General features: G+C 41.3%; 1 protein-coding gene across 5 annotated transcripts; it reads right to left on the bottom strand.

Moving 5' to 3' along the window:
- Nucleotides 1–44,765: 44,765 nt before the first annotated feature.
- Nucleotides 44,766–96,397, bottom strand: ZNF800 (zinc finger protein 800). 5 transcript variants are annotated; one of them, XM_075208918.1, is made up of 6 exons: nt 96,269–96,396; nt 73,449–73,546; nt 73,200–73,311; nt 51,555–51,650; nt 48,551–48,694; nt 44,766–46,844 (listed from the first exon to the last, which is right to left on the bottom strand). In XM_075208918.1, the coding sequence occupies exons 2-6, from the start codon at nt 73,497–73,499 to the stop codon at nt 45,169–45,171; spliced, it is 2,079 nt and encodes a 692-aa protein (XP_075065019.1). In that variant the 5' UTR covers nt 73,500–73,546; nt 96,269–96,396; the 3' UTR covers nt 44,766–45,168. The 5 variants fall into 5 exon arrangements, with proteins under 5 accessions (XP_075065019.1, XP_075065021.1, XP_075065022.1 ...); XM_075208920.1 differs by having other exon boundaries at nt 73,200–73,308; XM_075208921.1 differs by lacking the exon at nt 73,449–73,546 and having other exon boundaries at nt 96,269–96,397.
- Nucleotides 96,398–144,179: the final 47,782 nt, after the last annotated feature.

Genomic DNA, 144,179 nt, shown 5'->3' with positions numbered 1-144,179 from the left:
ACAGACTTTCAATAACAGGATATACCCCTAGTTCCACCTCTGGTTTTAATGGATACTGTGGGATTTTTTGAGCTATCCTACCACTTTTTAGATTGACCATGACAGGGGCTACGTTTGCCATCAGTCCAGTGTCCTGTCCATCTCTGGTCCATAGTGAACCTGGTATTTTCAGCAACATCCCCTCTACTTGAGATGGACTGTGTTCTATAACAGTAGAGTGTAACATTAACCTTTGAGGGGTGTCCAATATGTCCTGTACCTCATGATCGACCTTCTCGGGTATATCTAGGAACACACCATCTGAAGTACAGTATATGACACATCCCGTTTTACATAACAAGTCTCTCCCTAGCAAGTTAGTAGGAGCCGCTGCAGCCAAGAGAAACGAATGCTTAGTATGCAGAGGCCCGATAGTAACTTCAGCGGGTTTAGTTAGAGGATAATGTAACACTCTTCCCGTTACCCCCATAGCTGGAATAGTTTTACTGGTCACCTGTAGATTAAAAGGAGAGGTTATCACAGATCTGGCCGCCCCTGTATCTACAAGAAAAGTTTGTTTTCTACCAGCTATGTCAACTATCATTGTTGGTTCTTCTCTCTGACTCTCAGTTAACCTCACTGGCTGTAGACTACAGTTATGACCTGACCCCTAGTGCTGACTATTGCTTTCCCGTGAAGCATTTGCTGCTGTAACGTGTGCAGGCAGGTGTGAGTCTTCTAGCCTATGTGAATCCCTCCTTGGAGGATATCTATGTGACCCTTCATTAGGATTATACCTTCCCTTTGTACAATCTTTTCTCATATGCCCTTCTTCTTTGCATTTATAACATCTCAACATTCTGCGTTTCCGATTATGTGGGTTATATGCTGGTGGTCGTGTATGCATTCCCTCTAATGCTTGTATACTCACCGTCATCAACTTGTCAGTCTTTTCTTCCTTTTTACTAAAAATATTTTTGTCATGTTCCACAGCAATTTCTCTAAGAGAATCTACCGTGTTGCCTCTCCAACCAGGGGTTGAGGTTTGTACTCTTGTTTTTAGATTTTCCTTTAAACCATCCATGGTACAGCTACTTCCCTATGATGTGGGTTCTCCCTTATATCTGATACCCCAGTAAACTGTGTCATTGATGCAAGAGCTATACCATTTCTTTTTTCAGTTTTAAGAATGGCTGTACTTACCCCTCCCGCCACATAAGGTGGCGGGGGCGCGCTTGCGCTGAGTTCGCCACGCTTCTCAACGGCTACTTCCGCCGTGTGCGCGCTTTTAGCCATGCCTACTTCCGCTGTGCATTCGCTGCTCTGCCACGCGTTACCTTCCATTTGCCACAATTTTAAACAATCATTATGTCTATTTCTCTTTTTCGTTGACTTAATCAACCATACTTTATCTTTTACAGTATTTAGTACCTCTGCATTAAAACTCCCTATTGTTGGGAAAGGCCTATCACAATCTTTGGTCATCTTGACCCACGTGTCGCAATACGCAGTTGCGTATGCACCATATTTCTTACACATGAGAAATCTGGCTGAACCAATTGGCCCTTCCTTAGGCAGTACACTGGCCTTCTCTAGCGTTTGCTTAGCACCCATATTGAACAATAGGGTCCCAGAAATATCACAATATCCTGCCACAAAATAGGGTTCCAGAAATAACACAATATTCTGCCACTAATTTTCAACACTACCGCTAGAGATATTTTACCGGCCTGTGGACGTATTTGCTACAAGCCGCTTCCACTCGCTTCCTCTCGTATTAAACAAGGACCCCTAATACAGAAATATCAATGCGGAAGGGTTATCAGCTCCCTGATCACCCCTGACTCTCCAACAAAATCTGTTGAGTTTATTACAACTGGTAGCATCTGGTAAAGTCAATTACCAGCCTTACCAACGTAATTCCTCCCCGTTACTCCCAAGTCACAATCACGGCTTTCCTTGCTGTGAGGTGCAATCGCAACGCTTAAAGGTTATCAGTAAGCGATGCGATTACCCTTGGGTGTACGTCGCAAAAACTAGCTTAGTTTCCGCTCCCCGGTATACCTGCCTTGTATACCGTACACCAGTTGGGCACCTGCCTCGTCAAACAGCAACTGACACTCTATTTTACAATAGATAAAACCTTAGTGTATTTAAAGTCAACAAATCACACGACATACACCTTTTCTGCGCAGAATATCAAAGAATTCCCAACAATAGTAATAATGTCTCAGAGGTTTTCACAAGTAATTATATTATGCACATATAATAACTATCAAAACGATTGTTTAACCACGTGGCAAATCTACCGGAAGTTCGCGTACGCACAGCAGGAAATACACATACGCTAAGCAATGCAATACAGTTAAAACGCACAATGACAGTAAAAAGAAACAGTTTTCTCTTTTGTCCCTAGGTTCTAGTTAGCGTGCCCTAGACAATGCAAAACGGACATTCGGTTTCACAACACAGAGTAAAATTCAGGTTTTGAACACATTGCTTTCTTACCCGTTAATGACGCGTCTCCACCCTTTGTTGAGGAAACGAAATCCGTTGGTCTTGCATATCATCGGCAACGAAACCTCCAAAGCTCACGAGCCCCCAAATTGTTAAGTGCGTATTGTCGCTAACCAATAACGATTGTCGAATCTCGATTTGTGTTTCCAACGCACAAAGATTTATTCTCTTAAAGTAGCAAAATATATTCAAGCGAAATAATAATAAGTACAGCCGTTACTTATCGCAGGCGCTCTGGATCCAGTGTACAGTCATTCAATCCTGAAGTCTGGGGACAAGATGTCTGAACACTAGATGAGAAGCTGCTGCTTATATGCACACATGAAGGTCCAAGGGGTTGTCAATCATTGGCTAGTTCATTCTAAAGAATCCAAAGGAGGGGGTCATCTCTCCAGGGGGTATGCTCTGCTCTTCCCACCAAGATTCCTTAGTCTTAAGAAGTTCATAATTCCCTATCATTCATAACTTGTGTATGCACTCTGCGATTCCTTCGCAGAGTGAACTGAACAGTAGAATATGATAAGAGGTTTATTATGATACCACACATGATATGATTCCTTCAACCTGTTCCATATATTTCACTAATGTGCCTATAACTTATAATATAAAACATAAATACTACTATATTTCAACATAAATGACTATGTGTTGCAACTACCATTAATGTGTACTATTTTACAAGTGTGCGTGTTTGTGCGATTGTATGTAAAAGACTAAATACTGTTGTGCCACGTGTTGCAGCTGCGTACGCCCTTTCATGCCGTAGCGTGCCCTTTTACGCAGTAGCGTACCGTACGCATCTTTTCAGACAAAGACAACCAAGTTTGCTCGATTTTAATTGAAATGACTTTATCCAATTTGCTGACTTCGACAATGTTGTATATGTATTTGTGCATTAGTGTCCATTTTTACAATTTTTGTAATATATACTAGTGATCGGTATAACGGATCAAGGATGCTCAGCTGTGAATTAATCTGTATAACCCTATAAAGGGTGTTTTACATGGGTGTTGATCCACCTCTCCTGATGAAGTCTGCTTAAATGAAACACTTAGAGGTGGTTGTGGATCCAGGTTCATCTTCGATGTCCGCTGATAGAGGAGTCATTTGATTGCTGGTTCAATTCTTGACTATTTTGTACATCTGGTACGTGTATATTCTGTTTTTAATAAAATCTTTTTATCTGGATAATGTACTATGGAAGCGCCCCCATCTGTTTGATATCTTAGGATTATTTCTCTGTTAATATACAGGAACTTTGTTTTTTATTCTGAATTTAATACTGCATAGCCTTTTAAATCAAAAAATAAAAGAATTGGCATTGACAAAATTATTGACACCCTAGACTTAATACTTGGTAGAACAACTGTTGGTCACAATAATTGCATTTAACCACTTCCTATAGTCATGGATAAGCTTTTTGCATCTCTTTACTAGCCAATTGGTCCACTCTTCTTCTGCAAACTGCTCCAGTTCACCCAGATTTGAAGGGTATCTTCTCCCAACTGCTGTTTTCCACAGGTGTTCTATAGGATTTAGGTCTGTACACTTTGAAGGTTACTTCAGAACAGTCTAGTGGCTTGTCTAGAATACTCCTGGGTGCTTTTTGAAGTGTTTTGCGGTCATTGTCCTCCTGGGACCTTTAACGGAGGCCCAGCTTTCCAACACTGGGTTCAACATTGTTTTCCAAAATGGGTTGGGAATCTCCAGACTTCGTGATGCTGTGCACACGTTCAAAGCACCCAGTGCCAGATGTAGCACAGCAATCCCAAAACACCACTGAACCTTGTCCTCCAGTTTTGACTGTAAGGAAGGTGTTCTTTTCATTTCGCTCTCTGTAATCATAGGGATGGTGTTCATTAATTTGGTCTCAACTGTACACAGGACATTCTCCAAGAAGGACATTTGCTTGTTCAGGTGTGTTTTGGCAAACTCCAGTTGGGCTTTTTAATGTCCCAGCAGTGGGGCCCTCCTGGATCTACTACCCTATAACCCAATTTCATTGCATTCAATTTGGATGGTGAGAGTTGAAAATGTTGTAGCTTGTGTTTAAAGGTCAGCTTGAATCTGTTTGGCAGGTAATTGAGGTGCTTTGTCTACCATTCAGACAATACTGTTTTGCAATCTTCGATCATGTTTTCTCTGGAGAGTACTACTAAAAGGTGCAAATAATTTTGTCTGGCCCATTCAATGATTTCTATGTGGAATAAGTTGCAATTGTGTTCTGCTTTTTGGTTTTGTCCCTCTGCAAACCATATAAATACATATGTGGATACTAAAATATTTTTTCATTTCAACATTTTTCTGGAAGAAATTGCACACTATTAAAAAAAAATTGCAAGGGTGGCAATAATTTTGGCCACAATTTTATGCCTGGTTAAACTCAGATAAAGTGGCCAGATCAACAAAACTAATTTGGCAAACAATGAATGGTTTACATTTACAACATTTATAGATTAATTCAGAATAATTATCTTGTTTATAATAAATGTGTACTGATGTGCCGGTTCCTGTCTAAACAAGTTGGAAAAAAAATCAATATATGACAAAAGTCGAAATGAGTTTCTAGGTGATTCCATATTGTTTCTCAGTAATTGGATGTGTAAAGTAATTATCAGTTTTCATGTCATGACGTGTTACAGGGAAAGCATTTTTTTTTTTTGCTTCAGAATATACACACATTGAAACACGTTACTGACATAGCATAATCCTTACATTTTATATTTTTTTTTTTTTTTTTTTTTAAAAAGACAGAAAAAAATGGCAATTTTTAAAATATTTTTCATCTGAATAATCCCTAAATGACAACCACTATTACCACCGTTATATGTATTTTTTTTTTTATAAAAACCCGTCCTATGAACTTGGTTTTCGTAAAAGCTATCCTTGTTTGAAAGCTAAAGCCTTCAACAGTATTACATGCATACAATCATGAATAACATCAGGTAGCTGATTAGGCTAGGAAAACATGCAATGAAAGTTGCCTGCTCCCCGTATTAAGACGACCACCATCTAGAGATGGCTGTAACTACAACTATGCCACAGGGAGACAACAGCCCAGAGTGCAGAGATGAAGGGGGAAGGGGTGGCGCATGGAAAAAAAATATTTTAAGGTATCTTAGATAAACTTGGGGGTAAGGGGGTGTCAGTTTTCTTTATTTGTGCAGGAATTAAAATGTAAACATATCTAGTTACGACTCTGATGTAAAATTACTCCCATGTGTGGTGTGCATCCACACAGTGTGGATAAGGGATACGTTTTGATAATAGCCTATTCAAACATTGGTACTTTAGAGAGAAGGTGCTTACAGACCTGTATATGACACAGATGAAAATAAAGAATACTGTTGTCTGAAAAATGCACAGCAATGCACTTGCCACCAGAATGAAGATACTGTATTCAATATCCAAAGTGTTTTGAATTGTAGGATGAATCTATTAATAAATACATGGATGAACATGAAATGATTGGTGTTAGTGATAGAAATAAGTCAAGATCTTCTAGTTTGTTTTAGTGATTATTACAATTCAAATCATACTCACATTTTAATTTCAGATGGTAATGTGAAAACATGAATTTATATGTCCCTTTAATTGGAAATCTAGCTATTGACATAGAAAGTTCAATAATAAAACTCACATTTCTAAGGGGTTGGGGATATGATTATTGTAACAGTCACCATTGGAGAGGGTTAATTTCAGTAGCAGTAGGGTTCATTACTCCCTATAATAGGAAGAATGCCTAATATGTAAACATTTGATAAAATAATTAACCATACAAATTGTTTAACACTTTCATGTCTCAGATTCAGTGTCAAAAGAGAGAGGGGATATTTTATACACAAAACAAAGTGATCATTCTCTCTCTCTCATTTCCCTTACTTAAGCTGTTTCACAGAGTGATGAGTACTGGAGGACTATACGTACAATTGTGCTTAAGTACTGTATGTGCTCTGTGACTAGTTTGACACCTCTTTAGAATTTAAAAGTTATTTAAAACAGCATGTCAAGTTCCCATTTCTTCTGCTATTGTGAAAGGAGTGTGTATATTAACATCACTCACTTGATTTACAATAAAGTTATTGCACCAAATGTAATATTGCTAAATGCATTTGCTGATGCAATCAAGCATAAATGCCACACAGACTTAATTATTATAGACATGAGGATGGATGCAACATATGTAAACATCATTCACATATATTAAGGCAAGCTACAAATATATTTGGTGTACTTTAGATTTCTTCAAGTACATCATTGCCGTAAACAATGACTGGAGATAGTCATGACATTTATTGCTTCTCTGTATATCACCTGGGAATTCCCACTTCTATCCTAATATTCTAACCTGTTTCAATATGATGTTTCAGACTTTATTCTGCATAATGGATCTGTTTTAATAGCTGGTTATCAGCAAGTTGAATTCGCAGGTTTAAAAAGCAAAGTTCCTTCAACGGAAAAAACTACATCCAAAATGTGTCTTTTCTGAAAAATTTGGCTATAACTAACAAAGATTGATATTAAACTTTTCATTCCTCAGAAGACCATAATATATTTGAAATTGCACTAGACACTTATAGTGGGCAAATCACCTTGCAACTTTAACCAAAGACAAGTGAATAAGCCAGTCCGCCTGCACCATGCTTACCGTGATCTGTCAGGTTGGGTACTAAAACTTGATGACGGACAGTCCGACGTGAGTTACCCCGACATTTTCAGTGTGAAGTGTGGGATCCTCGACATAGTGTCCATATCAACTGTTTACAAGCATCGGCATGCCCACACTGTTTATGGCACCCTGGCTGGCTGGGACTTGTAGTTCCACAAAATAAAATGGTGTCTTTTATCGCCGTTATTACCCTACACCCACCGCCCAGGGGTGTAGGAAGAGCCCTAGTGCTTTCAGCACTGGGCTGGTTGTCCCTAGAGGGGGGCCACTCGTTTTTTTCGGCGGACGCCACTCCCTAGGGAACCACAGCGCTGAACAGTCTGCCGCAAGTCCCCCTGCTATAGTGCCACCCACCCCAGGCCGGTTTGCCTAGTGCTGGTTATGTGAAAATCAGGGAGACCCCATGCAAAATTTTTTCCCAATTTTCAAGTAATCAGCAGTAGGCTGGCAGCCCTAGGGTCAATAGTGAATAGAGGGTAAGCCCCACGCTTTTTTTTTTCTTTTTTTTTTAACTTTTATTTATTTTTATTAGTTTTGACAGCTGCCGGGGCCTCTAGCTCTATAAACAGAACAGTGTAACAGTGATGTGTTTACTGAACACACTGCTGGAATGCAGCGTGTTGTATTTGGTGTGTTTTCAAGCAAACTCAGGAGAGTTTGCTAACTCACAGCTTCATACATTTGAGACTTGTATAGCCAAAGTGGCAAACAGTCGGGAGTTTGAGCGTTATCGATTTTGGAAATAGCGATTTTGACAGAAACACAACTCTAGCGATTTTACATGAAATCTCAGGTTCATACATCTGCGAGTTTCAAGTTTCCAGAGAAAATCGCTGGATTTGCAAAATCGCACCTTGATACATTTACCCCCTAGTCTTCAACAAGCCCTAAAATTTTATATATCTAATTTCATGTGACTAATAACATATAACATATTTTACTTTGTCATTATTTATTCAACAAAAAATAAGTCAACAATAAGAATACCAGAATATTTCTTGGCAAAGAAACATCTTGCTTAGTTACATCTGCACTTAGTTTTATATATTTTAGGCAGGCACAAAAGTGCAAAACAAAGTGCAAATCATACTATATATTCAAGTCTAAGATAAAGTCTACACATCTTAAATTACCCCCACCAAAAATATGTAAACTAAACATTGATTCCTCATCTCGCTACAGTATATAACGACTTTTAAATATTCAATGTTCTCCTTCTGCCACAGAGATATAGGACTACTGCAAATTAGTAGGTTAACAACACCTCTAACCATTATACACGAAAAAGGGAACCAACATAGTTCCCAGTTGTCCAAAACAAATGATAATGTTGACAAATCTAAGATAATCAGCGAAAAATGATCAGTTCTCATACTTTGGAACATTTTTAGGTATATGAAGAATGTACTTGGGAGCATCCACAAAATCTGTCAGTTTATGTATAACACTGCAAGAATGTAAGTGTGATTCTTTTGACTTTTAATCCTACTTTAGTAGCACCAATGCATTGCCTTAGGTCTATGATCCAATTTTAAGTGAATGCTTTTGCAGTGTGTCCATCATAGTATTACATTATTCAAAGTCACTTGATATGGGCAGGATTAGGTATGTCATTTGATTTTTGTGTCTAAATTGCATTCCGCATACCTGTGCTGCATGTCAATCTGGTGTATTGACCATAAACAATGAATTATGAATGTAAAAGTGATCTCTTCCACATAAACTGCAAACAGAGCCTGTTTAATGTGTCTTGATACTTCAAGTCCCCTAACAATACATGTCAGTGATTTTAAAGCTTATTCAATTTGACGGGTTGGATTGGGAGTTTGATGCAAGTATATTAAGTTTCTCGTCCTTAGGTCAGCATTTCAAATCTCTTGTTAAAGTACAGTGACATTACTAGAACAAGCAAGTTAAGATAATATTGTGTAAAGACAATGTTTTTTTTCAGTTAATGCAGCTAAATCATAAGGAAAAACATTGCTGCCTATTTAAATGGAAGGAAAATGAAAACATGAATTAAAAGCGCAAATCACTAATCACACATTCTATTTTGCTGACAACAGTGGCCTAAAATAGTAAACAAATTTCTAATGGCTAAAGCATAAGAAAATAACAAAAGGCAACAAAGCGACAAGAAAAGTTACATAAAAATAGAGTGGTCCTAATAAGTATATTAACTATATTAACAAATGCAAACAATGAATTCAAAATAAAACAAAAATGATGTACATAGGGTCCTGAGTCAGTAAGGAGAGCAAAACAAATTAAAGGAGTAAGTTTGCTCCTGGACAAACCATGCTACAATGCAAGGGGTGCACATTAGTTTATTATTTTGCACATAAGGAAAATACTAGCTGTTTTTCATTTAGCACATAAATACTTGATATTTTTATATTTACACTGAAATTTAAAATTGGTCTAGGACATTCCCTATCTCAACTATAAATCTGACCCACATTTTAAAATGTACTTCCCCTTCCAATGCCCAAGTGCAAACTTACTCCTTTTTTTATACTTTTCTCTCCTTAATGACTCAGGCCCAGGATATGCAAGTTAAGACTAGTAAATACATATTAGTCTTATAAAATATACACTACAGTAAACAACTCCCAGTGGGGGAGGATGACAGGGCATTGGCGAGCCCCCTAGCAGAGCAACCACCTGCAGTGACAGGAGTTCAATCACTGCTCTAACCTGTATATGATGCAGTTTTTATGATAATAGCAAGATCTTAGAGGAAACCATCTAGGAAGATTAGTGGGCACCAGACAAGAACCTTGCATATAGTTACTTTAAAATGTGGTGTTTGTACATTATTTTAAAATGATATATTTGTCTTATTGTGGGAATCGTTGTACTCTGTATGAAGTTAAAATATAAATTGCTGTTTGTATGGTTTTTAAAGCTCTAAATCTTGGCTGTTTTATTAATTTTCAAGTCTCTCATCACAGAGTATGCACTGACTACAAGCACAGATTAGGTATGAGCGGTTCGGAATGTGTAAAATCTGACAAATCTAAGTTTGAAGTTCCAACTAGAACAGAGTCATGTGTGAGTGGGGGGGGGGGGGGGAGTTTTTTGCACCAAAATCTGATCTGAACACAAGGCAAAATGTTATTTTTGGGAAAATTATCTTTCATATATAGCCCTCCCTCTGTTCTCATCTGCTGTTTTAGAAGAGATAGTCCGTAGCAAGGAAGGCTGTGCTCGAAAAACTGTACGTAGAGGATTAGACATGATGAAGGAAACAATAGTGGTGATTATGTTACTGCAGTTTATTTATGTAGAAATTAGTCTGCACGAATAGTGTACTGATCTATTGGGTTTCAGTCTGTTAGAGAGTTTAGAGTAGTGGTTACTGGTTGTTGTTATTATAGTGTATATATACACAGCGGGTGAAATAAGTACTGAAAACATCAACTTTTTTCTCAGTAAATAAATATTTAATGTGGCTATTGTAATGAAATGTGCACCAAAATTTCAGCATCATCCCTTGCAATCCACACAGGCAAAGAAATCAAACCATAGATGTCCATAAATTAAGTTAATGTGAAATGACACAAGGAAAAAGTATTGAACACGCTTCCTGAAATTTATTTAATACATTGTACAAAAGCCTTTTTTGGTAATGACAGCTTCAAGACACCTCCTGTATGGAGTAACTAGTCGCATGCAATGCACAGGTGTGATTTTGCCCCATTCTTCAATGCAAATAGTCTTCAAATCTTGAAGGTTCCGTAAGCTTCTTCTATGAACTCTGATCTTTAGTCCTTTCCATAGCTTTTTAATTGAATTCAAGTCAGGTGATGGTTGGGTCATTCTAGCAGCATTAGTTTCTTTCTCTGAAACCAATTGAGAGTGTCCTTGGCTGTGTGTTTGGGATCACTGTCTTGCTGAAATGTCCACCCTTGTTTCATTTTCAGCATCCTGGTAGTTGGCAGCAGATTTTTATCAAGAATGTCTCGGTACAATTTTCCATTCCTCCTTCTTTCAATTAAATGCAGTATGCTAGTACCGTGTGCAGAAATACACCTGCACCATGCTGTTCCCACCTCCAAACTTCACTGTTAGTATGGTGTTTTTGGGGTGATGTGCAGTACCATTTCTCCTCCAAACATGGTGTGTATTATGGAATCCAAAGAGCTCAATTTTGCTCTTATCTGACCACACTATATTCTCCCAGTATTTCACAGGCTTGTCCAAATGTTGTGCAGCAAACTTTAAACAAGCTTTAACATGTTTTTTCTTCAGGAAAGGAGTCTTGCGTGGTGAGCGTGCATACAGGCCGTGGCGGTTGAGTGCATTACTTATTGTTTTCTTTGAAACAATTGTACCTGCTAATTCCAGGTCTTTCCGAAGCTCTCCACAAGTGGTCCTTGGTTCTCAAACAACTCTTCTGATAATTTTTTTCACTCGTCTGTCAGAAATCTTGTGAGCTGCACCTGGTCGTGGACGGTTTATGGTGAACTGATGTTCTTTCCACTTCCGGATTATGGCCCCAACAGTGCTCACTGGAACATTCAGCAGTTAGAGATCCTCCTGCAACCAATGCCATCAGTATGTTTTGCAACAATAAGGTAGCAAAGGTCTTGAGAGAGCTCCTTGCTTTTACCCATCATGAGAGGTTTCTTGTGTGACACCTTCGTAATGAGACGCCATCAGTTGGGGCTGAACTAGCTGCCAGGATTCCTTTCTAATTACTAATAGATTTCAGCTGGTGTCTTGGCTTTCTATGCCTTTTTCCACCTTCTTTTCTTCCTGTGTTCAATACTAGTTCTCTGTGTAAGTTCACATTAGTGCACAAAACTTAATTTATGGACATCCATGGTGTGACTTCTTTGCATGTGTGGATTTCAAGGGTTGTTGCTGACAATTGGTGTAAATTCCATTACAATAGCCACATTAAATATATATTTACTGAGAAAAAATGTTGATGTGTACAATACTTATTTCACCCTCTGTATGTGTGTATACATATATATATATATATATATATATATATATATATATATATATATATATATATATGGAAATCATTCTAAATTAGTACTCAGCAGACAAAAACAGGGTACTGTTGCTGTATGAGTCTGAACAGCAAAATCCACAGTGTTTCTAGTCAAAGCAATTTTGTGAGGGGCAGTCTCAGTGACATTATCACAGTCACTACAACTCTTGGATCCTCGAGGTCTGTCTGACTAGGTGCTACCGAACCCAGAGGTGTGGAATATAACGACACAGGTGGTTTTAATCAGGAACCCTGCAAGGAGGTATGGACTTTGCAGCCTCTGCCCTGTAGGTCGCGGTCCTCTGAGTGAGTGCTAGGCAAGACCAGTAGAGAGAACCCAGATGCTGGGAAAGAAGGGGATCCAACTAAGACTGGAAGAGGCCCTTTGGTCCGTGATGGCCTAATGAGTGCTGGAAATTAGGAGCGCTTGTATGTGGCAGAAGTAGTGACCACTTGTGGATAGCTGCATTGTTTACTGGAACACAAGGATCGAGAGTCTGCGGCAAATGTAGTTATCACTGTGGATAGCTTCAGAGTTGCTAAACACAGGGAGCAATAGTCTGCGGCAGATATAGAGACCACTGTAGATAGGTGTAGAGTTGTTGGACACAAGCAGCAATAGTTTGCTGACCTAAAAGCAGGAGAGCAGAGGGAGCCATGTCTGAGCACTGGAACAGAGCTGACTCAAAGAACAGGCACTTTACCAGTGAAACAGGTGCTTTAAATGTCCTGTGGGATCAAATAGTCTCGCAATGAATAGGAGGAGGATATGATTAAAGCCGTGTCTGTCCATGCAGAAAAGCAGACTGGTGGCATCAGGGGGAACCCCCATGCAATGGAGCCGGGAAGAGAATCAGAGAATCAAATGCCATCCCTTTAGCAACCGCATGTAGATCGTACCACTTTGTTTCATAGAGATTGTATCTTTTATTAAACTGACATGTATTTGTGCAACTTCTCTGTCACTAATTTTTGCCGGCCAGCTCCCTTCAGCCTTTGGCCAAAATTGGTGAAAATGTTGACAGTTGTGAAGTGAGCATTAAAAAATAGAATGTTAATGCTATCAATAGTAATGTAAATCACATGATTTCATCTATTTTTCACAAGTTTTAATTAAATCCAGATCCAAAATCAAAACCGAAATAAATGAGGATTTTTGGGCAAAACCAGAACCAAAACCAAAAGATGAAAATGGTTTTAGAACTAAAAACCAAAACCAAAACACAGGGGTATGTGCACATATTTAGTTTAAATGGTACCCTTATTAGTTGAGTGATGTTTTCAAGAGTAGAGGGCAAATTTATCAAACAGCGGATTTGTTACATTTCTATGGGCTGGTTTTACATCACCCGATGAATTAATGGCGCTGATAAATTGACTAAACACTGCTGTTTTATCCAGCAAAGCATTCAAAACCTCTGTTCTCATTTTTACCCTTTACAACATACAAATCGTTGAATGTATGAAGCAGTGATTTCAAAAAAGGTGGTTGTGAGAGATGAGATTGCTGTTTGAGTTATTTCACCATTCATAACATGAAGGTTCCATTAACTTATGAAATATTGTGGCAATCAGAGATGCAAGCAGATTTAAATTCTTAGTGGTTCTGTACCTAAGCATCTCACTTTCTACCTGTGCACCCCACTGACATTATGGGTTATGTTTTAAAACGGTCACTGGCCCTGATTCAATTCTTTGCAGATGGTATATGCATCCAATAACAGCTCACAGGGAGTCCAACTGCAGATTTTGTCTTCTTATTACATTTATTATTTATAATTATCCCTGGTGGCAGGGGCGGATTGGGAACTTAAAGTGGCCCTGGAAAAAATTATTGTAGTGGCCTCATATGGGCGGGACCAAATCAACTGTAGGTGGAGCCAATACAAAAGTGGGCGGTATTTAGAAGTACTGGAATTTGGTTGTAACAACATTTAGAAAAACCTAGATGTGATGACTTAATACACAGTGGGTCATTTCTAAAGCAATGCAGGGAAAAACTGCCAGTCCTGTGTTATAAAAATACATGAATTATTTTGCATTATCTGTGACTGGTTTATGTATCTGTGCTCAAACTTGTTTAATTGCCTACTAACACATCCTTCCAATATTCCCTTCACAGAAACAGACTTGACTTTGGTTAATGAGTTTAACTATTACGGAACATGTTGGCACAATCGCATTTGATCATTTTGCTAGAGCAGCATATGAGCACCTCACGCACAGCTGTATCTTTCCCTGACGTCATGAGATAGCGGTCAAACAGTCAAATCACTCTCTCTATAAATATATAAATATATATATATATATATATTCATATTCATATACACTGTGTGTATCATAAATGCATTTAAAGTAATTCTTATAATAAATGGCTTTCCAGGTGTGATCAAGGTGAAATTCTTTAAGCATCTGCAACAAAACACTTCTTTTGTAACAATTATGTATGCGCTCTAAATGTGCCTAGTGATTGGGTCTGGTTTGAATTAATAACAGTGCAGGGAGCGTTGGCAATGAGATCAGTACAGTGGGGGCTGACAATGATTTGCTGGTGATATAGTAAGTGCAGTACAGTGTGAAGCAGGACATACCTCCCAACTGTCCTTGCAGTCGGACCAAATCTTGACTGTCTCGCTTAGTCACCCAAATTCTCCCAAGTTGGTAGACTGTCCTGCTCTCTCCTACCTGTTCTTGTCACTTTTATCACCTGTGGCTCCTGGTGTCTTTAGATCAGTTGCTGCTTGTCTGGATCCTGGAATGTTGGAGGCCCTATTTGGAAAAAAAAAATGGGTACATGAAATTTAGAAAACTCAAACCAGCCCCAGCAAATCAATAGCACCCACATTCAATAATTAGGCCTCCTTCTAGCCCAAACATTAAAATAATAGTACTCACATTTAATAAATAGATCTATTTCCCTTCAACCAGTCCTGACATTAAATAATTAGTATACACATTTATTAAATGAACCTATTTGCCTCCCTCCAAGTAGCCCCAACAATAAATAGCATTTATGTTTAATAAATATAACAATTTCCCACAACCATCCCCAGCATTAAACAATTCATATTCACATTTAATAAACAGCCCTCCTATCCAACCTAAGCCCCATATTCATTTAATATCCCTAAACCTTTCCAGCATTAAATGTTCCATCACCTCACCTAAAATTAATAGGCCCCAATATTAATTTAAATAGTCCCATCACCCCACAAATAAAAAAAAATAAAGTAATACCCATTAAATAATTAGCCCTGCCTACACTCCACCATTAAGGGCCTGATTCATTAGTAAAGCAAAAAAATGAGTAACTTTGCACCTTGGCAAAGCCATGTTGCATTGGAGGGGGGGGGGATTTAAAATGTGATGGCAGATTTATAGTTGGGGTAGGGCATGTCCTATATCAACTTTAAATGTCAATGTACAAGTAAAGTTATAAAGTATTTGTGTCCTACATTAAAAAACAGCCAGAATTTATCTTATGTGCAAAACAAAAAAACTAATTTGCACCCCTTGCATTGTAACAATTTTGTCCAGGAGAAAACTTACTAAATTTTTTGTCTTTTTTTCCTTAATGGATCAGGCCCTAAATGTATAGCCTACCTCATACCCACATTATATTAAGACTCCCCCTCCTTTCCTTTACACATTTTAGTAACAAAGCCCCCTCATTCCCTCGCATCTCTGACTTTGCCCTATCATGTCTCTCATTGCTGCCGTCTAGTTCTCATTGCAGCCCCTTCCCATAGTAGTTTTCTGTAGTGTAGCCCCTTCCCATAGCAGTTTTCCCTAGTGCAGCCCCTTCCCATAGTAGTTTTCCCTAGTGCAGCCCCTTCCCATAGTTTTACCTAGTGCAGCCCCTTCCCATAGTTTTCCCTAGTGCAGCCCCTTCCCATAGTAGTTTTCCCTAGTGCAGCACCTACCCATAGTAGTTTTCCCTAGTACAGCCCCTTCCCATAGTAGTTTTCCCCAGTGCAGCCCCTTCCCATTGTTTTCCCTAGTGCAGCCCCTTCCCATAGTAGTTTTCCCTAGTGCAACACCTTCCCATAGTAGTTTTCCCTAGTGCAGCACCTTCCCATAGTAGTTTTCCCTAGTGCAGCCCCTTCCCATAGAAGTTTTCCCCAGTGCAGCCCCTTCCCATAGTAGTTTTCCCCAGTGCAGCCCCTTCCCATAGTAGTTTTCCCTAGTGCAGCCCCTTCCCATAGTAGTTTTCCATAGTGCAGCCCCTTCCCATAGTAGTTTTCCCCAGTGCAGCCCCTTCCCATAGTTTTTCCTAGTGCAGCCCCTTCCCATAGTAGTTTTCCCCAGTGCAGCCCCTTCCCATAGTAGTTTTCTCTAGTGCAGCCCCTTCCCATAGTAGTTTTCCATAGTGCAGCCCCTTCCCATAGCAGTTTTCCCTAGTGCAGCCCCTTCCCATAGTAGTTTTCCCTAGTGCAGCCCCTTCCCATAGTTTTCCCTAGTGCAGCCCCTTCCCATAGTAGTTTTCCGTAGTGCAGCCCCTTCCCATAGTAGTTTTCCCTAGTGCAGCACCTTCCCATAGTAGTTTTCCGTAGTGCAGCCCCTTCTCATAGTAGTTTTCCCCAGTGCAGCCCCTTCCCATAGTTTTCCCCAGTGCAGCCCCTTCCCATAGTAGTTTTCCCCAGTGCAGCCCCTTCCCATAGTAGTTTTCCCTAGTGCAGCCCCCTTGCCCTTCACTTACCTTGCGACCTGCAGCATCGCTCCTCAGATCAGACAGGAACTTCCTGTCTGACCGCACAGCATCGTGGGACCCCATTAAGCAACAGGCAGCCTCGCAATTGGCTGCCTGTTGTTTTCCACTGGCCACCAATGTCTGTGATCATCGCTCCCCACTCTCCCAACCCCACCAGCAACTTGACTGCCCCGGCATCCCCGGCGCCCCCCTTTCTGCGACGAGTTGCCCCCACCCAGTGCTGGAGCGCATAGGGTGACCTTAGGAAAAAAAAAAGAATTAATTAGTGAGGTGGCCTCAACAGGGTAGCGGCCTACCAGTAATCTTCCCGGTAATGTCAATCACCAATCCGCCCCTGCCTGGTGGTAACACTTTGAAGTGACAAAAACTCTATTGATTTTACAAAGGGCTTTAATAAAATGGGCCCCTCAGTGTATGCAAAATCTCCAGTGAGGAATCCCTGACAACAGTGTATCAAAGCCACATTATTGTGTGCAGTAATGGGGTTTCGAGAATGAATATGTGGCATTTGGCATGGTTGTGTCTCTGTTCATCCACGCCACTTCTGATCGGCAGCCATCAGCATTGGTTCTGCCTAGCACTTCAACTCTTGGAGAAAAGGAGGAAGGAAAGGCGTTAAGAGGGGAGAAGTGGAAGTTAAGGGAGAGGGAGGGGGTGCTACAAGAGAATAGTGAGTTGTGAGAGCTGATGGGGAACAGTTGGGATGGGGGCACCGGGAGACATACACACAAACTGGCTGGCTAGTCAGCTTAGAAGCAGGACAGAGTGAGTATCCTCCCACCTTCATCACATTTTTCATCTCCTTCATCATGCTGCTCTCCTTCCGTCATGACCACACTGTGCCTCATTTGTCATTACCACACTATGGTACTTTCTTTTTCACCACACTGTGCCCCCTTCTTTTTCACCACATTGCGTCCCCTTTTTGTTCTTCACCACACCAAGCTCCCTTCTTCTCTTCCACCATACTTTGCACCCTTCTTTTCACCATACTATACCTCGTAGGTTTTCTACTTGTTCACCACACTGTGCACTCTTCTTCAACCCATTCTCCACTTATTTTCCCTATGGTCTTCTTTTCTTCTGTCTTCTTTTCATCTGGCAAAGACTGTCCTCCGTGTGGCTCCTCACTGACAGCGTCGGGACGTTATGATGATGTCATGCCTGACAATCAGTGAGGAGGAGGGCACAGGACGCCGAAGTGAGGCACTGAAGATTCCCTGAGCCAGCACCGGTGGTGACAGTGTGCAAGGGGGATCCTCTGGATCTGCCTCTGTTTGATGGGATGGCATAACATCAATTTATTAAAGGTATGATGTACCAGCCCATACTACCCTATTTGCATCACTGGTAGCAATCATTATTTAATGATTTATAAATTACTTTATAATTACCTTATGGGGGGCAATGGAGGCAATGATTGTTTATTATGGGGTAACACTGACATATTGCACTACAAGTATCAGCATGCACTTGCACACACGTGCATGCTAGTGCTTTTAGTGCGGCTTGAGTGCATAAGTTAATTATAAATTAATTTTGTCCCCATAATCATTGAATAATGATTCATAAATCAGTGGTGCCTCCTCTTATGTTATGGATGGCAAGATAGCTGTTTTGTGGCAGATTTAGGTATTTTTAAACCACCACGCATAACTGGTGGATTTAAATTCAACCCTCAAAACACCTAATAGTAAATGTGGCAGTTTGGAGCACTAAACCTCTGGGAATTGATGGCGATGTAGAGTCAATTATAACTGCTGCACAAAGTGCCATTTAGTACATTTACACCTAGGTCTCTTCATATCTGACAAATACCTAAAAATGGAGACCTAGTAAATAAGAAATGTTGCAGTCTAAATCTATTCATTTAAAGGGATATACATTAAAATTCAACTTTCTGCAATCAACTTTTACAACCTCTATCAACAAAATGGGAGACTGCTTTCCATGCCTAGAGTGTTTATACTGATACACATTTATCTAGGAGGGAGATTATTTACTTTAATTTACTGCACAACTAGATATAATTGCAACTATTTTAGCCATAATATATTTTAGGTCAAGCATATATAATAGGCGGGATATATAGTATTAAAGGTGGGGTGCTGCACTGCTTGCCTACATGAAGCTGGAGGAGCAAAGATTTCTTTATTATAATCCGGTAAATCTAAGGAAGGACCTTTGTAGAAAGAGGCAGGAGAGAAGTTTAAATGACTGTGAGTTTAATTGAATATACCACAAAAATCCATGATGATCATATACAGTGAAAATACAGCTTGCTAATGATTTAGAAACACATAACAAAGTCACTAATAATGGCAGTCTCTGGTAACTGCACTGAATAAATGATCTCCAGAGACACATCTGTAATGTTTAACACAGAATAATCAAGTCGTAGATTTGTTAAAGTAGACACAGTACTCACAGGATGCAATATTGGTAATAAAGAATATCCAATCTTCCTTATCTATCTGGAGACAGCAAAATACAAGCACAAATAAGATGAGCCCAGAGCCCCTCAGTGCCATAATCAACAAGCAAAGTAATAGAGAAAGATTTTCTTTTTAGCCAGACGACCAATGTTTAATAGGCTGTTCAATGTCTAAAATGCTGTACTCACAGAGAGAGGTCACAGTAAGCAGGATGACAGAATGCTGTCTTGAAGTTATAATACTGTTTGCCAGTGTCATAAGTCTTTGTATGCAGTTATCCAGGATAATGAAGTTGAAGCTGTAATCAGTAAGTTTAAAAATCCCAGAGAGTATACTGTACAGGAGTCCAGAGTGAAACTCTATCACTGACAAAGCTGTATAGTACAGGAAGGACTCTTAAACCACAAAGATCCATTCAGGTCAAAAGAGAAGCACCCCTTAATTTAACGAGACAGGTTTACGATGCTCTTTCAGGCTCACCACAGCTGAAGAGGTAATGTCAACATATACAGTCAATGATTCATGATCAACAGAGTTAAATAGGCAATCCCAATATCCTAACAACCTGTAATACTTATTCATCTTGTAATTGAAGATCTGTTGATGGAGCATACAATTTCTTGAAAGTTAACTTCTTGTCATCTGGGAAAAAAAAACATTTGGTCAGATGAAATGGAAATAGTCAATAATATGAACTGTTATTTCTGGCCTACTTCTGGTTTATTTTCTACCTGTACAATTTCTCAACTTCCTGGCACCTTCTAATTCCATATATCTGTTTCGTAAGATTTCAAAACACGCATCTCTTTGATCTGAGGTACAGAGAATGTTTTTTAAAAATAAAAAATCAAATCACTGGTACTACCACCTTTGGAAGTATAAGAAACATGAGTCTATTGCCTATATTTAAACGATTTAAAGACTTTACTAAAATGTTTCCACTTATTTGCATAGTAATTTTAAAATGATCAGAAGCCCATTCAAGTTTTATGTTTATCTTCAATTATATCCTTGTTCATACTCATTCAATTTAGCTTTAAGGCTCAGTGGAAATGGTTGTACTTGAGAAACTGAACTGTTAGAACTCCAAAACATGAATTTATTGTTTTGCTTGAGATTTCATAAATATGTTTGTAACAATAATAGAACCCCATAATAGCCCAGTTTTTCCAACATGCTTTAAATTTTCATGTTGGAAAAATCCATGAGAAGCTCATTTTGTTTTAGATATATTTCCATACAATGTGCATCCAGTCTCAATTTGTGAAGTTCCACAAGTTGAGAACATAATTTTTTTTAAACAAAACTGGTCACTGTCAGATGCCTGATTTTCTGTTGAGGTAGAAAACATAAGCTTGTTTTATAGGTCTTAGCTTTCTCCCTAGCTTCACAATTAGAGCTATGACTACACAAAACTTCACAATATTAGAAGGGTTTGCCACCAATCGATGTAAGGTCAGTGATTCACAACCTGTCAAATGGTAGCAACAGTAGGTTTCCGAGTTTTGAATAGTCAATTTCAGTTAAAATACTCTACATAGGCATAATAAAGTGTAATAACTAGCATACTATTTTAACTCAGGCAAACACATTGCTGGAGCAATCTTTTAAATGGCAGCATTTTGCAAACTGATGCAATTGTTGTACTAAATAAGAAAATATTTGGAGCCAGAATGATTATAGCAGCTTATCAAGTAGTTTAATTTTGGGGGTTAATGTAGAAAACAAAATAAAATATAAAGGTTATGTTTTTAGGCATAATTTGGAAAATATAAGCTCTACAGGCCCCCCTAAAAAAATCATGTTTATTAGTATTATTTTCCTTTCTAATTTGCCAATTGTAAATATGTAAAATGTAAGTGGTTACTACTGATATTAGTATTAATAAGTGCAGAAATCAACTATTTTAAATGATTATGATGCCCTCAGCTACTGTAAGTGAATCAATTACTAAGGATCAAATAAACGGGCAACTTTAATATGTCTTCTCTGTCAACACTTCTGACAAGCAGGTATTCTGGTGCTATAAAATCAAGGACAAAAAACGTGTCTGCCAGAGACGTTAGCGGGTTTATGGATGAGCTCCTTCTCCACTCATGACAGTTCCCTGGCTTTAATGCAAAGAGCTGCAGAACAAGATTATCTATTAATAAAATGAGAAAAATGTTAATTAAATTGAAATGATCACAGAGCTTTATCAGCATAATTTAAAGGGAAACACTTCACATAGAATAAGATCAACAAATTATTATTTAATAATAAGTTACCTAGGTTTCAACTAATGACTTTTCTAGGAATGTTAACTGATAAAGAGAGCCACACAATTGACAAGTACAGATTTGTTAAGGGCAGATTCACACACATGCACCCAGGAGTGGCACCTTGGCTCAGGCAATTTGCATGCTAATTCATGCCCCACACCAGAGAGGCATGAAGAAGATGGTTGGGAGGAGAGGGACAGAGAACTGCATTTTAGAGGTTCATTCACTGGGTGGGATGAAATATGAGTCCAATTATTGACATTGTGGGAGAATGTACTAGTAGACATAGAGAATAGAAACATTTGTACAAGAGACACTTTTAAGATCTTTTTGTATCAATTTATTGACAGATCACTTTAAGAATTAGGTATATTGGTAGTCGAGAGGGTAGTGGTAGGATTGGATAGCTAATAAGGGTTAATATGTCTACAAAGTTATACTTATGTGAATAGAAGTAGACACTACATATTGTTTGTACAGATAGAAATGACATTTACAACAAATAATGTATTAATAATAAATAGGGAATTAAATGGGATTATATGTAGCAAATAGTAGGTAATCTGTAATAGAACTTGGACTTGTATCCATTGGGAATGCCATTGTAATCTTGAGTGGTAGTCAACCAGCCCTAAATGTACCTTGAAATCTTACCACATACAGGACCTAGTGGAGGTAATGCTTGAAATGAGTCATTGAGAGGATTTCAGCCATAGCCTACATTACTAATCTCTGCAGGGATCAAAAGGTTATTTAGAAATGGTTATACCATATGGTCAAAAATATTGATTCCCAAGCCAATAGCTGTGTGCTATTCTGAATTGTTGTTGAGAGGATGAGGACAAGAGATGTCTTGCTTTTCAGTCTTGTTGCAGATAATGGGATTTGCCACCTGTGATCTTCTCACCCATCAAATCCAGTTTATCACCAAAAAGAAAACTACTTATAAAGGGAGGCCCAGTCAAATGATTTTTGATTATGAATATGCTGCCCACAGATGTAGCTAGAAAGCTCTTCCAGTGACCGCTCCTGAAATCATTTCTGAAAGAGAAAGTGTAGCTAAAGATGCCACATAAAGGAAGTTAATCCCTTTCTGTTGCATTCATTCTAATGTAGCCTTGTTCACCAATCTAGTGTATGTGACCCAGAAGTGACATCACACCTGTGCTGGCCACTTACTGTGCATATTTGCACATGCATTTCTCCATTACACAGAATGCCAGGTAAGTGAATGGATATATCCCCCTTCTTACCTGCTACATTCAGGAAAACTTTGTTTTATTCTACAGGAACCATGGCACTGAACGAGAATATCATTATGCAGAGTCTGCTTTTTATAGTGCCTTGAAGCAACTAGCATCTACCACTGTCCCAGTTTGCACTCTCAGAGGTGTCGCCAGGATCTTACAGAACCCCAGGAACAGATAAGCCTCATTGAAAATAATAAACCTTCACTAAACTACAAAAGCTCTCTACACAGCTTAAGAAACAGTAAAGAGACGGCAGGAGGAAGGAGGAGTCATAATATATACCATCCTTGGGTGTTTCTTTCTCTTGTCTGTACGCATCTGACAAGGGAATTATCCTATTAATTTTGGCTGCTATAGAGGATGAAAAGAAAATAGCTTTTTTGCTGTAATATGCTGCCAAAAAGAACTAAATATCTACGCAAAAAAAGGTCTTTGCATGAACTAAATTAAATTTCACCTATCTGAAATAAACTCTGCAAACTGTTATATTTTGTCTGGTTATGAAGTGGTAAAAACCCTGCAGTCTTTATGTGGTTAAATCTGCACTTTTCAATCTCCTGCTCCATAACAGTCACTACACAGAGGCTAGGATGTCACAGTAATATTCTGGACAGAATCTACTGCATTTGGTTCTCTCCATTGACTACATATTACCTGTTGTGGATATTTGGGAAGCTGAAGGAGGTCCTGTGCTGTCTCTTGGCCTGAAACTGAGCCTCTGTTCTGCCTTCACATGAGATGAGTTTCCACTCCACAGACTCTTGCTGGTCATTGTCTCTGACTCTCACTGCTATTATTGTGTTGCACTTGTGACAGCGTGACAGTGTTGGGTTCTGACGGACTTTTACCACACTTGTCACTCCTAGCAAATGGTTTGAAGCAGCCTTACCCTATGTATGTCAGCTAACCTGTTGTTGTCTGGCTTACTTGAATCATTACCTGTATTATTTTAGTCCAATTGCAGTGTTACACAGTTTAAGCTCTACAAAGCCCCTGTCTCATTCCGGACCCTCCATAAGGAGCATAGATAGATGCTAGGGCACCTGTTGTTGCTTCATTCTTGGTAAAAAGTAGGTGCTCAAAAGCACTAACAGATTTATTTAACTAATACGACATGAGGCATTCTACATAGGCTAATTCTACTGGAGTAAAGTACATAGTAAAAGATTCCCATTTCCATCACTGGACAATAGTTAATATTGTATTATACTTCAGAAGAGCCATGTTCGTCTGACCATGTCTGGGTACTAAATCTTGCCTAAGCAGCTAACCCATGTTATAATGTCATTGTCGCTTGATATAGCCTATCATTTACAGTCTTGTTTCCATCCTTAGTGATTGCCTCTTCTGTCTAATTATCGTTCCTTTGTATGCATAATGGGTTCGAAAAAACCTAAGGGTTCTAAACCTATCCCCATTGTGAATTACTTTAAATATGTAGTAGCAGTTGTGAAGAAGAGCTCCCACTCTCATTCAGAACCCAAACCAGTGACGCACCCAGTCGCCACTTCAATCATGGCAACTGTGGACCATTCTGTTGCCTAGTCAGTACATCTTGACACTAATGCTCCTTTGATGGTGGGCACCAAGCAACTTACGCTTGCTAAGCCCAATTCCAAGCTCACTAATAACGTGAGAGCATCCATACGAGATTGCAAAACTTTGAACAAAATATGGGTGAATTGATAGCATCCTACAATGACCTTCTAAAAGCTCATGCATCTCCTGCGACAGAATCAGAATACTTCAGAGACATAGGGCTAGATTTACTAAGCTGCGGGTTTGAAAAAGTGGGGATGTTGCCTATAGCAACCAATCAGATTCTAGCTTTCATTTATTTAGTACCTTCTACAAAATGACAGCTAGAATCTGATTGGTTGCTATAGGCAACATCCCCACTTTCTCAAACCCGCAGCTTAGTAAATCTAGCCCAAAATGTCAGACATGGAAGACCACTCAAGATGTAATAATGTAAAGATTAGAGGCATCCCGGAATCGGTGGCCAAAGCTGACCTCCTTCTCCACGTCATGATACATCACTGCAAGTTGCTGCCTACTACTGAAGACCGAGATCTTCTTTTTGATCTTATTTAGATTGCCTAAGCCACAAGCTTTTACCGGGTATTCCCCTAGAGACACGCTCCACAGATTGCATTTTTTCCATGTGACAGAAAAGCTTCTGAGGGCGGATAGAGTAGCTAAAAATACAGAGGTCCTTTCTGGACTCCAACTGTTCCCTGGTTTTTCCTTGGCTAGTATCCTCAAGAGGAGATCATTCCATGCTGCTACAGCTACAGTATGCGGAATTAAATGCTATACCTTTGAGGGTTCCTTGTAAAGCTTATTATCCAATGGAATGATTCCATCCATGTTATTTCCATGCCAGATGAGGGGGCTCAGCTTTTGAAAGTCTGGGACATTATCTGTGCCCCCAGTACCTCCAAGTCATATCTATGAATCCATACTTAGCGGACAATGGTGGGAAAAGACTGATTTGGTAATTCCTCATGAAGCTCATTAGTCAAAGAAATAATGTACGGAGGGGACAACAGCTGCAAAAGATTTATTGAGCTTTGAAGTTGGCTGTGTTTATTTTCTTTTAGGTGTTTATCTTAGAGAATGTCCACGTTTCAACCTTAAGTGGCTTCACGGGGACCCCATTTCTTCTCATCACTAAAGGTTGAATGACCATTGTTCTGCAGGTACTATGTTATTTTATCTGAAGGTTTTTTTTCTACTTTAGGTCCTTAAGATCTCTCTTGGTTTGGTCATGGTTTGGTCATGTTATCGAAAGACTTTGGAATATGGTTATTTGATGTGGATAATCCTTTGTCTAATAATATGGCTGGGCTCGTTATTACTATTTTATATTGCCAAGCATACTGATCATACTTGATTTATGGATGCTGTGTAGCATTGTTTTGTTTTGTTTTTGGTCTTGGCTGACAGCTTGATATGTTTTATTGATGATATATGATTTATTATTTCAGCCCCACGTCCCTCCATATGTTACCTATTTTGTTGTTTTTTTTTATACTGTAACCCACAGTTTGGGTTATTTCAGTTTTATTTTTTTGTCCATATCTTCCCAATTTATTTTTTGGTTACCATCTCCTTTTATTGTCCTTCCCCTCAGACACTATATTGTGATGAGCCCTATGAATTCTGAAGATATGGGAGATAGATAAATCAATGTTTTGTCAGAAGGAAGTCATTCTAAAGGAATAAAATTGCCCATTTTACTGAACTTATCTGCCAAAACCCAGATGGTATTGAAACCTTTGGACAAATAGACATCAAGAAGTTCATGGAGATAGGATTCCATGAAATTATAGGTATGGATAGTGATTTCAGCAGACCCAGAGACGCTTTCATAGAGATTTCACTCGTGTACAGACTGGAAATGACTAGACAAAGCTTTGACCATCTTTGAGGAGTTCTGGCTACCAAAGAATTCCAGGGTGGCCTGATTATTTTGTGGTAATGGGCATCATGAAGAACTTCGGACTTCAGTTCCTTGTGTACGAAGGATTTGAAATTGGGAGTCTGGGATGAAGCCTGCTTTTGTGCTTGCTAAAAGAGAGTGGATAGATCTCTAGATAAATACTCCAATACTCTTGACAGTGGGTACAATAAAATCCAGAGGTAATGGACCAGTTTGATAAGGCATAAAACTTCTAGACAGGCATCTGCCTTCACATATTTTGTGCTGGAGCATTTTGAAATAATAATTGAAAATTTGGAGAAAACCAGACAGTGACCAACAGGCCTGTCTGTAGTTGAGCCTTTTAGTGGATGCTACATAGAAAAGATGTTTATGATAGGTAAAAATCGTAACCACATGCTTGGCTACTTCTAATCAGTGGCACCACTCCTGTAAAGCTCATTTAATTGCCAATAACTCTCGATTCCCTATGTCGTACTTACTCTGTCACCATAAACTTATGGGAAAAGAAGGCACATGGGTGCATCTTGTGATATCTGATGCATCAACTTCCACAAAGAAAGGTTCATTTAAATAGATGGATAAGCACTGGATTGTTACAGAACTCTTATTTTAATTGGATAAAAACATTGATGGCTTACAGAAGACAGTTATTTGGGTCTGCCTCTTTTCTGGTTAGAGTAGTTACTGGAGTTTCAATTGAGGATAATCCTTATATAAATTTCTGATAATAGTTTGCAAACCCAAGGAATCTCTCTAGGGTGGTGGGATGTTCCATTCTTGGATGGTTTTCAATTTAAATTGACCCATGGAGAACCCATCAGCCAACAAAATATAGCCTAAAAGGTTTAACTCAGGAACCTCAAAGTTACATTTCTATAATTTGGGAAACAGATGATTCTCTCAAAGCTTCTGGAGTACCTGACATAAATAGGAATCATGCATGGTAATAGAGCTAGAGTAAATTAGAATTTCATCCAAGTAAACAACAATGGATTTATTCGAGAAGTCCCTCAAAACATCATGGATTAAGTTCTGAAAACTGCTGGGGCATTACTGAGCCCAAAAGGCATTACTAATATTCATAATGGTCCGTATGTATGTTAGAAGCCATTTCCACTCATCTCCCTCCTTTAGACGGACCAAATTATATGCCCTTCTGAGGTCAATTTTGGAGTATATAACTCCTTGCTTTACCTGATTAAAGGTAATGGGTACTGGTTTTTCATGGTTATCTGCTTAAGGTCTCGGTACTCAATGCAAGTCAGTGTCCTCCATCTTTTTTGGGAACAAAGAACAGACCAGCCCCAACTGGAGATTTAGAGGGTATTCTGAATCCCTTTTGGAGGTTTTCAGAAATATTCTCCTCCACGGCTTTAAAGAGAAAAAGAAAATAAAATCTCCTTATGTAGCTTGGATCTGGGAATTTGCTCTAGAGCAGATGTATACTCAATGTGGGGGAAGTAGGTCTGCGGTTTGCCGAAAACATGAGCATAGGCGGTATACTGAATTTTTACCTCCAACAAACTAACCAAATGTATGGACAAAGAAAGACTGATGACAGGATTCACTCCAGGAAGTAATCTGACCATGGATCCATTTGACGCAAGGGTTGTGGATGATGAGCCATTGATATCCCTAGCTGACTTGGTATGCTGCAGTTTGAATCACTAGAAAAGAAATAACTTCTGTATATAGTGCTATACCTGGGGTTCTAGAGAAGTAGTTTTGAAATTAATGGATCCCCTTGATAATGGTTTACCATCTAAGGTTGAGACTGAGATGGGGGTATCAAGGGTCTCTACAGGAATGGCATGGGCCTGGATGATTCATTTATGAAGTTACCCATCATCCCACTGTCAGGACTAATTTTAATTTATCATTTTATTTTGGTGGGTATATGGAGGGAGTTGGATATGATCCTGGAAAGAACTAGGGAGGCCTCCCTACTGTTTACTAGGTTCGAGCATTTCCCAACTTCTGCGGACAAGTGGTTGCAAACTGACATTTGAAGCAACAATACAGGCAAAGTCCCTGCAGACGTCATCAGGTTTTCTCCTCTGACGTGAGCTTTAACTGAGCTATTTGCATGGGTTCTGGTTCATCTTTAGAAGAGGAGGTCCCAATGGAGAAGGAATTGCTGCGGTTACTAGGGGTGGACTATTTGCTCTCCTGGACCCATTCCTGTAACCTCTGATCTACCTTAATGGCGAGTCTCAGAGATGCATCCAGGGTGCTTGGAACCGGATACTGCACAAATGCATCTTTTAGTCTTTCATTGAGTTCAACCCAGAACTGACTCCTTAGAACAGTCTCATTCCATCTAGTATCAGCAGCCCACCTCCTTAATACAGTGCAATATTGTTCAGCTGAGTTCTATACCTGCTTCAGATTGCACAGACCAACTCCTGCTGATATTGAATGTGGGTCATCATATTAGAGCCCTAGAGTCGCAAACAATTCGTCCACAGTTTACTAGGCCAGTGAGAACCAAGTCCAAAGGCCATCCTCGTAGGAGATATTACACTGTCCACATGCTGTATTTCTGTGCCAGAACAAATAGGTCTCATATGGAAATAGAGGCGGCAACTTTGCTTGAAAAAGAAAAATTAAGCTCTGTCACCAGAGAACATATCTGACAGTCCCATGCTGGGCTCTCTGTCGGCAGCAGTGACAATCAAAGATGCCCAAGCTGATTCTTCTTGTGCACGGACATGTTGGTTTAAGTCGTTCATCATTTGGGCCAGGGATTGAACCTGATGGTCCAAGGCTTGAGCATGATCCATACTGCAGAGTGTTTGCTTGAGACTGGTGTTAATGTTATTAACCCCACAATCAGCAACTGATAACCCCTACACAGAACCTACAGTGGTGGATGTTTCTCAGCATTAGCAGCTGCTTTTCCGAGAACCACACTGTTTACAGATACTCAGATACCCACTGGACTTGATCTCAGTAGTGTATAGTTGTTAACAGTTGTGAGTCAGGGAGACTAGCCATTATGGAGCAACCCACACACCAAACAAGACAAACAGGACACAAAAGACAATTGGCAAGGTGGGGCAGAGGACAGGAAAGGTACACAAGGTCAATAAACGGGGCAAGAGTTCAAGGGCAGGTAGAGATCCAACAGCTATGTCCAGTAAACAAAGCAGAGGTTCAAACACAGTAAAATCAGCAGCAGTTATACCAATATATATAGGATAAAGATAGTGGAACTAGCATAGGTAAACCTAACACTAGCAAGGCAATAATGGTAATGAGTGTTTTTTATGTAGTTCCTGACCAATCAGTTGGTGGGTAGAAATCATGTGAGCAGAAAGTGTTGACTGCTCAGCTACTGGGTAGTGTGATTTGCAAGAGCTGATAAATCAGCTGCATTATGGTATTCATCCAATCGGACTTTCTCAAGGATAATTGTTGCATCCCTATGTTGTTATTTATGGCAGTTAGGATCAATAAACTTTAGTAACAATTCATTAAATGGGTTTTAGTAGAAGGATTTTTTTTCCCAAATAAGAATTCCTTAAAATCGGTGTAAATGCATAGAGTTTATAAAATCACTAAACGGATTGTTGCTTAAAAAGATGTATATAAAAAGGGTCGTATTGGGGGAGTTTTAAAATATGTGGGATGTACTTAATAATAAAAATTGTGAAATGTATTCTGTAAAAAGTAAACAAAGAACCTAATTTAAAATATATGGGGAGTCAGTTTAGTATCTTCTGTTGTTGACTCCATCTTATGATATGATAAAATCTGGGGGGTGGGTTACTATGCAATATCGTTAATTTGGGCATTTCCTAATTTTTTGGCGTATTAGGATACTCCTGTCACATGAGGTTTCTACAGTCTGCATGTATAACATCATATAAATTGTCCCAATGCACTTATAATTATTTCTATTTTATGGCTACATATTTAAGTTGTGGTCAAGTACACACAGGGTGCACAATTTTTTTCACATATCAGGTTTTGATTTTTTAAATCTGTTAATTCAGGAATTACTAGTATTTGCGCATTAAGATGTGCACAGAAACAAATTATATTTGCCATTAATTCTTTTTCCTCAATATATTCCATGCTAGCCGTTACAATGGTTATTAAATTCCCCCTCTAGCCTAAGGTAGAGACAGGAAAATAAAACTGCCCCTAGATAGTATATAGCTCCTCATTTTCCCTATCTCTGAGCAACTTATCAAGCTGTTCCTAAACTATAAAAGCATGAACATATTGAATATGGGTGGAAATATTGGGCTGCCATGGAGTATCTCATATATTGGACTCACATTGGACTTGGTTCAATTCTAGCACATATTTCTGATCTCAAATATTGGACTCGTAATTTTTGGCTTTTATGGTGGTTATAGATATTTGTATCCTCATCTCTGGCTAAATCAACTTCTGGATGCAGATTTAACCTCATCTCTTGGTCTGATCATGCCATCACCTCTAGATGGGTCAATATGTCATATTTTAGACTACTCATGAAATGGTGCCTAGAGAATCATAACTTCTTGAGAAAACCTCTTCTGAGAGATCTCAAGCCATCCAGGAATATTTCAACCTTAACCTCACAGGAGGGTGTTCCTCTTTTCACATACTGGGATGCTCACAAAATGGTCACCATAAGAAGGCTAAGTAATATTGTTTCCATTAGGAGAAAAAGAATATCAGGGATAGCTCAATGCTCTCAACGTCAAAGAGCGTGGGGTCCCCCCCGATTCTCATCCAACCAGCCCTAGGCTTAGCTAGCTGGGGCTGGTGTCACCATAGCATTGAAATCCACAGCAAGGGGTCCCCCTGACATGATGATAATCTGCCCCAAGGGGACATGCTGACAGCACTAGGGCTCTTCCCACACCCCTAGGCAGTGGGTGATGGGTAATAAATGTGTAAAAAAAAAAAAAGAACTGAATTAAACACTATTTTATATTGGTGAACTACAGGTCCCAGTAAGCCAGGGCTGCCATCAACAGTCTGGGCGTGCTGGTGCTTGTTGGATTACAAGCACCAACATTCCCATGGCTGCCAGGGCATGCTAGCATTTGGGTAACCACAAGTGCCCCGCTTTGTCAGGGAAGCTTTTTACCATGCTGTCAGAGACGCAGCCCCAGGTTATAAATAGATCTGCACGCCAATAGGACTTAATTTTGTGGTTGGTTGTTTCTGCATGCAGAAGCTTTTGCGGCGTCTCTTGAAGACTCTTTTTTGTTTTGCCAAACATGATCAGACTATATTATTTTGGTGACCAGGCTGCTAGAAGAACGATTTTTAATATTTTATCTCATGGAATATTTTGGGGGGTATTTTTATTATTAATTGGAAGTTTCTCGCTTTTTTTTTAACATCTGTTGGAATATTTTTTTTGGCTTCTTTATTATGTTCATCAGTTAGAATTATTTTTGCCATTTTTTATTATCACTTACTTTGAATTATAAGCTTACAAGACTGAATCATAAATAAGAATAGAATTGATAAAACACTTGAAAAAAAACAATCTTAATAAAAAGGTTTGCTTTTAACGAGGGGTGTCTTATTGGTGCACTACAGGACACAGCAGGCCCTGTGCGTCAAGGCATGCTGGCATTTGTGGATCCCCAAGTGCCAGAATGCACAGACTGTTCATGGCAGCCTGGTTTTGCTGGGACCTGTAGATCACCAATATAATAGTGTTTAATTCATTTATTTCTTTAACACACTTATTACCCACACCCACCGCTCATGGGTGTGGGTATAGCCCTAGTGCTGTCAGCATCACAGCAGGGAGTCCTGTTGTGGGTACCCCTGCTATGGTGGCACCAGTACCCAGCTGGCTAAGCCTAGGGCTGGTTGGATGAGAATCAGGGGTACCCAACGATGTTAGCCCCCCCCCCAAAAAAAAAAATTTTTTTTTTTCCTCTGACCAGCACTAGGGTTACTATGACTGGGAAGTGGGGCTATGCTTTTTTTTTTAAGAATAAAAACCTTTATTTATTGTTTTCACTCTTCACTTCCGGCGGGACCTGCTGGTATTTCAGTTTTTTAATGCAGGCATTGTGACTGTCTGCATTTGCACTGTTGGCATTTTATCCGTGTAGGTATTTTTACATGACGCTTTTTAGAGTATATGTATTTTCTCCATGTTGGTATTTAGGCTGTCGGGATTTTCACAGTCTTAAATATGACTACCACCATGTATTCTCCAGCACCTATAAGACGTTTAAGTATGTTTTAGCAGATATTTTAACAAATTTAATTCCTTTTTGCACAGTGCAACTTTTAACCCAATAACAACACGGTCCACAATTGTGGTGATTCACAAAGAGGGAAAAAAACCCCACACGAGGTGAAAATTAACGTGCGTTTAAATTATTCGTGAAGATATTAGCAAATGGATTAAGCAGGCTTTATCCCCAGCTGTCAAGCCTCATGCAACACTAGGATTATTGCCATTGTAGTGAGAGGAGTGAGAGGAGAGCAGATCCTTGGCTACACACGCTAAATGGAGTAGACTTTGTGGTTATCAGCCCGCCTGCCATCTGCTGACTCGGACCCGCCTGAGTCGCCTCGTGTCTCCCACTGCCTGGACTCGCCTGCTGTCTCCTGCCGTCTTCCCCATTCATCCTCTACACGTGGTTCCTCTCTGACCGCCGCCGCCGTCTCTGGTACTGCTTCCTGCTCACCCTTATCCGTCCCGTCTCCTGCCGCCTGAGCTGCCTGTGTCTCCTGGTCACCGCCACCTGGTCTTCCTGACAAGTTCCCCTGGACACCCACAGCCTTGGCCTCCCTTCCACGCTGCCTGCTGCCCACTGCCGTTCCTGATCTCTGACCCTCCTGAGGACTACAGCGACCAGTGGTAATCGGCCCTGCACTCCTCTGGACACCCGCTGCCTGAAGCTCCTGCTTCTAAGTCTCCTGGCAATCACAGACGTCGCAGACTTTCTTCCAGCGACTTTGTCTCATCTCAGACTTCACAGACTTTCGCCCAGTGACTTTGTCTCATCTCCCGGGTTTGTTCTCATTCTCATGTTTTCACCCTAGTCCATATTGTACTGTATTTATTGTTCTCGGCTTCCTTTGTAGGCCTTATTTTTATTTTTATTCCACTTGTATTTTATTTATTTCTTTATTTATTATATTTTTATATTTATTTTCTCCATTCTTTATTTTTCGCTCTCTGTTTTTATTGCATTTACTGTATTTATTTATCTCTATTTGCATTTCTTATTTACTTATTTACTGTATTTAATTATTTCTATTTGCTTCTCTTATTTACTGTATTTAATTATTTCTATTTGCTTCTCTTATTTACTGTATTTAATTATAATTTAATTATTTCTATTTGCATTTCTTAATCTATTACAACAGCATTTTATTTCTCCCTTGGTACTCCTCTGCTCTCCGTCTATTGGCCTTTCTTGTCTCTTTGTTCCCCGTTCATGCCTCTCTGTCTCATTTAACACGGCTTGCCTTGCCTGGCCTCTTTGCCACACCTCTCCCCACCGTCATTGTCATTGTTGGCTATTACTTTATTTAACTCACTTATCTCAATTCCTCTTGTCTACCTTCTGACTCCCCCTGTCCTCCTCTCCCGCCCCTCTGCTTCAGACGATTCTTCGGTCCCCTCTACTTCTTCCACTCCTCCCCCACCCCACCATGCCTCCCTGTTCACTTGCCATACCCATAACTCTCACCTCGCCCAACTTCACGTTCCTGTCCCCGCACTACCCCGCGCACCGCTAACCTTGCCAACCTTATCCCCATCTCCCCTCCCTCCCTTTCTCCTATGCCCTCTGGAATGCTAGATCCGTCCGCAACAAACTCCCCTCTTTCCATGACCTCTTCTTATCTAACTCTCTTAACCTTCTTGCCATTACCGAAACCTGGCTCACCAATTCCGACACTGCCTCCCCTGCCGCTCTCTCCTATGGCGGCCTCTCCTTCACCCACTCCGCCAGACCTGGAGACCGCCCAGGCGGTGGAGTGGGCATTCTCCTATCCTCCACCTGTACTTTCAGACTCATTCCTCCTGAACCCTCCCCTCTCCTTCTCCTCTTTTGAAGTCCACTCTATCCGTCTCTTCTACCCCATCCATCTCCGCGTCTCTGTCATATACCGTCCCGCTGGGCCCTCCTACCTTTTCCTTGACAACTTTGCTGCCTGGCTTCCACACCACCTCTCCTCTGACATCCCCTCCATTATCCTTGGCTACTTCAATATCCCTATTGACAACCCCACCGACCCTGCTTCCGTCAAACTCCTTGCCCTTTCTTCCTCCCTTGGCCTCTCCCAATGGACCTCCTCTTCTACCCACTGCCTTGGTCACTCCCTTGACCTTGTCTTTTTCCACCGTTGCAGTCTGTCCGACTTCTCTATCTCCCCCTTTCCACTCTCGGACCACCATCTCCTCTCATTCTCCCCCTCTTCCACTCCTGCACCCCTCCCCCCACCCAAAGCTACCCGGTCCAGGCGCAATCTCGACACCCTTGATCCTGCTATTCTATCCTCTTCTCTCGAAACTCTCCTCTCTCCCCTTTCCACCCTGTCCTGCCCTAATCAGGCGGCCTCCCTCTATAACCAAACCCTCTCCGCCGCCCTTGATGCGGTTGCCCCTGCCCAGCCCATCCACCTTCGCTGCTCCAATCCCCAACCCTGGCACTCCAAACTTACCCGTTTCCTCCAAAAATGCTCTCGTACTGCCGAACACCACTGGAGGAAATCTCGCTCCCTGGCTGATTTCCTCCACTTCAAGTTTATCCTCTCCTCCTACAGCTCTGCCCTCTCGCTCGCTAAGCAATCCTTCTTTAAATCCCTCATCTCCTCCCAGTCCTCCAACCCCCGCCGCCTCTTCGCTACCTTTAACACTCTCCTGTCTCCCCCACCTCCCCATCTGCCAATGACTTCACCTCCTTTTTCTCCTCTAAAATCGCGGCCATCAGACTTGAAATCTCCTCCTCCACCCACTCTTCACCCCCCCTCTCGCCCTTCCTCCCCCCTCCACTCTCCCCCCAGCCACCAACTCCTTCTCTCCTTCCGTCCCACCTCGGGTGAGGAAGTCCACTCTCTCATTTCTTCTTCCCCCCCTTCTACCTGCCCCCAGGACCCCATCCCTTCTCACCTTCTTCGCTCCCTTTCCGCCTCCACCTGCTCCCACCTCACTCTCCTCTTTAATCTGTCCCTCTCCACCGGCATCTTCCCCTCCGCCTTTAAACTTTCTCTCGTCTCACCCATTCTCAAGAAACCCAATCTTGACCCCACCTCACTCTCTAATTACCGCCCCATTTCCCTTCTCCCATTTGCCTCCAAAATACTCGAGAGACTTGTCTGCAACCGTCTCTCCACCTACCTCTCTGAACACTCCCTCCTTGACCCTCTCCAATCAGGCTTCCGCCCCCTCCATTCCACTGAAACTGCCCTGGCTCAAGTTACGAACGATCTCCTCTCGGCTAAAGCCATGGGCCACTACTCCCTCCTGATTCTCCTCGACCTCTCAGCGGCCTTTGACACCGTTGACCACCCCCTCCTGCTTCACACCCTTCAGTCCATTGGCCTCTCCGGTACCGTCCTCTCCTGGTTCACCTCTTACCTTGCCGACCGTTCCTTCTGTTTCCACCTCTGATTCTCTCTCCCCTTCTTCCTCCCTTCCAGTCGGGGTCCCTCAGGGCTCTGTCCTTGGACCCTTACTATTCTCACTATACACCTCTTCTCTGGGTGCACTCATCAGCTCCTTCGGCCTCAAGTACCACCTTTATGCCGATGACACTAAACTCTACCTTTCCTCTCCTGATCTCTCTCCCTCCCTTCTTTCCAGGGTATCCGCATGCCTCTCTGCCATCTCCTCCTGGATGTCCTCTAGATTTCTTAAACTCAATCTTGCTAAAACTGAACTCATTGTCTTTCCTCCCTCTCCTACCTCCTTCCCCTCTGACCTCTCCATCACTGTTGACAACTCATCTATCTCCCCTGTTCCCCAACTCCGCTGCCTAGGTGTCATCCTCGACTCCTCTCTCTCCTTTGCCCCTCACATTCACTCTCTCGCCAAATCCTGCCGTTTCCAGCTTCGCAACATTGCCCGCATTCGGCCCTTCCTCTCCCAGGATGCCACCAAATCTCTCTTCCACTCTATGATTATCTCCCGCTTGGACTACTGCAACCTTCTCCTTATCGGCCTCCCCCTCTCTCATCTCGCTCCCCTTAGATCTGTACTTAACGCCGCTGCTAGGCTTATTTTCCTCTCTCGCCGTTCCACCTCTGTATCCCCACTCTACCAAGCCCTTCACTGGCTCCCCTTCCCCTACAGAATCCTTTTCAAGCTCCTCACTCTGACTTACAAGGCCCCCGCCAACTCCACTGCTCCCTACATCTCTAACCTTATCTCTATTCACACTCCCTCCCGCTCACTGCGATCATCCAACGATCGTCGCCTCTCTTCCCCTCTGATTACCTCCTCTCACGCACGTATCCAAGACTTCTCCCGCTCCCCTCCATTGGAACAAGCTCCCCCGCTCCATCAGAACTTCCCCTAATCTGTCCTCTTTCAAACGAACATTAAAAACCCACCTTTTCCTTAAAGCCTTCCAGTCTCATGCCTAAACTCCCACCGGTTGGCTACCTCTCTTTCTCATCCCTTCTTCCCTTCTCCCCCTTCGACTCCGTCTCCGTTTCTCCTGTCTCTCCATCTCATCCATGTGTCTGTCTGTCTTCCCCTCCCTTTAGATTGTTCGCTCCTTTGAGCAGGGCTCTCCTACCTTCTGTTTCCATCACTTTTAACTGCGCTCTCCAGCTACTCAGCTCACCTCCTCTCAGTCCCTCTGCCCTGTCTCCTCTCGCTTCTCTCTGCTCCCCTCAGTGACTCTCAACCTGTCATCCGTGCCCACCCTCTTGGGCCATAGTTACCTGCCTATACTCACTTTTCCCCTCCCTCCCTCTCTTTCATGCTGTGCCTGAGCCCCCAGAGTTATAGTGCTTACTGTTACTTGTACTGTGCTGTTTCACCTTGTACTGTGCCATTGTTTGTCCTTGTACGGCGCTACGGATACTTTGTGGCGCCCTATAAATAAAAATTAATAATAATAATAATTACTATTTGCGACCGTATGGGCTTACTTCACCACCTCGGCTGTTGGGAGAAAAAGGATGAAGGGATGTTGTTCTTAGTTTATCTGGGTCTCTTTCTCACCGTCAGTAACCGACTGTTACTGGCCGTATCCCTACTGGTGTCACCTTGCCACCATGACACTCGCCAACTGCAAATGCCATCTGCACAGTAGTTGTAGGAGAAGCTCACTGCCACCAATAGGCTCCTTCATGGCACATAGAACTGCTTACTTCTGGGGTATCTGGTAGAGCTGCTACAGCGCCTCTTTGCTGTGGGTTGGCTGACACCTCTTGACCGCTTACTATGGATCAGACCTGCTAGGTAGTGGGTAGACCATTGACACAGATGCTGGGTTCAGCACAGGACAGCTGGGGAACAGATTAGAGTGTAAGTGCTTATCTGTTCGTCACAGAATACAACAGGCAATAGAAGTCAGGGAGAATCTTCAAGCAGTGATGTTTATTTGCTTAAGGGGTCCTTGCAAAGACAATTACACATTAGTTGGATGTACTAGGTATCATTCAGAAGTACAGATGGTATAATACATTACATAGTCAAACAGAGCTCTTTATATACTGTTTCAGACACATGTTTGCAAGAGGTAAACCAGCCCTCTTTTCTACCTGGCACCACAAAGTCTCTTAATATATTACATTCAATGATTACTGTAGTGAAAAGGGAGGAATTACAGTTATAAGGATTAACCTATAATATAACTGTAGTGAATAAAGCATAATCATAGAGGACTGAATTGTAAATACTATACATATATCAAATGAATCCATTTATTACGCTAGGGTGTAATGCAAATGACTTCAAAGCAAAGACTGCTCTCACAGGGTTAATGTCCTATCCCAAGCTGTAAAATTAGAGGCCAGAAATACTGGCCTGTGTTTAGACTGTGGCTCTACAGGCCCAAGGACTACAAGATAACATTGTCACCTTTAGAGGGAACTGAGCAGCTTCAAACAACCCCTTAGGTGAGCTATGTCCCAGTACTGGAATGGGTTTTTGTTGGAAATGAGTATCAGCTCAACTAATACATTTGGCCAATCTCTGTTTGGTATCTGTAGATTACTAAATGCAATACAGATTTACCAGTGATAAAATTGGGCCTTTCTGGGACTCCCCAGAAAAGATGTGTTACATCTTTTGCGCATGCTGCATCATTAAAATGGCACCAGCAAGAGGCTGTATAAACTTGTGACAGCTACAAAAAGTGTTCCCTGTTCAGGTGAATAGTGTTGTGAATCAGGAGCACTGCAGCCTCATGTCAGTAAGATGGAGCCTAAACCCAAACCCAAATTGCTGAAGAACAACCACTCCAGATAACACCCTAGTTAGAGGTGTTTTTTTTAATTTATTCTAATCTCTACTTACTTAGTAGTAGCGGCTCTGTTTCCAACACCCTTGTAGAGCCTAGGGAAAGCAAGAAATATAATAAAACACAGGATTTGTGCAGCTTGTGATAGCCTTTGTGCAAATGTATATTATATAAATAAATGTGTATATATATATATATATATATATATGGCATAGGTACAACAGAATGAAGGCGCAACACTGTGACAAACAGTTTGTCACAGAGTGTTAATACTGGGCAGGGGGTTTCCCGAATCTTCCCCTGGTGTATCTTTTGAACACCCCCCAGAAGAGAAAGCAGCAATTTGGTTGGAGGCACTGAAAATCAAGTACCGAGAGCGGCTTACACCTGTGTCCCAGACCAGGACCAGGTACAACAACTAGAGAGAGAGAAACACGCCACCTGACCTGTGTCAGGGCACAGTGGACGGACCAGTCTTTTCATTTGCATCCCATCACTGAGAAAGGGACGGACCCCAAGGTTCCAGAAAGCAACTGACAACAACGCTTCAAGAACAAGCAAGAGCAAACATCAGGTAGTCTACGCTGCAAGATCAGTTTGAGAGCGGTACTTCCATTGAGACGTCGGTCCGTGGTTAAGAAATATCGTCTATTGCGGTCGCCGTATTGTCCGTTCCTGACTTATTAGGCGGAGCTAAGATTCCCCCTTGGAGACCCTGATACAGATAAGCCAGTTTTACACTATTTTCTGGTACGCTCCCAATTATTGGGTTTTTTATATTTATCTGGTATACATAAATTACTACACTATATAGCTCCTTTATCTCTATTTATCTGGTTGATTGGAGTCTGAGAGCAGTGTATACACTTGGAACGTCTGCCGTATCTAAGAAATATCGTTCGTGGTTCCTGTTTGTCCGTTCCTGATCTACTAGGCGGAGCTGGGATTCCCCTCTGGAGACCCCGATACAGATAAGCTGGTTTTATATTACTCTCTGGTACGCCTTTATCTATTGATTTGTATTATCTGATGAACTGAATTTTTATACACCTTTTGCACATTTCTGTCCTCTGATGACAATGAATTGTAGCTGTGATACAGCAGCCTAGCAAGTGTGTACGAGTTGCACATGAACTTTTCTATTCCACCCTGTTTTTAGAGTGGAATCCTGCACATTCATGTTTTGATATGACTGGTTACTCTGTCTTACATTTGGATTAAGACTGGATGAATTGTATATCTTGTTGAATACCAACCCAGAGATTTGTACTGAATCCATATGCTTATTTATTATTTACCCACCTTGTTCAGTAATATCTGTTAACATCACCATTGCGCCTTCATTCTGTTGTACCTATGCCATTCTATTTCGGCCTTACCAGCCAGTGTTTTGAAGGAAGGCTGCCTCCTTACATGGAAGGGGTGTATATGTGGGATTGAATTGATTTAGTTATTTATACAATACTGTGTTGAGCGCCAGTGTTTACATCTTGTCTGCTACATACATACATACATATATATATATATATATATATATATATATATATATATATATATATATATATATATATATATATGTTTTAGGTAAGTGTGGAAAAAATGTTGCAAAGTAAGAATGCTTTCAAAAAATAGAAGTGTTAATAGTTTATTTTGATCAATTAACAAAATGCAAATTGAATGAACAGAAGAGAAATCTAAATCAAATCAATATTCCCTCAGTTTCCTCTCATTCCTTGTGTCCCTGAGGAAACTCAAGAAGGAGAAAGCAGAAATAACATACTTGGTTTCCAATAGTCTGGGAAATGCACAGAGAAGGCCATGGCCTCTGCATCAGAGTATATTAACTAAACGAAGGTCCAGTTTTACATCAAAATGTACGGCATCTAAATTTAGAGGCCGAGAGATAGAGCAGCAGTTGGCCAGATATATTATATAAAAAAAAAAAAAAGGTATCAGAATCAGTGATCAGTACATTACCGTTGGGAAAAATAATTCTTCCATGGCAGCCTAGTGTATTCCCAGAAGACAGCTTGAGAAGTACTCAAAAGACAAGTAGAAAGGTGAGGATCTGGTTTATATAATCTCTGTAGGGGCGTAGTTGTTTGACCTCTCTCTAGCTAAACAAAGGCATGTTAAAAGATGCCATGGAGTGCTTTGTGAAAAAGGAATGGTGAAATAATTCATAGTTTTTGGAAACATCATGGGAACAGGAGGCAAAGGTCACACGTTCTAATGGAAATTAGTCTATAAAACATAAAAAACTTTGATTTGTACTAAAATCAGAGAACACTCCTATAAATATTATAGATGGTTGGTTCCCTTCAGGATCTATGGCTTTTCCCCCTTCATCTGATTGCTGCTGGCAAGGCTATTCTCAATTAGGTCATTTAGTTCACAATTGCCCTAAATTAATAAAATTTGGGTCTGAATTTAGAAAATTACTTTAAGCTTTGACAACCCACTACAGACTGGTTTCTCCTGCTAACAACTCCAAGTATTGACAAATAGCTCAATAGACAAACAAATCTGCAGTGCTGTGACCTCCCAGTTGGCTGTGCTATAGAATTCTACGGATCCAATCTGTTTCAGGACAGTTAAAAACATTTGACAATACATGGGATTCCCTAGCTCAATTATTAGACAGTTTGGCAAAAAAAATTCATTATCTATATTATGACATATTGCTACATTTTCAGCTCTCACCATTCATTTTCTTGTTCCTACTTCATACATAGATAACTGTACCTTTTTTTATGATTTTTTTTTTGTAAATTGATTTCTTTGATGATTGACTAATGACCAATTTATATACTTTTTTTTCTAACGCTGTCATTTAAATATAAACAAAGCAAACCACAGAATAGCATTCTGATAACAAGTAAAATCTCCTTGAATCCAACATGTTTACCTGTTTTCATAAATCTCTAGACATCTTATAGCATTATGAGTATCAGATCTTTTCATATAAACTTAAATAAAACAAAAAAACATATGGACGGCTTAAAAAAAAAAAAAGGGGAAAAAAAAAAAAAAAAAAAAAAGACTCAATGCAACGGCGAGCACGACATACTGACAACACACTTTAGACCATGTAAATGTTCCGTGCTGGTCAAAATACTTCTGCTTAGGTGGATTACAGGTGCATCTCACGGTTGTCTCCAGTTTCATCCCCTATTGTTCACCACTGACATTGATATTTTCAAATACATATTCCTTTGTGGAAGCAAGCACAGGTGAGGGATTACAATAGACCACTTAACCCCCCCCCTTCCCGAACACACACACAATTTTCCAAAGAAAGATAACAGAATTATGAAAGTATTTTATTATAATCATACGCTATACGTTTCATTAGCCAGCTAAATTCCCGTACTGGCTTTTTCCCCCTTCCATAACAGCGAAACAGTGTTCATGCAATAAATCAATTACAAGAATTCCAGTTTAATTTCCAGCAATTATTATAAACTTTTTCAACAAGAGTTTACAATCAAATAGAGAACATTGACAGGAACTATCACAGTCATCTGTTATTTGTAGATATGCACAAGGGTATCCACATATGTAAACCTGCCATAACTACAAAAAAGTGTTAAAGCTACATTTTAAAATGCACTGTTCATAAACAAGAAAATTAAACTTGTTTTTAATTATACAAGTTCCAAAGAGAAAGCAGATTTTACAACATAAGTTATAAATTATTCCTGAAACTATATTAGGGGAAACAAAGCAGTCAGAAAAAGAGTGTTACCTATTTTGACTACTAGTTAATAGGAAGAAAATATATAGTCTGAATTTCCCCTTATAGAACATCATCCATCTCCAAAGTTCTAACAAAAAAAGCCTGTGTCAGTAGATATATTAAATAAGTTATAGTTAACATATACATAACAGAAAAAAAAAGTTTTAAAACCGTATTAATAGGGGTGAGGTAGGAGTTGGCGGAGACTATTATTGCGACACCACTTACAGCATTTGGAATTTTCCTGTCGCTGTAATTCTGACCTGGAGTAAATTCAGACTTGCTGAAAAACTGACTGAGAAGAATTCCGGCATCAGAACCTACCGACCGGGAGAGTCACGTCAATCCCAATGGCGACTGTTACATTTATGCTATTAAGGGGGCAATGTGAGGACCCGTGGGTGTGTAATGTGCTTTAAGAAGGCCTTGACAGTAGACACTCATCGGGTACTCAAGAAGTCTGGATTTACTCCAGGTCAGAATTACAGTATTGAGAATTTTCCCGTCGCAGTAACTGGTATCAGTATGATAGTCTCCCAGGAATCACTACCACCAATTGGACTTGAATGTTAACAAGTTTTCTGGAAATCAAATCATTGCAGGTAAACTCATTGGATTTCGCTTGAAAAATTAAACACCAATTAAAATTTGGAATATAGAAATGATTAATGTAGATAACCATATTATTCTAATACCTAGAGCTTTTACAAATAAAAAAAATATATATGTTAATACAGTATTTGTCAGCTGGTCATATCTACCTTGAAGGAATAATTGTAAAACCATTAACAAAAAAAAAAGAGAACAACAGTTTACATGGAGTGAGGAAGACTAATAAAACCTCTTCTAAAACGAGCATTAATTTAAACAAAAAAATCCCCCAAAAATCTTTAAGTGTTAACAAACGGTAGAACCGGAGCCAATTTTAAAATTTCATCCAAAAACAAATCAGTTTCCATTATAGCATTCAATTTGCATAATAGTCCTTCAGTTTATTGCAAATTTTGTGGCTTTCCTATGCAGGGGCGGATTAAGAGTTATGTGATCTTTCTGCCAAGGTGCAGCAAAGAACACTCTTGCATGCTTCAAACACATAATGGCCAGCTCTTTCAATATACTGCATTTCAGAGTTGGGCCAGACTGTGTCCACTTACAATTTAGGCTGTAAATTTTACGCTTTCACCCTGCAGAACAAAATTACTTCTCCAGGTCCATTTTGCAGCCAGTATCTAAATTTACTTCTAACTCAAAATCAGCCCCATAATGTGCTTATCACTGACATTTACTAATAATGCAGAAGGTAGAACAGTGCCACGAACAACACATCTTTATACTGAAATCAGACCAAAACATGCTGTAAATTTTAAGTGACAGTACGCTGAACATATGTGCCAATGCATATATTACACTGTGGGAAAGTTGAAATATATGTGTGTGCGCAAAGTATTATAGACACACACACACATATATATATATATATATATATATATATATATATATTTTTTTAGCAGCAAGTGTTGTAACTGTTTAACATGAATCTGATCTGTTAATTTTGTAAAATGATTCTGTCCCTTAAAACTCATATGGCTGCAGATTCAACTGAAAGGCATTTGTTTCACCACTTGTTCCTGAGAAGAGGGACAATCTCCAAGTCAGAGCACACCCCACCACCATGTACAGGATGGCAGAGGATTTGGGCAGGGGAGTAGATTGTGCCGTGAGTGTGCATGCTTAAAATAGTGGCGTTTCAAGGCCTTACTGCTCGCTACATGCTATGTAACTGTGGTTGCCACGGTAATCACAAGACACGTTGCAAAATGTAAATGTTAACAGCAACTGCAAGAAGAAAATTAACGTTAGGAAAAATTACAGCACTGTGGGATTACAGCTTGAAAAAGTGAGGGACTAAGCAAGCGAACTTTACTTATGACGCCTCTGCCTCACAAAATAGAGTACACTCATAGCAATGCTATGTAATATTTAAGAATATTTTGTTTACTATCCCTAAGCATCAGTAGAAAATTGTTTGGAAGCCATTTTAAAACCAAACTAAATTACTAATATATATATATATATATATATATATATATATATATATATATATATATATATATATATATATATATATATATAGTCAATAAATACAAGTTAGTCTTGTTTAGGACTTACGTTTCACAGCTAATGTAAAATACACCAACAAAATTTGATTAAAGAATATTTGTTTCCACATACTTTGAGCAAGAAGTTTGATCTAGATTATTAAAATTCAAGTACTGCACAGGATCCTCTCAAGCAATAAAATCACGTTTCCTTCATATTCATAAAATATATATATATATATATATATATATATATATATATATATATATATAATCCAGGAAAATCTGGTATATAGACATAACTATTCCCAACATGTGCAAGAGGGCTTCCACTGTAATTGTAACTAATGCAAGTGTATGGTCCAGCATTTAAAATGGAGATTGTTCAAAAAGTCATTGGTGGCTATGAACATAAGTTGTTTACATAAAAGGGGGTCTTTAAACTGTGGCATTTACATTTTCACAACACATGACACATAACAAAATAAGGGGAAAAACAAACAAACCAAAAAAGCGGTCACCAAGAGAAAACATTAAGCCAGGTACTCCGTTGCTTGTTTGCACAAAGTTATTAAAAATGTTAAAATTTGCCAATCTAAAAATAAATTTACTGAAAAAATTTTCTACCACTTCATTATCGCATAGGTTCTTTCAAGACACCTGTGTTTTCGACCTAGTACTTCTTTTTTTCATCTGCAGGTCCACAGGGGAATTCGAGTTTGCTTTGTGGTTCTTTTTATGCTGGTCCAAATCTTTCTTTTTTGCAAATGCTTTACCACACATATTACACTTAATCAGTGAGAAGTTTTTGGTCACCTTAACTTCAATGCCAGCATCGCCTCCATCACACTTTTTGCTAGAAGATAAGGAAGTACCATCCGCTCTTGAACTAACTCTTTTAAGTTTATCTTTTTGGTGACCTCTTTTTGAAACCTTCTCCAGAATAGATTCAATCGGCTTTTTTATAGCTCTACTTTCCAAGCTTGCAGTTATTTTAATCAGAGCACGTTGTGACTTTTTATGTACAACAGTTATGTGCCTGATTACATCACGTTTTCGTCGAGTCTCATATGAGCAAAGAGGACATCTGTAAAACTTCACAAAGATACAGTTTCCATCTGTATGTAGCTCAATATGTTTTGCTAGATTCTGCTTAGATGTGAACTGTCTCTTGCAGAGTTTACAGTAAAGTTGTTTGAAGTCAAAGCCAGCTGACAATTTAGGCTTCCTACACTTCTTTTTCTCACTAGTAGGCAGGGTACCGGTTTTAGGAGAATCCCCATCAGGTTTTACTTTACTCTTCAGTGTAGTTGTACTTTTCTTTTCATGTGTGTGGTTTGTCCCCTTTGATTCACTCTGGGGAGAGCATGTACCAGAATTTGATGAAGAGTCTGCAGCATTTAGGTCTTCAGATTTTATTTTACTGTTTGAGGTACTGACGTGGTTATGTCCTTTATCAGATTTCACACGAGTTCCGGATAGAGTTGTCTTGTGCACTATTTGTACATGCTTTTTGAGTAGGAAGAAGGAGGTGTAACGTCTTTTACAAAATGGGCAGTTACAAGAAGCAAGACTGAAATCAGACTTTGAAGTTGATTTTTGAGTACGCGGAATAGTTTTAAGTGCTTTTTTAGGCGTTACAATTTCAGGACTCACATTTTTACTAGATTTTGCATTATTTTCTGGAGTGACAGAGTCTCTTCTCATCCCTCTATGGACTTCATCAATATGTCTCCTTGTATTTGCTTTTGTAGCAAATGATTTGCTGCATATGTGACAACTTGTGCCTGATGTTTCATGTATTACACTAGTATGTCCTTTTGAAGACGACAAGGGTGTATCTCGCTGGACCTCAATGAATTTCTTTATATCTTCCAACTTTTTCTTGTGTACTTTTTTAATGTGTCGGCGTATGCTCCTTCTACAATTAAAATCTTTTTTGCAAACTCGACATGAAAATGGATTGCTGTTCCTAGCTCTCTTAATAGACCTTGCTACAAGATTGGACATATGTGGCTGTTCAACACTTGGAACAGTAGTAGTTGCTTCATTCTCAACATTCTCAGGAGACTGTTCTACAGTTTCTGTAGTCAAAGAGAACTCAGGAGCAGAAACAGATTCCTGCTTTTGAATTTCAACTGTGTCAGATGTGCTGTTTATATCAAGGTTTACCTCACTAACAGGCTTAACAATCTGAAAAACTGCATTCTGGTTTGTTTGGATAGATTCTAATTGTATGACTAATTCTGGTTTATTTGCTCTTGGGTATATTCCTTCCAGTAGATCTTTTACGGCTTGGCTTGGCTTATTATTTTCATTGGGGGGATCTGTATTAAAAAAAAACAACAAAAAAAACAACAAAACATATACAAATCATAAATTATATAGATATTATGTAAAATCAATACACTTAGGGCCTGATTTGCTACTGATCTTATTTGTAATTTTTTGCAGATAATACGAAAATAATCTCTGCGCATGCCCAGAAAAGGGAGATAAGGAGGAAAATCTGTTGCGTAACCTAAGAATTTCTTAAGTTTGGATGAAAATCCTTCTAAACTGCACTTAAGAAGTTCTCCGAACACTTAAGAAAAAAGAGTTGGGAAAGGGAGGGGAATGGGCAGAGATCGTACTGACTTAAGAAGAGTAGGCGTTTACCTCCGGATCCGTCGGCTAGATAAGAAGAAATACTTTCAGTTTTTCTTATCATGCTAAAAGTTAAGGAAGCTCAGGGTCATGTTTAAGTCCAAAAAAAGCTAAAGCAGCAACACTGAATAACACTAAACTGTTCAAAAAGCATTGTTCGTTTAAAACATTCACAATTAAATATGCACAACATACATCTCAATACCCTTCACTCAGATTTTTTTTTTTACATTAATGTCAAACATTAAACAATGTGCTTGAAAAAAAACACAAAACATGGTGGATGCACAGTTGTAATAAAGTTCAATGTGAAGTGGTTGATGTGTAATATCTCAGTTAGTCTATACCTTGTTTGATATTTTTTAAAAAAAGGCTAATAATACGCTAGTATGAATAAAAGGCATTACAGTTTAATGTGTTAAAACTATATAGATAAAATGTGTGAACATAAAGCATGCGTAATCTTCCATAAGGGACACATAGGAAACCCACACTAACATGGGAAGAATATTTAAACTCCACAGAGATAAGGCCGTCTCCGAGGATTCAAACTCATGATCCCACTGTTGAAAGGTGGATTGTCTTACCACTAAGCAAGTGGAAACAATACGTGCATGATATAGACTGGAACTAAAAGCTGAATAATACACCATTACAAGTTAAGTGCCACTGGCAAGCTAAAGATTTATTGTGAAAAAATAACAATTGCACACAGCAGCAGCGCCAAATAAGCCACTACACTAAACTGTTGTAAAAAGAATGTTTGCTTAAAAAAAACATAAAATAAAAAGATATGCACAACATGCACTTCTCTCATGACAATTTTTTTTTCTTTTTTCATTTTTATTAATGTCAATAATTATACAAAGAAATATTTTAGCCCCAAATCCTTGGTAGATGCACAGTTTTAATAATTTGCTATGTAAATTCAATGATGTATAATAGAAAAATAATTGGACTTTAATTTGTCATTTTTGCCTTCTGCCTTTTATTTGGTACTTAGAAAATATCCACAGATAAAAGCAAAACACCTATTTGTTTGGATTCACTTTATTTGGAACAGCTACTTGTCTGTGTTGTAGCTCCACACAAATCTCAACATACAATATAGGCATATTCCACAAAATGGGTTAGGAATCGAACTCATGACCCCACTGATGAAAGGTGGATTGTCTAACCACTAAGGCAACGTGCAGATTGAGCATCACATACATTATAAAGAGGTTGGCAACAGATAATCTGTGGACAGTGTTAACTCTGAATATATAAAGCCGCTTACTTTAATGTTGCCAAATAAGCTTCTTTTTATGCAGAACATTATAACTTCCCTCTATTCGTATTAGAATATCTTTCCCCCATTCTCAACAAATCACATATCTAAGCTTACCTTCATCCACACTAAACTTTGAGACACAGTAATACTGCTTGTGTGTGATTAGGTTGGGTAGTCCTCTGAAAAGGCTGCGGCATGATTTACATTCAAATATAGTGTCCACCTCCCTTAACAACATCAGCCGAAGCTGTTTAGTGCCTAGACAGGAAAAAAATAAAAAAAGGTTTAGAACATTATGCATAGACAAACAAAGCTGCACTACCTCCTATATGAGATTTTTGGGTCTAAAGACAGTGACAATGACACTTCAATATGGTGTACCTTCTAATTTAAGTGTCTGGTCATGGCAGTGGAAGGCATATATGTTCCAGTAAACCTGGCTCATCTCCTAAGCCAAGTTGTGCAGAATCGATGACATTCGTTCAAATGGCACCAAACAATAGGACCTAGATGTACTCTGAGTGGAGATGGGACTGTAGCTGCTACAACATGCAGAGGGAGTAATATTAGTTATAATAAAAAGGTGGGTTTTGAGGAAGCACTTGAAATATTAAGCGTGAGTCTGGTCACATGGAGTAGGGAGCAGAATGGGAGTCTTGGAGGAAGGATTAAGAGGTGGTTATCAGAGGAGTGACTCAGGTAGAAGTAAATCAAAGAGGGCGAGAGAGGTTTCTATTTCACAACGTCAGAAATGTATGAAAGGGAGGAGTTGCTGAGAGCTTTGAAGGTGGGATGAGTAACTTGAATTGAGTTCTGAGATGTAATTGGGATACAGTGTAGGGATTTCCACAGTAATGTAATGGATGTTGAGCGGCAAGAGATCAGTTTCTGAGGCATTTAGGACAGATTGTGCCCCTATCCCGAATTGCTGAATCAACTTTAGGAGATGGTCCTGGCGCTTGTTGGACGTTCTTGGGCGTCCTGAAGCCTTCTTCACAACTAATGAACCTCTCTCCTTGAAGTTCTTGATGATTCCATAAGTGGTTGATTTAGGTGCAATCTTACTAGCAGCAATATTTTGGCCTGTGAAGCCCTTTTTGTGCAAAGCAATGATGACTGCACATGTTTCCTTGCAGATAACCATATTTAACAGAGGAACAATGATTTCAAGCACCTCCATCCTTTTAAAGCTTCCAGTCTGTTATTCTAACTCAATCAGCATGACAGAGTGATCTCCAGCCATGTCCTCATCAACACTCTCACTTGTGTTAACGAGAGAATCACTGACCTGATGTATGCTGGTCCTTTTGTGGCAGGGCTGAAATGCAGTGTAAATATTGTTTTGGGGATAAAGTTCATTGTCATGACAAAGAGGGACTTTGAAATTAATTGCAATTCATCTGATCACTCTTCGTGATATTCTGGAGTATATGCAAAATTGCCATCATAAAAACTGAGGCAGCAGACTTAGTGAAAAATAATATTTGTGTCATTCTCAAGACTTTTGGCGATGACTGTAGGGATTTTGAAGAGGTTTTTTTTATTTTATTTTTTATACACCATTAGGTACCTCTCCACCATGCTATGGCAGCCATGGACATGCTTGTGTTTTTAGTTCTACTAGAGTCATCATGCCCAAGCAAACAAATGATGTCCGGGCTTGCTGGGATTTCTAGTTCCACAAAATTCCCTCACCAGTTTCACAATAGACACTTTAGCTAGGTATATAGTACAGAATATTTCTCCCGATGCAACGTCTTTATTTTACCAGCGACAGAAAAAACAAAAGTCCCAATCAGCATGCCGATTCATGTGTACACGCTATACATGTTTTACACGATTTACCGTACTCTTCTTATGTCATAACCATAGGCTGAAAAGATTGGCACTCTGCACACTTCATAGAGATCTATGGACACTACAGGTCATGAGTGCATACACACTGCAGAATTGGAACAACACTGTTCTATCGTTAAACAACATTTTTAATCTGGTTTAAAAATCAAATGAAACGATACAATGAGCTTTGGAACGATAATCATTCATCACTACAGCGTACACACTAATGTGACATTAGGCCAAACAGTCGTTTATCATTTGTTGGCCCAATAATAGTCTGAAAACACTATAGTGTGTACCCAGCCTTACTTGGGCACTCACCACCACGGAGGGTGTTTTTCCACCCTGTGCTGACAAGGTTGGTTTCACATTATGACAGGGAGACCCCATGCTTATCTCTCAGACGCCCCTCCCCCAAAACTTTAGCGGTAACCGGCCCAGGATATAGGCTGGTTACTTATTTTAATGGCGGAGAGGCAAAAACTACTGTATTAACGTAGTCAAAGGCAGGAGTGAGACCACCAATCACGTCTAATGTGGATTCAAAATGGCTTTATAGAAATAAACAGAAAAATATTGCAATTCAAATCTGAAGTGATTTTTACAATAAAGCATTCTTTTAATATATTATTTTATAGGGGAAAAATAAATAAAAAGGTGAAAAGAAAAAAAGAAAAAAAACAGATGACAGATGCTTACAGATGATATTAAAAAATAAATAAATCCCCAAACAACTCATGTTCTTTCAAAGTAATGAGTTACAGTAAAGAAAATGTATATTATCAGCTATTCGGTCATCTCTGCACGCCCAGAGCAGAATCTTAGTAAGGGAATTGCTGGATTAGTACTCATTAATATAATTAAATTACTCATCTAGTCCTGACAGCTACCCCTCTAGCTCATTCTGTTCTCAAGCATAGGTACCAACTCCATTCAACGCCATAGACCTTTGTACTGTAGTTTACAGTGCTGATGCTCATTAAACACAGTACCAGCAAACCAAGCTCCAGAGCCAATTTGGGAACCATTTTCACTCATCTACAAGGATGTGACAAAAAACTGTAACAGAATTATTGAAATAAACATTGCGATTTTTGTGCAATTTTTTTCCCGAAAAAACAAATTCCCCTTATTTTGTTTCACTTGGCATAAATGAAAACAAAAAACAAAACAAAAAAGAGCAACAACAAGCTCATATTACCTGCTCTTATGTTACATTCACACAAGGCAACCAGAGAAATACATCTTAAAAAAAAATAAAAAAATGAATATAACATACCCGATCTAAAACATTCAATAATTTGTAGTATGCCAGATTTTGAAGTGGGAACAGGTTGCTGCAACAAAGGTGGATCTCCAGGCTCCACTGTTCTCTCTGTAACAATACAGATTAAAGTTACACCCAAAATATTAATTGACAAAGAACTAGCCTTTAAAAGTGGATTGCTAATGTACAGTACTTGCAAGCTCAAAATTTCTGCCAGTTTTTTTGCTTCTATTGATGCATATTAGACTGCACTACTTCCATTATGTCAAGTAAATACTAAGCTTGTAGCATAACAGGGCAATGCAACATGTGTTGCAGACTGAGCCATATATGTCCATTGTCACTTGAAAAACTCGAGTAGTCACAATAACCTGACATTAGCACAGATAAATTTATGCTTATGTTTATACACCGATTAGCCACAACAATAAAGGCAGTGGAAAGTTAAGTAAATAACATTGATTGTCTTGTTACAATGGCACCTGTCAAGGTTTGGGATATATATTAGGCAGCAAGTGAACAGTCAGTTCTTGAAGTTGATGCGTTTGAAGCAGGAAAAATGGACAAGCATAGGATCTGAGCAACTTTGACAAGGGCCAAGTTGTGATGGCTAGATGACTGGGTCAGAGCATCTCCAAAATGGCATGTGGGGTCTTTCCGCTTTGCAGTGGTTAGTACCTACCAAAACTGGTCCAAGGGAGGACATCCAGTGAACCGGCAAAAGGGTCATGGGGGCTCAAGCCTCATTGATGTGTGTTTGGAGCGAAGGCTTGCCCATTTGGTCCAATCTCACAGAAGAGCTACTGTAGCTCAAATTTCTGAAAAAGTTAAGGTTGGCTATAATAGAAAGGTGTCAGAACACAGGATGCATTGCAGCTTGCTGTGTGTGGGGTTGTGTAGCCGCAGACTGGTCAGAGAGCCCATGCTGAACCCTGTCCACCACCAAAAGCACTTACAATGGGCACATGAGCGCCACAGTTGGACCATGGAAGATGGCATGGTCTGATGAATCAGGTTTTCTTTCACATCATGTGAACGGTCAGATGCGTGTGTCATTTACCTGGGGAAAAGATGGCACCAGAATGCACTATGGGACGAAGGCAAATCGGCAGAGGCAGTGTGATGTTCTGGGCAATGTTCTGCTGGGAAACCATGGCTTCTGGCATTCATGTGGATGTTGCTTTAAACAAGTACCACCTACCTAGGCATTGCTGCAGATCAAGTACAACCCTTCAAGCAACGGAATTGCCTAATGGCAGTTGCCTCTTTCAGCAGGATAATGCGCCCTGCCACACTGCAAAAATTGTTAAGAAATGGTTTGAGGAACATGACAAAGAGTTCAAGGTGTTGACCTACAAATTCCCTTCTCACTCCGATCGAGCATCTGTGGGATGTGCTGGAAAAACACGTTTGAGCCATGGAGGCCCCACCTCGCAACTCCACCTCGGATTTAAAGGATCTGCTGTCAACATCTTGGTGCCAGATAACACATGAAAAAAAATCATGACCATTCGACAAGATATTTCCTCATGCCAAATTCCACCCACCTTGACCAATGCTCCCCAGTCCACCCTTAATTAATTCTGTCCAGTAACTGAAGATGAAGTATCTACACTCATCTCATCCTACAACCTGTTCCCTAGATTGTGTTTCATCCCAACTTCTCCACTACCTCTCCTCCACTGCTTGTCCATCTCTAACTCACCTCTTCGACCTGTCTCTCTCCACTGGCACATTTCTGTCCTCCTTTAAACATGCACTCATCTCACAAATTCTAAAGAAACCATCTCTCAATTCAGCCTCTCTATCTAACTACCAGTCCATATCTCTCCTCCTCTTTGCCTCCAAACTACTTGTACAAGTGCCTGACTCGCTTTCTCTCCTCTCACTCCATTCTCCTCTCTGCAATCTTGCATCCTTCTCTAACATTCCATACAATTATCTACTTGCTGCAAAGTCTAAGGGTCATTTCTCCATACTCATTCTCCTGGACCTCTCTAATGCTTTTGATACTGTTGATCACACTCTTCCCCTACACACTCATCACTCTATTGGCCTTCTTTCCTGGTTCACTTACTACCTATCAACCCGCTCCTTTAGGGTTTCTACCTCTGGCACATCCTCCCCTTCACTCCCACAATCTGTTGGGGGTCCCACAAGGCTCTGTTCTTGGTCCTTTACTTCATTCTAGGCCTCTTCTCTTAGAGCACTAATTTTGCTCATTGGTCTTCAGTACCACCTCTACGCCAATGACACCCAAATCTGTAACTCTTCCCCTGAACTCTCCCCTTCTGTACTATCTCAAGTAACCAACGGTCTTTCAGCTATCTCCACATGGATGTCCCAATGCTACCTAAAGCTTAACATATCCAAAACAGAACTTATCTTCCCTTCTACCAGAATCACCAGCTCCTCTCAAATCTCCCTCACTGTTAACACCACAACTCCCTCAAGCCCGCTGGCTCGGTGTCACACTTGATTCCGTCATGTGCTTTATTCCTCACATTCAGACTCTCTCCCAGCCCTGTCGATTCCGAAACGATTAAAAACATTGCCAGAATACACCCATTTCTTACTCAACATGCTACCAAAACTTTTATCTTCTCTCCAGTCTTGACTATTGCAACCTCCTGTTATCTGGCAATCCTGACACTCATGTATCCACACCCTTCAATTCATCCTAAATGCTAGCCTTACCTTACCTTATACCTGATGACACTACTCACACTAACTAATACACTCTCACAGCTATACCAGTCTCTCCAATCTTAGCCACACTCGCTTCTTTTGTTTCAGTTGTGTAATGAGCAGGGTCTCCCATTTCCTTTGTTTTCATTTCTGCATGTATTTAGTCTGCCTTTTATGGCCTTGTTTTATATATGTCCTGGTTTCCTTACTGTACGGCGCTGCTGAGCACTATGGCACCTTACAAATCTACGATAATAAATAATACTACAGGACAACTTCAGAGGTATTGTCGAATCCATGCCTCGACGGGTCAGAGCTGTTTTGGCAGTACAAGGGGGATCTACACAATATTAGGCAAGTGGTTTTAATGTTGTGGCTGCTTGGTATATTTCGGTAGCGTCAAACCTTATACCTTTTAAGCTTGTACAGTACTATAAACCGACCTACAGAGTAGTCCTCTGCTGCTTTGATAACAGGTTTGTAACCTGAATAAGTACCATGTCAAATCAATAACCAAAACTTTTCCACAAATTACTAAAATTGAACATGAAATGATTAAAATGTAAAAAACGTATTCATACCCCATGTAATTGAAAGCTCAAATTTACAGAGATGGAATACATAGTCTCAAGCATGACAATATTTGTTCATTAACCACACTCATTTAATAAATGAATGAATCATCAGTTGTCAATTCATTTACAAAAATAAAATACTCCTTTTCTCTTTGCCAGGTTCTACAGAAAGGAAGAGAGAATTAAAAAATAGCTTTAAAAAGCTCTCCAAAAGGCAGAAATGGGACAATAGAGAGGCACATATGTGGGGATGGATACACGACCACTGCAAAGGCATTGGACATTCAAAAACTTAAAAAGACCATTCAATAAGCAAATGCAAGGACGACTGACATTGAATGAGCTACAGAAGTCAGATGCAATGATGGAAGATCAAAAACATTGGCAAATCCATCTCCAAAGTATTCCACAAAAGAACATTTATGTGTGGGTTGTAAGGAATCAGCCCTGACTGAAAAATACCAACATCTTGCATGTTAAAAACATGCAAAAAAACTAAAACATACTGCAGAGGTGTGTAAGAAAGCTTTGTGGTCAGACATGCTAAATGAAAATTTATACCTAAACGCTAAAAGATAAATGGCACAAATCGAGCACTGCACACCAGCCAAGAAACACTATCCCCACTGTGAAGCATTGTAAGGGAGTAACGGGAGAGACTGTCAACCATGTCTATTGGAAGATGAACAGTGTGTGATACAGATGTCCGAGAGCCCTATGGTGGTGGCAGTGTTCAAAGTTAATAAATATATCCAACAAGACTCTTGGCTGGTGGTTCAGATAAATACTGACCAAGGAGGATGAATCCGTAATAATATTTCAATTTGTTTTGTTTCTATTACTGTATGGTTTACTAAACTCTTTCATACTCAATAAAATATGCAAAATGGTACTGTACAAATATACTGCAGAATACAGCAAAAGTGCAATTCAATATTTCCACCAATATTTGCAGAAAAGTCATTTTTTCCAGCTGTTGTGTAATCTTCTCACCTCTAGACTGCTCAAACCCCTTGTTAGAGAAACTCTCAGCAACCATTTAATAAGGGGTCTTCTCTCTGCTTTTAATGCCACTGGATAACTCCAAAGACCCGCATAAGTTAAAATAGGAATACCACTTGGAGAGTCCCTGGGCCCAGAAGTTTGAAAGGACATTTGGGAGAGATTCCTCATCCTTCACAAAGGTATGCATAAAAGGACATGCCTACTTTATGGGCAGCCTCCAGCCTTCTCAGATAACACAGGTCTACAAAAAAATTTTTTTGGACAGCTGTTTTGGTTTAGTTGACTGATTCTTACGTTTTTTTAGTGCGCTGAATCCAAAAATGACAGCCGTTTTGTCCTGGGACGTCAGGTTTTCGAACAAACGGGTGGTCATCGTTTAAAAATCTCTTAACGCAAATATTTTATTTACATGAAAAATATTAACTCATTTGCACAGGTGACGACAAAATTAACACCACACTCAAGTAGATTGCTTGTGAAATCGTCTTTTTTTAAACTCTAAACTTCTTTTTGAGCTTTTCCTCTTGTAGGTGGCTTCTGGAAGATCCCTTTACAACATCCAGCAGTTGTCAGCCATCATCGTAACACTCCATTTCCCTTGATACCTTCTTTCCATTTCTTTTATATCTTGATGGAAACGTTCTCCCTGCTCTTCACTCACTGCTCCCAAATTTTCAGGAAAATAGTCAAGGTCTGAGTTGAGAAAATGGACTTTTAAGCTCATGGAGCAACCAAGCTTGTGGAACGCTTTCAACATTGTTACCACCATTTCCTTGTAATTTGGTTCCTTTTGGTTTCCCAAAAAGTTTTTTATGACCACAGTAAAGGCAACCCACGCTTCTTTTTGAGTTGGAGTCATTGAACTGATGAAGTCTTTGTCGGATATGTGTTTTCTAATATCCGGGCCAACAAAAACCCCCTCTTTCAGTTTTGCCTCCTTTAAGCCTGGAAACTTGGATCCCAAGTACTTGAAGCATTCGCTATCTTTGGGAAGTGCCTTAACAAATTGCTTCATTAATCCTAATTTTATATGGAGTGGTGGTAATAAAACCTTCTCAGGGAGTACCAATGTATCTCTGAGAACATTCTTTTCACCAACAACTAGACTTCTTGGTGGCCAATTTTTTTGCTTCCAGTGATTTTGTCGGTCTCTACTGTCCCATAAACATAGAAAACAAGGGTATTTGGTGTACCCAGCCTGTTGTCCCAGCAGCATACACAATACTTTTAAATCCCCACATACCAACCAGTTTTGGTTTTGATAACCCCCTTTCTTGAGTACCAACTCCAAGTTCTCATAAGTCTCCTTCAAGTACACCGAATGAGCCATAGGAATGGACGCATAACGGCCACCATTGTGAAGTAAAACTGCTTTTAAGCTTCTTTTGGAAGAGTCAATGAACTTTCTTAACAAAATCCGGAATATTCAACTGCTGCTTTTTCACCATGAACTCTCCACATATGAAACAGAAACTGTCAGGCGAATTTACACACTTTCTGGGAGGCATTGCACTAATTTTGAACCACACAGACAATAGCAGGATGACGACTGAAACGAAATACAAGATTGTCGAGAAATCAGAGAACAAGTTAATGCATGAAAGAACAAGTCCGGGCAGGCCCTAGCAAGCACACGCAACAATGCAGTGATCACCATCAGGACCAATAAACATGTATTTTCATGTTTTTGGGAGCACTGGCAGTGAAAATAAATTTGTTTTTCCATGTTCAGTTTTTTTCCCTCAAGTATGATGAATTTGAAATTTAGCGATTTCCAGCTACCTGTTTGACCAAGGCACATTTCGATTGTGAAAAAACCTGATGCCCCAGGTAAAAACGGTGGTCATTTTCGAATTCAGCGCACCAAAAAACATAAGAATCAGATAAAATTATGAAAACAGCTTTTTGGACACAGGTCTGCAACCAAAATCCATAGTCTCGTTCCATAATGTTGGGTATTTACGGCCTTATATTATAACCACTCCCTCCCTAATACGCTTGGCACAGCTCTATGTCCTGCCAGTTGTTCTATTAGTCATCTCCCATAAATGGACCTCCCCGCAATCCATACACACACATATATATATATATATATATATATATATATATATATATATATATATATATATGACATATATTCACACACACACCATAGACAAAAAACCTTACAGTTTAACATCTTTGATTAAGGCTTGTTACACTTATACAGCACAAAATGGTGGAGCTGCTAATTCACAGATTTGTGTTTTCGCTGGAATACATTGATGTAGAAGCATCTGCTTAGATTGGTTATCAGTGAGCAATCTTTCCATTACATTCACTTAAAAGGCCTAAGCTGACTTTTAACAACAATTCAAGGATACATAAAGCCAACAAGACTTTAGTGGGAAGTAATTTATTATTAAACTGCACAATAGTGTAAACCGAACCCACAGAGAGCACAAGAACAAGCAGCAAGGGGGGTGTGTGTGTGCGTTAATTGTAATTAGAATACGTTCTCACATTAAAAATAACATAAAAGGTAGTATTTTAATATAATAATAATGTATATAAGATTAAATCCTCAATATGGGGTTCTGATAAGCCAAATCTCTGCACATTCACAAACCAGCCTCCAGTATTTAGATCCAAATTTGCATATACACTTAAATAAATTACCATCCATAAATCAGGACTGAGTGGTATGGCTGTAGGGACTATCTATTGTGCTATATAGCTGCTCAGACCTTCACTTGCATACACTGCATGTGTGTATTCTGTGAATTAGCAGCTCCACCATTCTGTGAGTAACACCAATCTCACTCCATGATAGTGCTGAATCTGCAGCTAACCGCAGGATGTGATGCCATACCATGTCTGTATTGCTCAAGGAACACGTCCATTAATGCTTCTGCCTTAATCAACGTAATTTCATTGCTTTTTGGAGTTTGAGTGGAAGCGTTTCAATAGTTTTCTTACATTTTAGGTAGTGTAACAAGCCTTAATCTGAAGTCTATGGAATTTCATAGCTTTTTGTAAAGTTAAAAATATTTATAATCAAATTCGGAAACCTGAACAGAAAAATTTGACAGCAGGTAAGAACCACTAGGCCCAACTAGTTTTCACAACTTTCCTTAATCACTAATAAACAAGCATGTTTAAACTGCTCTAATATATTAGTCTCTGCCACCCATGTTGTATGTCTTTTTGTGCATATCTTTCACTCACATACACACCAACCAGCTTTTCTGTCCCGCGCCACCCCATAAACCCCACCAGCTTTTCACTCACATGTCACCAACTGTCCACAAGCTTTTCTGTGACATACCAGCCCATATGCGCCATAGCTTTTCACTCGTGTGCCACGCCATATGACAACCAACATTTCTCTCATGTCACAACTGCCCACCAGGTTTTCTCACATGCTACCGCATATACCTCCAATATTTTCTCACATGCTGCCTCATGTTCACACCAGCTTTATCACATGCCACCCCATATGTCAAACAACATTTCTCATACATACCACCAAATATGCCCAATAGTTTTTCTGTCATGTGCTCTACCATATGCGCACCAGCTTTTGATTCACATGCTACCATGTATGTCCACAACCTTATCTAATGTACCACATTGTATGCCCATCTATGCCACTCTTTAGTGTAACTGTGTGTATATGGATCCCTGAACAGTGTCACTATGAATATAAACCCTTGTATAATGTTGCAGCATGTATATAGACCCCTGTTTGGTGTCCCTGTGTGTATACAAACCCCTCTATAGCTTCACTGTGTGTATACATATCTCTGTATAGTGTCACTGTGTGTACATAGATCCCTGTATGGTGTCACTGTGTGTACATGCACTCACTGTGATGAACAACTCCAGGCGCTGGAGAACATGCAGAACATGGCCGAGTTAGGGGCCGTAAGTTGATGTTCCAGAGCTTGGTGATTCTGCATAGCCACGCCCCTCTCCTCTGGTTGGCCTCGTTTGGTCCAGCCCCAATACATTGCACCACCATGAAACGCAATTTGTGAAGTTTCGCCACAATGTTGTTCATCTATACCTTCAAGATACTGACCTAATCTCAGACTAAAAACAGTTTGTTGAAATGCCTTTTTGCATTTTGATGAATAAATAGAAAGCATGCACTGACTTCTTAGAAGATTATTATTATAGAAACTGAACAGGAAACCACCTGTACTTGAAAAAGATTCACTGGTAATCATTTCCTGTTTAGAAAACTCAAAATGATCATGGAAACTGTTGCCCAAACAAAACAAAAAACTCGCAGCGTAAAAAATATAAAGCTATAAGACAGACACAATTGAATTGGATACAAAAAAGCAAGTTGAATTTAGTGTCTGGATATATAAAACAAACATGCTATAGGGGCATTTTCAGATTCTTCTCTGTATATTTTCTAAAGGACAAGCCACAGCCAAGAATTGGGGGTCGTGTTGGAAATGCAAGAGCAGAGACATCGCACATATTAAACTATGGAAAATGTGCCATACACCAATATTGTTGCGACTATATCGTGCCCTCATTTCACCACAACAACCATGCATACCGTGTAGTCCATTTTTATACAGCCCACAGTATCTTAGGTAACAGACTATTGTACACTACAAATGTTACCGCTGCATGGTTTCATCCAGTGAACAGAGAAGCACTGTAGAAAGACTTTGTGCATTGTTCGTTCATTTAAGTATAATATTCACACAGCATCCTTATTCTATTTATGACGCTGCTAAAACATTGCGCTCATATGTATAGGAAAGTATATGGTTTAGTCCATCAAAAATAGCAGGAAATACAGTGTGCAAAATTTTGCTCCTTCATATATAAGGAGCTGTGCAAATTGGGGTATAACGATGGCAAATAAATAAAATTATATATATATATATATATATATATATATATATATATATATATATATATATATATATATATATATATATATATATATATATACACACACATATACACACACACACACACACAATTTCAGTATACAAATAAGCTATCAAGTATTTGTGTGCATACATGAAAAACAGCCAGTATTTAACTTATGTGCAAAATAATAAACTAATTTGCACCCCTTGCATTTTTGTCCAGGAGAAAACTTACTCATTTTTTTTCCCTTACCTTTCTTAATGAATCAGGCCCTGAACTTTACAATCCTACCCCACTCTTTCCTTGAAAAACGTTCAAGATTTATCTAAATGTGAGGAGATCTCCTGTGCACAGCCTGCCTTAGGTCCTGGCAAAATTTTCAATGGGATTGAGGTCTGGACTCTCCAACATAAAATTGGAGGGGGGGGGGTTATTCCGATGTCTCCGTTTTCCTTGAGACTTCTTTCAAGTACAGTGACCCAGACCATACAGCAGAAACAATACTAGAGTGGCTGGAATATATAAAATAAGAAGTGCTCTGGAGCTTCCCAGCAAAAGCCAGACCTCATTCCCATTATAATCTGATCTGTGGAATGTTTGGAAAATTACTGTTCACCAATAGTTGCCCATTAAAATTGAGCAATATTTAATAATAGAGTTTGCAACTTCTGCATATTGTTCTTTGCAATATTGCTTAGTGTCTACCTGTGCAAAGCGGATAGAGACTTGCCAAAAAAAGACTCACAGATGTAATTCCATCTAAAGTTGCTTGTACAAAGTACTAAAAAAAAAAAATACTTCAGTAGTCAATTATTTGGTGGGCTTGCATGTTGGGGAGGGGGTACAGAGTTATATAGTTGCTTTTTTAAATTGTTGTTATTAGCGACATTTATATGGCATCAGCATTTAAAAATTGGGAACAAACAGCAATAAAACTTAGAGCGGTATAAACAAACAGACAAAACGGTAGGAGGGCCATACTTGCAAGCTTACAATTTACAGGAAATAGGAGACTGATCCATGAGGTTAAGTGTCGCATAGACAGATTTCAAGGGTAAAAAAAGGATAGTGGTCCAGTCACACAGCAAAGACAGACAGGAACGCAGGCCAACACAAATGGCGATGGATCCAGAGAGGATAGATACATTTTGGGATCATCCAGATAGACAGGATACTAAACTCCAAAGAAGCTTATTAGCTTTCCAAGAGATATGGTATAGATAGAGAGGAGAAAAGGACCTAGAACTGAACTTTGTGGTACTCCAACAGATAGGAGAAGCGAAGAGGAGGTAGACAGACATGAACATCGAAAAAGCAACTTGATAAGTAGGATGAGAATCAGGACAGGACAGTGTGCTGAAGACCTAGGGAATATAGCATTTGTATAAAAAGAGAATGGTTAACAGTGTCAAGTGTAGCAGAGAAACACAGGAGCATTAGAAGAGAATAATGGCCTTTAGAGTTAGCAGTGATCAAATCATTGACCACCTTAGTCAGTGCAGTCTCTGTGAAAGAAAAGCCTGGTTGAAGAGGTTCCAACAGCTTGTATGAGGACCAGAAACAAGTAAATAAACCTTAAGAAGCATGGAGGGGCAAGGGAGTCGAATACAGTCTGTAATCAGATGGTTTGGCTCAGAGTATTTTTTTAATGAGTGGTAAGATTTATTGAACAAATCAATTTTGATTCCATGGTATAAGGAAATAAATGCGACAGGATATCTTACTTTACAAAAATACTTCAATAGAAAAAGTTCATAAAACAATGTTCACATAGTTGATCCTTTATGTTGATTGAGAATCTTATTCATATGTACTTGAATATTTCCAACGTGTGACTAGACTCAACCCACCAAACTTGTATCCCAGAATGCCTTGCGTGTCCTTATAGTAATATATAAATAAAATATAAACAAAAGGAATAATCATGGTGTAATCCTGATACAGAGTCTATATATTCTATTCTCCTTGTGGGTTCAACATGCAACACCACCTTATCCAAAGTGAGAAATCAAAATGGAATCCCCCTTAGTGGTATGCACTTACAAAAGCTCAGATAATAAACGGCATGTAGTATACTTTTTTTTTTCTTTGTTCTTTAAATTATGCAGATCCTCTTACTTCTGAAGCATGAATGCCCATCTCCTGTCATTTTATATATGCGAGGAGAGAAAAAACTTGCTAATAGTGCATTACCTTTTTAGCAGAAAGTTTTTTTTATTACAACAAACAGCATACAAAAAATATAAAATCAGATGTAAAGACATATATTCATACAGAAAAAAGATTCCGCACATCCCGCTTAGAGTGGCCCCTTACTCCGCATAAGTTGGTACAAACGTCTGCATACTCACAGCAGAGAGCCAGCACTCCACTGACCCAGAACACAGAGGAGGAGATTCTCTCCCAGTGAGAGTAAATCCCTAGCTCCCACACATTGCAATCTTACGATCTTTGTCAAGGCTGTGGGGTTGTAACTTCCTATTCTATTTAACTCTATGTTCAGCAATCATTGTGCTCAATATATTCAAAGCACCAGAGTATGATTCCGCAATGCATCTCTGCTTACCTCACATAATCACACCCTACTCTCTATATAATGATCTTCCCTCCTTCGCAATATATTTAAACAAGCCTTTTAATGTTACTCATACAATAAAATACATAAATCCGCAATAACGTTACTCGTACAATAAAATACATAAATCAGTGTCTTAAAAGTTCTAACCCAGCCCAATACATCACAAGATTCCTCCTTATATAGTGTACAAACCACATCAACTAATGTCTGTTTTTTAGCCGCATTTAGATTGACTCTTTAATTGTATCACTGCACACAGGGGCTAATCAGAGCAGCACAGACACTTACTTCATTAGTTCATTATGGTATCTATGTAATGATTATCATATCCACACCCTAGCAATACTTCTTATCATTTCCATAATCTTAACCAACATATTTCATATAATCACAAAAGGATAAAGTTTATAACATTTCTTCCAATATATTATAAAGCTGAACAGTTTTATCTTTTGTATGGTGTGTACAACCCTTGTGCCACGATCTTTCACATCGCTGAATATTCTCTCCTAATCAGACTAATCTCGCAACTATGCCTTTATGTTCGTGGGTGTCTGACTATATAAAATAATTGATCATGAAAAGGGGATGGCTTCAGTAAAATATTTCCTTGACAAATCAGATATTAATGATAACCTCAAGGAATTCATTTTAAAGGGTATTGAATTTATCTTAAAAAATAATTTATTTTGGTACGCAGATGATTTTTATTTACAAAATCAAGGGACGGGCATGGGGACCAGATTCGCCCCAAGTTATGTGAATATGTTTATGGGGTGGTGGGAAGACACCCATGTATGGCACCATCCTGAAACTGGGGCGAGTCTGGTCTCATGGTTTATATATATTGATGATATTATTTTCATCTGGAAAGGTGACGATCTAGCCCGTAGTAAGTTTTGTGATACCCTTAGTTCCAAGACTTTAAATACTAAACTCACTTTTGAGGTGAGCAAAAAAGAAGTGCATTTACTGGATTTAAATTTATTTATATATTAAATTTATATATATATCAGTAATCAGATGTTTAACTAGTAATTTCAGCAAGCCCACTGACTATTTATTTTATCTCTATGGACAGTGATCATTATTACAGATGGTTATAGTATCCCGATTAGTCAATTCCAAAGGATTAAGTGGAATTGTGCAGAACCAATTATTTTTCAAAAATAATCTGCAAAGTTAAAGGAACAATTGTTACAAAGAGGTTATAAAGAGGAAAAATTAAATAAAGTCCTAGCTAAAGTTGACAATCTGAATAGTAATAGCCTCCTCATTCCAAATAGCGAAGAGAAAAAGAGAAGTTTTTAGTGATGAGATGGGAATTCCATTCATCATGCAGTATAATTCCCACTTTCAAGATATTGAAAGGATTATTAAACACCATTGGTCTATACTGAAAAAAGGTACGATATTACAAAAAGTGATTTCAGATAATCCTAGATTAATCTACTTTAAGGCATCAACCCTTAGAAATCAGTTGGTGAGGAGTCATCTTAGAAAACCCAAGTGGGAACAGAATAACACCAAACGGTTCTTTAGATGTGGGTCATGCATGGCATGTAGGAATACTCCTGGGAGTTAATAAAAGGGTTGATATTAAAACCACATCCACAGGTCAAATATACAACATAAAAAATTAATGACATGTGACACGGCTAATTGTGTGTATGTGATTCAATGTACATGCAATAAATATATAGGTAGAATGTTATGTAAGTTAAAAGAAAGATGAAATGAACATGTTAGGAATATAAAGAAGGGATATAAATCATACTCAGTATCTGCGCATTTCAAAAAGGTTCACAATTGTAACATTAAACATATTTTATTTTTTAATGGGTTACAGAAAGTTGAAGGAGATTGGAGGAAATTAGGTTCTAGTTAAGAGCAAGTACAAACTGAAATGAAACTTATACATCAATTGGACACCTTATCCCCCGAAAGGGTTAAATATTGACTTCGAAACCAAGTGATTTTTTATGTGAATTTCAGGTTATAGAATATATATATATATATATATATATATATATATATATATATATATATATATATATATATATATATATATATGTCATGGATGTTTTATTTTTAAACATGGTTAAGTATAGGGTTATGATTTTTAGGAGTGTATATGTAATAGTGGTATTTAAGGTATTTTTGTGTCTCCTGAATAAATTGTCCTATAGACACTTATACCTCACTTTGTATCAGTGAAGGATTGTTCCGTTGGTTTTATTAGGTATGGAACAGCAAATATTTTATTAGGTGTACACAACATTGATTTTGATTTTATTATATGCAGAATGGAATAGTAGGCATTTATTCATTGGGATCATGGACCCATGAATCTGTAGTACTTCATTCCAGTTGTTCCTAGTCAGACACCCACGAACATATAGGCATAGTTGCGAGAATTTTCTGATTAGGAGAAAACATTCAGCAATGTGAAAGATTGTGGCACAAAGCTTGTGCACAATACACAAAAGATAAACGGTTCGGTTTTATAATATATCGGAAGGAATTTTATAAACTTTACCCTTTTGTGATTATATGAAATATATTGGTTAAGATTATGGAAATGATAAGAATTACTAGGGTGTGTATATGCTAATCATTACATAGATACCATAATGAACTAGGTAAGTGTCTGTGCTGCTCTGATTAGCACCTATGTGCAATAATACAATTAAAGAGTCAATCTGAATGCGGCTAAGAAATAGGCTAAAAATCAGGCATTAGTTGATGTGGTTTACACACTATATAAGGAGGAATTTTGTGATGTATTGGGCTTTGTAAGAACTTTTAAGACACTGAGTTATGTATTTTATTGTACAAGTAACATTATCGCAAATTTAACGCAAGGCTTGTAGTTAAATATATTACGAAGGAAGTAAGATCATTATAAAGAGAGTAGTGTGTTATTATGGAAAGCAGAAACGCATTGCGGAATCATACTACCGGCAGCACAGTGGCCTAGTGGTTAGCACTTCTGCCTCACAGCACTGGGGTCATAAGTATGATTCCCGACCATGGCATTATCTGTGTGGAGTTTGTATGTTCTCTCCATGTTTGCATGGGTTTCATCTGGGTGCTCCGGTTTCCTCCCACATTCCAAAAACATACTGGCAGGTTAATTGGCTGCTATCAAATTGACCCTAGTCTCTGTCTGTGTGTGTGTTAAGGAATTTAGAGTGTAAGCTCCAATGGGCAGGGACTGATGTGAGTGAGTTCTCTGTACAGCGCTGCGGAATTAGTGGCGCTATATAAAAAGCTGATGATGATGATGATGATGAATCAGTGTAGAAAATTCCATAGGAGAAAGGAAATCTAACAATTAAAATACTTGTTGGTCTGGTGCGTGTTTTTCCAGCTGGTAGACCATACCTCCCCTAGAAATATCGGGGAGCAGCTTTGTTTCTAGCCTTGGGATCATTAACAGCTTTTTTCTGAAGAACCTGCACATGATCAGATCCGGCTCCTCCCATAAACAGCTGCTAGACTTCTTGGTCCTGATATATGGGCAGATTGTGATCGACTTTGAACTGCTGTAGATCAGTGCAGTACTCATTGGTCTGGTGCATATTATTCCAGCTGGACAGTTCTCACCTCCCCTAGGAATATCGGGGGGCAACAATTCCCGATCATGGCCTTATCTGTGTGGAGTTTGTATGTTCTCCCCGTGTTTGCGTGGGTTTCCTCTGGGTGCTCCGGTTTCCTCCCACACGCCAAAAACATACTTGTGGGTTAATTGGCTGCTATCTAAATTGACCCTAGTCTCTCCCTCTGTGTGTGTGTGTGTGTGTGTGTGTGTGTGTGACTATATTAGGGAATTTTTAACTGTAAGCCCCAATGGGGCAGGGACTGATGTGAATGAGTTCTCTGTACAGCGCTGCGGAATTAGTGGTGCTATATAAATAAATGCTGATGATGATGATACTCCGGTGCTTTGAATAGATTGAGCACAATGATTGGTGAACATAGAGTTAAATATAATAGGAAGTTACAACCCCACAGCCTTGACAAAGATCGTAAGATTGAAACGCGTGGGTGCTGGGGATTTAGTCTTGCTTGGGAGAATCTCTTCCTCCGTGTACTGGGTCAGTGGAGTGTCGGCTCACTATTGTGAGTATGTAGACGTTTGTACCAACTTATGCGGGCTAAGAGGCCACCCTAAGCGGGATGTGCGGAATCTTTTTTCTGTATGAATATATGCTTTTACATCTGATTTTATAATTTTTATGCTGTTTGTTGTAATTAAAATAACCTTTCTGCTAAAAAGGTAATGCACTATTAGCAATTTTTGGTCACAGGAATACAGCAGGAATAAGCTTCTCACAGGAACAATGTAGGATCTTAAGTGGCAGTTATATTTATTTGCTCAGAAATGGCTCTTACACCCCACTTAATGGCACTATAGGTTATATTTACATAGAGCTCTTTTCCTTTTATATACAGTTTTACCCAGGTCATGGCAGGGGGTAATCCAGCCTTTTTTCTATAACCAGTCAAGGCTGATTCCACTATCTTTCACCTGAATCTGTCTGGGCCATGCGCTCTTTAAATTTATACTTAATCACAGGGGAAGAATTCTCTCCACTTTGTCCACACAATGTTAAGGAATGGGGAAACGCTCAGGTCTTAGCCCTCTCTCCACCTTAGCTCCACTAAGTCTGAATGGGCGATATAATCTTGAATTCAGCTCTTTCACTTAGCGTGACCATACTGCATTAAGATCTGTATGTCATTCTATGTAGGCAGAAGTGTATGTACACACTAATGTGTCTTATTGGCAGCATGGTGGCTCAGTGGTTAGCACTTCTGCCTCACAGCACTGGGGTCATGAGTTTGATTCCCGTCCATGCCTTATCTGTGTGGAGTTTGTATGTTCTCCCCATGTTTGCATGGGTTTCCTCCGGGTGCTCCGGTTTCCTCCCACACTCCAAAAACATACTAGTAAGTTAATTGGCTGCTATCAAAATTGACCCTAGTCTCTCTCTCTCTCTGTTTTAGGGAATTTAGACTGTAAGCTCCAGTGGGGCAGGGACTGATGTGAATGAGTTCTCTGTACAGCGCTGCGGAATCAGTGGCGCTATATAAATAAATGATGATGATTATTACCCCTCTTGTTTACATCTAATTCTATTAAAAAAAATATAGTTTTTTAGCAATGGAGTGGAGTGTATACACAACCTTCTACCCCGTAGATCTAATGCAGCGCAATGATTATTGCTCACTTAATATGGTTCTCACTGTAAGCTTGACATACGCGATTAACATGCTCAAACATCAGCAGTTTCACTTAGCGTACTCTAAACAAGAGGCTCTCCCCTCCTCCTAAATGGTGCGCCAATCAATTTGCCTTGCATCACATTCTGATCTCAACGTGACGTGTGACCCGAGGACCAGAACCACATACAGTATCCATATAAACTCAGCAACCACTTTATTATGTACACCTTTCTAGCACTGGGTCGGATTTCCTTTTGCCTCAAGAGCAGCCTGAATTCTTTGTGGTATGGATTCAACAAAGTGCTGAAAACATTCCTTAGATATTTTGGTCCACTTTGACCTGATCGCATCATACTGCAGATTTATCGACTGCACATTCATGCTGCGAATCTCCCGTTCCACCATATACTGAAGGTGCTCTATTGGATTGGCATCTAATGATATTGGAGGCCATTGGAGTACACTGAATTCAATGTCATGTCCGATATGATGTGCGTTTTGTGACATGGCTACTTCCAAGAGGACATACCATAGGACAACGGTTAGACTGTGGCCATAAAGGGAAAATATTCACACCCTTACACAACCACCGGCTCGCACCAATGCAAAAGACAAGAAGCATGTTTGTTACGCCAAATTCTGACCCTACCATTTGCATGTCGCAGCAGAAATAGAGAATTGTCAGACCAGGCAGCGTTTTTACAATCTTCACCTGTCCAATTCTGATGAGCCTGTCCCCACTGTAGCCTCGGTTTCCTGTTCTTAGCTGACAGCAGTGAAACCCGGTGTGGGTAGCCCATCCACTTCAAGGTTCAACTTGATGTGCATTCAGAGATGCTCTTCTACATCTCACTGTTGCAACACATGGTTATTAGAGTTACTGAAGCTTTTCTGTCAGCTTTAACTAGTATGGCCATTTTCCCATTATCTCTCTGATTAACAAGGCAGTATCACTCAGAGAACTGCAACTCACTAGATGTTTTTTCACTTGTGCATCATTCTCTGCAAGCTCTAGACTGCTGTGGGTGACAATTCCAGGAGAACAGCAGATTCGGAGATAATCAAACCAGCCCGTCCAGGATCAACAATAATTCTATGGTCAAAGTAATTTCTTCCCCATTCTGGTGTTTGGTCTGAACAACAACTAAACCGCTTGAGCAAATTAGCATGCTTTTATGAGTTTTTGCCACATGATTGGCTGATTAGCTATTTGAATTAACGAACAGGTGTACCTAATAAAGTAGCCAAAGAAAGTACATAAACACAGTCATTTTGAGAAGTAGACTAAGTAAAACATCACTTTAAACATTCTTTCCACATTTGACAGAAAGATACACTTTTACAAAAAGGGAATCTAAATGTGTATGTGTGTCACGGTTTGGTAACTTGGATTCTTTGATCTGCCCAACTTGACGCTACTCCTAGCAAGGCACGGAGTCTAATGAACGGACGGTTTTCACCAGGGACCACCGCAAGGTGGTTGGGACTTAGCTGCGTGCGCGCAGAGGTCGCGGCCCTTGCCAGGAGTGTCAGGCGAAACTCTTTAGGGGAATAAGTTGAGTAAGAGGGAAAAGATGCTGCAGAGGAGATGAAGCACAAGGCCTGTAGCCAGCGGCACAGTAGAGTCAGGTGAAGCGTAAGCTCTTGAGTCAGCGGCACAACGGAGACAGGTGGAGCGTAAGCTCTTGAGCCAGCGGCACAGCGGAGACAGGTAAAGCATAAGCTCTTGGCCAGCAGCACAGTGGAGACAGGTGTAGCGTGAGCTCTTAGCCAGCAGCGCAGCAGAGACAGGTGGAGCGCTGAAGACCAAAGTGGAACACACAGGGAGCAAGATGGGAAGTCTTAACCAGGCAGGTAACTCGATCAATAGGCAGTGAGGAGAAGTTTGGAGCCAGAATGATTAACCAATAGGAAATATGCAGAGGACACAAAGGACAGAGTCTGCGCATGCACAGAGCCAGGACGCCAGCATCCGAAGCACAAATCAGTGAGGAACAGGTGAGCGTGTCGGTCTTCGGTTATGGAAGCCGAACGATCGCCGTGTGACAATGTGCTATGTACTTGTACGACCATGCACATGTGTATAACATTTGCTAGGGTGTAGACTCAAGTAATTGAAAGGGTTGCACAGGCATGTCGTAAAGGCCACTAAAACATATGTTAGTGGTGAATCTTTATTCTACAACAGATTATTTAATCTGTCCACTGATGTTTGATTAGGTCAAGATATTTTCATGAGATAGAACCGGGAATTGTCACACCAGGGGGTGTTTTCCAAAATATTGGCACATTGTAGTTTTTTCTAATAATGCATCATTTCTTCCACAAAATGTTTGAAATGGAAAAAATATTTTGGCAACCACATATGTATTTCTTTGGTATGCAGTTGAATAAGAAAAGGACTCATTTTACTGTTTTGTGTTACTGTTGTTAGGCAATAAGCATGGAGAAAAGAAAGCCAGAAAATTGTCTGAGGAGGTCGGACAGAAGATTGATTTGTAGTCTTGAGATTGTAGCGCAGATTGTAGACAATCTCCAGAGAACATTATATTCCAGTTTTCACTGTTGGTAATATTAGGAAGTGTAAGTGCCATGACACTGTAATCAGCCTCGCTGGAAAGAGAAAGTGTGATTGAAGATTCCATCGAAAATGGTGGAGAAAGCACCTTGATCAAATGCCAAACAGATTCAAGCTGACCTTCAGGCACAAGTTACTACAGTTTTAACTCTCACCATCCAAAGCCAATGAAATGAAAGGGTGTTATGTAGTAGGAGGTCCAGGAGGGCCCCACAGCAAAGAGAGAGGGAGGCATAAGAATGTGTAACAGGAGTTTGCCAAAACAGACTTAAACAAGCCAAATTCCCTCTGGGATAATGTCCTGTCATGCTCTAATCTGATCTATTCACATTAGAGCTTTTTGGCAAAGCACATCAATCCTTAGGTTTACAGAAAGCAAAATGAAAAGGATACCTTTCCTACAGTCAAACATGTAGTGTTGTTTCAGTGATGTTTTGGGGACTGCTGTGCTGCATCTAGCACTGGGTGCCTTGAAAGTGTGCACGGTATCATGAAATCTGGAGATTATCAGGCCAGTTTGGAGCACAATTCTGAACCTAGTGTCAGAACGCTAGGTCTTAATAAAGGTAATGGGACTTCCAACAGGACAGTGACCCCAAACAGACTTGAAAAAAGCACCCAAGAAATGGTTCAAGACAAGAAGCTGGACTGTTCTGAAGTGGCCATCAATGGAAGAAGCAAGTTGGAAGAAGGGCACCTTTCAAATGGAGCAGTTTTCCCAAGAAGAGTGGATCACACTGCCAGTAGCGAGGTGCAGGAAGCTCATCTATGGCTTTAGTAAGCGGTTACTTGCAGTTATTTTGAACAAAGGCTGGGATACCAAACATTAAGTCTAAAGTGGCAATTTTTTTCAATGCCATTTCTTTTCATTTTCTGATTTAAAAAGTGTATACAGTGTCAAATTCAAAATAAACAACAAGGGTTATGTATACGAATATATACAGAATTGTCTAGATCAAATAAATTTGTCATTTTCACCATATGTTTAAAGCTAATTGGAAGCAGTTAATAAAAAGTGTACCAAACACATCCCCCCACCCAAACAGCTCACCCTCTTACAGACCTTACATCCCATTCAATGCACATCACAACCCTGCTCTATCCCCCCCACCTCAATGCTCGTCTTCATAACACTCCTGTATTCTGCAAGTCTATTCTGTATGCTTACTAATTTCTGAAACCCATTCACCCATCAGTGTCCACAGTACCCTACTCCAAACCAATGCCCCCCTAATCATCCGCCTCTCCGAAAAATCCCCATCAACATGTCCCCTTCATTATAATTAACCACCCCAGCTAACCACACAAGTCTATAACTACCTAAATAAACATTTCTAGTAGTTATTAATAAACATGTTTAGTGAGTTGGTATCCGCTATAGTTTATTTTATAGTAAATATTATGCAGCGCTTTGCAGTTAATGTTTAATTATTTACATCAGAATCTGTCCGAGTAGAGCTTACAGACTAAACTCTCTACCAACCACATACACCAAGATAACCTACCAGCATTTTCAGACTGTGGAAGGAAACCCATGTGAACATGGGGAAAACACATAAAATCCATAGATATTTCCGTGTGTGTGTGTGTGTGTGTGTATAATATATATATATATATATATATATATATATATATATATATATATATATATATATATATATATATATAAATTAGAGGGGGGGGCACACATGCCTTCCATATTACATTGAGAACTGATAGGGTGCTCTTTAAAACACAAAGGACCTGATTCATTAAGGAAAGTAAAGCAAAGAAATGGGAGCAACCTTGCATGTTGGCAAATCATGTTGCATTGGAGGGAGAGGTACATTTAAAATATAATGGCAGACTATATTAGGGGTAGGGCATGTCCTAGATCAACTTTAAATTTCAGTGTAAAAAAAAAAAAAAAAAGGCTATCAAATATTTGCGTGCTACATGAAAAAACAGCTAGTATTTAACTTATGTGCAAAACATAAACTCATTTGCATTGCATTACATTGTAACATGATTAGTCCAGGAGAAAATGTCCTCCTTTTCTTGGCTTACTTGCTTAATGAATCAGGGCCAAAACGTCTAACATCAGCAAACGCATTAATCAGTGCACACATAGCCAGGTGTACCTGAATCACAGCAGCCATGGTGATGATGGTCAGTCTGACAATACTTGTCCCTTAATGACATTTTTTGTGTGGGCAAGCTAGTTTCTTCCGAGTCCATTTCATGTTTGCTCTGCTGAAAGAATTAAAATACTAAATTGGCAAATGTCCATTTTGTATTGTACCAACACAACAAGTATATAACTCAAATACACATGCGTTTTGAAGTCACATGCAAGGATGCAGTTAAACAAGGATAAACTTGGAGAATACCTTATTGCGCAAATAGTGTGTCTTCCGAGGTGTAATGTAATTTTTTTCCATGGTTTAATTTAAGGCAAAGGCAGAATTACTAAACTTGCTGCGACAGACTGTAAGAGAAAAGTATATTTTATGTAGTCACCAAGAAACATGAGTTAACTATTGCCAAGAGATGCTCCAATGGATTTTGTTGCAGTGAAAGTATTTCAAAAAAAGAATCAGGTTTTCATTTCCAACCTTCTATGGCTTGTCTACACAAGTGGAATATTTGCAGTGAGATCCAAATGGAAAGCGTCAAGTGTATACTGCCAGGTGAATATCAACAGCAAGGTATCCATCGACCACTATGTTGCGCAAAGTATGCTGTCCCCACATCAATGAAATATGCAGCAAGGAAGACACTACTGCTGTATATGTTCCATTTGGAAAACCATGTAAATATTCTGCTTGCATGTCTCTCACATTTTTATTACATAAAGCTATCGGTCAGAAAAAGTATTATCAGCAGTAAATATGCAAATATTGTACCAAAATTGTTTAAGCACATTAAGTTCCCAATATGAATTGCAAGATAAGTCAGTGTACAACCATTGTCCTCTAGATGCATTCAGACCAACTGCACTGATGTGGTTTTCCACCACATTTAACAATCAAACTGAATTATGTATCTGTGGACTCTTCATTTCCAGGTCAGGCAATGACCTTACAAATGTATTAATGGAGGTCATCGACCAACCCATTAGGAGCATGGCATTCTTCTTTATTATATGAAAAACAAGCTATACCTAGCAAGCTTGAAGACGATTACATAGTTCATTAACAGCAGGCCAAAAATGGAAGGAAAATATAGTTACTATGTTGAAAGAAAACAAAAAAAGAGCATAAAACACCCCACTGAAGTCTTTATTGACATGTTCTGTTAAAACAAAAAAAAAGGAATAAAGAGTCAAATCAGATTGCCACTCAGGGTTCCCCAGGAGCATTCAGGGACCTTCTAAATTCTCCACCAGCAGCACTTAAGTCCTCTTCCTACCACGAATGCTTTTACATAAAAACCATATACGCACACGAGTAGTACATCAGCTTCCCATTTCAATCACACAGATAAACCCACTGCTAACATTGCTATAGTGCCCGGGATGAGTGTGACAAGTCCCACAATGCCGAGAAGGTACCCTGACTGTTGGTGTTAGTTGTCGATCACCAAGCTTATTAATACAGTTGTACCCACTCTCCATTACAATAGAAATGTGGGGGCGAGGGGGGAAATATAGTAAAGACTCTCCCCCTACAATCCTTGCCCTCCCATCATCTTCTTAAAGCAAAAAGGAGAATAAAAAATAAAGGAACATTCTTAAACAGATGCACTCAAACTCACAATAAACTATAATGTAATAATTATATATTTTTATTTCATGTTAAAATGTTGTTTCCATCCCAATACCCCCTCCACACTTGTATCATCCATGACACCCACCTGTTTAATATAAGCAAATAAACATCTCTATGGTGGATTTATTCATGAACACAATAAATCACAGAACTGTTGCATTTGAAAAAAGTTGCTTTCACTGGCAATAACATTTTAGCTTTTTTTTTTTTATGGGCGGGGGATGTATTCTCTTTGGAAAGTTTATTATAGTACTTTATTATTTTTCAGTTACTCTAAGCACACAATATCAGTAAATCATTCTAAGGGAGAATTCAACCCCTCCCCCCCCCCCCCTAATACCAAGTATACTTTTTTCGATTTTTACTAGTGTCACAATATTATACAAAATTGCGTGCCATTAAATTCTCCCCTCCCCACCAAATGATTTTAAACCTCCTAAAAAATTCAAGATGCTTCCGAACAAAATAAAAATAAAAAGTTGCTTGCATTCAAAAACATAAGCGTAGATGTCAGTGTCTAACCGATGACACAGGTGAGGCAGAAGGAGGAACAGCACATTGCTTAAACACACTGTGCCAAAGCAATAATAGCCAGTTAAGAAAATAGAAACACTGTGCAATTGTCCATTTACCCCTGAATGACAATGCACATGGACAAATTGAACACATTTCTAGTTATTTTGTGACATGCCAAAGAACCAGATTGCAGTGTGTATTAAGGTTAAGGTAGTTTGCCGAGATGTCATGCAATAAAAAAAAATAATAATAGCGTTATAAGCAGGACATTGCTTTAGTATAGCATAGTTATTCATTTATTTGGTTAAAACCATATCCTCTAAAAGACAGGTAAATGTACTAGTGTGAGCTTATTACCAGTATAAACTTCATGATTGCCTCAATAAAATGACCAGCATCTGGAGTGCATGAATTACACCCTTTTTAAAAGTCGCTCAAATTATTTTTTGTAAACCCCTGAAACAGTTTCTAGTAAAAAAGTAATGGTTTTGTGAAAGTAACATGGAGTGGACTCCAAATTGGGGTGGTGTAACACTGAGAGGGTATAATAGGAGCTTCAAGAGACTTTCAAGGTACCTATTTTCTCCAACCTGCACTTGCTTGCAGTGTGTATTATCTTCATTTATATTTATATGGCGCCACTAATTCCGCAGCGCTGCACAGAGAACTCATACCGCTTTTATACTAACGCCCCTGCAATTTCCCGGGTTTTTCAACACAAGTTTTTGCCGAGGCACAGAGCGCCCCAGCTCAGAGACCCCATTCACACTGCACCTTGGACCCGGGAATTTCCCGTGTCGGCCCCATTCATAATGAACACGGGTCTGCCCTGGCAATAAGTGTCAGTCATCACAGCCGAATTATATTGAGGTCATTTAAAGGGGACTAGTTTTCTTGCACACAAAGATGAGGTCAAAGTGGGAGGTAACTGTTCACAGTATTGCTTTAATCATGGCCCGACGAGTCCCTATTATGTAGCCCAGAGCTCATGTTTTATTTTGTTTATTTGCTGTTTTAATCAGCTGCTAACACTGCGCTACCTTGCACAGTGTAATTTCAGTGTATAAGCACAGGAGGAGAGCTTTTCTCAGGGCCAGCATTTCCTTCATATTGAAATTCAGTGCTGCAACTAACTGAACAATGTGTGCCAGAGAACACAGCCACGGAGAAGCTTTCTGGTCTACTGTGGAGTCTTTTGAGGACCAGCAGTGGATGGCACACTTCTGTATGTCACGTGGGACATTTCACTATGTGCTGCATAACCCCAGCACTTTCTAAACAGTCAAACTTCAGAAAACAAAATTTACTTACCGGTAAATGTCTTTCTCCAATTCCATAGGGGACACTGAAAGTCTTGACAATGGGGTATAGAGTGGGTGTTCGCTTGGAGTTGGCACAAAAAAGTTTTGTTTGAAGTGCTGACTATATCCTCTCTATGCCCCTCCTGCAAGCCAGATTAGTACTATGCCCGAGGAGAGACTCTTAAATGATCTTCAGGAAAGAGATTATCAAACCTAATCCCAGATACCGTAACTGAAAGATATAGACAGAATTAGTCACACATAAGTGAAACATGGCAGGAAAGGGGCCCAGCGCAGGGAGGGCGTCCAATGTCCCCTATGGAATCAGAGAAAGACATTTACCGGTAAGTAAATTTTGTTTTCTCTTTCATCCATAGGAGACACTGGAAGTCTTGACAATGGGGACGTCCAAGAGCAACCCTAGCGGGAGGGAGAGCCCTGGGAGCCCTGTAATACTGAATGGCCAAATTGAGAGTCAGAAGCCGATATAGTATCAAATTTGTAAAAACGCAAGAAGTTATGTCGACCAGACCAAGTGGCTGCTCTACATAATTTCTCAATAGAAACCACTCTAGCAGCTGCCCAAGAAGGGCCCATAGATCTAGTGGAATGAGTAGCAATAGATGGCGGAGGAGTTCTAGATGAAGCCACATAAGCCTGATGGATAGTAAGACGTATCCACCGTGCTAAGGACTGCTTAGAAGCAGGCCACCCTGGCCGTGCTGTGTCATTTAATATATACAGCGCATCTGTCTTGCGAATTGTTGCCGTTCTTTTCACATATATTCTTAGTGCACTAACCACATCCAGAGAATGGACTGATGGAGAATTATCCTCCAGTATGGGAACCACTATCCGCTGGTTACTGTGAAAAGCTGATACAACTTTTGGAAGGAATCCCAGCTTTGATCTTAATTTCGCTCTGTTATTAAAAAAAACACTAGGTACGGAGATTTACATGACAAGGCACCGAGATCTGATACACGCCTAGCCGAAGCAAAGGCCAATAATATGACCTCCTTCCGTGAAAGATATTTAATTTCTGTTAATTCCAGAGGCTCGAACAGGTAGAACTGAAGAAAAGATAACACCAACTCTAAATCCCATGGCATAGTTGGTGCAACAAACGGAGGTTGCAATCTCAAGACCCCCTGTAAAAAGGTTTGTACCTCCGGGAGAATAGCCAGTTTTTGTTGAAAAAATATAGATAAGGCTGATACCTCCACCTTCAAGGATCCTAATCTTATGCCTGCCTCAAAACCTGCCTGTAAAAACAAGAGAAATCTGGATGTTTTGAAGGCTGAGGTAGATAACTTATGACCCTCGCACCATTTGATATACGATTTCCAGATTCTGTGGTAATGCTTCGATGTGACCTCTTTTCTTGCAGCAATCATAGTTGTAATGACTGTAGAAGGAAAACCTCTGCACCTTAGGATAGCCCTTTCAGTAGCCATGCCGTCAAACGCAAGCGCTGTAAATCTGGATGAACTAGTGGTCCCTGCAGAAGGAGGTCTCTTCTTAGCGGCAGGGGGCAAGGGTCGTCATGAATTAGAGAATACCACACTCTGTGGGCCCAATCCGGCGCTATCAGGAGAATCTTTACCCTTGAACTCCTGATTCTCTTGAGAAGTCAAGGAAGCATGAGGAATGGAGGGAACACATACCTGTATTGGAAGTTCCATGGGGCTGTCAATGCGTCTATTGCCACTGCCCCTGGATCCCTTGTCCAAGCGCAATATTTACTTACTAGAGACTGAAAACACTTCTGGGTTCAATTCCCATTCCCATTCCCCTTGCAGAATGTCCTGGAGAACTAAAGTCTGCCTCCCAGTTTTCTATCCCTGGTATAAACACGGCTGATATCACCTGGGCATGATTCTCTGCCCAGCGCAGAATGTGACTTACTACGTTCATTGCACTTCTGCTGCGGGTTCCGCCCTGGCGATTTATATATATACGACAGCAGTCTCATTGTCTGACTGCACTTGAATAGCCCTTCCCTGAAGAAGGGACTGTGCTCTTTGAAGAGCGTAAAATATTGCTCCGAGTTCCGTAGAATCTATTAGTAGAACTCTTTCCTGCCGCGACCAGCGACTCTGGAAGGTGTGACCTAGAGTCACTGCTCCCCAACCTCTCTGGCTCATATCTGTGGTCGAGAGGGTCCAGTTTGATACACCGAAAATCCTACCACTCAGAAGATGGCTTGACTTTAGCCACCACGTTAGGGACAACCTTGTCTTTGGGGCAAGGTTACTAACTGTTGTAGAAACAGATGAGATCCTGTCCACTGACTTTATAAGCCCAGCTGCAAAGTCCGAAAGTGGAACCTTCCATAAAAGGTATGGCCTTGAGCGTGGCCACCATCCTCCCTAGGAGGTGTGTACATGTGTGAAACGACACCCTGCAGTGTTTTAATATTTCCCCCATCATATTCCGGATGGCCACTGCCTTCTCCTGGACAATGTCCAAAATCATCCCAAGAAATTTTAGTATCTAGGAAGGAATCAATCTTGATTTTTTCAAAATTGACCACCCATCCGTGTTTTAGTAACAGCTGAGGAGTTAGAGAAAACTTTCTGAGCAAAATCTCCCGACTGGGAGCTATTATAAGGAGATCATCCAGGTATGGGGTGATCATAACCCCTTGAATAAGAAGCAATGTCATCATTTCTGCCATTATTTTGGTAAAAACTCTGGGAGCAGAGGACAGGCTGAGGGAAGGGCCTGGAACCGATAATGCCTGTCCTGTATCGCAAACCTGAGGTAGCTTTGGTGAGGGGGCCAAATAGGGACATATAGATATGCATCCTTTATATCTAGAGATACCATAACACAGCCTCCTCCAGGCTTACAATTACTGATCGAATGGACTCCATTCTGAATCTGATTTTTAGAAAAGCATTCAAATTCTTTAAAATGAGGATCGGCCTGACCGACCCATTAGGTTTGGGTACCAGGAAAAGGCTGGAATAATATCTCGTGCCCCTTGAGTAATCCGGTACTGGTATTATCCCACCTGAGTCCAGAATTTGCTGAATAGCCCTTTGAAGAAGTAGGCACCTTTCTGTGGAAATTGGCAGCCTGATTGAGAAAAACCGACAATGAGGAATCTCTCGGAACTCTATCTTGTATCCATGAGTGACCAGGCTAGTCACCCATGCATCTGAACAGGTCTCTCTCCAAATCTGAGAGAAATCCCAATGGCGGCTTCCTACTCTGGGATCCCCCAGGTAGGATTTAAGATCGTCATGCGGAGGGCTTAGTACTAGATCTACTCTCCTGCGAAGAGGATGTGGCAGCAGAGCGACCTGTGCCCCTGAATCCCCTAGAAGATATGGTAGCTCCTCTGGATCTTTTCCTGTATTTGGAGGAAGTCTGAAAGGACCGAAAACATTGTGCAGCATAGCTTCTACATGGATTAGGAGTAGCTGAAAGCAAAAAAGAGGATCTTCCCCCTGTAGCCTGGGGAATTCATCTAACTCTTCCCCAAACAACATCTTTGCATTGTAAGGTAAAGCTTCTACTCCTTTCTTAGAACCCCCATCAGTCTGCCATTGTCTGAGCCAGAGATACCTGCAGCTGCCACTGCCATAGCAGATATGCCGGATCTGACCATACCCATGTCTCTAGCTACTTCACCTAAATAGGAGGCAGCTTCACTAATATGGTCTGTTAACCTTACTAAATCTTCTACCCTCAGCTATACCAGTCCAGAGCGGAGAAGCCCATTCCTCTACAGCCTTGTTGACCCATACACTAGCCATAATAGGCCGCAATTGTATTCCGGCTACAACATATATATTTTTAAGAATGGATTCAAGCTTTCTGTCTGAATAATCTCTTAATAATAGAGCTCCAGGAACTGGTAAGGTAATTTTCTTAGACAACCTAGACACCAAAGAGTCTACTAAAAGGGCCGACTCCCAGTCCTTCCTATTATCCTTAAGGAAGGGATAGGATGCCAATAAACTTTGGGGCACCGAGAATCTTTTATCTGGCTTTTCCCATGCCTCTGCAAAATGCTCCTCTAGCTCAACATACACAGGAAACTTTATAGCAGGCTTATACCTGTTGGTGAAGAACATTGGCTGAGAGGAACCTGGGTCAGGCTCACCAACTTTAAGGACCTGGCGGACTGCTATAATCAAAGCTTCTAGCCCATGTGACACTAACTCCGACCCTTCCTGTATCAGGTCTGCGTCTGAATCTTGGAGACACCTTCTTCCAAAGGAGGAGGCTTCTCGACATCAGATTCATCCGACTGTAATATGACAGACAAACCTCTCATTTTAGTCACTAAAGTGAAGTGGGGCCCTGAAGCTGCCAGGGTTACAGACTTTGCTAAGAGCTCAATCCTGTGAGCCAGAGACTGGGCCCATTCAGGCTCAAGTTGTGACCTAGATGCTTCCCTTTCATGTCTAGAAGCGGCAAGCTCAGCTGTTAATGCCAACATAGCTCCGCCCATCTGAGCTACCCATACCGGGGTCACCTCGATCTGAGGGTGGGCGGAATGGGTGGTAACAGAAGTAATACAATTTTCACAGTACTGTACAAGATCACTCTGCCCTGAAATGAACTTAACAAGTTCTGCATACTGTATATTTTTCAGAAATCTTAGCTGCCCCCTTTCCTGCCATGTCTCATAACATACAAACACAGGGCAAACAATGGAAAAAAGCAGGAGAAGCAGATAGAGAGGATATGAGCTGCAATGCACATACCTGGTATACACTGCATGTCAGAACAAGCAGCATCTAGACCTGTGACACTATACTCACAGTTACTGCAACTCAATGCTCTATCCCCATTGTTCAAGGGCTTTTAGTGATGCTGCTGATGTGGCAGGGAGAGACTACAGTATGCCTCTTTGGAGCTAGCATGCTGGAGAGGAAACTTTTGAACTTCACAGCCACGGCATTAAGCTCCGCCTCTTCCGCTTAGTGCGTCACAGCCTGCCCCTGTCTTACTAACGCTGATCCTCCCACAAGTGGGAGGAATTGGCTTATACTATACCTGCTGCCTGGCTTCGCCGGGTTATAGCAGCGGTAACCAGATGCAAGCTTCAGCAGCTGCGGTGCGATACCTAGAGACAATGGTCTCTTTTGCTGGGATCCCAAGACTCAATCCGTTTGTGAGATGGGCTGGGTCCCCCTGGCGGATCCCTCAGTGCAGATGAAGGTAAGAGACAGAACAAACCTTTCTGTCCTCAGGCTTGAGCTTCTCTAAAAACTTAACAAAAGTTGTGAAAATAAAATTTAAATTTATTGGGGAAGCTCAAAGTGTGTCCAATTCCTCGGGCACAAAATCTAAACTGGCTTGTAGGAGGGGCATACAGAGGATACAGTCAGCACTTCAAAACCCATTGCACCAAGTAGTAGACTAGCAATTGTGTTGTGGTGATATGCTACCGCTGGCGAATACCGCACAATCTCCTGCTAGTTTGGAGTGGGGTTAACCACAGTTTGCACTCTAGTGCATGAAGTCACCAAGGCATTGCTGGAAGCTCTTTACCATCGCTTCATCTCCTTACCTGATGGACAGCGACTGGATGACACCATCACTGGATTCCTGAGACGTGGATATGGAGCAATCGACGGGATACACATCCCTATCATTAGACCCCACAGACAACCCTGCGGATTACTACAACCGCAAAGGCTGGCATTCCATTATTCCGCAGGCTGTAGTTGACCACAACTATTGATAAACATCATTTTTTAGTTTAATGTGACTGTGTCTTATGATGTGTATTTTAAAACAAAAAGGTACACATTTTATTTTCAGTTTCACAGATGTCTTTATTGGTTGGCCTGGACTTTCCCATGATGCCAGAGTTCTGGCCAGTTCTGAACTGTTGTATTATTTGTCCAACGGGAAAAGAAATAGGGGAGGGAATTCTACATCTACCGCACCAATGTTACTGAGCATGTTCTCCTAAATAAAAATACCATGGTTCACATTGCTTATTGATGTCATGGTCTGGAGAGTGCAACCATATTAACAGGCATAAATACAAAAAAAAGGGAAAGAATATGGAGGATACACTACTGCTCAGATATGCGTGATTTCAAAAGAGATTTATTACACTCATGTATAAAACTTAACTTTTATTGACTGTTAATTGCAGCGAAATATAAAATAAATGATTATTAAAACCAACTGTGCGCTTTAAAATCTGCCGGCTGATTATTACCGTCTATTTTATTTGTGGGGGAACCACTAGCCGCAAGACAAAATTAATAAAGCTCTGTATACACACCACTTATATGTGTTTATAGCATATATTGACTAGTAATTGACACCTTCATGTATAAATAGTTATACTATGAGTAGCATTTGTTGCAAAGGCTGTGTCCAAACTCATATATAAGGCTAATAATGTAAATAATTAAAGATCATGGAGTGGCAGACATTTATAACTGACCAAATGCCATAGATTGGGTGAATTTGCTGGATAAACAATTCACTATACTGATTGTAGACATGCAAAGTAATTAATATAGTTATATATTATAAGTTGCTATAGGTCTCAATTATAGATAGTATTGCTGTCTGCCTGACCATTGTCCCTGCTAATCGCCAGGGCTATTAAAGTAATCAGATCTTAATGGCCTGTGAGTAATAGGATAACTAGCCAGTAAAGCCTTTGTAGTCTGAAATGCTACTATTCCCTAAGGCTAACAAGCCCGTTGGACCGCTGGTAGGTATCAACCTAAAATTTTATATTAGCGTGTCTTGCTGACTGCCTGTCTGTTGCTCCTGGTAATCTTTGGGGCTAACGGAGCTAACAGATTCCAAGCTTCTAAAGTCCTTCTTATATTGATATAGACAAAAAATCAGTCAATGGAACGCTGACGCGCGTTTCGCTCTATGCTTAATCGTGGAAAAGCAGACACTGACCTGACAGCTGTTAAATACCATCAGTGTGGGATTACTGAGTGACGTTACATACTGCTCTCAAATTGTATCATCAGTAACATCTTGGCATTAATGTCGCTATGCTGAAAGATATCTTCCACGGTTGAATTGCGATCGTATCGGGAAAATTCCCAGACATCAGTCTAAGTGAGTCCATATGAACCGTGGAAGATATCTTTCAGCATAGCGACATTATGTAACAATACCTAAACTCCGTTGCAGATCCCGAAGAGAAATGGATGTTTCATTTAATGATGACATAGTGGCTGATACGATAGTATCATTAATGCAATGGACCTACATGATTTATGGGAGATCTCGTATAATATAACGGTATTTTCTAATAATGCCAAAACTCAGATGTGGATCCTGAAAAGTAATAGATGTTTCATTCAATGCCGTTACAACGGTTGACATGGTAACGACTAACCAATTAGATGATATGGAGGAGGAGTCCTCCAAAATGAACCAGTAACCCGATTGGATGTCTCTAGAGTCAATGATGTTACCATTTGAGAGCAGTATGTAACGTCACTCCGTAATCCCACACTGATGGTATTTAACAGCTGTCAGGTCAGTGTCTGCTTTGCCACGATTAAGCATAGAGCGAAACGCGCGTCAGCGTTCCATTGACTGATTTTTTGTCTATATCAATATAAGAAGGACTTTAGAAGCTTGGAATCTGTTAGCTCCGTTAGCCCCAAAGATTACCAGGAGCAACAGACAGGCAGTCAGCAAGACATGCGAATATAAAATTTTAGGTTGATACTTACCAGCGGTCCAACGGGCTTGTTAGCCTTAGGGAATAGTAGCATTTCAGACTACAAAGGCTTTACTGGCTAGTTATCCTATTACTCACAGGCCATTAAGATCTGATTACTTTAATAGCCCTGGCGATTAGCAGGCACAATGGTCAGGCAGACAGAAATACTATCTATAATTAAGACCTATAGCAACTTATAATATATACCTATAATAATTACTTTGCATGTCTACAATCACTATAGTGAATTGTTTATCAAGCAAATTCACCCAATCTATGGCATTTGGTCAGTTATAAATGTCTGCCACTCCATGATCTTTAATTATCTACATTATTATCCTTATATATGAGTTTGGACACAGCCTTTGCAACAAATGCTACGCATAGTATAACTATTTATACATGAAGGTTTCAATTACTAGTCAATATATGCTATAAACACATATAAGTGGTGTGTATACAGAGCTTTATTAATTTTGTCTTGCGGCTAGTGGTTCCCCCACAAATAAAATAGATGGTAAAAATCAGCCGGCGGATTTTAAAGCACACAGTTGGTTTTAATAATCATTTATTTTATATTTTGCTGCAATTAACAGTCAATAAAAGTTAAGTTTTATACATGAGTGTAATAAATCTCTTTTGACATCACACATATCTGAGCAGTAGTGTATCCTCCATATTCTTTCCCTTTTTTTTGTATCAGTTCTGAACTGTACCAGATTGCAGAGGACAGACAAGATGGCTGGTTGTGCCCAAGAGGGGTAAATATCTATATTTTGTTGGATGATGTTTTCATCAGCTAGGTCAGTGGTTCTCAAACTTTTGCAGTTCGTGGCACCCTTCGAGTCTCCATAATCTTTTCAAGGCACCCTTCCAAAATAATTACCGAGCAGTCCCGTTTTATAAGTAGTCAAAAAAACGTAATAAGTATTTAAGGCAGGACAGAAATACTTATTAAGTTATATGCAAAAATAATACACATAAATCCAAGGGAAAATCATTTTTTTATAAATTTTTTCAATTATATTTCTGTTGGAAGAATAATTTACAACTAACACACTCTGCACCCTCTGCATCCACACACTCTGTGTGCCCTTCATCTTAGCTGTGCCCCCTCTGCATCTTCGCTCTGCCCCCTCTGCATCCCGCTGTGGCCAGGAAGAGAAAAAACAAACAAATAAAACTTACCAATCCGGCGACGCTCGGGACTCAGCATCCCCTCTCCTGCCGCTTCTCACTGAATAAGTCGGGCGTGATGACGTCACACTCGAGGAGGGAGGAGGATGCCGCCGGATTGGTAAGTTTTTTTTTTGTTTTGTTTATTTTTTCTTCTCTTCCTGTCCACGGCACCCCTGTGACAGCGCCGCGGCACCCTTGGGAGCCATGGCGCACAGCTTGGGAACCTAGGAGCTAGGTAATACATTCATGTATTTTTTGGTATTTATTTACTGCACTTGTTCCTCTCTAGATGTTCCGCTTTCAAACATACACTTGAAACATATACCAGCAGGTGTATCTTGTTCTGTAACCAACATTTGGGCAGCGTGTCCATGTTCTTTTAATTTGGAGCTAGACATTATAGATTGAAATATTAATAGGTGGTAAATGTTCCAATATTCTCTGTAAAACACTAATGAAATTTAATGTGTTACATTTTATCACAGAAATCAAAGTTCGTGACTGGTGTGGAGATCCCAGTACACTTCATCAGGGATGCAGCTTACCCTCTGCGGCTATGGTTGATGTAGGGCTTCACACAGCAACATCAACTGTCTGTGGAACAAATTCACTTCACCCATACCCTCAGCTCAGCACGGATGGTAGTAGAAAATGCCTTTGGATGCTTGAAAGGACGTTGGCGGTGTTTATTGAAGCGCAATGACATTGACACCAAACTTATGCCCCATGTAGTTGCTGCTTGCTGTATTTTACACAATATTTGTGAAATACAGAAAGAGCAGTTTCTACCAGAGTGGAATGTACAGGACTCTGAACTGTCAGTGCTTCTGTGGACTCTACGAGTTATGAGTTAGAACGCACAAATACCTCTTCAAAACTCATTTGTACCACCATCACCGCCAATCTGTCCTCCATTATTGAGTAGAGCAGACAAGAGATAAGTAAAGAAAATATTTTTATTCAAATTGTTTTTTTCTTTGTTAAATTGTACATACTTCCTATATTCAGCACTTTATATAGGTACATATTGTACCTATATAAACTGTTTGCGCACCCATGTGCGCAAACAGTAGCACAAGTCTACACTTTCTTTCAGTGTTTGCTTAGATCACAAAACATTTTTTACTTTAAATAACAATATACATATTGTTGCCTTACACTCAGACAATAACAAAATTATAATTGTCCACAACATTATTTCATTACCTACAACTGTCGGTAATGTGGGTAGTCTTGATTTGGTTGACTTGCTGTGTTCTCATGGTAATGGACAATAGTTGGATATTCTTGATTATGGTTAGTAGGTGGGTAGTCAAGGTTATGTGTAGCCATTTGTGTTTGATGATGTGTGGTGTTTATTGGAGTACCCCAGTTAGGGGAGGAACATTTGTTGGCCTGTGATACACAGGGTAAGGCGCCTCTACTTGGTATGGCGGTTTTGCATGTCCCTGCATTCTTGGCAGGAGTCGATCCAGGTAGCCCATCACACACTTACAGTTCTCACGGAGAATAAGCTCTTGCATACCCATGATTTGGGTTATAAAGGATTCCTGGAGCTTGCATTCATTGTCCATGAATCTTTGGAGATGTACATCCTCTTGGGTAGCCATAGCCGTATCCATTTCCTTTAGGTAGTCTAACATCACTGTGGTCATGGTTTTGGTAGTTATTTCCATCTTATTTGGTCTCTTCCTTTTTTTAGGAACATTGTAAACTAGAAATGGGAAAAAGAAAGGACAAACTTTAGGATCACTGAGGATGACAGAATATTGCTACAAAATTAAATAGCAGTATTGTAAGCAGATATGTGCTTAGGCCTCCTCCCTCCTGCGCAATAGCTTCACACTGCAACATATACGTGTTCATGTTTTAATGTGTTTGTATGTTTAATTTAGGAGTCTAGTAGTTGTAGTTTCGTAGATGTAGTTGTAGGTTTGTAGATATAGTTGTTGTGAACATGTAGTTGTTGTATAGATGTAGTTGTTGTGTAGTTTTATAGTTCTAGTTGTGCCTAGTTGCTAGTTTATTAACGTTACACTTTCATTAATTTAATTTATTTCATTACATTTACCAATTAAGAAACTTACTGTTTGAACGTAACATTGTGCTCTGCAGTGATTGCAAAGGTTGGTTGGCTGACAACGGTTGTGTCTCTTGCAAGGAGTGCGTATCTACTGCAGGCTGTGCTGATGCTAAAGGTTGCGAATCTTGAAATTCATCTGCAGACAGACTGATTGCGTTTTTTGCACTGTTGGACCACTCCAAATCAGCATGTTCGTGTACTGACTCGTCGCTAATCACCATTGCGATCTGGCTAGACTGACTGCTTTCTGGTGGAGGAGTAGAAGCATCCCGGCAACTAGATGAAGATGGTGCAATGGGATTTGAAAGTGCTGAATTTCCAAACACCATGTTGCATTGTTCGTAAAACGGCCATTCCATTCTTGCAGCACCACTTTTCCCGACGGTTGTTTTCATGGACTTTTACATATTGTTTACGCAGGGATTTTAATTTGTTCACAACCTGTTGCTGGCTGAGCTTTATTCCGCGTTGTGTCATGATTTTTGCAATGTTTGAACAAACAATTGCATCCTTTACAGTCCCTGTAATTTGTCTTTTTATCTTTTCCTCCCCTCTGATATTTAGCAACTCTCTGACCTCTTCTTCCATCCAATGTGACACACTCTCAATGCTTCTCCTTCTGCAGCAGTATAATGATGATGTTATCCTCAAGCGTCCCAGACACCCAATCAGCTTCTCTCTGTGAGACCTGGGTTGAAAAACCCGGGTCGCACCATTCATAAAGCAGGCTAACCAGGGCCGACACAGGATATACCCCACAAAAAGTCCCGGGTCTAAATCCCCAGTTTTCAGACCCGGGATTTTCCATTGACACCACTCATACTGCGCCTAAACCCGGGTCATCTGGGCTTGCCCCGGCAAAAACTTGGGTTTTTCATGCAGTATGAATGGGGTATTATTCACATCAGTCCCTGCCCCATTGGGGGGGGGGGGGGGGGGGGGAGAAAGAGAAAGACACTAGGGTCAATTTGATAGCAGCCAATTAACCTGCCAGTATGTTTTTGGAGTGTGGGAGGAAACTCGAGCACCCGGAGGAAACCCACACAAACACAGGGAGAGCATACAAACTCCAAACAGATAATTAGTTACTGCATAATTTAAAGGGTCACAAAAGAAAAATTTAAAAACAAGGATTTATGGTACAGTCTTTGCTACATTAAGCGCTCCCGCCTTAAAATTGTGGGGATTACAATAATTATATATATATATAAATATATATATTCTCAACAAGTCTTTAAATTTAGTATGAAACACATTCAAATGCAATTTTAAAAAAACAGAACCAGCACATATACTCTCCAAGCCAAACAGCACTGATAAAAGTGGACATGATAGGGGGTGTCGATGTTAATCTGCCTCAAGAGTCAACAGTGTAAGGGGGCAAGAATTTCCTCCATTAAGAGTGCACACAGCCAGTATTAGGCATTTTGCAAGCAAAATGGCACTATTATATATGAAAATGGACCCCTCCATTGGCTACAAGCATCAGTGTATCCACATTTACATTCTTGTTTGTACGTTTCTATATTTGAATAACTAAGACAAATGAAAGTTGGTTATCTGAAACACAAAAATGTAGATGCTTTCCTACTGGTGGACATCTGTTCACATGTCTGGCAAAATTTCTATAGAGGTTACCAGCCAAGAGTGAGAAGCTACCAAATTTATATGGAAAAAAATAGAAAAGATTTTAGTGGTGCGGCTGACCACATTTGCACGTGCATTAATGTCAATTACTTTGTGTTTGTTTCATATGAACATCCATTCATATCCCTGTAACAGACACTAGGCAGTACTCCTCCCAAGCACAAGGAAACAAAATTATGCAATATAAGTGTGATAAGAGGACTCCAGTACCCTTTTTTAAATTGCTATGGTTTTTTCAGCTGATTTAGTATCACTAAAGGACATTTTAGAAGGTACAGAAATCTGGAGAAACATGCCTAAATAAGTACTAAATTACATTTATAAAATATCCTTGGCATATTTGAATACAACAATCCACTCAATTGTTTAGCTGTGCTTCTCACAGTAACAGCAGAAGGCACACATAACACCTATGTATGAAATTTGACTTTTCTGTTATTGGCCTTTCTAGATAACCGGTTTCTAAATAAAAATTTACCATAACTGTACACACAGACACCTAAAGATCTGAGACATCTTAACATGTTGGCCTTTCAACCAAGTTTTATGAGAAAATCAATTCAAATTGTGAACTTTATGCAGCAGTATGTGCTTAGGATGTCATACAGACCCATCATACACCAATGTCTTTATGTAGCAGTGGAAGAGCCATTACATCTTTGGTTCAGAGTATGCTAATGACAAAGCTTTACACATATTACATAGACAACCTGTTTCTGTTATAAACTTTAGAGGAACAATACAACTATCTTTACAAACCTCAGATATATGATCTAATTAAAGGTATGCTGAAATGCAGTGCAGTGTCCTTTATATCATAATTAACACTAAACCACACTTTAGAACTAGGATTTACCAGGATACTACAGAATGTGAAACCAGATTTAATAGCCAACAAGTTTCTTTCAAGGAGATCCATAAAAAGAAATGGCCGCATGAAGCAGACCCTGAGTCACTGGTTATGGGAAAAATCAGGTTACTAAAATGCAGATGTTTGTGCAGCTTTAAAACAGTGATGTTACTCCTATTACTAAAAAAATAAAAATCCAGAAAGGAAGGGTAAGCGAGACACTACAACATCCCTTGCACCTCTATGCTGCTCTAATGACACGGACCTCTTTAAAACCTGGTTTGCCTTGGCTGGTACTAATAAAATCAGGGGCCAAAAAGTGTGGGTTCCCCCGATTTTACTTTTGCCAGCACTAGGCTGCCAGTACTAGGGTTGGTTAAGCTGTGGCACTATAGCAGAGAAACAGATAGCATGGGCTCCCATGCCATAATGCTAAAGCAGACCCAGGCCGATCAGTACAGGGTTCAATCGCCTAGGGCCTAGGTTCCAAAGTGTGTGCCGTGGCTCCGAGGGGTGCCGTGGCCAGAAAGAGAAGAAAAAAAAAAAAATTACTACATGCCTTAAAACCATATGAAACAGTAGCAAGATTTTCTTATAGCTACATTACTATGATCTTTATTTGCTCTTTAGTTAGCAGCATAAAAAAGTGAGGATTCATTTTCAATTTATGTTAATTCATCAGTTACAACATCACTGTGTTCAGTAACGAGGAGGGATAATGGTATGGAGCGGTGTTTCAGGATTTGAGCTAGGCCCCTTATCTCCAGTCAAGGGCAAACTTAACGCTTCAGCATAACAAGTCATTATGGACAATGCTATGCTTACAACTTTGTGGCAACAGTTTAGGGAAGGACCTTTTTTTTCCAACATGACTGTACCCCAGTGCACAAAGCAAGGACTACAAAGACATGGTTTGATGAGTTCGGTGTGGAAGAACATGACTGGTCCGAACAGAGCCCTGACCTCAACCCTATCGGGATGAACTGGAATGGAGATTGCGAGCCAGGCCTTCTTGTGCAACATCAGTGCCTGACCTCATAATTGCTCTACAGAATGAATGGGCACAAATTCCCACATAAACACTCCCAACATCTTGTGGAAAGCATTCCAAGAAGAGTGGAAGCTGTTATCGCTGCAAAAGGGGGACCAACTCCATATTAAAGTATATGTATCTGATGTCATTACAGTCCCTGTTGATGTGATCGTCAAGCATCCAAATACTTTTGTCCATATAGTGAATAGTAAATGAGATCGAACACCTTTGTTGTGTTGTCTTGAACCTTGTGGCCTGGTACAAATCCCACCTGATTGCCGTGCATGAGTTTTTGTAACAGGAGTTTCAGCCTCTTCACCATAATTTTGGTGAATAATTTCACATCAACATTAAGGAGAGAAAAATAAGGCAGTAGCTGGGGGCATATGAATGGGTCCTTCCTTCTTTAGGAATGACAGTTATATGCGCCTCTAAGGACTAATTAGAGAAAGGCACCTAGTCTGAGACTGTGTTACATGCCTCTAATAGAAGTGACAACAGATTGTCTTTAAAGGTCTTGTAGCCATCAGGCCCCAGGCTTTTACCTGTGGGGATAGAGGAAATTTCTACCTATAGTTCCATAAGTGTAAACAGCTTCTTAGGACCTTGACCCTAGTTAAAAATGCACTAATGATTGACTGCTTAATTGACTTTGCTCATATCTCCAGTTAAATGATAGAGTTTGACGTAATAAGAGCAAAATGCTGAGGCAATATTGCCTGTTTCATGAAGAGTTTTCACCTTTTCCTTGATGGAGTGAATAAATGAGCTCGCTCTCCGAGCTTTAAGGGTCTTAGCTAGCATTTTATCTGGCTTACTATGTCAGTGAAAACACCTGCTGCGACACTTTCAATATGATAATAAATTATTTAATGGACAATTTTGCTGCCACTAGATCCGCAAACCTGTCCCTGGAGTGGGAGGATTTATGGGAGATTTATATTATTTTGATTTTCTGTAGTATGGTTTCTCTTTGGGCCTCTGTTTTGTTTTTGGTTTTTTTTAAGTAGGGTTCCCAATTGGATGTGTTTCCCCTGTACAATACATTTGTCTTCCGGATGGTACATTTAGATAAATCTAGAGGGTTATTGAGCTCTAAGTACTCATCATTGTTCTCCTCTAGTTGGAACCTACAAAGTGTCTCTTGTCAGAGACTCATTCAATTTCCAGGATGTTATGTTAACAATGTTTAAATGGTGGAGAGGTCAACAGAGGCTAGCATGTGGTCTGACCATGCTGCCTGACCAATTGAGGTCTCCTGTATCATCTGTAAATGTCTATGGTCAAGAAGAATGTAATCAGTCATGGAGTAAGTCCCATGTGGATGTGAATAAAATGTGTAATCTTTAGTATCTGTGTGGAGAATTCATCAAACATGAGCCAGCTGGTGGCTATGAAAAGAACAGCTTATCCTGCGGATGGTCAGAAAGACTCACCCTCCCAGAAGATATGTCTTTCGAGGGATATAGCACTCATTTGAAGTCTCCACTAAATATCGTCATACCTTCTTGCAAAGAATCTACTTGTTCCATTGTTGCTTCAAAGAAGGCTGTTTGGCTCAGGATTAGGGTCATAAATATTAAAAATAGTGAATAACTGGATAAAGATCTTACATTTCAAAAGAAAACATCTCCCTTTCTCCAACCTATGAATCTCCACATCTAGTAGAGGCAAAAGCTTTACAAACAAATTGGCTACTCCTTTTGTCTTAACGTGTAAACGGTTACTGAACAAAGCATGGATGGGGAGGTGTCTGCTACTGAGAAACAGGGGTAAAGTAGAATGGGCATCTTTTATTAGTGCAATGTCGGCTTGTAAAGATTTCAGCGCTTTAGCTCTCTTCTTGGGTGCATTCAGACCACTGGCATTAACTATCACTATGTGGGAAGGAGGGCACAGATCTCCCCAATCTTGGCTTTAAAAAAAAATCAGGGGGCCCCTCCTTTCAAATGGCCCTTTAGTAGTTATTGCTTGGTGACAACCAGACAATAACACCCTACACTACAGAAAGTGGGATTATAGTGGCCACATCTCCAACACCAATAAATACAGGGGCTGTCTAGTTTTCAAACTCGTATGCATTGCTGCACTACCTATATTGTCCTATGCATTTCCTTCAAGACCGTGCAAATTAGCACAAATATATATACAGTATGTCAAATGAAGATTTTATTATGAAAATCTGTGTAGAATCCTGATTTTTACTATCTTGGAAAGATAGATTGATGCCAAAAGGAGAACCACAAAATATTTCATGGCAATATTTAGATGAGTAAAAAAAACACTTTGCTTTTAGTTCTTTTTACATACTGTTTGTGCCTGATTCACTGTGACTAAGCCTGTATTCATTTTACTTTAAGTCAAACAGAAATTACAAATTTATATAACCCCTTTTGGTTCATGTGCCATGTTTTCTACAAGTAATGTTATTCCTTCCTCTCAATACATTCCCTCCTGGTCGCTGCACACCGACCTTTAAAGAAGCACTCCTGGCTAGAAATGGGAGAGTTGCTTAATTGTAATTTTAAAATGGCCTCTGAAAATGGGTGTAAGCCGAAAACCCTAAAGAAATCTGTTAGGAATGTGTATGCTGCTTTTTTTTGGTTTATACGGTCAACCCCCAATGAATGTGTGGAGCTGAAGCCCCAAGACAAAATATTTCAGTGTTGAGTTCCAGGAAAAAAGAACAGCTTGGTTTAATTTTAACCAGGAGTGCAGATTTTATTTTATTATTGATAAGGTGTAAAGCTACAGCTTGTTTGGCTTTATTTGTTGAGAGTTTAGGTGCTCTTTTTGCCAATATAATTATTATTTATATCATCAGCAACATTTATGTATAAAGCGCCAACAAATTCCATAGCACTTTACAATTGGGAACAAACACAGTAATAAAACCATACTGGGTAATACAGAGAGGTAAGAAGGCCTGGCTCACAAGCTTAAAATCTATGGGACAATGGTAGTTTGATACATTATGTTAAGTGCTACATATTGCTCCAGCTGGAGTGCAAATGTAAAAAGTGCAGCATGCTATATGAGCCAGTCACACTGCAATGTTGGTCAAGGGTGTCATAGGGTTATTGTCTTGTGTGAACTGTGTAAAGGGTGGTAATAGGCGACCCTGACTAGGTTAAGAGGGTCGTTGAAGAATATTATAAGCTTGCCTGAAGTGGTGGGTTTTCAGAGAGCACTTGAATAATCACTGCATGACTGAGTTTTTATGGGTGTTCAAAAGGCTAGAAACTAAACTTGATAACAGGCGTGAAACACAACAAGGAGCACGAGATGTGCAGAGACGAGCTATGCGAGTCTTGCGCCACAGCCCGGAAAAGCAAAGTGTTTTTCCTAGCTTCCCTCTTAACCTCCAGTGTTGGAGTCTCGGGCCAGTCTTCTCTGCACCAGTCCATTTCAGCCCAGATGTCTGAAGGTGTGGTGGGAGAGGTAAACGATGATGGTGCAAGGGAGAAAGGCTGGGCAACTTTAGTTGTCCTGACACTTCTAGAGGTAATGATACCCCTATAATTAACAAGAACGTATCCTACTATACACTGCTAATTTCCTACTAGCTATTTATTTCACTGCGACTAACTGCAACAATTAAAACTTAATATTTGTGACTTAGCTGATTAACCAGCACAATATTTACCATCAGATACACTGTAAATTGACTACCATAAGATTATTTTAAAGGATATTCTGGGATACGTCTTGGTAATATGGATTACATTTTTCCTATACTGCTCACTGATCCACCATCGCCTGAGGATGATTTTTAAGAAATGGCAATCTCAGATAACCTTCACTGATTTTCAGTGTACTCCTGAACAAATATCTGGTTATAAGGATGGCAGCCTCCTGATTGCAAATCAAGGAAAAAAAAATTATGCAAGGCAATTATTTGTTACTACACAGATTTGGACATTTTGGACTATAAGCAGCTCTTCCGTTTAGTACCACTTTACACCTTTTTGTTGTATTAACCAACTATGCCATTGAATATTTAGTGTCCCTGCATATGGAATCAATTTTTACTACCCTGTATTGGGGATTGTATTCATGCTGAAAATCTCACTATAAGCTGTTTTTATGGATGTTGTCTGATTACTATATATTTTATAATCATTTGTTTTGAATAAAACTATGTTTATTTTTAATTTACTATTAATTACTTTTAGTGTGCAGAAAGGTTTGCTTATGAATTTCACTTTATGTTGAATTTTCAGCTAGCACCTGTTGATTAATTATTTGATATCAACTTGGATATATAATGGTGTTTATAGAGCAATTTACCTTTTATTATTATTTGGATCAAACATCCTTAACACACAATCATCTTTCCTTGTACAATTAAATAAACACACCTTTGTTTCTGAATTTAATTTTTATGTTATGCAAAAAAAACAAAAAAGTGAGATTAGACCCTTTTGATCATACATTTATAGCAGGTATAACTGAAAACACTCAACTAGAAATGTTTCAGAAAAATGGCAAATGATACAAGATATACAGTTGTATAAACTGATACAAGTTAACAACAATATAAAGCTACAAAACCAAACAAAGAATAAGGTCTTATTGATAACCCAGAGACGCAGGGGGCCGTCTCATCCATGCAACCAAGAGCTCTGGATACAGCACTTTTGCATATGGAAACGGGATTGTGCGCTCTCGGTCTTCCTAACCATTGCGCACACAGAAGTGGAAGAGAATTACAGCGTTCCCTGGTGTTTTTAACACCCCAAATCGTGATGTATTTGTACCTATCTCCTTATACTAGAGGTAGTGTCCGTGCACAAACACCTAACATCTGCCGAAGAGCCACAGTCCGCGTTCACCTCTCGTGTGCGAGAAGTGGCACAGGCTGCAGGGAACCCAAATGGTGCCATTACAAGCAAACCCCGCTACTAATCTGTGGACAAGGTGGCAGCAAGTGCAAGATGGCTAACTTCCCCCTATACTATCCACACACTAGAGGAGAACAGGGCCACTTGCGGAGGTCCTGGGCAAGCAGTTTTAGACAGGGAAGGCCAAATAGGGCGAGCGCGCTGGGGCGCATCAGGCGCAGGAAACGACAGAGAGGACAAAAAGGAGAGGAAGCAGATTAGCATGACAGTTTCATCAATGACGTCTCGTTATTGAATGATTACCTCAGGCTCAGTAGATGGACTTCGAAACATGGCTCACACCAGGGTGCACCCAAGACAGCCACCGAACGACGCGCTCTCCCCGTGCGCAACGCCCCGCCAGCCAGCCCGACACTCAAGCCCTGGGAGGGAGGGGGAGGAGGAGACAGCGCGTCATCAGGCAGCGCCTATGCAGGGGGCCATTGGACTACGATTAAAAAATGTACAAATACCCCGATATCCCACGTGAGCCTGTCTGTGAGGGGCCGCTGGAGTCCGCCGGTTACAAGGTCGTGAAGAGGGAGCTAGAGACCGAGCCGTGCAGCACGTCGCCCCCTATAAATAGCGCGCCTGTGCCAGTCCACCCTCCAGCGGAGAAGTGACAGCTAGCGCTGAGCTAGAAAGTCACTTCAAGTGCCTGAGCATGTCCACGTTTCACATGTTGGTTTAGAAAATAGTTACAAGTTGTAGGTCTCTTATACGTTGTTAATGTCTTGCTTGCATTTGCGAGTACGTCCATATGAAACAAACGAGACAGGTTTATTTTGTCACACTAAAATTATCTACAGAGGGGAAAAAACAGCCTTACGAGTGTCAGCAACTAAAATAAGTGAAATATTTGGCCATATTTATGACTACCGACAAAAAGGAAACATGTGGCGTGTAATAATCAGAAGTTTGCTTTTATTTTTAATCAGTAAAAAGTGATTTATTTATTTTTTATGGGCAGCACCACCTTTTTCTTTTGCAACCGTTTTTCTAAAAGTCCCAAGTAAAGAACCTTCAAGTTGCTATCACAGGCAAGGATTTTAAACTCTAGTACCAATAAGCACCTGTTGCAGTTTAATAAGAGTAAACAGGGCTTTTGTTTAAGTACCTCTGTTGTGGTGACTTTTGGTAGTTTATTTTTCTACGAAGGATTGCATGCAGTAAAGTCCTTAAAATGCTTAGGCACTTGAAGTGACTTCTTTATAGGTCAGCACTAGCTGTCACTTCACCGCTGGAAGGTAGACTGGCACAGGCGCGCTATTTATAGGGAGTGACGTGCTGCACGGCTCGGTTTCTAACCCCCTCTTCATGACCCCATTAATATGGAGTTGTCCCCCCCCCCCCTTCCTTCTATAATAGCCTCCACTCTTCTTCCACTATATTTTGTGGAAATATGCATACATTCAGCTCAAGAAGTGTGACTGGATCACTTATAACTGGTGTAAATTTCTTTAAAGGAAATATCGCAGGGTGCTTATTTATATAATTGCAAATGCACTTATTTTTGATATTGTGTATATTTTGGTAAGGAAAATCTTTATTTCTGAGACCAGGGAAGAAATTTGTTTGTTTTAACCTTGCTAGAGAAAGTGCATGATTTCTGAGGTATATATTTGATACAATAAGCCATTGTGGAGGAAGTCTTTTGTGTATCGTGATGTGGGGAAATGACTTGTTTGGGGTTTTGTGACACATTCTTTGGGAATGTGTATTCTGCAACTATCTGAAGAAAGGACCCATGTTAATCTCATGTTAATTAGACCTTTTGATGTGTTGGAATCCAGCACCTGAAGGCACATGAAGGTTTGATTGAGACTTGCTACTAGATTTTCTGCGTCTAAAAATAAGATGCAGGAAATCACAGCAAGTTTTAGAATATCACAGATAAGTGTAAATATTGTTAGCTTTGTATTGCATGTAAATGCATTTTTGGGTAAACAAATTGCATCCTGATTCTAAAAATAGCTCAGACCTCAAGGCTGGTTTACCCTGTGAATTTGTGTCAAAATCTGTATAAAAAGCACTAACTTGCATTGAAAATTGTTCTTCTGGTTCTGTCTGACCTGATCGCTGGTACCTTCAATCAGGATGACTGCATATAAACATCACTTGCTTCAAAGACCTGTCTGAAAACATCTTCCATGCTGAAAATCCCGTGACTTACAGATTAGACCCAAAATCGAATTCCTTCTCAGCTGTTTCTGAGGTTTGGACCCAGAATCCAGTACCACCACTCTGCCTGCTATCCAGCAGCTTTGGCCAGTGTGATATGCCAGGGGGGATCCATCAACAGCAACCCTGATCCATAGGAAAAGGTCAGGAGTATCAGCCCAGGTACACCAGAAACTTGGTACACTCGCAGCGTCAGTTGCCCAGAAGAAACCCGGTCCTGGAGGCCAGTAACGGAATCCAGAGGTGGCAGCATTTGTAAGCCCATCCTACTGCAGTGAGAGGGCACAATTGGGATAACGAAAGGGAATGGTGGCAAAGTAAGCCCAGCCGGTTACCAGCAACAACAGTAGCATAGGCATAGGCGGTCCATCTTGTCACAAATAGCTTCCACTCTTCTTCCTATATATTTTGGAACATGGTTGCGGGAAATTGCATACATTCAGCCACAAGAGCATTTGGGAGATTGAGCATTGATGTTGGGCTATAAGTCCTGGCTTGCATTCAATGTTGCAATTCATTCCAAAGGTGTTTGATGGGGTTGAGGTCAGGACTCTGTAGGACAGTCAGTTTCTTCCACATCAAACTTGGGAAACCATTTTTTGATGAACCTCAGTTTGTGCAAAAGGCCATTGACATGCTGAAACAGCAAAGCGCTTTCCCTAAATGGCTTCCACGATGTTGAAAGTATATATTTGTCTATAATTCTTTACAATGTCAGTGTATGCTGTATCATTAAGATTTCCTTTTACTGGAACAAAGGGGCCCAGGCCATTATACATCCTCCACCAAACTTTACAGTCGGCAGTATGCATTCAGGTAAGACTAGTTCTCCTGGCATTTGCAAACCAAGATTTGTCCGTCAGACTGCCAAATGGTGAACGCGCGAGTCACGCGGTTCCACTGCTCCATGGTCCAATGGCGGTGTGCTTTATAACACTCCGTTGACAGTTGGCATTGCAACTAGTGATCTGAGGCTTGTGTTGTTTAGCCATGGAAACCCAATCCATGAAGCTCCTGATGAACAGTTCTTGTGCTGACGTCACTTCCGGAAGCAGTTTGGATCTCTATAGTGAGTCTGGCACCTGAGGACAAATTAATTTTGCACTATATGCTTCAGCACCCTGCCGTCCTGTTGTGTGAGCTTGTGTGGCCTAACACAAGCGTAAGGCAAAACGTATTTTGGGCGTAATGACGTCAGTACTGATGTCTCGGACCCGGAAGTAACAGCCGACAGGGGCTATGTAACCGCATCTATCAGCAATACTATTTGATTCTCGTACTGCTATTTAGTTTTTATTCGCCTGAAATCTTAGAAAAGATACTGTATTACACCTCAGCATATATATGATGACTAGTTTATTCACTTAGGGACTACTAAAAATACGCTGATTTGAGTTATCCAGCTCTAACCTAGTTAGGATCTGGATGATATGGATTGAATGTGACCTATTTGAGAGTGTGTATTACCATTATCATAGGGGATGGGATCCCCACTTAGATTCAAGGATACACAACAATAGGCGAAAATATGAGATCAGTGCCTTACTGGTAATGTGACATGGTGATGGGAATGCAGTGTTACTGATCCCGTTATATGGATACTATGTTTACTCATTATATTCCAATACATTCCTAATTAACCTCTAAGATATTCAGCATTTAAGATACAGTCAGCAACAATTTAAGTGGAAGTCTCACGAGGAAGATATCGGCACCTGCAAGTATTGGCACAGCTAAGCTAGGAGTTGCGGAGTGTAACACGCCGACGGTTTTCACCAGGGACCCCCGCAAGGAAGTTTGGACTTTGCAGCGTACGACGTGCAGGTCGCGGCTCTCCCAGGTAGCTGAATGCGAGGTGGCGGAGATATTCGTGGTCGTACAGGCTGGAGTCAAAAACCGAGCGGGCAGATAAGGCACAAAATCGGGAAGCGAAGAATAGTCAACAGGCCGAGGTCAAACCGGAGAGTACGATGCAGAACAACAGGAGGATCAAAGAACGAGGTCAGAGAGAGCCGGGTCAGTAACAGGAATCAATTAGGGTATATATATATATATAATATATGAAGAACAAATGCTGGAGGCTAGAAGAACTAGTTGCTCTGGCACCCTAGTGGTGTCAGAGCAGGCTATTTATAGGAAGTGGTAGTCCCTCATTGGTGGGCAGTGGTTCGGCGGTCAGACGCGCTGACCGCCGGCAGGAAGCCCCAATGCACGTCCCGTTGCTATGGTGACGGCACGCATGCGCCCTGCGCCGCCGGAAGGAGCGTTCCCGTTGCCTAGCAACGGGGCGCTCCATAGAGATCAGACGTCCGTCCCCTACTAGCGAGGAGGCGCGGGGACGGCGTCTGATAGTACCTCCCTCCTCACAATTGGGGGAAACATCGGGTAACGACCACCGCTTAAGGAAGGCGGCTAACAATCGTGGAGCATTAAAAACCCAAGACCTCTCCTCAGGTCCGAAGCCCCTCCAGTGTACAAGGTACTGAGAACGTCCTCGGAGTTTGCGTTCAGCAAGGACTTGACTAACCTCATATTCATCCCCCGTAGTGGTTGGATTGCTCGAGGAACTGAGGTGGCATGAGAAAATTTGTTGAGTACCAGGGGTTTAAGGAGGGAGATATGGAAGGGATGTTATGGATCTTCAGAGCAGGAGGGAGTTGGAGTCTAAAAGTAACTGGGTTAATCACTTGAATCACCGGAAAAGGACCACTAAATCGAGGTGCCAGTTTCATAGAGTGGACCCGTAGTCTAAGATTCCGAGTGGACAACCACACCTTGTCCCCAACCTGGAGGACCGGCACAAGTCTTCTATGGTGATCAGCGGAAGACTTATGACAACGTCCGGACTTTTGGAGGTTCTGCTTCGTGGAAGCCCATAGTTTAACTTTATCTTGAGTCATGGCATGGGCGGCAGGAACCGTGGGAGGTGGGGAAGAAAATGTGGGAAGAATAGGATGGGTACCGTACACAGTGAAGAAGGGAGAATATCCAGAAGAAGAATGACTATGATTGTTGTGGGCAAATTCAGCCCAAGGCAGCAGAAGACTCCAATTGGACTGGTTGTGCGATGAGAAGCAGCAGAGAAATAATTCCAAGTCCTGATTTACCCGTTCTGTCTGCCCGTTGGTTTGTGGGTGATAACCAGAGAAAAATTTAAGGGCAATGCCTAAATCCTTTGCAAAAGCCTCTCCAAAAGTAAGAGATGAACTGGACACCACGGTCAGAGATTATCTCCTGAGGACAACCGTGGAGGCAAAAGATTTCTTTGATAAAAACTTGTGCCAATTTGGAGGCAGACGGAAGACCTTATAATGGGACAAAATGGGCCATCTTAGAAAATCTGTCCACCGTTACCCAAATGGTGTTGAAGCCACAGCTGGGAGGCAAATCAGTGATGAACTCCATAGAGATGCTAGACCATGGATGATCAGGAATAGGAAGAGGTTGTAATAGTCCAGCGGGAAGTTGCCTGGGAACCTTGTTCTGGGCACAGGTAGTACAAGAGGCTACGAAATCCCGGACATCCATACGGACAGTTGGCCACCAATAATGCCGAGATAAAAGCGAGAGGGTCTTCTCTGTGCCGGCATGTCCGGCAAATCTTGAGACATGTGCCCAGCAGAGCGCCTTCAGGCGTAGGTGAGGTTCCAGAAAACAACCGACAGGGGGTGTACGAGTGATAGCCACAATGCATGAGGGTTCGACCACCGGTGGTGGTTAAAACAATGGGTGGAACATCGGAGATATCGAAAGACCGAGAGAGAGCATCAGCCTTGGAATTCAGAGTACCAGCACGGTAGGTGAGTTTCAGAGAGTTTCAGATCAAACCGAGCAAAAAATGAAGACCATCTGGCTTGATGGGGATTTAGACACCGGGCATCCCGAAGGTAGATGAGGTTTTTATGATCGGTAAAGACAGTAACCGGGTAGAGAGCGCCCTCAAGAAGATGACGCCATTACTCAAGCGCAGATTTCACTGCAAGTAACTCTTTGCCCCCAATGCCGTAGTTAGACTCGGAGGGAGAGAATCTCCTAGAGAAGAAACCACAGGGGAGTAGTGCTCCAGAGATGGATTCCTGCGACAATACTGCCCTGACGCCAACTGAGGAAGCATCAACTTCGACTAGGAAAGGTCTGTTCTGATCGGGCTGAGCAAGCACGGAATCAGATGAGAAGGCTTTCTTAAGTAATTCAAAGGCGGAAACAGCCTCTGGAGACCAATCCTGAGGATTAGCTGACCATCTGGTTAGGGCGGTGATGGGAGCAATGATGGAGGAGAATTGTGGTATAATCTGCCGGTAATAGTTGGCGAAGCCAATAAATCTCTGAACTGCTTTTAGTCCCATTGGTCTCGGCCAATTGAGGATTGCAGATAACTTCACAGGATCCATCCGAAGACCGGTCCCCGACAAAATGTAGCCCAGAAAAGGAATCTGTGGAACCTCAAAGACACACTTTTCGGGCTTACAGTATAGCTTATTAGTGCGTAGGCGAGATAAGACCTCTTTTACAGGACAACGATAGGTGAGTAAATCAGGGGAGAAGATTAAAATGTCGTCTAGGTAGGCTACCACCGAAACATAGAGGAGGTCCTGAAAAAGCTCTGATAAAAGACTGAAGCACAGCAGGAGCGTTGCACAGGCCGAAGGGCATGACTGGGTACTCAAAGTGGCCTTCTCTAGTACAGAAGGCAGTCTTCCACTCGTCTCCTGGGCGGATGCGAATGAGATTATACGCCCCCCGCAGGTCCAACTTAGTAAAGATCTTAGATCCAGCGATCCTGTCAAAAAGGTCGGAGATAAGTGGTAGAGGGTGTTCTTGACGGTGATGGCATTTAATCGCCGGTTGTCAACACAAGGCCGTAAAGTGCCATTCTTCTTTTTAACAAAGAAAAATCCTGCGCCAACGGGGGAGGTAGACTTCCTGATGAACCCACGCTGGAGTTTTTCAGAGATATAAGTAGCCATAGCAGAATTCTCGGGAAGAGACAATGGATAGATTCTGCCTTTGGGAAGCGGTTTATCTAGTAGTAGTTCGATAGCGCAATCCCAGGGGCGGTGAGGAGGAAGAGATTCAGCAGCGGTCTTGCAAAACACATCCTGGAAGGAGTTGTAGGGAGATGGTAAGTCAATTTGAGGAGACGTCAAACGACATGGGAGAGAGGAATGTCCAGGTTTAAGGCCGGACAGGCAGGACTTAAAGCATCGGGAGCCCCATGTGGTAACCATTGCACGATTCCAATCAAATTGGGGAGAATGAAGCTTGAGCCAAGGCAATCCTAGAATAACAGCATTCACAGAATAAGGGAGAACCAAGAACTCGATGACTTCAGAATGTAGCACCCCTACCGTCAGCCGAATGGGAGAGCATATATGGGAAACCGACCCATTAGAAATCCGATTCCCGTCCATAGCGGTGAGAAAAAGCGGCTGAGGCAATTTTAGAGTGGACAATTAGAGTTGCGATGCCAGTGTGGCAGAGAAATTCCTTGCTGAACCGGAATCCACAAAGGCTAAGGTCTCATAGGGGCAGACAGGAGTATCCAAAGAGATGGGCATGAGGCAATCAGTGCCAGAAGTAGAGTAGGGAGTGGTAACCCCAACTCCTAAGTCGGCCTCCCTGCCACCGACTAGGAGGAGGCGTTTCCCGGTCTCTTGGTGCAAGAAGATATAACATGACCAGGATCCCCGCAGTATAAACATAGATTTTGCTTGAAGCGTCGCTGACGTTCTTCAGGGGATAACCGGGAACGGCCGATCTGCATTGGTTCCTCCAAGGGTGCAGGGTTCTGGACCAGGGGAGCAAGGCGAGGAGAAGTCTGTCTGGTGGCGGAACGTTCCAGAGTATGCTCCCGAAAGCGTAAATCTATGCGATTACATAGAGAGATCAGGGAGTCCAGATCTGCAGGGAGTTCTCATGAGGTTAACTCATCTTTGACACGATCTGCCAAGCCTTGCCAGAATGTTGCCACTAAAGCTTCATTGTTCCATCTAAGCTTGGAGGACAGGGTGCGAAATTGAATCGCGTACTGGCCGACTGTCGGAGATCCCTGGCGAAGGTTTAAGAGACTGGAGGCAGCTGAAGATACCCGGCCGGGTTCATCGAAAACTTACCGGAAGGCCTCGATAAAGGAGGAGGCATTAGACAACATTGGGTCATTCCGTTCCCACAGGGGGGAGGCCCTGGCAAGGGCTTGTCCGGACAACAGGGATATAATGAAGGCCACCTTTATCCGTTCAGAGGGAAAGAATGCTGGGTTACACTCGAAGTGGATAAGACACTGATTTAGGAATCCTCTTCATCTCTTGGGTTCCCCATCAAACTTATCCGGCGGGGGGAGTTTTAAAGAAGCGGTAGACGCCACAACAGGAGAAGATGAGGTAGCCGCGGCAACAGAGGTTGTCACAGGAACAGCTTGAGCAGAGGTCACCGAAGCCTGGAGGGACTCGAGGCGCGCAGCGACTACTTGGATGCATTGGAGTAACTGCGCTTGTTCGGACTCCTGTTTTTCAACTCTGTGAGCCAGGTGGGGGAGTAGGTCTCGAGCAGACGGTTCGCCTGGTGTTTCTGTCGACATGGCCAGAGCAAGCTGTCAGGAGGAAGATATCGGCACCTGCAAGTATTAGCACAGCTACGCTAGGAGGCGCAGAGTCTAACACGCCGCCGGTTTTCACCAGGGACCCACGCAAGGAAGTTTGGACTTCGCGGCGAACGACATGCAGGTCGCGGCCCTCCCAGGTAGCTACCTGCGAGGTGGCGGAGATATTCGTGGTCGTACAGGCTGGAGTCAGAAACCGAGCGGGCAGATGAGGTGCAAAATCGGGAAGCGAAGAATAATCAACAGGCCGAGGTCAAACCGGAGAGTACGATGCAGAATAACAGGAGAATCCAAGAACGAGGTCAGGGAGAGCCGAGTCAGTAACAGGAATCAGGGTATATATATATATAATATGAAGAACAAACGCTGGAGGCTAGAAGAACTAGTTTCTCTGGCACCCTAGTGGTGTCAGAGCAGGCTATTTATAGGAAGTGGTAATCCCTCATTGGTGGGCAGTGGTTCGGGGGTCAGGCGCTGACCGCCGACAGGAAGCCCCAATGCGCGTCCCGTTGCTACGGCAACGGGCGCACATGCGCCCTGCACCGCCGGAAGGAGCGTCCCCGTTGCCTAGCAACGGGGCGCTCCGTAGAGATCAGACATCCGTCCCCGACTAGTGAGGAGGCGCGGGGATGGCGTCTGATAGGAAGGTTCCACCCAGTACATAATGTTTCTAAACAAGACTAGCTGATTACATAACCAGATAATAAGCAGTTAGTTGATGGAGTACTTCTAAGATATATCTTCATATAGGATTCAATTATTCATAGATGCAATATAAGTTAAATATCTCTTCTCATTATTAACAAATCTATATTAGTAAGAGAATCACTCATCTACCTATTGTGTATTACAAATGGTCTTATTTGCCAATATGTAATGATATCTCATGATAAATATTATATTTATATAACACAAGATCGGTTAATCAAGACATACTCTATATAAGACCAGTATTAATTTCCATCTTACATAAGATTGTGTCTGTTGCAGAAGGGTTTGTGTTTTTAACTCAAATTAATTTTTAAAAATATTGAAATAAAGGTTATGTGCCAGTTATGAATGAATATATGCTGTGTCTCAAAGAAACTCAAAATACTCTAAATTAATAAACAGAATATGGATCAGATTACATATTATTGGACAGGAGTGACTTTTTTTTTATCTAAAGTTTCAACTCTGGTCTTTACTAGTTGTGGCCTAATACTTTGCAGCTGAGTTGTTACTACACACAATAACAGCGCTTAACAGTTTTCCAGGTGTAGTGAGAGCATGGGTCTGGTCCATGCAACCAAAGGTCATAGTGCACAAGACTCCCTTTCTCCCACTTTAAGCCTGTAGAGAGAAAGGGAGGGAATAGAATGTATCATTGTGTCCAAGCTATTCCAACTGTAACCGTTTACAATTATATCATGTATGACTTTGGTATTCTTAAATGTGGCCAGGTGGGTTCTGCGTAAATATCGGTGAAAGGAAGTCCTGATCATTTGGCAGTCTGGGGAAAAGTAATGCAAGGGGTTAAAATGGGAGTTCCTCAATCTTTATCCCAATCCAGCCCCTTAGTTAACCTAAGTGGGTCCCCATTGTTCCGGGCAGTGTTCAGCTAGACAGTTCGGAGTCATTAACAGCCGGAGGGTGTGTGAGTTTGGGATGGGACAGCCACAGGCTATATATATATATATATATATATATATATATATATATATATATATATATATATATATATAAATAGTGTGTGTGTGTGTGTGTGTGTCAAAAAAATATATATGTATGTAAAAAAAAACGTGATTATATATATAATCACTTTTTTTTTACATATATATATATATATATATATAGGGGCCCCCTTAACTTACCTTAAGTCCGATCCTCTTCTTTTTTCCGCGCCGCTGAGTCTCTTCTGCCCTCTTCCGTGCTGTGGTTGCAGTGAATGCTGGGCGTGACATCATGCCCAGCATTCACTGCGAGCACAGCATGGAAGAGGGGACCAGGGAGGGAGCCGGATCACCGCTGATGTGACAGCAAGGTAAGTATTTTTTTTAAAAAAAAAAAATATTTTATTTTTTTATTTTTTTTAGGATTCGGATGGGCCCCCCTTGCCTGCAGGGCCCCCGGGCACCTGCCCATCATGCCCAATGGAAGAGACGGCCCTGGGCACAAAGACCACACCTGAAAAATCCCTTGGAAACCACACCTGACCTTTTGGCCTCTACAAGGGAACTTCTGATAAGATTGTCCTTCAGGTTAGGAGCACGTCTATAAACAAATTTAGGATGTTCTGGAATCACATATACCAATAAAGGATCTTTTCTTAATATGTTCCAATATTTAGAATCACCTTCTCTATCTTTCTATGTTGAGAGTTATATTGAGTTGTAAATGCTATATTATTATTATTCAATTTGTATTCTTTCTCACGTGGTTCCAATAATAAATTTCTATCCTTCTCATTAACAGATTCAATAGCTTCATCCAGCAATTTTTCCTTATAGACCTTACTTAGAAACTGTTTCTTCATTTCGGTAGTTTGTTCTATTAATACGTAAGGATCTGAACAATTTTTTTTTAACCGCATAAATTGTCCTTTAGGGACAGTTTCCAACGCATTCCTTCCTTTACAGACCTGGGGGTAAATGTATCAAGCTGAGAGTTTTTCATCGGGTTTGGAAAACCAATCACAATCTAGCTATCATTTATTTAGTACATTCTACAAAATGACAGCTAGAATTTGATTGGTTGCTATAGACAACATCTCCACTTTTCAAACCCGCCGGAAAACTCTCAGCTTGATACATTAACCCCCTGGTCTTGTTCATCGAGCGACTACTGTGGGAGTGTTTGCCCGGGACACGTCTCGCTACATAACATCATTTGTTACGCTTGCTTTCAAGCTTAGGGACGGTAAGAGTCCATCTATCCCCGGTTATTTGGTTTGCTCTGGCGGTCCTCACTATATGTATATTTTATATTTTTTATGGGTTGAAGTTTTATACCATTTTTTAATAAAGTGTGTATGTTTTTACACTATGGATATTTTCCTTCTTTTTTTTATCATTATCGTGATCGAGTGGGATGCCATTCTGGAACATCTATTTATGGGAAAAGTGGAATTCACATGACAGGCTCTGTTTCTATACATGATTTGGTTGCACTATGTTTGTTATTTTGTCTTCTTGCTTTATATATGTATCCATGGACATGGCATGAAGTAATTGGACAGCTTATAGAGGATTTATCTACATCCCGCTGAATTGTATGATTATGAAGAATTGGTATATGAACTTACCACTTTATTTTGGTTTTGTCGTGACTGTGTATCTATTTGCTTTGTATTCATTCATTTTTGAGTAGATATTATTTTATTGTTTTAGCTTCATTTGATAGAATTGCATGTTTTGATTGGCGCCTGTCAGCAAATCTGTTGATATTTTACCACCAAAATCTACCTGTCCTCCCTCAAGCACTCATCTTCTTGTTCAACTGCCTTTTAGTCAGTTCCACCTGGATGTCCCAATACTATCTCATACTTAATATGTCCAAAACAGAACATGTTGAGAGATTCCCTCTACTGATGTCACTACCTCTCCAACCATCTTCTGTTTCTCACGACCGCTGCCTCTGTGTCATCATCGTTTTCTCCTTCGTTTCACATATGGAGCGCCTCTCATAGTCCTTGTGCCTCCTCCTTTATAACATAGAATATACCCACTTCCTCATTCAGGATGTAAAAAAAACCCTAGTGTACTCTCATATCCTGCCTTGAATGTTGCCTCTACCTCCTAGCTAGCCTTCCGCTCACTCCACATCTTTCACAACTACAATTTGTCCTGAACGTAGGAAGGAAGATAATCTTCCTCTCCCTTTGCTCCTCATCCACTGTACCACTCTGCAAATTCCTTCACTGGCTCCCCATTCCTTTCAGAATTCAATTAAAGTTGCTTATCCTCACTAACATAGCCCAAACCTCGTCACAAGATACACCTCCAGCTTGATTTCTCCTCTAATCCTCTGATCTCCTCCTCCCCTCTAATAACCAGCCCTCACTCACATTTACAAGACATCTCCCATTCTGTTCCCAACCTTTGAAACTCCCTGCCACATGAACAGTTTCCTCAACCTCCAAACTTTCAAGCACTATCTCAAAATCCACCTCTTCACTATAGCTTCCCCCACCCTCCCTTCCAATACCTCTCCTTGGCCTCTACTTTCTTCTCTTGCCATATGCTCTGGTGTCCCATTCAGTCCTACTGTCTCCGTTTTTCCCAGGGCCCTCTCTATCCTATTTCTTATGTCCCAACTTCTTCTGTTATTGTGATTGTTATGATTTCTTTTTAACTTGTACTTGTTCATTTGTACTTGTATGACTTCTATTAGTATTTGTACTCCCATTCTCTGTTATTGTGTTTTTTCTTTGCTAACATTTTTACTCACGTCCGATGATTTATTTGTTGACTGGTACTGCAGAATTTGTGGCACCTTACAAATAAACGATGATGATGATTTGGAGAGAGACAAAAGATCATATGCTGTTTTGTCTTGCTGTTTGGGGCGGCACACTTGTGCAAATAATGGTCGTAATTCCATTTATTATTCAAAGTTTGAAAACTTACGGATATCCTTACTTTGCATAAGGCTCTCCAGAGAAGCCACAGGAATATTCATCTTGCAAATTGTGCAAGCTGAAATTACTTCAAGCCAGGGGAGAAGGGGTTTTCTGATTCCCTCCCTCACCCCATCTCTGACTCTTGTTTCACTGTACACCACACCACAGTTAAGCACACATAAGACGTCAAGCACAGGACATCTGAACTCTCACACAGTCTCAAAGGAAATAAACAATTTTTACCAACTACACATTGCTGCAGAAACATTAAAGGAAAGGGGGAACTACACCCCTCTCCCCCCAATGCCACGTTCTGACTCTAAAGAAGGACTTCACAACGAATTCTAAACTTAAGCTAAATCACTATTTACTCACTCGCAACTCTGAAAAATGCAAAAAGATCTCAATCCCTCAGAGCAACACCAAATAGAACTACAATCTTGGGAAAAGCAGAGCTACTTTCTATCTTCTCCCATTGATTCAGACCTCAACCAGACTGAGCACTAAACAGCAGCTTGAATGAAGCTTTGCTTCCAAAAACAACCACTATCCCCCAGCAACAGGGGCCATGTGACAGAACTTTTTACTGACCAGAGGAATACAATACAAATCACCCAGGACTAATAACCAAACTTCTGCCACAACACCCATTTTTCTGTGAACCCATCTGCCTCTCAAAACCATTGGCCTTACACTGCAGAGACTATACAAAGTAAGTGGCATCCTGCACACTATACCTTTATGATTTGACACATAACCCTAACCCGTTGAAACACTGGAGGGTGGAAATAAGGGCAAACCTAAAATAGTCGAATGATTGTGGACTATTTATCACCAATTACTAATAATGAGCATAAGAATTTGGCAACCTTTATATTTACACTGTGCTAATTACTTTTCCCCACAGTATACATACATAATGAATGCACCTGTGTTAAAGCAAGGAGATCTGTAAAACATGCACTGCTATTGCTCCATGAGGACTTGATTTGGGAAACCAACACTACATCTAAAAATAGACCTAAAGGCATAACATACAAGGTAATCTTCACCTCTTCCATACATTATACGCTACACTAACTCTTAATCATCTATTAACAGTCATGCTGTATTCTTTAATATTTACTGCATTTTTAAGGTATTCTCTCTATGACAAAGCTGTATACAACTTGAGGAAATCATCCTCCTTACCTTTTTTTGTTACACCTTACCCTATTTAATTGCTCACTCTCTAGAAAGTGCCACTTCTATGCTACAGAGAAACCTTCCCTTGGTCCTTAAACTAGGTTGGAACCCCTACCTTTCTTAAAGACAGTAGTAAGAGTGTGTACCGACCCGGCTTGGCAATTAACCCTTCTCCTGCTGAATCCCTGGCTTATCTGCAGCAACTGATCTACTGTGTACCGACCCGGCTTGTCAGTTAACCCTTCTCCTGCTGAATCCCTGGCTTAACTGCATCAACTGCATATAAAACATTATTTTATATGCCATTATTTTGTTTTTCCTGATTGTACATTTACAAGTTTCTACTTTTTACCTGTTATTATTCTACTATTTATATGCCTTTATCTTGTTTTTCCTGATTTTATATTTACCAGCAACTAGTTTTACCTGTTATTATTCTTGCCTATTTCCATTGTCCTTATTACCTCTCCTTCTATTATTCTTTGCCTTCCACGCCCTATTTGGTTATTGTCCTCCATCTTGCTATTGTCTCCCTGCTTATTCTTACCTGTTATCCGCTGTCCTTATTATCTTACTGTTCTGCTATCATTCTTACCTGTCTTCATTGTCCTTATTATCTCACTGTACTGTTGTTCCATGCCCTCCACGCCCTAATTCGTTATCATCTTCCACCTTTTCATTGTCTTCCTGCCTTTGTTCTTACCTGTTTTTCACTGTCCCCACTATCTCACTGTTCTGTTACTCTCTCTCCCTACTATGCCTCCCCGCTCTCACTCCATACCCATACTCTCCCCCCGCCCTACCTCTCCCGTTCCTCCCCGCCATCCCCCGCGCGCTGCTCATCTTGCTAACCTCATCCCCATTTCCCCCCTCTCCTCTCCCCCTTTCTTCTGTGCCCTCTGGAATGCCAGATCCGTCCGCAACAAGCTGACTGCTATCCACGACCTCTTTCTATCCAACTCCTTTAACCTTCTTGCCGTTACTGAAACCTGGCTCTCCGATTCTGATACTACTTCCCCCGCTGCCCTCTCCTATGGTGGCCTCTCCTTCACCCACTCTGCCAGGCCTGGTGCCCGCCCTGGCGGTGGAGTTGGCCTCCTCCTCTCCTCCACCTGTACTTTTCGTGTCATTCCCCCTGAACCCTCCCTCTCCTTCTCCTCTTTTGAAGCTCACTCCATCCGCCTCTTCTACCCCATCCATCTCCGCGTCACTGTCATCTACCGCCCCCCTGGCCCCACCTCCCTCTTCCTTGACAACTTTGCTAGCTGGCTTCCTCACTACCTCTCCTCCGATCTCCCCTCGATCATTCTCGGTGACTTTAATATCCCCATCGACAACCCCACCTACCCTGCTTTCAGCAAACTGCTCACCCTCTCTTCCTCCCTTGGTCTCACCCAATGGACCTCCTCCTCTACCCACTGCCTTGGTCACTCCCTTGATCTTGTCTTCTCCTACCTATGTAATCTCTCTGACTTCTCCATCTCTCCCTTTCCTCTATCCGACCACCATCTCCTCTCCTTCTCTCTCTCCTCTTCTCCTGCTCCCCCCCCCTGCCCAAACCTACTCTGTCCATACGCAACCTCGATGCTCTTGACCCTGCCTCTCTGTCCTCCTCTCTCGATACCCTCCTTTCTCCCCTTTCCTCCCAGGCCTGCCCCAACCAGGCGGTCTCCCTCTACAATCACACCCTCACCTCCGCTCTGGACGCGGTCGCCCCTGCCCACTCCGTCCACCCCCGCTGCTCCAAACCCCAACCCTGGCACTCCAAATTTACCCGCTTCCTCCAAAAATGCTCCCGTTCCGCCGAACGTCACTGGAGAAAATCCCGCTCCCTGGCTGACTTCCTCCACTTTAAATTCATCCTTTCATCCTACAGCTCTGCCCTCTCACTCGCTAAACAATCTTTCTTTAAATCCCTCATCTCTTCCCAGTCCTCTAACCCCCGCCGCCTCTTTGCCACCTTCAGCACTCTCCTGGCCCCCTCCCCTCCCCCCCACCCCCTCCTCCCTGACTGCCTCTGATTTCGCCTCCTTCTTTTCCTCTAAAATCGAGGCCATCCGACTTGAAATCTCCTCCTCCACTCTCTCTTCCACCCCTCCCACTCTTCTGTCCTCCCCCCCCAACCACCTTCCCCTCCACTCCTTCCGTCCCACCACCGGCGAGGAAGTCCACTCTCTCATTTTATCCTCCCCCCCCACTACCTGCCCCCTGGATCCCATCCCCTCCCACCTTCTTCGCTCCCTTTCCCCCACCACCTGCTCCCACCTCGCTCACCTCTTTAATCTCTCCCTCTCCACTGGCATCTTCCCCTCCTCCTTCAAACATGCTCTCGTATCCCCCATTCTTAAGAAACCTAATCTCGACCCCACTTCTCTCTCGAACTATCGCCCCATATCTCTTCTCCCTTTTGCCTCCAAAATTCTTCTGCAGCCGTCTCACCTCCTACCTTTCTGAATACTCCCTCCTTGATCCTCTCCAGTCTGGTTTCTGCCCCCTCCACTCCACTGAAACTGCCCTGGCTAAAGTCACCAATGACCTCCTCTCTGCAAAAGCCAGGGGCCACTTCTCCCTTCTCATCCTCCTTGACCTCTCTGCAGCCTTTGACACCGTTGACCACCCCCTCCTCCTTCACACCCTCCAGTCTTTCGGCCTCTCCGGCCCAGTCCTGTCCTGGTTCACCTCTTACCTTACTCACCGTTCCTTCTCTGTCACCACCTCTGGGTCTCTCTCCCCCCCATCCACCCTTCCAGTTGGGGTCCCTCAGGGCTCTGTTCTGGGACCCTTACTCTTCTCTCTATACACCTCCTCCCTGGGTGAACTCATCAGCTCCTTCGGCTTCAGCTACCACCTTTACGCTGACGACACTCAACTATACCTCTCCTCTCCTGATCTCTCTCCCTCCCTCCTCTCTAGGGTGTCCGCCTGCCTCTCTGCCATCTCCTCCTGGATGTCCTCTCGATTCCTCAAACTTAACCTTGCCAAAACTGAGCTCATAGTTTTTCCTCCCTCTCATACCCCATCCCCTTCTGACCTCTCCATCACTGTCGACAATACCTCTATCTCGCCTGTCCCCCAACTTCGCTGCCTTGGTGTCATCCTCGACTCCTCTCTCTCCTTTGGCCCCCACATCCTCTCTCTTGCTAAATCCTGCCGCTTCCAGCTGCGCAACATCGCTCGCATCCGGCCCTTCCTCTCCCAAGATGCCACCAAATGCCTTATCCACTCTCTGATCATCTCCCGCCTGGACTACTGCAACCTCCTCCTCACTGGCCTCCCCCACTCTCATCTCGATCCCCTTCGATCCGTCCTTAACGCTGCAGCTAGGCTTATTTTCCTCTCTCGCCGCTCCTCTTTTGTCTCCCCCCTCTACCTAGCCCTTCACTGGCTCCCATTCCCCTTCAGAATCCTCTTTAAGCTCCTCACACTCACCTACAAGGCCCTCGCCAACTCCACTGCGCCCTACATTTCCACCCTCCTCTCTATTCATGCTCCATCCCGCCCTCTCCGTTCTGCCTCTGACCGTCGCCTCTCTTCCCCCCTTATAACCTCCTCCCACGCGCGTATCCAAGACTTCGCCCGCGCTGCCCCCCTCCACTGGAACAAGCTCCCTCCCTCCATCAGAACTTCCCCTAATCTGTCCAGCTTCAAACGGGCCCTAAAAACCCACCTTTTTCTTAAAGCCTTTCTGTCTCCCACTTAACTTCCTACCTTATCTTCTGCCTCTGTCCCCCTACTCTCCCTCTCTCCCCTGCGTCTCTCTGTCTGTCCACCCCTCCCCTTAGATTGTACGCTCCTCTGAGCAGGGCCATCTCTCCTCCTGTTTCCACCACTTCTAACTCTGCTCTCCAGCTACTTAGCCCTCCTCCTGAAAGGTCCTCCACCCCACGTCCACTTTCGCTCCCTCCCCCCCTGGGGGTCTCCCTGTCTTCCGCGCCCCCCTTCTTGGGCCCCGTCGTTTTCGGATCCTCCCTCCCCTTTCCGCGCCCTCTCTAGCTGTGCATTGAGCGTACTGAGTTGCTGTGTTTACTGTACTGTGCTGTCTCCCATTGTATTGTGATTTTGTTTGTCTCTGTACGGCGCTGCGGATGCCTTGTAGCGCCTTATAAATAAATATTAATAATAATAATAAGAGTTACAATACATACCATCCATAGCACAGACAGTTCATACCATTTTTGCTCTTGGTTGCCTGCCAAGTGCAGGAACTTTATTAGTGTCATTGATTATAGTGTTTCCATTGGTGAACTGCCATTAGCTGCCAGAGTTCACTACAGGATGAACAACTGTCTGCTATCACTACAGATTGAGCTAGTTGTCCATGCATCCTTCAGTTAAGCACTTTGAAAGAGTATCTCAGCTATGTTATAAGACCGGATGCCTTAACCTTCCTATGTTTGGTATGGTCAAGATTTAGAAGTATGTGAACTGGGAAATCCCCACCAGTCTCTTCCTGTCAGGAGTGTCTTTGGATGCTTTTCCTTCTCTGGATCACTGATTGACAATATCTCTGGATATCGTGCCATTTTAATGTAGCTGTGACACACTACAGCAGGGTTGTCCGACACGCCTGTAAATGTGGCCCAGAAGGAGTTTTGGTTGTGGCAAGGGGGCAGCACTGTTAATGGAAAAAAAAAATCCTGCAAAAAAAAGAAAAGAAAATACTTACCTTGCGGTCACGCGGTCACGTCAGCTAGTACTCCGGCTCCCTCCCTTGTCTCTTTCCCTCTGTGCGGTGCTCGCAGTGAATGTTGGGCGTGATATCATCACGCCCAACATCCATTGCGGAGCGCAGCACAGAGGAGTCACCCGCGCAAGAAGAACAATCAGCAGCACAGAATTGGAGAAAAGAAGAGAAGAGGACAGGAGAACAAGCCGATTAAAAGGTAAGTTAAGGGGGATTTTTTTTAATTATTTCAAGGGACGCTGACCAGTGGATAAAAGTCACCTGGTCCTGGAGCATCATGGACCTTATCTCCCTGCAACATACTTCTACTTGTAATACTAATGGGGCATTATATATTATTCTCTTTGGCCCATTATAAGTTGTTATCCCTTAACTAACATAGTGGTTTAATTAGCAAAACAGGTCACAATTTGGGGTCACAGTGACGTACATGTCAGGTACCGCAGGCCTTTTTGAACAGGGCGATTGATAGGTAAGTATAGGAGGATTTGAAAAAAAAGTGATAGATATATATATATATATATATATATATATATATATATATATACACAAGTTAACCCGTGCATGATACTCATGCATTCTAGTCAAATCAAGCTACTTAAGGTGTTAAAAAGGTTCTTGTCATGCATTTGGGCCATAGCCCAGGCCTCAACCACCAACCACTCCCCACTGTCACCCCCCGCAACCACCAACCACTCCTAACTGTCACTTCTCCTTCAAGAAATATATATATATTTTTTTTAAATCTATATAAACACTTTTAACAATTAACAAATTAAATTAACAAATTAAAAACATCTTAGTATACCAAATTTCAGCCCTTTCTGAATTTTTTTTTCCACACACACTAAGAATTTAGTAGGTCAGTGTATAACTCCGCCCAGCAGGTGGCGCTGCAGCTTGGTTTTATTTTTTCCACACACAGACAGACTAACACACACCACTAGACATTTATATTATAGATATCTCACTTTTTTTCTCATATATATGTGTTACCTATGTTTTCTATGGTTTTTTGGATGATCAGCTATCGTTATTGTTAGTGTATCTTATGTGCGGCCCAAACCAACTCGTCGTCTTCCAATGTGGCCCAGGGAAGCTAAAAGGTTGGACACCCCTGCACTACAGGTACACACTACAGGTTTGTTGCCCGATTATTGTGCCAATCACACAATAATTGACCGTTAGATCCGATATCGCATTAGTGTGTACGCTCCAGCTATCATGTTTTATCATTCCACAGCACATCATATGGTTCGATTTCATTTTATAAATGGACTAAAAATCTCTATAAATGATGGAATGATGTCAAGCAAATTCTGAAGTGTATGTGCACTCACGACTAGCAGTGTAGGCAGATCTCCATAGAGTTTGCAGAGTCAAGATCTTTTCAGCCGAAGGTTATGACATATGAAGAGCAGATATCTGAAGGTAAATCTTGTAAAATGTGTATAGTGTGTACATATGAATTGGCATGCTTTTCGGCACTTTCAGTCATGGGTAAAAGCATTAACAATATCGCATCGGGAGACATTTTATGTAGAGTGTACCCAGCCTTACTGCCTATGTGATCTTTTCTGTCTTTTCCTGCCACTCACTCTGATTGTTCTTTTATCTTATATTATTGCTTCTCTTATCTATCTTCAACCTTTCCTATTTTACTGTTTACCTGTCTGGCAGCCTGCCTATATAATGAAAAATATTTAACTGTAATAATTATCTATTAACTTACTATCTGTCACGGTTTTGCGGAGTTTAGTGAATTCTCTATTGCCAGTCTGGGTTATTGCTGGTAGGAACAGAGGCACAGAGTCTAACAACCCTCTAGTTTTCAACAGGGACAAGGGGCTTGGGCTTGTATGCTGGTAGCATGACTTAGAGCCCTGCCCCAGTTAGGAGCCGCGGAGGCCACAGGCACCGCCGCGACTCCCTTCCGCCTCCTCCTGGCATCCCGGCTGTCTCCATGATGACCGGGATGTCACTTCCTGTATTCGGCCCACCGTTGCCAAGGCAACGGCCAGACGACGAAGTTAAAAGTTATCGCCCCCCGGCAATTTAGAACAGATGGGAGCGCACACTCAGCCTGTAGGCTAATTAAGCAGCCAGATATTAATTAGTGGCTTCCTGGGGATGTTTTCAGAGCAAGCCCTGATTGGCCAGCACCAGTATTTAAGGCAGGGAGGGCATAGCCACCCTGCCGGTTATAGCGTTCCAGTCCTGCACTGTTGCTGACCTGCTGTTTGAATCTCTGTATATCTGATCTACCATTGTGACTGTCTGCCTGTACCTTGGACCTTGCCTGTTTGCCTATGACCCTAACCTTTTGGCTGGAACTTTGGACTTTGCTATTTGCCTGTGACCCTGACCTTTTGGTCTGTATTCTGGACCCCGCAATTCTGCTACGGACCTCTGACCTCGGCCTGCCTCTGACCACCCGCTTCAGCCTGGCTAGCGCCCCTGATTTCACCTGAAAGTTTCAATGTATCAAGCAGATAGCTATTCCTGCTCATATTTCCTTCGGATCACATTCCTCCACCATCTCGGCCTTTCTTGATAGTGGTGCCGCTGGTAATTTCTTATATATCGCCTTTGCCAAGTCACTGTTAGGAACCCCAACAGCCTGCACCACAAAACCCGGAATCTACTCTGAAGTCTGGTGTTCGCTGGAGCCCCTAGTGGTGGGGACCGACTTGGCCTCAGACAACAAAAGGGTCGTGAATTGCGTGCTGACTGTGGAGAACCCAGGCGGGCAAAGTGAGGACCCGGCAGAAGTCCAATAGGTCACGGGCAAGCCAGCAGAGTCGGTATTCCGGCAGAAGATCAGGGGTCACAAGCAAACAATCGTAGTCAATATCCAGGCAGAAGATCAGGGGTCACAAGCAAATAATCGTAGTCAATATCCAGGCAGAAGATCAGGGGTCACAAGCAAATAATCGAAGTCAGGAACAGGCAAAGGTCAGCAGTAACAAATCAATCCAAAGTCACCAGAGCAATAACAGTAGCAGGCTAAGGCAGCAAGCTGGAACTATAACCGGCAGGGGAGGATTGCCCCTTCCTGCCTTATAAATGCAAGCTGGCCAATGAAACAGGATTGGGGGCAGGACCATAATTCACCCTCTGATTGGGGTGTTTAATTATAGCGCGCGCGCCCGGTTTCCCTGCACGCCGGGACGCGGCGCTGCAGCTGACAGCGTCCTGACCGTTGCCCTGGCAACGGCCGGGGTAGGCCGGAAGTGACGTCCCGGTCGTCATGACGACGGCCGGGACACAGGAAGCAGCGGGGAGCGAGTCGCGGCAGTGCCCAGAGCCGCCGCGGCTCGTAACAGTACCCCCCCTTGAGGAGGGGTCAAGGAACCCCGACAACCCGGTTTTCTGGGAAATTTTTTAAAGAACTCTGTGAGTAACCTATCAGAGTGTAGATTTCTTTGCGGTACTCACTACCGTTCCTCGGGGCCGTACCCCTTCCAATGAACTAAGTAGTGAACCTGACCTTGAACCCTTTTTGAATCCAGGATTTTCTCTACTATAAATTCTTGATGTCCATCCACCGAAACTGGTTGAGGTTTGGATTTCCTGCAGGTCGGGCAGGTTTCAATAAAGAGCAGTGAAATGTACTGGGAATTTTCAAGGATTCCGGAAGTTTTAGTTTGAAGGCCCCTGGGTTGATTTGCTGAAGGATGGTAAATGGACCAATGAATTTGGGTCCTAATTTCTTACATGGCTGACGGAGTCTTATATTCCGAGTGGAGAGCCACACAGAGTCCCAAACCTTAAATGAACAAGCGGAACGATGCAGATCAGAAAACACCTTGGACTTAAAGGAAGCTCGAAGTAAAGACTGATGCACAGATTTCCATATCTTCCTAAGGTGGATGGCCGTGGATCCGGTTTCAGGTGGTCTGTTGGTGGATAGAGAGGACAAGGAGTTGGCTCTGGGATGGTACCCCAAGTTACAATAGAACGGAGAGTACAGGGAAGACGTGTGGCATGCGTTGTTGTACGCGAATTTGGCCCATGGAAGGAGATCGACCCAATTGTCTTGATGTTTAGAAATATACAGTCGAAGGTATTGCTCCAAAGATTGATTTACCCTTTCGGTCTGTCCATTCGACTGTGGATGGTAGGCAGATGACAAACTGAGGCTGATGCCTAGGAGCGAGCAAAAGGCTTTCCAGAAAACTGCAATAAATTGTGAGCCCCGGTCTGACACGATATCTTCTGGTAGTCCATGGTGACAGAATATATATTTGATGAACAAGGTGGCCAAAGAACGAGCGGAAGGTAACTTGGTTAAAGGAATGAAATGGGCCATTTTGCTGAACCGGTCTACGGTTACCCAGATGGTGTTACACCCACCTCCATAACCCAGTTATTGACTGAAATCTAGGAGAGATTGATCGCTGGAGTACTCATTGTTCTCAAAATTGTTTGGCCTTGTCTCTACGGTTCCTGCAGCCTCTACCAGAACAACTGCCTTCTTCTTATCATGAATTCCAGGGCGTATTTTCCAAGAAGGCGGACGATTCTCTACCTCCACAACGGGACTTTGATTGTGCCATTGATCTAGTCCCAGGATCCAAATTACCCAAAGGAAGGTTATACTCCCTTTCTAGCCCTGAGACTAAGGCAATGCAGGATTAGGTGGAGGAAAAGGTTTTATTAGACCTTCAAAATCTCTAGTGGGAGCTGGGTGTTTTTTTGTGTCTAAAATGTACGGTAGTCTCTGCCCGTGCATTGATTTTCGTGGCTTGAGCAAGATCACCATTAGAAATACATATCTTCTCCCACTCATCTCATTCCTGTTTGACCAATTAAGGGATGTTATCATTTACACCAAGATTGATCTTCGTGGCGCTTACAACCTGATATGCATCAGGGAGGGCGATGCGTGGAAGACGGCTTTTAACACTCAATCTGGCCATTATAAATAATTGGTTATGGCCTTCGGCCTGTGTAATGCGCCAGCTGTGTTCCAGGATCTTATCAATGAGGTTCTCTGTGATTTCCTTGTACAGTTCATTGTAGTATATCTGGATGACATCCTGATATATTCTTAGTCCTGCCACAACATCAAAACCATGTTAAACAAGTTCTCCTAAGACTCAAGAGAGCGTCATCTCTTCGCCAAACTGGACAAATGTGAATTTGATGTCCAAAGGGTGTCCTCCCTTGGATACATAATCTCCCCTGATGGATTCTCTATGGATCCTAGCAAGGTCCAAGTCATTCTGGAATGGGTACGTCCCACAAATCTAAAAGCAATCCAAAGATTTTGTGGCTTGCAAACTATTATCGGAGATTCATCCAAGCATTTTCTGATATAGTGGCACCCATCACAGCTCGTAACCGCAAAGGGGTGGATTCCAGTAATTGGTCACAGTAGGCCATTGCGTCATTCGAAGCCCTTAAAAAGGCATTTACTACTACTCTGATCCTCAAGCATCCCAATCCGCAGTTACCATTCATTCTGGAGGTGGATGACTCTGAAGTAGGCACTGGTGCTCTCCTATCCCAGAGGGACCCCTGTGATCATAGATTGCATCCATGTGCCTTTTTTCACGCAAATTTTATGTAGCTGAGGTTAACTACAATGTGGCAACCGGAAACTTCTAGCAATTAAGTGGGCCTTTGAGGAGTGCCATCACTGGCTGGAGGGAGCGGTTCATACAATTTCAGTCTTCACTGAGTATAAAAAACGGTTAAACTCCAGACAAGCTCGATGGGCATTATTCTTTAATCATTTTAACTTTGTCCTAACCTACAGACTCAGTTCCAAAAATACCAAGGTGGATGCTTTGTCCAGGAACTTTATTCCTCATCAACTACCTGCTGGAGAACTGCAGACCATTATTCCATCTTCCATTATTCATGCTGGTTTGACCCAAGACTTAGGTAACACCGTGCGTCAATTCCAGATGTTAGCCCCTCCTGAAACACCTGCAGGGAGCCTATTTGTTCTGGTGCATCTACAAAGAGCTGTCCTCTCTGAGGCCCATGAGAACAAATCGGCTGGGCATCCAGGTATCTCCAAAACCCTTGATATCCTGGCACGCTCAGTATGGTGGCCTTCCTTGTCCTCGGATGTCAAGAGTTTTGTCCTGACCTGTGAAGACTGCGCAAAAAACAAAACTTCCAGAACCTCTCCTTCAGGGCCACTTATGCCCTTGTCTACTCCTACGAATCCCTGGATACATCTGTCAATGGATTTTACCGTGGATCTGCCATATTCTTCAGGCAACAACACCATTTGGGTAATAGTGGTGTCAGGTTAGCTCATCAATAATGGAGTTAGATCCTGCTGTCACAATGAGTATTGACTAAAACTTCCCTGGAGGCGCAGAGATTGAGGAAATCTAGCAAACAGCAGCGATGACCATACAGCAGCGATGAACACAGCAGCTTTACCACGGATTGTGGAACAGGCAACAGGTGTACATCATAGCGTCTACCACGAGCAGTGGAACAGGCATGCAAACAGAGACATCAGAGTAACAGATATGACTTGAAGAACCAGCATTTAAAAGGTGAAAGGAGGGGCCTTATAAAGGGAGGCTGACCAATAGCAGAACTGACAAACACACAGGTGAAGTAATCACATGTGCAACCGTGGCTGACAGGCTGACTAAGAAGAGAGATTTAAAGTGTTAGTCAGTATTTGAGGCTCAGGTGGAGATACCCGGGAGCGGAGTGTGACAAGTGGACTGTTTCAGTAAAATGTCCCATTTTGTTCCACTGACCAGGCTTCCCAGTGCTCAGAGTCTGGCTGTGCTATTCGTACAGCATTTTTTCTGTTCTCATGGCCTACCTATCGATATTGTTTCTGACCATGCCTCCCAATTTGTTGCCCAGTTCTGGAAGTTCTTCTGTAGCCTACTTGGGATTAACATCAGTCTCTCTTCAGCCTATCATCCTCAGTCCAATGGACAGACTGAAAGAGTTAACCAATCTTTGGAACAATTTCTATATTTTTATACCACTGAGTTTCAAGACAATTGGTCATCTTTGCTCCCGTGGGCTGCGTTTGCATATAATAAGATCAAATCCAATAAGATGCAATTCCTTGTCCTTGCTCAATCACTGTGGTCTTCCGGAGATGCGTTCCACGGCTTCACATCTCAAGATTGGAAGAAAGTGCATGCTGCCCTACTACGGGCCTCCTTCCAGTCTAAGAAATGTGCAGACCGTCATCAAAGAAATTGTTAATTTAAGGTGGGACAAAAGGTCTGGCTCTCCACCCGCAATATCAAGCTCAAACAGCGCTGTAAAAAACTTGGCCCTAGATTTATTGGACCATTTCCTATTGTTAAACAGTTCAATCCTGTCGCCTTCAGGCAAAAGCTTCCTCGTTCACTTAGGATTCCAAACACTTTCCATTGTTTTCTCCTGAATCCTGCTGTCCCTACACGCAAGTCTAGGCTCCGCTACTTACGGAAATCTCAGCCTATCAATTAGGAGGATCATCAGGAATTCGTGGTGGAAAAATTGCCTGGCTCTAAAAGGTCCAGGGGCAAATCCATTTCTTGATTCAGTGGAAAGATCGTGGCCTGGAGGACCGATCTTGGGTTCCGTGGAAACGTTTACACGCCTGCAAACTCATTAAGGAATTTTTCAAACAATTTCCTAATAAACCAGGGTGTCGTGGTTCCTTATCCCCTCCTCAAGGGGGGTACAGCCACTACTCACTTCCACCTCCTCCTGGTGTCTCGGCCGTCTCCATGACGACCGGACCGTCACTTCCTGTATTCAGCCGACCGTTGCCAATACAGAACAGCCAGGTGTGCACGCTCATCCTGTGGGCTAATTAAGCAGCCAGATTAGTGGCTGCCTGGGGATGTTTTCAGGGCAAGCCCTGATTGGCCAGTACCAGTATTTAAGGCAGGGAGGGCTTAGCCTCCTTGCCGGTTATAGCGTTCCAGTCCTGCACTGTTGCTGACCTGCTGTTTGAATCTCTGTATATCTGATCTACCGTTGTGGCTGTCTGCCTGTACCTTGAACCTTGCCTGTTTGCCTGTGAACCTGACCTTTTGTCCTGTATTCTGGACCCCACTATTCTGCTACGGACCTCTGACCTCGGCTTGCCTCTGACCACCCGCTTCAGCCTGGCTAGCACCCCTGATTTCACCTGAGAGTTTCAATGTATCAAGCAGATAGCTATTATCTGATTGGTTTTTCAAACCAGCTGGAAAACTCTCAGCTTGATACATTTACCCCCAGATGTCTGACACTGATGACTTTGGGGCTCATGTAGAGTTGGACGTATTTGCACCTGAATGGTAGCGGGCATAGACACGCATGTGAAAGAACATTTGTTTGCGTATGTTCAGTCGGATGCATCTCACAATGCCAGCATAAGCACCAAGTTTCCAGTTTATCAGGAGCAACAAGTGTAACGTAGAGAAGGAACAGAGATGTGGCTTGAGACTGTTAGTAGAAAATGGGCAAGTCACATTAACCTATTTCTACACAATATTAATAATGTAATGTGTCCTATACACAACAGAGAATAGTGTCTGGACAGTGTTATTAATAAACATGACAGTTGCATTTACCATATAAAATATTATACAATTCATACATTAAATTAGGTGACTTTAAATTAAATACAAACATCTGTTATTTTGTTAGTTTAACCTGTAAACATCATTTACTGTTGTAGTCCAAATGGAAATATCAGTTAAGTAATGTGAATAGACTGCCACAATTTCACATAAAATAGCAGCCACACTAATCATATTAGCTGGACAGGTGAATCCGCAAACAAGAAGCCACCGGTTAGTGCTGCTCATTATCGTCATTGCATCTCATTGCACTGTCCTCCAGCAGCCATAATAGAAATGAGTCAAGACTGGTGTATATGTGCTTGCATGCAGGTCTACATCAGTTGTAATTACCTTATTGCGCCCTGTACTCGAAATTCCCTTGCCCATTCCTGAGCTTGGGCTGTCACTTCAAGTTACTCCATCTCCTCCATGCTGCATGATGGACCGACGAGTTCCTAATTCTAAATTCATCTGCCTGCGGACTGCCTGGTATGGATTTAATTTCTGCTCATTACTGACATACAGAGCTGGGCACCAGAAGCAGTGATTAAGTGTTGCTGTCAGGACCCAGCACAAATGAATGTGGCAGACCGCAGGCTTGCAATTGAATGAGGCTTTTCAACATCCTGTACAGCTATTGGTTCTTTCTGCACATCACTCGTGGAACATTTCATTACCATTTGTAAGATAGTAAGTGCACTATTGAGCTTGGCTTATGTGGGTGTTGGTGTGTGTGTGCTGCTTAGGCGGGTTCCTCCACTTAGCAGAGCTAGAAAACAGTTATGCTTATCTGTACGTAGCCGTGGAGAGCAGGCTGCTGTGTACTGTTTCGGCTATAAATGAATAGTTGCTTATGTGCCAAGCTAACGGTAAGTTGGGTATACATGTTAGTATAGATGGATATTTGGGGATTCAGACAGCCGGGGTAAGTTGTGGGGAAGGTGGTCGGGTATTAAGGAAAGAACCAGGTAGTGGAGGAAGGAGACAATAGAGATTTGTGGACATATAGGGGAGATAGTAGACGGAGAATATTGAGGAAGAATGGGGGTAAATATAGTAGAGAGAGGTATATATGTAGTGTGAATTAGAAGAACACAAGAGGTTAGAAAATTGGAGGTAGTAAAAGAAAAAGGATAAAGTAAGGGGTATTAAGTATTGCAACAGATACTGACAGACATGGGCTAGATGTATGAGCTGAGGATAGTACAGATTAGATTATTGTGCAGTGAATAGAATGGACATAAACAGATGAGATTGCTGTTGAATAGCAGTAGGGTGCAAAAGGTAGGGAGAAAGGTGGTTTTGAAAGTGAGAGCAGAAAACAGGCAAAGGTGAATACGAATTCTAAGAAGACAGAGACAAAAACAGAAGTACAGTTATTAATTAAAATAAAAGTAAATATAAATAAAAATAATAGAAAAGGAGGAATAAAAAATATAAAAGAAATAGTCATAAGAAATTAAAATAAAAGTATGAATAAACAGTGAGAATTGAAAATTAGTAGTAGATGTTAAATAGGGATTGGGTACGTATTAACGATGACGATGAATCCAACACGCATGACACTTACAAAAAAAACGATTGCACAAAAAAACTAATACAATATATACAGATTTACCTGAACACTGAAGCTCCAGATTTCCGATGGTACTGGCATGCTGAAAGGCAGTCACTCCGAAGACAACTCTCAGGCAGTACAGTTTGACATCAGTGCACCCTACATCATTGTTAATTTAAAGTGGCAATGTCGAGATGGTGCAAGAGGTGAGGTGCATTGATACCGGACAAAGTCCATCCCTCTTGGAGCTACCAGGTACATTGAAATGGACTCCAGCATTAACTAAACATTTTTGGCTAAAAACAATAAAAACAAAAAAGTGCATATATATATATATATATATATATATATATATATATATATATATACACAGTGTGATTCAAAAGTCGCAGTACACCCTTTTATTTCAAAAACTCTACACGAAATTGGGAAACCTGAATACTCCTGTAAGGTATGGGAGACGTGGTCTATCTTTTACGGTATGTAACAAACATGGGCGCCATCTTGAAATCGGCCAATCGGGCCAATTCCTGTAGAGTTTTTGAAATAAAAGGGTGTACTGAGATTTTTGAATCACCCTGTATATACACACATATATATGCTGGTGGATATGGTCAGATGCAATGAAGCTAATTTTAGCTTCACACACAACACATTTGTAGGAGTAATTTTAAGATGATGCTAATAGTTTTTTGCTTGGGACTAATTTGTGTTTCTTTGGGTTAATTCTAGGTCGTCATGCAGATACTTTCGAGGATTAACCGGTGGAGGAGACCTGTGATATTGAAGAGCATCAGATGGAAGAAGAAGCAGTGGTCAGGATTCACTGTGCGAATGCTATCAAAATCTTATGGAATCCAACATCACAATTCAGAGCAACACCAAGGAAATAAGCATTGCCTTCACCTGTATGGTGCACAATTTACATAGTAACATGACCACAATAAAAACTACCCTCACCTGTCTCACTGACCTTGCCCAATATATCATTGCCAACCTGCCAGCACCAAATTCCCATGTATCTTCTCCTTACCCTTTATCCCAAACTCTCAGTGCAATCAGTCGTTCCTACTTCACTGCACAAGAATCTCTGGCACATATTCCTACCTGAAAGCAACATCCATACCCCCTCCAGTTTTACAATCCAGTCTTGTTCCCCTCTCCAGGTCAAATTGATTGGTTTGCCAGGAAATAGCTTCAACACCAACACATTCAACACAACCCCCTAGATTGGAAATAAGGCCATGTATCCCCTTTACATTACTAATAACCAATCTAGCCCTACCATCTCTGCACCCCATGTCATCTCTGCCCCCCTTGGCACTCAATCAACGTCTGTTGAATCTCCACTCTCTGCTGGTCCACTGGTCTCTGCTCCTTCCACACTGTTGCCTTTAACACCACGGGTAACCAGAAGCCAGTTGCATCTCCAGCCACCTCAAAAATTATCAGCAAGCGTGAAGAATTCATGGAACACAAAATAATTTTCTTTCATCAACCGAAATAGGGCACGTAGCCATTGTTTTTTTGGATTTTTGTTAAACATTGCAAATAAAAAACAATTTGATTATATATGTTAAGTTTATGTATGTAATTTTTTTCTTTACAAAAACCAATAATGACTTACAGGCAAAGTAGGTGGCCAGGACATATTCTTTAAATTTGGTGAATCACCAGAATCAGGAGGGCGTGGATCCATGTCTTTCACCTCCTGGCCAGCATTCTCTGCCTTTTCCACCCAAGGAACCCCACTACTAATAGTGATGTTATGGAACACCACACACACAGCAATTATATTACATACAAGTTAACCCGTGCATGATACTCATGCATTCTAGTCAAATCAAGCTACTTAAGGTGTTAAAAAGGTTCTTGTCATGCATTTGGGCCATAGCCCAGGCCTCAACCACCAACCACTCCCCACTGTCACCCCCGGCAACCACCAACCACTCCCAACTGTCACTTCTCCTTCAAGAAATATATATATATTTTTTTTAAATCTTTATAAACACTTTTAACAATTAACAAATTAAATTAACAAATTAAAAACATCTTAGTATACCAAATTTCAGCCCTTTCTGAATTTTTTTTCCCACACACACTAAGAATTTAGTAGGTCAGTGTATAACTCCGCCCAGCAGGTGGCGCTGCAGCTTGGTTTTATTTTTTCCACACACACACACAGACAGACTAACACACGCCACTAGACATTTATATTATAGATGGTCCTCGGTGCATGCATAAGAACGCCACCAGACCGGTCGAGGAAATGGAATCTGGCCTTTAAAATGCCAAATGCTAGCTCTACAAACGATCTAGTGGCTGTATGTGTTGAGTTGAATGACAACTCTTGCTCCGTGTGTGGGTTCAAAATAGGAGGAGCCAAGGGCAAAAAGGGTGCATGTTGTCTCCAATAAAGCATGACAAGAAAGACAAAGGGCAAAATATTGACAAACAACTAGCCCCAAAAAAACAACATGTTGGTTTACAAAAGGTACCATATTTGCTATGTCAAGATGGCAGCTAGATTCATTCAGAGAAGCATAGAGGACCAATTGAAAACAGGGGAGGTCCTTTTGAAATGTTGAGACTATTTTTGTGGGAAAGCTGGCCATGTGTTGTATCTAGGTAAGCTTCACACTTAAAAATAAAATGGAAACATATTTGACTACTCCATGCTAATCTGCCAGTATCCTAAAGGAAAAAACAAACCCCATAAACATTGTCATTGATACATGTTATATTAGCAATGGTGTACATATTAACAAATTATGGTCTGGCTAACAGTTTCAAGTACATCATTTAGCAAGGGCTTTGGCACACAAAATGTTTATTTATAATTTATAAAATACAAATAGCATCTAGTAGCCACAGAGTGTAGTTGCACCCCCTTGTCTCTGTTGCAGTCTTTACCACATCCCTGATTGCCAGAAGGCAAAGGAGTCCTATGTACTGCCTAGCCACACTGCTACCATGTCTCGAATGAGGATAGAGTCATCACAAATATCCTGGACATTTCTAGAGTGGAAATGCTTCCAATACAAATAAATTGAAGCATTCCCACCCAACTGGACCAGGGCTACATATGTTCCATCTACTGCCCCTATTATGTGCGAAAAGCAGGCTCAGGTGGCAAAGTGCTGTTTTATTGGCACAAAGGACGCCTCATCGAGTGGCAGATGGATGAATTACTTGAGCTGCGACAAAGAATGTACACAGAACAGGCAGTGGTGCAAAAATGCAATACCTCTAACAGTTTTGATAATGACAGTATTGCAGTTGGGATGTTGGACATTGGCTCTAAGTCACAGTGCGCAGGATGTGCATGATGACATGAGACAGGAGCCAATGGCGATGGACCAACTCAACAACAGACATCCCAAAGAGGCTGACATTTGGCCTGAAGATACACTCCCTGGGCTGACAACAATGGACCATTTGCTGGTTTTGGAGGGGTTGATGGCTGTTGCCCTCCTGTTCTGCACCTGGACTGCAGCCATTTCAAAAGATTGCTATATGTGAGAGAGAAGGATGACGGGATACAAAAATTACATTAACCCATGGTTTGCAAACTTTTCTGTCTGTTTGAACATTAAAGAGTGCAAATATATTTACACCTGAAAGTGGGTTTGCCAGGCTCATTATCTAACTAAAACAAAAAAAAAAGCATTGGGAAAAATAAACTGTAATGAGTAAAGTCAATACAAAAAAAGCATTAGGAACACTTGAAGGAACTGTAAAGAGTAAAATCAACAACTAAAAACATTGAAAGAAAAAATACCACGTGGCACATTCCTGGGCTATAAATGTATGACTAAACATTAACCTCAAAAATGAAGACAAAAATATAAAATCATGTAGTGCTATAAGTAAATAATTACCTACTTAATTGATTGCAGCTCCTGTATATGTGATAATTCCACTTAGATGAAATGGCACAATAATGTACATCCTCCATGGGTCTTAGTATAGTGGTTTAATGAGATGACTATATGCAAGTGTAGGAAGCAGCAAAGTTCACATTTTCATTAGAAGACACGGGGTACAGCTGTGTTTGTTTATGATTCACAGCAGAGATTTAAACTAGACCCCGAGCAGGTGCAGATTTTACGCCTGGAAACCCGCCTTCTCGTGTGTGCACCTGAACCTGACTTGTATGTTGTTGCACAGGAATGCCCCGATGGAAAATTGACTACGGCCAAATGTCACTTCCCTACCTGTTCACTCCCCCGAAATTGCTGGCTGTATAAATGACCATTGCATCTGCATGTGCAGTGGCCAGGGCTCAGTAGACAGCCATATATGTCCCGGTTCTGGGTATGCAGAAAGTAAATTTGCGTATGATACGATAAAAAAAATCGGGAGATACGTGCCTTAATGACTCAGGCCCAATAGTTTCATCACTCTGAAATATTTTGCTTGCTGTTAGTAGGCCTACTGATAGACAGTGCTGTTAGTCTTTCTGATCTAAAATTGTTGTAACGGCAATAGGGTTTCTGGGATCCGTCTCGGAACCCTTGGGACTAGCTGTAGCTGGAGTGTAGAGGAAACTGGGAGGCCGAATGAATGTCTTGCTTATTGAGCTTGATTTAATCCCGGATACTGGATGTTAGGAGGAGGAATGCTGGACTAGACTCTGTACTGAAATAAATGACTGGAATCTGGACCTGATGGACTGGAACCTAGACGTGGGAAGAGGTGGGACCTGAACCCATGACCAGAGATCCAGTACCTCCAAGAACTCAGAGACTCAGACAAATATAGTACCACAACTGGGACTGGAAAGAGTCAGAACTCAGGCAGAGACTATATGAGGGGTGGCAACCTCCTGAACAGAATAAGCCTGGAGCTGGCCTGGGACAACTCAGATTTCAGAACCTGAGGCAGGCCTGGAACTGGAAGTCGGTACCCCAAGACACAGAGACGGCTCTAGAAAGTGGATGACTCAGAACAAAAGCCAGATAACCAGTTGGAGATACAAGAATAGATTGATGAGAGGAGGATCCACACAGAGGATAACAGCTGGAATCTGTACACGAGCAGATAGAATGAATGTGAATCCACACAAGGAATAAATTGCCAAAGTATTTATTTCAGCAGGCAGAATGAAGCCGGAGTCACACAAAGGGATAATAGTTTGCAGTTCATATAACAGCTACAAGATGAAGCTGAATTCACACAGAGGCTTAATTGTAAGTCCATATATCAGCATACACGATAAACCTGAACTCAGAGGGTTAATGGTAGAAATTCATAGAACAGCAAACAGGGTGAAGCTGAATTCACACAAAGGATTGATCATCATCATCATCATTACCACTTATTTATATAGTGCCACTAATTCCGCAGCGCTGTACAGAGAACTCACATCAGTCCCTGCCCCATTGGAGCTTACATTCTAAATTCCCTAACATGCACACACAGACAGACCGACAGAGAGAGAAAGACTCGGGTCAATTTTGATAGCAGCCAATTAACCTACTAGTATGTTTTTGGAGTGTGGGAGGAAACCGGAGCACACGGAGGAAACCCACGCAAACACGGGGAGAACATACAAACTCCTCACAGATAAGGCCATGATTGGGAATTGAGCTCATGACCCCAGCGCTGTGAGTTAGAAGTGCTAACCACTTAGCCACCGATGATTGAGATCTGTATACAGCAGACATGATGAAGCAGCAAACAAACATCAACTGTGGTAGTCAGGAACTAGGAAAGTGTTGCACTGGCAATTTGCTGAGTGTAGGAGGATACTCTTATAGTTTGCAGAGGAAGCCAATTGGTGGATGAGATCAGGTGTTCAGACTCAGCAGAATGTTTAGCAAATGTCTCACCCAAGTCTTCAGTACAGCAGACAGAAGTCACGCTTGCCTAGGATAGACTGCTGCATTCGACCAGGAGGGAGATGTACGGTGATATGGTACCGCCAAGTGGTGTAAACAGGACTAAGACCCTGATTTGTGACACATGTAGCCCAGCTCACACATGCAGTTGTTTTATTAGCAAAACAAGTGGCTTACCAGCGTTATCAGCTGGAATAACGGGGGAGGGGGGATTTTTATCTAATATCTGAAATGTACTGATACCAAGTATTCACAAATGGATACATATTTCTGTTTTTGTATTTATTACACCATTAAATCTCCACACAATATTTTAAATACATTGACTGTAATTGACAAATTAAAATGGATCTGTTTCTACTTACGATTTGTATTGTATTTACCATTGTTCTTTATGCAAAACATTTATATTTTTCTTGCAGAAATGTCTAACTTTAATACATGTACACCATGGAGTCTTGAATATTACAATAATAGAAGAAGGAGTGTAAGTGGTAGCAAGAGAGAAATCAGCCTTTTTTTAATAAAAGTAGCTCTATTTGGATTATAAATATTTTAAAGACAACTCAGTTATTATTAAAGAATGCCCTTTCGTTTAAGAGCTGTAATTTAGTGCACTCAATGATCCAATATCTGCACTGAGAACAGTACTGTGTAACAGCAGGAACAGATGTCATTGAAAATGCATTCAGTGAAATCACAGTGATTGAATAAAAGGTACAGCTCTTGCACTATTTTAAATATTAATATTAGCTTTAAAAAGTGCTGCAAAGGGTATACTGCTTTTATACAAGTAGCAGGATGAATTCAATTTACAGCAATTTAATAACATCAGTATAACACGTTTACTCATACACAGAAAAGCTCTTTTATGTAAAAGCAAAACTGCTAACCTGCACTAAAAATTATTTATTATGATACCAATTTGTTTTGCTAATGTGGCCAATTGTGTGTGAAGTGTATGGAATGAATGTGTTAAGACTGAGAAATCTCAAAATTTAGTATTCTCTGAGGAGCCAACCAGATTTAAATGTGGGCTTGTTGGACTTGTGCTTCTTAGTTTAAACCCATTATCTTGCCCTGCACAAGACTTCCATGTGCAGGGCAAGATAATTAAATGAGAATCAAGGGATCAAGAGGATGCCCTAACATGTGTGTTCCCTGTTTAGCAGGTGGTCTCAGAGGTTTTGTTCTTCCACAAAAGTACTTAGTTTTTTCCGCATAGCTGGAGGAAGTTGGCCTCAGCCTTTACTTTCAATACTTTTAATATGGCTTAATTTGCTCTTTCCAGGTGCACTATATACAGGAAAGTACATGCATAGGTGTATTTCTACTAAATTAAAAATAAATTCAACTGCTTGGATAAAGGAAAAGCAAGAAGAAACTAAGAAGAATTATTGGGCATAAAACACGTCTTCTCTGAATGCAAGCATCCTCTTGAAGGAAAGGTTCATCTAGTTTCTACAGATCATTTGAACTTGGAGTTCATCAGATCAGCCAAGAGGTTGTCAGCTAGTCAAGCAAGGTGGACTCTTTTCTTTTTACAATATAGTTTACTAATATCTTACTGACCAGGGTTTAGGAATGGATAATCTAATTCCCTGTGGCAACTGTCTTTTGACCCTTTGCAAGATATTCTTAAACAACAATTTTTTAGGAGTTATTTAATCTACTGATCTCTTGTCTCATATTAAGGGAGGCTATGAAAATAACCCAATACTATGTCACCATAATAACAACATCCACCAAACCATGCATAAAGGTGTCACTGTTTTCAAGCTAGTAACCAAGCATTTATGGGGTAAATGTATGAAAGAGCGATTTCTGCAAGTTGCCGGAAATCGGTGACTTTGCAGGGAAAATTTAAAGTGACGATGGCTTGTAGCGGCAAACTTGCCTTTACAAGGCATCACCGCTTTAAACTTTCCCTGCAAAGTCACCGATTTCCGGCAACTTGCAGAAATCGCTCTTTCATACATTTACCCCCATAAATGCTTGGTTACTTGCTTGAAAACAGTGACTGACTTGACTTCACCAAATCACAGAAGATGTGGATAGTGGACCCGTTTCATTACGAAACGTAACTAGGGGTACGTTACATATAATGCGCAGAATTACCCTGCACATTCCCAATACCAGACCATACACCACAGAATGCAGCAGATTCAAGCTTTGGACATCTCTAAGATACATGATTTTCAGTCGTATCACTTACACTAACTACAGGTTAATTTTTCGTTTGGCAGTGAATCAGGTCTAGTATGTGTAAATACATAAACCAAACATAGTGTAGAATGAAAAACATTTAAGATATTACAAATATTAGTAGATTTGCTCACATGTATTCATTGAGATCAAACTGTGAAACAAAACTTCATTGACCAGAACCAATCTTCTTAGTATTTCAGTATTAAAAAAGTAATATCTATAATAGTGTGAATCCACGATATAACAGGGTTAATTGTTAAAAAGTTGATGTTATGCTCACTTCAGCCACATCTTTAATGTTGTCAGGGTTCCCAATATTAATACTATGGAGAGTTGGGGTAGTAAAAACAGAATGTTTTTATTATAGAACACAGATCACACAGGTAATAAAGTCAATGGTTAACAGTAATCATAGTCCATAGAAGCAGCAGGTACAAGAGAGCAGGAATACAAGGTTAGCTTGAAAACTGCAGATTCTGGATACACAATAGTTGAAATGTAGATGCAGGTATCAGGATCACCAGGTTAGCTGGAGCAGAAAATCACATTCATTGGGGTGAGAAATGTTTTGTGCGACAGTTTGCTTATGTCTTTTGCTATCAACCATTGGGTTTACAATTTAATGTTGTCAGCAAATAACCATGAACCTATGTTTTAGTACTTGAACCTTTTGGATGACTTATTTGATTAGAATTTGGAATGTATTTTTTAGCCAATAGTATAAGTGGTATTAATAATATTACAAAACAATCTCAGATCTGAAGTCCATGTCACATGAGTCGCCATACATTTAATCACTATCATTATTCCTCCTTTCTTTGGGAAGTATCTAGTTTGCTCAACGTGTGGGAAGCATTTATGGAACAGTTTCAGAGATTTATCTAAATGAGATAAAGTGCCTCTATTCATAACATTGACGATTTAAACTGGCTATTTAAGCTCTTCACAAACAGAGATACTATCTTAAGCACCTTAGATCTCTGGTTCTATACAGTACTAGCTAAACGTAAATGAATGTCAGAGAGGACACTGGGCAAAGGACAAGTTTGGGAACTGCAAGTGTTGTTTATACATCCCAGCTAGTATAGTCATATAAAATGAACAATGCAAGTACTGACTTGAAAAACAAAACACAGAACAACAGTATATGAAAACAGTGAGAAAGAACTCAGATAGTAGCATAAACCTCATAGTAGAATTCCACAGAACCATGCCTAGAAAGAGTCCAAACTCAAATGGAAAATTATTTGTAATGGAAACTTTGGGTCAGAAAAAATATTAATAATGATCTAATGTGTGTTAAGTATTTTGTTTGCTTCAAAATTTTAAGATGTGTTTCAGGCAAAAAACATAAACTAGTACCCATTTAAAGAAACAAGGGATACTTATTGCTAAGGAAAGACATTATGGGCCTGATTCATCTTTCTTTCATGAAATTCAAGTTCAAACGCAAATGACACTTCCAACCTGCGATTTGAAGGGTGGAACAGGGGGAGGGAAGGGGCAGATGCATGTAGACAATGTACAAGAAAGAGCGCATGCACATTCATCTGATTCAAGCTCTGTGCGTCTCTGAGATATGTGTTTTTTAGCTGTATCACTCGCACCAGACAGGTGTAAGTGCATATTGATAGGGATGACGGACGTGTATCCATTCCAGAACATGTGTTTGCAAGTAAGATAAATTGGTTTATGCACAGTAGGCATTAATAACATCCTGATATATGTATTTCATGTAAAACAAATTAATCAAAAAAGAAAATGTTTTAATTGTATTTTTTTATTATAGTATACAGCTATTAATGTATTCTGATGGGACTTTATATTGCACTTATGCATTGTGTTTATCATGCAGTGTATTCTGTCTGTCTGCATATGGCAGGTAACATATAGCCAAAGTGTATTTATCAAATGGAAATGTTGCTTGAGATCTGCTTGCACTTGAATACAGGCGTATATATGTGTGTGCAATTTCAATCCGATTTTAAAAAACGCATATTGTATTCACAATGCATTCCAAGATTAATCATGCTCTATATAACATATTAAGAACTCAAAAAAGTTTATTATTATTATTATTATTAATATTTATTTATAAGGCGCTACAAGGCATCCGCAGCGCCGTACAGAGACAAACAAAATCACAATACAATGGGAGACAGCACAGTACAGTAAACACAGCAACTCAGTACGCTCAATGCACAGCTAGAGAGGGCGGGGAAGGGGGAGGGAGGATCCGAAAATGACGGGGCCCAAGAAGGGGGGCGTGGAAGACAGGGAGACCCCCAGGGGGGAGGAGGGAGCGAAAGTGGATGTGGGGTGGAGGACCTTTGAGGAGGAGAGCTAAGTAGCTGGAGAGCAGAGTTAGAAGTGGTGGAAACAGGAGGAGAGATGGCCCTGCTCAGAGGAGCGTACAATCTAAGGGAATAGATTACAATGTGTTTCACGTGCTACCTTGTGCCTATCATCTCTCTGCCACAGTGTACCCTCCTGTGAAGATCCTGATAAAAAGAGGCTAGTCATGTGAATTTATGAATGTTTTTAGTAAAAGGTGCCGATTCTTTAACACAGCATACAATCTATGACTGGCCCATCAAATTACTACCAGTTACAATTACTTTAATGCACATTTACCTAATTTTGGAGCCTGTTCTTACTAGAAATTGTCACAAGGATGATACGGAGCAAATAGGAGATGAAAGATTCTTTTTCTCCCCAACTCACAGTTTTAGAAAAGTTTGCATGGGATGGGATCAATTTATTCATAGATTTTATAAAACTGTGAGTTGTGGAGACAACCCCTACCCCTGACGAAGTTCCAGGAATGAAAAGCATAGGGTGGTTGACCTCATAGTTTTTTATTGCTATATGTTAAGACTGTCTGTATAACATTGTACATCTTCGGACTTTTGGGCTAATACCAGTATTACTGACCTGGGAATAACACTGCAGGGCGGACTTTCCAGTGTGGGATATTTTGTCCCTTTAAAAAGCCTGCTGGAGAGATTTTAGGGGTTTGTGGATTCTGTTGAACTTGGAAATAGAGTCCTGTCTTTTTGTTAAGGGCAGAGTAATGTGAGATCCTCAACTGCTAGAAGCGCTTTGCGAGATGTTCACTGCTAGCAGCGACCCTTTCGAGGAACTTGTTATGTTCCACAGTACTCGGTTGCCCCCATGACTTAAGCTTGTGTAGTAGCAGTTGTGGATCTAGCACCAGCCCTGGTGAAGAGGTCAGAACACAGTAGGAGATAATGAACAACCAGGATAGATTAGCAGAACTCTGAGTCAGACAGGAAAGGGTTAATGTTGAGTAGTCTGGCACTTGTTTGATGGAATGAACAGCTCATGGTAACAGGTAGTGAGCAACCAGAATGTAGTTGGGAGAAACAGAGTGAGACAGGCAGGTATCAGGAGTAGAGGAGAACAGGTCAAGATACAAGGCACACGATTTTAAGCAGGATCTATCACCAGCATTAGTATGCTGCTAGAAAGAGGTTTATAAAGGCAGCAGCATCAACCAGAACTGCAGGATGATTAGATGCATGAGTGTGGTAGGTAATTGCACACATGAGGCTGCCAGAATGAGAGCTGTATGGAGCTTGTAACTATTTGCCTTGCAATCACCTAAATCAGTGAACTGCAGGAATGATCCTTCACAATGTAGTAGCAGTAATCGCACAGATGATAGATCAAAGAAACAGGAGAGCTCCTATTTCATAGCACTCATATCAGCTCAAATATGGTTCCTGATCCAGTTCTTGCCTCTGATCACCACTGTTTGTGATACATCGTGCTGCCAGTAATCTATGCTCCATCGGGAGTTGCTTGTGGATTTGTTCCTCTGGTGAGCCTGCTTTAGCAGCGAGACTGGGGTTCAGGTCCCTACCAACTTGGAAGAGAGCTTTGACCAAGTGATACAGATCTACAGCTTTGACAGGACATTATAATTTTGCTACTTGGACTATTGAAGAAATCCCATATTTATACAATGTTCTAGGATTATTGAACACTGGGAAGTTATTGGGTGAGGAGGTTGGGTCAGAGTTTGGAGAGCACTTGAGTGTATTTTGAATTATTGTTTATTAGATAAAGCTATTGTTTGAAATTATCTGTAATAAACATACAAAAGTATCAACACCTTTTCTTTGCCCTAACAATCTGATATCCTGACAGTTATCTAGTGTAAAAGTGATTCCCAGAACTGTAATTAATGGAGAACTTCTATATTGGTGGATTAGGGGACTAGGGGGGCTGATTTCATTTTTTTTGAAGGAGTGACGGGTGGGGACTTACAGGCAGGGGTAGAAACATGGGGTTGAATTTGTGTAAATGTAAAAAAGATGTGATTGTTGTTATTACACTGTAGTGGAGGTGGGAATATGCATTATGGTTTTTACTTGAAAATAAAAAAAATGTAAAAAAAAAGCAAGGTAAACAAATTCAATTGGGGTGGCAGTGTGGCTTGTTGCTTTGGAGGGGCAATGAGAGGAGGGAGAGGGAGAAAGTAGGTAGGGAGATAATAATATTCACAGGATTTTTCTAAATGCCTGGTGGATAAAAACACAGTGCGTTCAGCACTTCAAGCCTAATAGATAGCTCCTAAATAAAGATGCTAGTAATATAAAATGATTTCCACACCCAGAGCATGAATTTACCATACAAAATATAAGGTGCAAAAAACTAACTTGTAGTTTATATTCTTCATAACTTGTCAATAATAATCTTATTTAAAACTAAAAATAACCTAGTTTTCCAGTTAACAAATTAAGACAATTGTATTTCTAAAGTTCAGTAAATAAATACATAGATAAAAACAAGACAAAACCAATCCATAAACATTCCTAAATATATGCCCAAAAATTCATAATAGTTCGTAATTATTATGTCCATTCTTAATCAATAGTAAATGTTGCCACCTCTATGGACCCCACCCACATATCTTAACGTGAGTAGATCCTGCCTTTCAACAGCAGTTCCTAGCCTTTTATGAACGCTGGACCATTCTCTAACCCTCTGCTTCTCTACTTTCTGATTTTTGATCTTTGACTACCTGGTATTGCTGATGGAGTCTTCAGGTCAGTTTCAGTTAGCCAGATCATGGAATGTTGAGGCCCTGTTTTGAAAGTCCTAACTTTAAATTAATATCATTCCTAGATAACAACAAAAGCTATTTCTCCAACAAGTCCCATATTTTGTAGATTAGGCACCATAAAAGTTATATCAACCCCTCTCTTTTTTATAGATTAGGCACCAGAAAATTCATATCAAAATGACCCCCTATATAAAACAGCCCCATATTATATTTAGAATAGGAGATAGAATAGCCATGTCAATTCCCTCCCTATATCAACCAACCTTCCCCTATATGTTTTATATATTAGAAACCAGGCTAGCCATGTAACCTCCTGCCCCTCACTATGTCATTTATAGATTTGGCACTGACTTTCCTCAGACACCTCAATCCCCCCTCCTCCTCCTACCTCGTCCCTCCTCCCAGTACTTCACTGAGGGGCTCCTCTCCTTCTTCTTCCCTATTCAAGTGCTTTATCTTCCCTCTTCTTCTAGTTTGTCTCTCTGCTGGGAATGGCAGCTCCTGTCGGCTATTCACCAGAGCGTTGTGAAGTCATGACATCCTGAGAGCAGCGCTTCAGGTCAAGGAGCTGGAAATAGGTCTTTGATACAGTTCAGGGCTTGAGCTTCAGGTGACGACAGTTCCCCTTATGATTCCAGGCCCCATACAGCGTTAATGATGGTGCCCTGCATACACTTGGAGATGCAGGAAAGGGGAGGGAAGAGACTTGTAAGGTTGGCTGACTACAGTAAAGTTGTGTTCATGCAAATTTGGTTTAAGCAGACCTGCTTAAGCAAATATGCCTGTTAGGTGCAAATACCTGCTGGTGATTATGTCTTAATGTAAACCAGGTGCATTTGCTGCTGATGAGGAGGGGTCTCATATCAAGATGCATACGGCCTGATTTATACATTGCAATTTGCTATGGCCTTTTTCCATCTTTACTTTGTTTGTGGAAAATGTGTGTTGGTGTTTTATAAATAAAGTTCTTTATAAAAATGCTCATTTTCTTTTTTTTTTATTAAGATTAATTTACTCCCATGTTGTGGCCATCTCTGCATAAGCCCCAAAATCTGCTAAAATTGAAGCAAGAAAAATATTGGATGAGAAAGGATGTGAGATTATATACAGGGTGAAAGTGGAGAAGATGGGGCATAATAAAAGTTGTACTAGGTACATGGTGTGAGAAAGGAGATGGATGTGCATTGGGAAGTGAGAAATGTATGTGTGTTGAAGAAAGAGGAGATGGGAGTGAAAGATTACATGAGAATGGTTCTGGGGAAGTTGTATGTGTGTTATGAATGGGAAAGGAAAGGTAGCACATGGTTGGATGGTGCAGAGGAGGAATGGAAAACAAAAATATATAAACATTTAGTTAGCTTGTAGTTAAGTCGTATGAGTGAAGTTTGTTTTGAGGCAGTGGTTGCTTTTTTTTGTGTTATTCTTTCATGAATTTATTACTATTTTTATTACTGCTTTTACAGCAAAACAACCATCATAATTAGTTGTGGATACTACAATTTGAAGTTCAAATGATAAGTCTTTTGCAGTACATGCAACAATTTTTTGTTAACAACCTAAATGTTTTTTTTTTTTTTTTTTTTAAAAAAATAAACCCTTCTACTATACTGTTATCTGTGTAAACCTGTCCTGGAACCATTCATTTCTGTGTACCTTCCTGCCATACCTGTTCATTATACCTGTTTATGAAAACCTGCATGTTCCTGGAACTGAATCCCTGTTTATATATTTTGCTGGAATAAAGACATTTGTATTATCCTTCCGTGGTTGCTTGCTGAGGTTACAAGGAATCATAACATGATGAACTGCCATACTATTTAGGCCTGCTGATTGCACGCCCTCTGCTTAGTCCTGGGATTCCTAGTATTTTTGTATTTGAACCGGGACAGTATAACCAGCCCACAAAACAGCTTTGGAGTCAGGTGAAAGTTTTGTTTTATTCTGGGACCTTTTTCTGCAATCAAGTTTTCATTTGTTTTTTGCAACATGTCTGTTTCACCAGTCTTGGAATTGCCACTGCTACAAACTTTACAGATGGACATTATATTGCTATGTTCCCAGCTGGCTAAATTTTCCACTTTGATTTTGGACCCGCTCAGGAGACTGTCAGATTCTGTCTCTCCTAATTCAGAAGCTGCTGATCTGTCTAAATCCACCTTCTCTGCTGATGAACCTGTGCAAACAGCACCTCTTAAAAATACTTCTACAAATTTGCTGTTTTCTATGAACTATGGGGTAACAAATTCCCAGTACACAGGTGGTCCACGCCCCCATCTGACCGAAGAGGAACGGTGGCGTAGGATAACATACAAGTTATGTCTCTACTGTGCCAGCAATGCACATTTCTTGCAGGACTGTCCTGTCCGTAGACCACGTCAGCTTACTGAACCATCTCCTGTTATTTCCTCTCCGCATTCCAAAATTATTTATACTCCACCATTTCTGTTCTCTGGGAAGAGACCCAATCTGCCAGCACCAGCCGCCTGTGCCGAGGTGCCAGCCTCTGCCTCCAGCTCTGAGGTCACATCATCTGCCTCCAGCTCTGAGGTCACATCATCTGCCTCCAGCTCTGAGGTCACATCATCTGCCTCCAGCTTTGAGTCTCCTGCTGCTGTGTCCGGTCCTGAGTCCGCTGTGTCCGGTCCTGAGTCCGCTGTGTCCGGTCCTGAGTCCGCTGTGTCCGGTCCTGAGTCCGCTGTGTCCGGTCCTGAGTCCGCTGCCTCTACTCCCGAGTCTTCAGCACCAGAGGGGGCGCTGCCCTTACAGTCTGCTCCAGAGGGGGCGCTGCCCTTACAGTCTGCTCCAGAGGGGGCGCTGCCCTTACAGTCTGCTCCAGAGGGGGCGCTGCCTTTACAGTCCGCTCCAGAGGGGGCACTGCCCTTACAGTCCGCTCCAGAGGGGGCGCTGCCCTTACAGTCCGCTCCAGAGGGGGCGCTGCCCTTACAGTCCGCTCCAGAGGGGGCGCTGCCCTTACAGTCCGCTCCAGAGGGGGCGCTGCCCTTACAGTCCGCTCCAGAGGGGGCGCTGCCCTTACCGTCCGCTCCAGAGGGGGCGCTGCCCTTACCGTCCGCTCCAGAGGGGGCGCTGCCCTTACAGTCCGCTCCAGAGTTGCCTGTCCATGCGGTTCAGCCCGAGTTGCCTGTCCATGCGGTTCAGCCCGAGTTGCCTGTCCATGCGGTTCAGCCCGAGTTGCCTGTCCATGCGGTTCAGCCCGAGTTGCCTGTCCATGCGGTTCAGCCCGAGTTGCCTGTCCATGCGGTTCAGCCCGAGTTGCCACTCTATGCGGTTCAGCCCGAGTTACCACTTGGTGCTGTCTGCTCTGAGGCTTCTCACAGTGCTGTCCGCTCTGAGGCTTCTCACAGTGCTGTCCGCTCTGAGGCTTCTCACAGTGCTGTCCGCTCTGAGGCTTCTCACAGTGCTGTCCGCTCTGAGGATTCTCACAGTGCTGTCCGCTCTGAGGATTCTCACAGTGCTGTCCGCTCTGAGGCTTCTCACAGTGCTGTCCGCTCTGAGGCATCTCACAGGGCTATCCAGTCGGAGTGCTGTGCCCAATCCGGGCTTCCCGTCAAGTGTGCCCAACTTGCCGTCCCAGTCGGGGACTCCTGCTCTGCCGTTCCAGTTGAGGACTTTCCAGAGACTGCTGCACAAGCTGGGTACTCTCCAGAGACTGCTATTGAGCCTGAATGCCCAAAATCCTCTTCTGAGTCATCAGATCCTCCTCCAGTCTTCTTTGATGGAGACATCAAACAGCTTTGTACAGTACTTGAACTTTCCATGAAACAGTTTCAAGAATGGCCAGATTATTTTGCTGACCAATTTAACCAAGTGGGTTCAATCATATTGTGTTTTAGAGGGGAGCCACAAACCTGGGCCTTCTCATTACTAAATTCCGATGACCCCATTATTCATAATACCATGGACTTTGTTAAAGCTGTTTGTCAGAAGTACACTCCATCCATAGTCAAGTCATCTGATCACGATTTTTCTGTGCCCATTCCAGCCTGTGCGTCAGTTCCTGTACTTGTCCATAAGACCTCTATGAATGTGTCTTCCATCAGACAGTCTAGGTCACCTAAGGAGAAGGTTAGCAAGAACGGGAAAAACATTGCTTTGCCACTTCAGTCACAATACACACCAACCTTGGTGACTGGCTTTTTGGGCATACCACCATCTTCTAATAGAATAAAAGGGTCTATCCCGACCCTTGGCTGCGACTCAGACTCGGAGAGTGAATTTTTGGAGGATACTAGAGTGTTAGTGGACGAACTTGCCAATTCTTCTGCTTCTGAAGAATGGGGTTTTCTCTGTACTCCATTAGAGAAGAGCCCAATTGTGTCTCCAGGGAGATCTTATAAAAAGAAAAAGAAGAGGAGAAAAACCTGAAAGGAGCATGTATGGAGCGTCTGGAATCCGCTCCTTAAAGGGGGGGCTATGTTATGATCTGCCCTGTTTCTTTGTGTGCATTTTGCCCTGTGTTATTATTTGCCTTGTTTTCCTGTGTGCATATTACCCTGCAGTGCCTATGATTCTCCTGGGTACTGCTGTTCTGCCCTAGACTCTTCTGCATGCCTGAAGGAGTTAATCTCCTTACCTGAAACCTAATTGGAACTGCACCTGTGGCACTGCTTTAAGTACCTGCCTCAAGCTGTGCTCTGAGCAGTTCATCCTTGTTTACCTGGCTGCTGCTTGTGTTCCTGTTCGTTCCTGTTCAATTCCCCTTCTCTGCCTTTGGATTGATCTTGCTGTGTATGACCTTGGACCGTGTACTGGACTCTGCTGTATTGCCTATGACCTCGATCTCTGCCTGTTTCCTGGATTTGTTGTTTGCCACCAGCCCTGACCTTTTTGCCTGGACTTCACCACCGCTGTATGTTATTTCACAATATCCCTGGACTCTATCTACTTTCCTGAACAGCCTTGTGCCTTCTGGACTGGGGTAAAGACTTATACCTGTTTATGAAAACCTGCATGTTCCTGGAACCATTCATTTCTGTGTACCTTCCTGCCATACCTGTTCATTATACCTGTTTATGAAAACCTGCATGTTCCTGGAACTGAATCCCTGTTTATATATTTTGCTGGAATAAAGACATTTGTATTATCCTTCCGTGGTTGCTTGCTGAGGTTACAAGGAATCATAACACTGATGGAGTCTTCAGGTCAGTTTCAGTTAGCCAGATCATGGAATGTTGAGGCCCTGTTTTGAAAGTCCTAACTTTAAATTAATATCATTCCTAGATAACAACAAAAGCTATTTCTCCAACAAGTCCCATATTTTGTAGATTAGGCACCATAAAAGTTATATCAACCCCTCTCTTTTTTATAGATTAGGCACCAGAAAATTCATATCAAAATGACCCCCTATATAAAACAGCCCCATATTATATTTAGAATAGGAGATAGAATAGCCATGTCAATTCCCTCCCTATATCAACCAACCTTCCCCTATATGTTTTATATATTAGAAACCAGGCTAGCCATGTAACCTCCTGCCCCTCACTATGTCATTTATAGATTTGGCACTGACTTTCCTCAGACACCTCAATCCCCCCTCCTCCTCCTACCTCGTCCCTCCTCCCAGTACTTCACTGAGGGGCTCCTCTCCTTCTTCTTCCCTATTCAAGTGCTTTATCTTCCCTCTTCTTCTAGTTTGTCTCTCTGCTGGGAATGGCAGCTCCTGTCGGCT

This window comes from Mixophyes fleayi, chromosome 4 (assembly GCF_038048845.1).
Source record: "Mixophyes fleayi isolate aMixFle1 chromosome 4, aMixFle1.hap1, whole genome shotgun sequence".
Taxonomy (NCBI): domain Eukaryota; kingdom Metazoa; phylum Chordata; class Amphibia; order Anura; family Limnodynastidae; genus Mixophyes; species Mixophyes fleayi.
Note: the sequence above shows the minus strand (reverse complement) of the source record. Positions and strands in the feature narration are given on the sequence as shown.

Excerpts from the sequence above, each read along its gene's own strand:
- ZNF800 (XM_075208918.1), bottom strand. The coding sequence starts at position 73,499 with ATGGAAAAAAATTACATTACACCTCGGAAGACACACTATTTGCGCAAT. Across the intron at positions 73,312-73,448 it reads CACACTATTTGCGCAATAAG|CAGAGCAAACATGAAATGGA; the intron begins GTATTCTCCAAG and ends TAATTCTTTCAG. Across the intron at positions 48,695-51,554 it reads TATTGAATGTTTTAGATCGG|GCACTAAACAGCTTCGGCTG; the intron begins GTATGTTATATT and ends TTTCCTGTCTAG.